This window comes from Lissotriton vulgaris, unplaced genomic scaffold, assembly GCF_964263255.1.
Source record: "Lissotriton vulgaris unplaced genomic scaffold, aLisVul1.2 SCAFFOLD_791, whole genome shotgun sequence".
Taxonomy (NCBI): Eukaryota; Metazoa; Chordata; class Amphibia; order Caudata; family Salamandridae; genus Lissotriton; species Lissotriton vulgaris.
The window spans coordinates 524,137-668,315 of NW_028252882.1; the positions used below are offsets into that span (position 1 = coordinate 524,137).

The 144,179-nt window shown below is 45.8% G+C and overlaps 1 protein-coding gene across 2 annotated transcripts; it reads left to right on the top strand.

Moving 5' to 3' along the window:
• Positions 1–12,798: 12,798 nt before the first annotated feature.
• On the top strand, positions 12,799–75,246 carry LOC147661228 (dual specificity protein kinase CLK2). Of its 2 annotated transcripts, XM_086951224.1 has the most exons (13): positions 12,833–13,027; positions 36,371–36,537; positions 37,318–37,552; positions 39,639–39,732; positions 40,163–40,229; positions 41,450–41,566; positions 51,284–51,450; positions 54,267–54,361; positions 59,863–59,992; positions 60,085–60,167; positions 61,569–61,648; positions 72,628–72,718; positions 74,554–75,246. In XM_086951224.1, exons 2-13 carry the CDS (start codon positions 36,371–36,373, stop codon positions 74,734–74,736), a joined length of 1,509 nt encoding a protein of 502 aa, XP_086807350.1. In that variant the 5' UTR covers positions 12,833–13,027; the 3' UTR covers positions 74,737–75,246. The 2 variants fall into 2 exon arrangements, with proteins under 2 accessions (XP_086807351.1, XP_086807350.1); XM_086951225.1 differs by lacking the exon at positions 39,639–39,732 and having other exon boundaries at positions 12,799–13,027.
• Positions 75,247–144,179: the final 68,933 nt, after the last annotated feature.

A 144,179-nucleotide genomic window follows, 5' to 3' on the forward strand; every position in this document is an offset into this window, starting at 1 on the left:
ATTAGGACTCGCACCCACGCTGACCGACCACGCCCGCAACCTCAGCATCATTAGAGACAGAACGCTCATCATGAAAAAAGAGATCAATGCAGTCTCATCCACCTGCTTCCTCACCCTCCGGATGCTTTGCAAGATTTTCGGATGGCTCCGCATCGACACCATGCGCACCGTCACACAAGCCCTGATCGCCAGCCAGCTGGACTATGCCAATGAACTCTGGGGGAATCACCTCGCACCTACTCAAGAGATGATACAGAACACATCAGCCAGGCTCGTCCTAGACCTCCCCAAGCAGACCCACATCACTCCCCACCTAAAGAAACTCCACTGGCTCCCCATTCAGAAGAGATACCAGTTTAAGATGCTGACCCATGCCTTCAGTGCCCTCCACTACCAGGGACCAACATACAATAACCACTGACTGAAATTCCACCATCCCTCCACACACATGCTTTCCACCTCCCTCGGTCTCGCCCACACCCCCTGCAACCACCGCAGCAACAATGGAAGATGCTGCTTCTACCTTTTGGCGAAGTCCTAAAACAACCTCCCTCTTTACCTACGGACCACACCCTCCCTACTGAAGTTCAGAAAAGGACTCAAGACCTTGATGTTCGCCTGAGCCTCAGCACTAGAATACCCTCACAGGTGCTTTACAAATCCAAATTGATTGAATAAAAAACAATTGGGATGGTTTGTTAGGATCAGACGTTAACTTCAACCTCATAAATATGTTATAAAATAAATGTGATTTATGTACTGCAGTGAAACTTTGTAAAGTGTTTACAATCCATGAGTTACATAAATTACCTATGGGACTGTTGAGAGCTATGGAACTGTACAGACCTGCACACCATACTAATAGGTGTACAAGCTGGACCAAATATGCCATTTTCGCATTTGATTTCCAGGATAGCGAGGGTGAGCAGTCACATGCCTCTCAGGAAGGTTGTGTTGGGAACTAAAGCTCAGAACTCAACAGCCAACCAACAGGCACAATAATGTCCTGCTCAGTTCTTATCTTTAGGTGAAAAAAAGTTTTTTAGTCTCACAGCAAAAATAAATACCATACAATTCAATTGAGGCAATCTATGATTCTCCAGTAAGGCTCTATAGGTGTCCCTGCTTCCTTCTTCCCTTTCTAGGCGTTCTAATATTTATGATCCTTAGTATGTTGTAGTGGCATTAATCAAGTGCCAGTGCAGTTCACTTGGGATTGCCCTACTACCTAATGCGTAGATCAGTTCAATGGCTCATACAAGCAAAACGTCTGTTGTTCACACAGCAGATTTCTCTGGGCACCCAGTCCCATAGTCTCTTCACAGTTCTGATCTACTTTACCTGCTTGGTGGAGCTTTGGCTTAGCAAACCTGCATCTGCAGTAGGAGGTTCAGTAATGCAGAGCCTTGGTGGTATCCTAACTCGATGAACAGCCACTGGGCAGGGGTCTGCAGAGGATCTTTTGTCTTCTGCAGGTGCAGCCTCCCAAGCTGGTTTCAGACAGGGGCTTCATCATAGTAGTTGCAGCCGGATGTATGACGTTACAACGCATACCATTACAACTACCTACCATTACAACGCGACCATTACAACGCATACCATTACAACGCATAGCGCTTAGAGGTGCTGGATAGTGGTAAGTATAATTTACTATTCCAACTCCAGTCCCCGTGGACACTAGGGAAGGTGTTGGATAGTAAATTAAACGTATTCCCTATCCTAGAGCGCCCCCCAGCGCAATGCGTTGTAATGGTATGCGTTGTAAAAGTTGCGTTGTAATAGTAGGTAGTTGTAAAAGTTGCGTTGTAACAGGTGTATACCGTTGCAGCCTCCTGGCAGGGTCTTCAGCAAGTGGTTGTCTTTAGCGGTTGTGGTCCTTGGGACTGATCAGGGCATCTGGATCATCAATATTGGCAGTTCTTCTGGACACAGTGCGATTCAGCAACACCAGTCTTTCAGGCACATGGCAGGGCGCTGGCCAACACAATGGTTCTTCTTACTTGAATTGTTTAGCGCAGTTCACAAAGGAAACTGCTGGGGGGCTTGAGATCCAAAACAACATGGGTTGCTTGAAGTTCACCTCCATCAGCAGTCAGCTTCTTGTAAATGCTGGGTTTCTCCACTTAGACAGTCTCCATCCCGGGAGGGGCAAGCACACTTCTTCCCTCCCATAGGAGGTAGGCGGCTTCTAGGTGCTAGATGTACCCTCATCTCCCCCACCTGGAGGTGCCGACTTCAGGTGATATCCCCTCAACTGAGAGACGCCGGCAGTCTTGGAGACATCAGTCCTGGTCACACTGCAGCCCTTCAGGTTCACTGTGGAGCACACCCTCCATGGTCAAAATGAACTTGGAAATGGACCAAGTGTGGTGCTTTGGGTACCACTTTTATATTCATTTTCAAGATAGGGGCTGTAGAACCTCTCTTTAAGCCTTCAAAACCAGTTTGAGTTGATTATCTTCAACATGTCATTTTGTCTGTATCTTGTGCAGCCTTTGTGGATGGTAATGCCTCTCCCTGCAGGTAGCAATTATGCTGTCTCCAAACAGGAATATCCACACCAAGGGCACAATTAATTGAGGTGTCACCACCTAGCGATCATCAGAAGCAGTAATCAAGGATAGATAAAAGGGCAGGCCCTACACTGACACCACCTTGCCAAAATCCCACAAAATCTGTTGTCTCGCCCCAACCATTTTCCAAACGGCAGTGCTCAGGAAGACATAATCAGCGGACTTTTGTTAACAAGGACCTCATTAAATGTCTACAGCTTGCCTGGTCTCCAGCCTCCCAATCTTCAATGTCTTGGTCTCCCCCCTCCTGACACAAGAATGCTGTCAATACACTTCCACTGTCTGGGTGAAGCAGTAACCGTCCTCCATATTGTAACATGCTAAACCAGGGGCTGTCCTAAGTGAAACCCATAGGCCAGAGTAGGGTACTCACAAAACAGAGTCTCTCTACCACATAAGTAGTACACATCTACTGCACAAACACAGACTCAACATATACGTGGAATGTCAGTGTAAGTGTCTGTGGTCCCACAAAAGCTGAACTTCGCACAAGTGGGATTAGTAGGCTACACTCAACTTTGGCATACAAAAAAAGATCTGGTCATAACTAATGATTCACAGAACTCCGCAAGCTACCACCAGCACTTGATTTGATCAGCCCAGGACATGTACAGTAGTCGTATGCAGTGCTCAATTTGAACCGGCGGTTTTCCGGTGCTTGGCACTAGCACTTAATGGGCAACACTGGTGCTTGTGACAGTCTGCCACAAGGTGGTGCTATCTGGCTAATTTAGAGATGACCACAACAACAGTTAATTATTCATGCTTAATGCATTAAAATGATTATTACCTGCCACCCAAACCATTCATACAGCTTTGGGGGCCTGAAATAGTCTGAATTGTAGACTTGTAGGAGGGTGATGGTTAGTAGTTGTGTTGTTACTATCATTTAAACACACAAGATGATGGACGGAATGTAGCACATTGGCAAAACATTCACCCCAGTCACAGCTCTGGGTTTAATCCATCGTTATTTTGCTCACCATGCCACTCCAGTCCAGACATGGCCATATGCAAATCAGTCTTGACCCTGTCCCTCATGGGAACAGTCCAGCCCGAACTGCCAAGCCATGTCTTCCCTGGACCGGAATCAGGCATCCTAGGACCGGTTTCTGGCTATCAGCCATTATCAGCCAGGATAGCTTGACTCCAGTGGCATAGTGAGCACGGGACCCACGTCTGGGCATACCCTTCCCACATAGCGCGAACAGCAAAACACACAAAATGATTGACGGAATGTGGCACATTGGCAAAACATTCACCCCCAGTCACAGATCTGGGTTTAATTCATTGTTATTTTGCTCACCACGCCACCCCAGTTCAGACATGGTCATATGCAAATCAGTCTTGACCCTGTGCCTCATGGGAACAGTACAGCCCGAACTGCCACACCATGTCTTCCCTGGACCGAAATCAAGCATCCTAGGACTGGTTTCTGGCTATCAGCCGTCATCAGCCAGGATAGCTTGACTCCAGTGGGTAATGAGCACGGGACCCACGTCTGGGCATACCCTTCCCACATAGGGCGAACAACAAAACACACAAGATGATGGACGGAATGTAGCACATTGGCAAAACTTTCACCCCCAGTCACAGATCTGCGTTTAATTCATCGTTATTTTGCTCACCACACCACTCCAGTTCAGACATGGCCATATGTAAATCATTCTTGACCCTGTGCCTCATGGGAACAGTCCAGCCCGAACTGCCAAGCCATGTCTTCCCTAGACCGGAATCAGGCCTCCTAGGACCGATTAAATAAACTCAAAGACACTGTTCTTTAACAACTTGGGGGATGGTGAAAACAGGTCTTATAATTTCCAGACCTATCTTTCTTAACATATAATGCCTCCAGTCTGGATGGTATGTGACTCCAATACTTTGTAACAAGCCATGCTAAGTGTCACTCGTTGGGTATTAAACGAATGCATATTCTTTAATGTCCCCACATCTCCATACTTATCTGAATTGTCTTGCAAAGTAAGCTTCACTCTCAGAGCTCAGCCTCATCGACATCAATCATGCTGCAGGTCAGTATGCACCCCTGATGGCTTAAATTAACTGTGTGCAGACTATTTGCCAGTGTTTAGCTGCTGCTTGGGGGTCCAGGTGGGGGCTGTCCTGGGCTCACTGGGCCACTGGAAAAAAAAATCTACACTGGAGTGGCATGCTGAGCAAAAGAATGATGGATTTAACCCAGATCTCTTGACTGGGGTTGAATGTTTTGATTTGTTCTGCATTCATTCCATCAATTGTGTGTATTTTGCTTTCTCGCCCTAAGTGCGCTAGGTATGCCCAGATGTGGGTCCTGGGCTCACTGTGCCACTGGAATCAAGCTATCCTGGCTGAAGAGGGGTGAAACCCCGAAACGGTCCTAGGATGCTTGTTTCCGGTCCAGGGAGGACCTGGCTAGGCAGTTCGGGCTGGACTGTTCCCATGGGGCACAGGGTCAAGACTGATTTGCATATGGCCAGGTCTAAACTGGAGTGGCATGGTGAGCAAAAGAATGATGGATTTAACCCAGATCTCTTGACTGGGGGTGAATGTTTTGATTTGTTCTGCATTCCGTCCATCAATTGTGTGTCTTTTGCAGGGTAACACAAAATCAAAAGCTCTGAAAGTTTAACTGGAGGGAGGGGAAAATGGAGGGTTTGGCGGGCAACAAGTAGAGATCTATTGAACTCAGAGAGAGCTGTTAGTGCAAGCAATGTGTTAGTGATTCTGCAGTCACTGCTGTATATTTGTTTCTGCTTCAAAGGCACTGCCCAGAAGTTAGCTGGATGAGGTAGGGACTGTGAGCCCCTTAGTACATATTAACATGACTGATAAGCATAGTTGTGCCAGAAAGCTACAGAGTCACTACATGGTGCTGGGAACTGACAGTGAGAGTGAACTTTGGGGGAGGGGAAAAGAGAAGATTAGAAAGTGATTTGTGCTAGATGGTTTTTTGGACAGCCCCATCATGATTAGGTTGGAGATAAGACAGAGACCCATCATGATTGGCTCATAGGATCATTGAAGCTGCTACTTCATCCTCACTCACTATCCTAGAGCACATGAAAATCAATCCTGTATAACCAAAACATGCACTAGTAATAAATGTTTTTTCAAAGAGATAAAGGCGGCAGTATGTTTTTACTTCTTCCATTCAGCCTTCTAAAGTTTGGTCACTTGAGTACCATTAAATTAAATTAAATAATAGTAATACCAGTAACAGCAGAATTGCGGTAGGAAGCACTGTACAAAAAACCCAAGTTATTATTTAGTAACTCTGGGCTTCATGTACTGTTTATTACCAGTCACAAACCCTCGGATTTAGTAAATCTGAGGATTTGCAACTCCTAAAACACTTTTTGGAATGTTCTAAACTAAATTAACAATTTGGGAAAAGGTCTTCCAAATTGTTAAATGAGTAAAGCAAACAATAAGGAGTTGGTATTTTGAAAGAGCGTGTTTAAAGTGCCTCTTCGAAATACTGATTCTTAACCTCCTAAGCGCTGCGCCTATACCAGCGGCCGACGGCACCACTACCTCTGGAGTGCTGCCGTTGGACGTTCCAACTGCACCTGCGCAATGGAACGTTCAGCACTGGAGCTGGACGTTCCAAAGCAGCTAAGGTGCTATGGTATGCATTAATATTTTACGACTGAAATCCAGTTGCAAAACGTCTATATGCTACCACCAACTCATAGGAGGTGGTAAGCCATTCACTAACAGGAAGGGATCACAGCGGGATCACTTTGTGAAGATTGACAAAAATGTTTTTAGGAGTGCACAAGAACACTGCCTTCTCCTAAAAACAGGTTTGTGTAACTTTTAATTTTTTTTAACAACATTTTGTTTTCCTTTAAGCAACATGGGATGCATTAAAAAAAATTCCTTCATCTAAAAGGATTCACAACTTGTGGTTTGCTGACCCCAGTAGACCACCATCTTACTGATTGAGGCCAAATGTAGTGGACTGCAATTTGCGACCTACCTCATGCATAATAAGGAGGTAGGTCGAATTGCGACCCAGTACAATTCAGTATTTTGAGAACTGACCTATTAGTTCATAGGTTTTTTTGCAAAATACTAATGCATTCAATAGAAGTCGATGCGCTATTGTAACCACTTTTATGGAATCCATTTAGTGCATTCCACATAAGAAATCACAAATTGTGAATAATTATTAGTCACAATTTATGGCTTTTTACTTGTAATCTTTGTACGTGAGACCCTGTGGCTTCAGCCACTTCTGCACAGCTCATCATTTCAAGAATGTGTAAGGGTGCAAGAAAGTCATCTGGAACCAGTTGTTGACTACGTTCCAGTTGGCTCCTGACATTTCTCACAGATAAAAATAAGCATTAGCTAACCCAATAGTAATTGGCTTTGCCAATGTCTTGCATGTTGTGTAGCAGCTTGGAATGGAGTAGAGTAGACTAGAGTGAAGTGGCATGGCGTACAGTGGCATAGGGTGGACAACGCAGAGTGAAATACAGTAACTTGGAGTGGCATACAGTGGCATAGGGTAGAGTGAAGGGGCATATAGTGGACTGGAGTGGTGTAGAGTGGAGCATCATAGAGTGGAGTGGCCTAGAGTAGAGTGGACTGGCCTAGAGTAAAGTGGCATAGAGTACAGTAGAGTGCAGTGGTTTAGAGTGGATTTGTGTTGAGTGTAGTGGTATAGAGTGGATTGGGGTAGAGTGTCATAGAATGGAGTGACATGGAGTGGTGTGTGGTGGTATAGAGTGGAGTAGAGAAGTGGAGTAGAGGAGAGTGGCATAAAATGGAGTGGCATTGTGTGGAGTGGAGTGGAATAGAAGTGGGATAGACTGGCACTGTGTGGAGCGGAGTGGTGTGGCATAGAGTAGAGTGGAGTGGCTTAGAGTGAAGTGGCATAGAGAGAAGTGACCTAGAATAGAGTGGGCTGGCATACAGTGCAGTGGCGCAGAGTCGAGTCGTGCAGAGTAGAGTGCAGTGGCGTAAAGTATAGTGGAGCAGAGTAGAGTAGAGTAGTGTAAAGAACAGTGGTGTTGAGTGATGTGTAGTGTACTGGGGTAGAGTGCAATGGAGTAGAGTGCAGTGGCATAGAGTGGAATGGCGTAGAGTGCTTTGGCGCAAAGTGTAGTGGTGTAGAGAAGAGCGGTACAGAGTATATTGTAGAATGCAGTGGTGTAGGGTAGAATCGTGCAAAGTAGAAAGGCGTAGAGAACATTGCTGTAGTGTAGAGTGCAGTGGTGTAAAGTGCAGTAGATTGATGCAGAGTAAAGTACAGGAGTGTAGAGTGCAGTGGTGTAGAGTAGTGTGTTGCTGAGTAGAGGGCAGTGGCGTAGAGTGGTGCAGAGTAGAATGCAATGGCGTAGCGTAGTGCAGAGTCGATAGTTGTGGTGTAGAGTGCAGTGGTGCAGAGTAGGGTGATGTAGAGTAGAGTAGCATAGAGTAAAGTGGTTTAGAGTAGAGTGGTGTTGAGTAGATTAGAGTTATGTAGAGTAGCTTAAAGTGCAGTGGTATAGAGTGCAGTGATGGCAAGTAGAGTGGTGTAGACTGCAGTGGAATAGAGTACACTGGTGTAGAATACAGTGGGGCAGAGTAGAGTGCAGTGGCATAGTGTGCAATTGTGTAAAGTTCAGTGGTGCAGAGTGCAGTGGCATAGAGCAGCATGGTTTAGAGTACAGTAGCATAAAGTGCAATGGCGTAGAGTGGCACATAGTGCAGTGGTGTAAAGTAGAGTGGTGAGGAAAAGATCAGAGTGGCATAGAGTACAGTGATGTAGATTGGCAAAATGTTTGTAGGAGTTTTGGGTAGAGTAGAGTGGTGTAAAGTTGAGTAGCATAGAGTGCAGTGACAGAGTGAATTGGCGTAAAGTGCAGTGGGGATAGAGCACAGTTGTGCAGAGCAGAGTGCAGTGGCATAGGGTACAATGCAGTGGAGTACAGTAAAGTGGTGTAGAAGAGAGTGGCGTAGAGTGGTGCAGAGTGGCGTAGAGTGCAGTTGCGTCAAGTACAGTGACCTAGAGTAGGGTGGTGCTGCATAAAGTGCAGTGGCGCAGAGTGCAGTGGTGTAGAGTGCAGTGGCTTAGAGCAGTGTGGCGTACAGTGCAGTGGTGTACAGTAGAATGCTGTAGAGCAAAGTAGCATAGAGTGTTGCAGAGTAGAGTGAAGTGGCATAGAGTACAAGGCAGGGAGGTGGGAAGGAAAACAAGCAGCATGGAATGGGGAGAGGTGGGAGAGAATAAAAGCTACATGGGCAGGGAAATGGGAGACGGACTGAAAACACACGCACTCATAGAGTGCTTGAACACAAATTAAAAAGTAGCTCCAAAAACGGGAGCAGTGGATGGACACAAGTACTTTGTCCATGCACCCAGGAAGGGCCAAACACAAGAAGAGGAAATTATGACTGCATGGCAAGACAAACGGGGACGAAGGAAAGGAGAGCGACAATGAAGGTAACAAATGATAATCTATTGCCGCACACTGTAAGTAAACATGTCTTGCAGAGACTGCGCACATACATGGCAAAAGACCTGAGTCAGGCGAGGGAGACTTTTTTAAGCCAAAATGGCTTTGTCTGTCTCCCACCTGAAATTGCATCTTATACAATATAAGTAATTGGGAGAAATACATTCTCCTGATTATCTTTTTTTAAATCTCCCACTTTGCTCTTCTAAAATGTTGGCATGTATGAGTGCATGCGCTGTCTAGGCAAAACCTAAAAAGTGGCTTGGGCCGCTTTATATTGTTTAATATATTGCTCTAAATGTTCCAGGCCCTCTTTGTCAGAAAGCAAAGTAGGTTAGAAAACTTGCATAAGAACAACAAACAACATTGACTAAATCCCTTCGAGGCTATCCTCACTCACGTGCTACACGCCAGAATACCTTCACGTTAGTTTGTATAAAAATACACATAATATAACATTTTCCTGTAATAAGAACAGAATCTCCCATCTGTGTTGAGGGAGTGCACACATGTTAAATAGTGCATCTCTTTTACTAAAGCATTCTATAAAATCATGTCCTACCTAATCAAGCCATGCCAAGCTGATTGCGGCCTAATCAGTTTTCCTAACCAGCTCACTTCTTTCTAACAACACAAGCATGTTCTTCCTGGTGTAATGTGAATATGTGGCATCAGGCAACCACCCGGGTCATCTTTAGTTTTTAGGGAAGAACTATTGAACAAAGTAATGCTTTATGCCAGCAAAGCAGCAAATATTAACATCTTATGCGACCTTAATTTACACCTGGAAGTGTACGGCAAGGCCAACATTTAGAGTTTTCTGGCAGATTTAGAGGTCTGTCAGCTCGTCCGATGTGTTTCGAACAGCACACACGTAGCCTGCCATCTGTCGGATCCCATATTTTCCAACCTAGGTGAGATTAAGGTGTTATCCCGACTCCCATGGCCTGGACAGATCATTTTCTTATTTCGGTTTCCCTGCATTGTCAGTGAAAGCTAGTACAGAACTGCCCGTCGCCAGTTTTAAAACGGCCTTGGCATAAATGAGATACAAATCATTTTTTTGATCTATTGCTAAGGCACAAGCCTCAGTTACCACCCACTATAGATGCCCCAATACGCTCTTCCGGGATTGGCTGACTCAACTCTTGGATAGTTGCATCCTTCTAAACTGAGTGCAAAAAATGTGGGCAGTCCAATCCTTGGTTACATGAATCCTTGATTGAAGCAAAAAAACATTGTAAACAACTCGAGCGAGCCTGGAGGCGTACCTACGATGGTGAAGCTAAAACATATACTGTGCATCTGTCAAGTCATACCACAAAAAGCTGAGTATATTGCTGATAAAATCTCGGAGAGTAACAATCCCTCCAAAACTATTTTTACCCTTCTTAAGGCCATGAAGAGTTCCAGTCGGAAGGCCGATTCTTCTGTCACTTCTAACAATCAGTGTGACAAATATTTATAACAGTCTCCCTCTGGTGATTGCCAACACTGTCCATGTAGAAAAGCATTGGGATAGTGGACTCACTGCGGAATAAATACTGTCCTCTTTTCCTCCACTGTCTCCTGTTGAGTTCGAGTCTCTCTGTCAGAAATTTAAATCAGGCTCTCCAGCACATCCGCTGAAACCTGATCAATTTTGCCAGTTTCATACCCTCATTTCACCAGTGGGTAGGAAATTGATCAATTTATATCTGACCTCAGCATCCTTACCTTCCGCTTGGAAGCATGCCAAAGTAATACCTCTTCTGAAGAAGCCGTCTCTGGAGCCTTCTGAGCCGGGTAATTACCTTCCCATATCACAACTTCCATTCCTGGCCAAGGCGGTGGAGTGGCATGTAAATACTATCCTCGCAGAGTTTATCGAATATACTGAAATTCTGGACCCTTCTCAAAACGGCTTTAGATCTCGCCACAGCATCAAATCTGCCTTATTGGCAGTTATGGAGGAAATTCGTAACAGTCTTGATGAGGGAAACTCTACGGCCTTAATCCTTCTTGATTGAAGTGACGCTTTCAACACTGTTTCCCTTGAGATACTATATTTTTTTGTTTAAATATCTTTATTGGTCTTTTCTTATTTTTCCTTTTCATGTATTGCATAAAAATACAGGAGTATCTGAGACGTAATCCAGATATTTACAAAACAACACAATAAGAACACTGTGCAAATCAACAATGTGTTACAGAGGTAGATTTACAATATACAGTGAGGTATATATGTTTTTCCAGAAGGCATTTACGGGTAAATCGTTGTGTGCTACTCCCTGTTCACGCTACTACACTGCATTTCCCAATCTACATACCATATCGCCTTTTCCATATGCTAACACATTCACTTTTAACCGAACCATTGGTACCTGGCGCTCATGGCAGTAGCGCACACAGTAGATATTCATGCATGTTTGTTTCAACATGTCAGTGAGGGGATTTTGCAAACAAAAAAAGAAGAGGATAAAGGAATGCGCCAATAAGTATTGGGTGCCCCCTCTTAGCCCGCTTAGTGCATGTTGATTGTATTACTCGCCTTTGACCCCTTTGTCTTGTAATCATGTGATTATTCTATCACTTACCCCTTGCCTTTGTAAAGCGCTCTGTTATCTGCAAAGATCTTGTTCGCGCTATATAAAACTTTCAAAATATTCTTGTTTGTTATTCCTACTTGATATCAATATTGCATTTATTACTTTCCTTCCATCCTTTTGTAAAGCGCTCTGATATCCTTCGGGATCTTGTTTGCGCTATATAAAACGTTATAAATAAATAACAATTAAAACATCACTGATATTTTGGGGCAATTTCAGGGTAATTACATTGCACAAAATTAGATCATTTTTAAGATATAGCTTGTCACTTCTGATCTAAATACTTTGTCCCAGTTCCGATAATGTGTCACTCACAGTATCACGCACAAGATAATGAAAGGTCAAACATAGGCACACTAAGAACAATTCTCACATCTTCGTACATGGTGAAATTGGCAGAGCTGGGAAACCTTCATTGACTTATGTAACTTTGTAGTGATGAAGGTCCACCGAGGAAGGTCGTAATCCAGGATGTTTTATTCATGAGGATAACATGTAGTAAAGTTCAGAACATCAAGTAGGTATGTAGTACTTCAGAGCCCCACCAGGAAGCTGCCTGTCAGCTGCTCAGCCCATGACCAACTGTCACTTCACCTCTCTCAGTCCCAGCATTCTGAGGCATCATCAGACTCCAACATTCTAATGAGTCAGAGCACAGGCAATGGCTGAGCAGGGGTGGTACAATACCTTACAATATAAATGCAGGATACTACAAACTTCCTATGTATTGACTTAAAACAAGTCATAGTGCATGTAGAATATCAGTCAGGAATAAAGCTCTCTAAATCACACACGCCCACTCAGCCTGGAGACTCCTGATTTTTAAAGCCAAAAATGGCTGCTTATTATTGCATCTGCTTCGAAAGAAGTCGTTGGGGGAAATACATTCTCCGGATTTGTATTTTGAAATCTCCCACTTTACAGTTCTTAATTGATGGCATGTATGCTAACGTACTAAATTGAAAAGCGCAGAACTGTAACAGAAAATGTTGAATAAACCAGTATTATAACGCCCGACTCCAAGATGGCCGCCCCGAGACATTCGACGTATGAATTATGTTTTGAAGACGTCAATTTGGGAACGCGCACGGCCAGGCTCAGTTTCATGCATCGATGAACCCCTGCTGGTGGGGCTTGACGTGCACGACGTCGGGAACGCATAGGGCCGTTGTTGATTGTTTCACGTAATGACGCAGGGTTAGTACTGTGGTGCCTGGGAGACGGGAGCGCGCACGTTATACTCAGAGACTGTCGACGGTATCAGCAGGCAGGTTGGGAGTTTGCGCGTCCCAGCGGTATCAGGAGGCGAGTTACAGGCAGATTCAGCGGACGGACCGCTCCACGGGGTCTCGGCTCCGCTGACGCATCCGCCAAGACGGACTTCCTTTGGGATAAGCGGACCGGGCTCGCTGCGAAGACGGTAAGTCCAGGAGAGGCCGCGCGCAGACAAAATGGCGGACGGGAGAAGGCAGAGAGACGTTGAAGGATGAACGAATGTAGAGTGTCTTAGTGCAGAGGAGGAAACCGGAGGGATGGAAAACTGCTTGGGGAATGCTAGACCATGATATAGGAGAGATGGTAATCTGTTAATGCTATGTGGCGATACAGAGCGGAAAGGCGGGATCTTCTAATAATGGCTTAAGATTGTTGACATTAGTGCAGTGGAATGGCGGGAAGATAACAAATCAAGTGCAGTACTGTTAAATGGGGGAATGATTTTGCAGCTATGTGAGAGGACAGTATTGGCTTAAGTAGGTACATCATAGGTCAAAGCAACCGCTATCACTTCTAAAATTAATAGTCGGAGAACGCGACCTATAATGGTAGAATGGGGAGAAAATATATTAGGGAGAGGTCGATTGATTAATGATATATAAGCCTACACTGAGAACGAAAAATAAGTTCAATCTTTTCTTGATGTTTCGTACGTCAAACATGGTATCTATGCATGGTAAAACGAATCTGTAACCAGCAGAGTGGTCCTCTGTCAAATTACATCACGCCTTTCATGTTTATTGACATACATTTGTCAACTGTACACAAATGATTTAGAAGCTTCATTTATTTTTACTATTATATCCAATCTGGTTCGTGCTAACTCGCATCACCATTACTTTTGAATTATCCAGAAGTCTTCTAAAATAGGACTTCACCGGAGATGACCATTCAGTCAACCATTTATATTAACGTACTCACAAACCTCTAATGAATTGCAACTTTGAAATGTGACCATAAAAAATGAAATGGTCAATACTTAGCTTGTCATATCGGAGGTGTTCTCCTTTAAAACGCAAAAGCTGACCATCGCAACTTAAATTTGACGTTGAGCAATGGTATTTACAAGTCTCTACAGGCTTTGAACCATAAATACGTAAATTGATTATTTTCAATAATGGCATCCGGCCCTCTCCCCTCGGAAAGTTCTGATGTTAGTCTTTTTTATATATTCCCCACAGTGTCTGAGCATCAAGCTCATGAACGTTACAAGATTTAACTTTTTCTTCAGTTTACTAGAACCGAAGGTGATACAAAATATTGACGAAACGTTGACTATTTAATATAGGCACACAATCAGACACTCCGATCTTGTTAGAGAATCGATAGTTTTAAAATGTCTACATTACCGCGAGACAGATTAAACTACGTTTTAGTTTTTCACATTCTTAATTTATATAACAAGTGTGTGTGCTAAGAACAAGTTAGTCAGGGGCATTAACATTTGCTTAAAATTTCTCTACTCCGAAATCAAATCTTTTGCATTTCCTAGGCTTACTTTGAAGTTAGCTATCAATTTGAAGAATATTAACGCTGTGCAAGTGACTTAGAGTTTTATGAATCGACTGATTTGCTTTCCTGGAGCTTCTGTCCAGTAAACAAAAATTCCTCTTTAAAAATGTTCTACATTCGTTTTCCACGTTTCTTGCTTTTGTACATAAACTAGAAAATGTGTCGCATTCATCATGAAAATACGTTAGTAAAGGCAAATCGCATTGTAAAGTTAACATGTTTTATTATGTTTGAAGCCGTTTAATCTCACGAAGGTGCAGTTGGAAAGATGTGTTAAATTCGGTACTGCATTTGGAAAAACACCAGATAACCTGGCTTAACTGAAATCACTACTTGTAGAAAAAATTAGTTATTTGTGTGACATGACCTTACTACCGTTGCTGTTCATCATCTCTGCTGCTGAACGGCTTCTGTCGTTTTTAGGTTTCGCCTGCCCAGTGCTTGTGCTGTGCTTGAGAAATCTATTGTTTTTAATATAGACTTAAAAGGGACTTGCGTCCCGCCTCCTCGCTTTACTGGCTTCTCATTTGTTCCTGTGCGTATCACTTACCTTTCCTCGATTTCTATTGGCTGTAGAATATTTTACTGCACTTACAGTGCTTGTCTTAGTCTGTTTCTCTTATCAGTTTCCCGCCGCCGAAGTACTGTTAACATCTGCTTTGGTTTAGCTATATTTTCCATAAAGTTTTGCCTTTTACTTGGGCATATTTATATAACAATTTATCACGCAGCGAGAGTAAGTGGTTTGCATAGAATCGCAGGATGTTTCGTGGCACTGTCGAGACTCCAACTGGGATCCCCAGCTCTAGCGTCAGCAGCTCTGGCCGCTGCACCACACTCTCCACTCCAGTGACTGTTATGTCAGTGAGCTCTTTCCTTCTCCTGGACGATGATTGATGAAAATAACTTTATTCATTACGTAGGCGAAACCGATGCATTACCAATGCTTGTTCAGATTTGAGTCAGGAAATCAATCTGGAAATCCTCTAAGGATGCCTATAAATAAGGATGAAGATTGAAATACCCAAGGAGAGGACTCTTTTCTCGGCTATTGTTTTCAACGTCACCTTCTTTGGCTAGCACCATTAAGACGCTTGCTGAACTCAGCAGCTAGACTAATCACAGGATCTAGAAAATTTGATCATATCAGTCCAGGCCTAAAACTATTAAACTGACTCCTGCTTGAAGCAAGGATCCAGCTGAAAATAGTTTTTTTTTTAAAAACTTTATTTTCCAAGAGAAGAAATCAGAACAAAAATACTATGTAATGATATGACTTAACATTCGTGGAAGGTCTGAGAAACATAAGAAATTAAACAGAAATACATAACATACTGATCAAAGGCAATGCGATACATAATTACTGACAGAAATAATGTGATACACAAAATAAATATAGAAATCTTGTGACGTAGCCTAGGACAATATACACAACCAGGGACAAATACAAAAGACAGTGCCTATATGTTATAAACCATTCCTCCACATCTCATGTCTGGCGTCTGTAGAAATCTATCCCACGCCGGTAGGGGTAAGGCCGGCTTGTACCTGAGAATCGCACGCTAACTGGCGCCGGGAGATGTAATCCCTATATGGGCCCCAAATGTCGATTGGTCTGGAAGAGTTGGGGAGTAAAGTACCAAATTCCTCGCAGTTCACATTACAGAACGCTAGGCTATTTAACCAGGAGCGAAGCGTAGGGGCGCATTTACTGCCCCACAGCGATGCAATCTCCCGTTTGGCCTAAAGGAAGCCAAGTGCAGCCAACCTGCGAACCTTCTTAGGAAAGTTCACCACATAACCCAGTAATGCAATCTCTGGTGTAAGAAGGAGTAGCATGGAGAATATATCTCCCAAGGTGGAGTGGACTTCCAGCCAATACTGGTGTATTTTAGGGCAGGTCCAGGTTAAGTGCGCAAAATCAGCAAAGGGGGCCAAACATTTCCGACAGTGGTGTGGCCTGGAATTGTCAATTCTGTGTGCGTGGTCCAGAGTGAAATACATCTGGCGAAGGAATTTAAACTGAAGTAACTTATGTCGACTGTTCAAAGAGACGTCATTCGTGGCCCTACAGCAATGTTCCCACTGATCATCTAAGATCGGTCCTCCCAAGTCCCAAGCAGTACAAAGTTTTGAGTCATCTATTGGTCTAAAGTGTCCCACACTGTTTATACAATTTGGAAATCAGGTGTGCACCATCTGGGTTCTGAATCAACAAAGTGAGGGGAGGGGTCTCAACCGGGACCACAGGAAAGGAAGGAAACCCGGCTCTCAAAGCAGAGCGTATACGGGTGAGGCTGACTGTGTCCATAAAGGAGCGTTCACCAAATCGAGCCTCCTCTGTCAGTGAGAATACGTGTCTGTCTGGGAACAAGTCACAGAGGGGTGCGTATGTTGAATTTCACCAAAGTGTGCTCGACCAAGGTTTTCCCTGTGATCGGAAGAAGGGAGGAGTCAGGCAAGGGTAAGGCTGGGGAATACAAAAGATCTAGCCCCAAAAGTCTGCGCAATCTGATCAAGTCCAGCACGTGGTAGAGACCGTATAGATGTCTCGGGGGTCCATAGGGAAGCCGGTGGGAAGGAGTGTAAGAAGCTGCCGCGGGAGAACCAGATCCGCCTCCGGCTTCAAATACGAGCCTAAAATAGTTTGCATGACCCATAAGGCCCTTAACCACATTTACCTGGCCAATAATCTGGAAAGGTCAGGGTGCAGTCATTTCTAAGCGCCAATTCCTCATTGCTGAAACTGCAGAAGCGCAACAAAAAGACAATACCACTAATCATTCTCTGGCTTAGCCCCTATAATATGGAACCCACTGTCACCCACAATCTGAACTAAACCCTCAACTGCCTTCAAAATAGAAATGAAAAGGTTTCTGATGAACAAATCTCCATTAACAACCCCAATCAATGCTTCTGGATGACTCTCATGTTGACAATATTGGATCAAGAATCCCCCTGCCTGATGGCTTGTCTGCATTTTTTTCTTTTCTTATAACTGATTGCCTCTTACTTTATATGTATAACTTGTCTATTTGTTCGGTGCTCTGATACCCAGATTGGTCATGCCCGTGCATTATAAAACTCGTCAAATAAAAAATAGATATGGCCCCTATAAGGATACAAAACAGTTCAAGACTTGCGTGAGTGCACGACTTGCAATTTCAAACCTAATGAGAGATCAGACCATATGTCTGATCTCCATAGGTTTGAAAATGCGCTTCTAGACATCTGACCATTGCTAATCTTAAATACATGTTTAATTGGGACAGAAACTTCTCTAAAATGTATGAAAAAATCTATTTAGCTGGAACCTGCACATGACATCTATCCATGTCCAATCCAGCACTCCAACCGAATTGTGGGGCCTGGAAGGCAGTTTGAAGGATGCTAGAACTGGGTACAGAGCATGCACAGAAAAAAATGATGCTACACCGTGCAGCTGGAAATGAACGCAGGACAGAATTTTGTCTTACAAATTAATCTTACTGTTTCTGACAACAAAATAGTCTCTGGGAAAATCGCACATGGTTAGAAACCATTCCCTGTTCTACTCCAGACATGTTTGACGGATTAACCACCTCTTCTACAGTGGAAACCTATGGTGCTATGCCTGGATTTTGCTTAACCTTTGACCCCATGCCTGCTCTTCCCCAAAAAGAGGCAATTGCCACCTTTTTGAGGAATCAGAAACTACTGTTACACTGGACACCTTTGATAAGCCTAGTTTTGCTGGTATCTCCTCAGTGGTGGATCGCAGAAAGCAGTCTGTGAAGTTTTAGTTGAGTGACCTAATTTCTGCAGTAATATATCGTGGCCTTTCTTTTTGCTCCAGCGATCACGGCCACCGACCTGGAGGAATCCAGCTTCACTTACCCTGTCAGCACAGAGACTATGAAGATGCTCTTGCCATTCACTTCTAGGGTTGAATGTCACGCTTGACACTTTGTATAAGGTGTATGGCCTTAGGGTTAAGTGGTCTGAGGTTAAAGCCTCAGACTAGACGCCTTTTAAATGTTGATTTATGCTACTTAAAAGTGCCTTCCAATGAACCCGGTTGTTTCAACTAAGTGGGCCAGTGACTTAACTGTTAGATTAAATTCTACACCCTGTGACTACACTCACCAGTAATTGCCTTGTGTCTCTAGCATGTTGAATGTTAAAGTCACAGTATTCTGTCTGTAATCTTGTTTTGTTAGTTGACTAGTTTTACCTTTTGGCATTTCGATACATGCAAAATACCGCACTTGTCTGAACTTCATAGATGGCTGTAGGGAAAAAATGTTCTATTGCATTGTGACTGCATGACCCACACCTATAAGTACTGTTGTCTAGATTCTTGTCTTGGCTTTTTGTTAGAGCAATAAACCTTACTTATTTTCTTTCTGGTCCGAATTTGACCGCATTGATTTCATTGTGGTAATTGTCAAATGCCATGAACTACTGATTCAATTTCATTCTTGGAACCCCCCAGCTTTGGGAGATTTATATTCTGTATGCTGATAATACCAACCGCATGCCTTTTCTTCAATCTTCTAATCCTGTTTGCAGATTATGAAGTGTATCAATTAATTTCCCTTCTAATCCGGTCTGCAAAATATGAAGTGTATACATTTCCCATAAAGTATGGGCTTTGTGCCATGTGCTTCGGCTTTTGTGCGTCAGTGTGACAACTAGTTGTTTGGGGCACGAATGTAGAGCTCACGGAACCAGTCCCAATAGAGGAGTGAGACAGGGATGCGTACTTCCTCCCACCCTGTTCTCGCTCTACGTCTGATACTTACAGTAATCTGAAAATGACCCCCCTAAGTTGAGTGGGAACTTGGTTCCAGTGTTATTTGCAGACAAAACCATCCTAATTTCACAGACTCCCCAGGGGCTTGCAAAACTTAATGGATGATTTCAATACATTTTGCGATTAAAAAGGCCTGGGAATAAATGTTGGCAAAACTAACTACATGGCCATAAATCCCCACAAGGGTTTTAGAAATAACTTGAAGGTGAACAATCAAAAATTAGAACTTGTCCCAAACTTCACCTACTTGGGTATACTACTTGATTCGAAGCTAACATGGAAACCGCAGGTAAACTAGTGCTTGCTCAGGGGCTACCCTCAAAAAGTATAGTTTGTTCTCAAGCAAACACTTGACACCAGCCCTAGAGTTATATAAATGTAAGGCGCAGGCAGCAGCTTTGTATGGACCAGAATTTTGGGGTATTGGTGAAACGAAACGACTAACAAATGGGGAAAACAAGTTTGCGAGGAAGCTGATGGGGCTACCTCTATCAACTCCCCGCAAACTGCGACTGCTGTTATACTGGATACGACTATGGAGAACTCCGGAATTAGCGGTATACAGAGAAGGTGTAAAAGAATTCCTAGCCATTGACCGATGTTTCACTTTTCCTTGGCTTAGATTTGTCGAGAAATGGTTTATAGAACTAGGTCTTCGCTCATATTGGATTGAGCCACATAACTTAACACCAAGTTGCAAAGATGTATTGAAAGGAACAGGATGCATATCTTCAATGCATTCCATTGTGACCCGAATTTGGGAGGGTTACAACTAAATTCCTCAATGTAAAACCTAAACCAAATTTCGAAGAATTTCTTGACCATGCGCATCCTCACTTGGCAAGAATCTTTTACTTAAAACTAGGGTATGCTGCAGATTTAGAGTTATGCTGCAAATTAAGGAACGCAGGGAGATCGTACTTGCTCTTTATGTACTTTTAAGGTCCATTGAAAACACATTGCACATCCTTTTCTCTGTCCAGCATATGTTAAGGCAAGGAGGAAATGGATTCTTCAGTTGTGCAATACATTGGGATTCAGGAAGCATCAAGATGCTTTAAGGGTGCTGACAGTTAGTACTGCACCGTATGTCATTTTTGCCATATCTAGATGTTTTTAGTAGGGTTTTTAAGAGGTAAAATGGGGCTAAAGCTGTGACTTTGCAACTCTACCTGAAATATGCACCTTGAACTATATTCATTTTAGCTGTAATTTTTATTTGTATTATACATAGTTTTAACTGATTTTAATACATTAGAGAGATGTATTGGAGTACTTAGTGACCAGCTTACGTCTGTTTCCACCTTAAGCAATGTATTGAGACCAATGATTATTTTGTTGAAGATCATGTACACTGATTAATGAATTTTTAGACTATATTAACTGGTTGTTCAACACGTTTCCAGCATAGAAGAGTATAGACAATTGAATATTTTGTTTTGTTGTGAAACTTTTTATGGCCTTTGGCCGAAATAAAGTATTTATGAATGAAGAATGGTCTGACGTAAAAGCTCAGACTGGACACTTTTTAACCGTTGATTTGGGCGCCTTCCAATGAACCCGGTTGTTCAAACTAAGTGTGCCAGTCACTCAACTGTTAGATTCAATTCTACGCCCTGTGACTACACCCACCAGTAATGACCTGTCTGTAATCTTGTTTTGTTAGCTGACCAGTTTTCCCTTTTGGCATTTTAATACATGCAAAATGCCGCCCTTGTCTGAACTTCATGGATGGCTGTAGGGAAAAAATGTTATACTGCATTGTGACTGCATGACCCACACCTATAAGTACTGTTGCCTAGATTCTAGTCTTGGCTTTTTAGGTCTCGCATTAGCGAAAGCGCTCTCTTGCTGCGAGGACTATAGCTGTCGGCTCAGCTGACAATGAGTGGAGACAAGAGCTGGCCACGCGCCCAGCATCGTCAATGGGAGAGGGAGAGACGCGCATGGGATTGGGTCGGGCGCGTGAGTCCGTGTCGAAGCTGCCGATGTGCACGCTCACAGCGACGTCTCTGCCGCACGCCACAGCCCCATGATGATGGTGACGCCAGTGGACGCTCGCCGTCTCCGGCGGCTGCTGCGCTCGTGCCTGGCCGTAGGCCGCTGCTCCTGGACTGCTGGCCCTCGCTGGACTTCCTGTGCTCCAGCGCCTTGTTCCTGTATGGGTTTGCGACGAGCTTTATATGTCTATTTCTATGCATTTGGTGGCTCTTATCTGCTCTTATTTACACAGCGACTCATAAGATGTCGTTTACATCCCTGTTATACACATCCCTCTGCGTTGTTCAGGGTGCATTGAAGAGCACGGCTATTGACAATTATTCGATTAGCACGTTCCACGGAAAAATACACGGTTTGAGATAGCTGCTGCTTCTGTGTAGTGCTGTGTAGAACGAGAGAACACATGCGCGTGTCCCATTTAAGGCTGCTCCATTGAGCTGCATTCGTGTTTAACATTCAGTATCGACCACCGTAGAAGCACTTTGCGCGTTTGTCTGCTTGAAGTGCAAAGAATGCTGTTGCCATGCTCGCACTTTATTTTCTTCTCAGTTGGCTTTACTGTTCTGCCTATTAATGAGACAGTAGTGCATAACCGGAAAACCTAGGCAAGATATTGTCGACTAGCTAGTTTCAGTATTAACTTCTACGTTCACTTTTTAACATCGGTTATTAACTTACTAAGATTTCAACGGATAGTGATGGGCACTGTACTTCAGTTAAACCGCTGCTTATTTTCATAATCTGAACCTTATTTAAAGGGATATTAGCTTTGTTCCTTTCTTCCTGTTTGTAGCAACCCATTGTAGACGAGGAGTGTGGTTATAAATCCTGCAAACAGTGTCTGGAATTCTTTAAAAACTGTGCAGAATTGGTTTGGAGGCAGACCACCCTCGAAGAAAGTCTCGCCATGTGGAAAGCTTTTCCATGATAGTATTTAGTTTCAAAATCCCATTTGTTGGAGGTCGTTAACATCATTCATTGTTTAGAAAAAGTCCTGGGCCACCTACCGAGTCCCGTTTTGTGCTTTAATGTATTCATCTGTGCAGTGAATATGTAACCGAAGGAGGCACCCTATCCGTTTAAGAAGCACAACTAACACCAAACAGTACTTTCAGTTCTAGCCTGTTAAAGTAGAATGAGAATGCTGTGTTTATAACTAGAAAATTGTTAACAATGTAGTTGTTTGTGTTCGGGGCAGTATAGGTGCAAGGGGGGGTGGGGGGCATGCGAGGAATGCAGGGTCTTGTAGCTGGTATGGCGGCGCTGGCTGAGGGCTGGAGGTCTCTTGGCTCACTCGGGCAAAAGGACATTGCGTAGCTGACAATGGAACAGATCCACTTCCGTCTTTGTCCTGATGCGGGAGGGGAGGGGGGCTCGCAATTAAGGATAACAAAGGTTTCGGTAAAATAAGTACGGGATGAGGCGGCGTATGGCGGGACAGTGGCGCGCGTCAGAATGGGGGCCGAGGTGCCACAGTGCTCAACTCAACATCAATAGCAGCAGAGGGGAGGTGGGGGCGATGAAAAGGAGATCAGGTGCGAAGGTTGGCCTGTATTAGTTTTCACTTGGGACACTTCCAAAAGCCGTGAGGTGAACGGCCAGCTAGCTCAGCACACAGCTCGCCTTACCAGCGCTCCAGCACCTGAAGGACGCCGTGAGGGAAACGGCCAGCGATAGCAGCGCTGACATCCATAGCGCTCCACCGACCATCCAGACCACAACACCCAGGTGCCCCGGCGGCGGAAGTGACGCCGCACGAGCGCCCGGAGGCGCTTGAAAGAACGGAGCGCCCGGAGCTCCTGTGGGACACTTCCAAAAGCCGTGAGGTGAACGGCCAGCTAGCTCAGCACACAGCTCGCCTTACCAGCGCTCCAGCACCTGAAGGACGCCGTGAGGGAAACGGCCAGCGATAGCAGCGCTGACATCCATAGCGCTCCACCGACCATCCAGACCACAACACCCAGGTGCCCCGGCGGCGGAAGTGACGCCGCACGAGCGCCCGGAGGCGCTTGAAAGAACGGAGCGCCCGGAGCTCCTGTGGGACACTTCCAAAAGCCGTGAGGTGAACGGCCAGCTAGCTCAGCACACAGCTCGCCTTACCAGCGCTCCAGCACCTGAAGGACGCCGTGAGGGAAACGGCCAGCGATAGCAGCGCTGACATCCATAGCGCTCCACCGACCATCCAGACCACAACACCCAGGTGCCCCGGCGGCGGAAGTGACGCCGCACGAGCGCCCGGAGGCGCTTGAAAGAACGGAACGCCCCTCGCCCCCGCGAGTCGCGCGCGGGAGCGCCCGGGGCTAAGCCCGGGCAAAGGGCGGGCCCTCTACGGCCCTCATCGGCAGGAGGAGGCAGGGGCAGGGCCAGAAACTCTGCAAGTGTGAAGACATCGTTTGTCCCTCAAGTAAGTCACGTACATATATTATACAGTCTGAGCAATGTCTAAAAAACCTGTAGCAGTGCAACAAAATAAGATAAACAACTACATGGTCCAGACTGTTCAGAAAATAAACATGCAAAGGAGGGAGTCATTGGGGCTGAGCCTATCACCTGACTTGCTATGCCCATCACCACCTACATCCGCTTCAATCCTGCTCGATGGTACATTAACTCAGGACATTCATACTGTAGACTCTACAGCTGATTTTACACCCCAAGTTATACCGGGATCACCGGAGAATGCAATTCCGGCTCTTGAAGGCTTGCCTACCGATGTTATTATAGACACTGACATTGATCAAGACCCAGAGCAGGATACACAATCACAGGTCTCCGTCCTAGATCAATCCCTTATAGGACACGCTGGTAGACCTAAACGTCAATGCACAAAGAATCCTTCCAAGCGGGGGGGTTTACGCTCAGGGACTAAGCGGAAGAGGGCTACCACTCCAAAGCATAAACAAATGACTCTTGTTGAGGAACACCCTTTTTGTTCCTCCGAGGAAGCCCTACTTGACAAAATCGCTGATCTCATTGAGATGAAAATCAATATCATTGTCAAACCCCTTATATCCAAGATCGATAAACTGCAAGCAGAGGTCAAGAAGTTGGGCGCACTTCAAAATACAGTTGCAAGTGGTATTGAGAAATGTACTACGCTAATTACTAATCTGGATAATAATCCTAGAGGAGCTGAAGCTGGAAGTAATACGGATGTTGGAGATGAAATGGAACTGCTTGGGCCAAATCCAACGCAACAAACACCATCAGTAGCATTTGAGGGCTCTATACCAGCATGCTCCACATCAGACCCAACTCCTTCGCTTAATATTCCTCCCGCGCAAATACAAGTGCAACCTCAAACTCATCCCACGGACCCCTTGCAATTTATTGTTGAGGCCACACCCGTGGTTTTGGTCCTCGCAAACGTACCCCCTTTAGAAGGGGGCATAGCTGAAACTTTAACTTAACTCTGCAGCAAAGCCCTACACTGGTTAACTACCAATATGCGACTAGCACCAGGTGGGAAACATCATCTTGCAAGTGTGATTAAATCTGCAATCAGGGTTCCTTGGCTGGGAAACCGGCCAAAAAAATTTAAAGGGGATTGTGTGGCAGTGAGCTTCTCTAACCCAGACGTTCTTCCCAATATTCTTACAAATATTTTTCCTCCCCAACGAAGAAGAGGCACTGTGGTTCCACTTACTTTGAAATTTTTTTATGGAGAGCAGCAGAATGTCTCTTTTCCAAGGACTCCCGCCCCAGGGTGGGATACCAACTGGGAGTCTCACTTTAGATGGGGGCAAGACCTAAGGAACAACGCCTCAGTTCACCGTCATCAACCTCCAACGTTTAACCCTGTCATTCAGCCACTTGAACTTTTTAATCGTTTTGCGCCTCTTTCATTCATGGACCAAAATGATTGACTTTTGCCAGCCGGAGAAGAAAATAACTCAGAAGGTTTACAGCCAGCTCCTGGCCCTTTGGCTCATTCTTCAGTAAGCGCTGAGGTTCGAAGAATTATGAGCTGGAACATCGCTGGGCTTAGAGCTAAATTTAAAGATAAGAACTGGCTGGACCTAATTAGAAACTATGATATCCTTGCATTCCAGGAAACTTGGGAAACATCAGTGTGTCTGCCTATAGATGGTTATTCACTTTTTTATGTACCTGCAGACCCCAGTAAAGCAGGAAGAGCAAGGGGTGGGTTGGCTTTATATATTTCACTTGATGTAAAAGGAAAAGCGAGGCATATTAAGTCTAACACTAAAAATTGTTTAATGGTGGAATTGAGCTCATCAAACTCCCATCCTATTTTACTCATCAATTTTTATAATTCCCCAGCCAGTCAATTTCCTACCGAGCATTTAGCATCCCTAGAGGACCTCCTATCGACTTACGATACAAATAGTTCTTATGGGTACGAGGTGATCCTCATGGGAGATTTTAATATTCATCCTTGCCAGGCGGGTTGCCAAAGAGAAACAGAGGAATCTTTTCTATATTCTTCCACGCCGCATTTTGAACACACATCTAGTGGCGAGGCTCTGGAACTGTTTTTGGCTACCTTCAACCTCTATGAATTTTATACTTGCTCAAATGACTCACGGTTACCGACTTATGAGGGCAAGGACCGAGGCACAATCATTGATTATATTTTTGTATCTCTTAGACTTTTATCTGATGTATTTGTTTGCAAAGTTTTAATCTCTGTTTTTAGCGATCACAATCCTGTGATTTTGGAGGTTTTAGCACAGGAAGCTTTGGGTAATAGAACGTCTGATAATTTTTGTGCAACAGACCTTGCGCTGAGAGACCAAAATCGAAGGCTTAAATGGGACAAAGTTACCCCTATAACCTTCTTACAAGATACACTGGCCAAGGTAGAAGGTGAAGTTGCCATATGTCTAGACAACAAAAATTCTAGCACTACTCTGGTTGATGCCTTAAGCACTATTTGTCAACAAGTCAATCTAGATCTGACTGTGAAGGTTAAATGCAATAAGACAATGGGCCCCAAATGGTTCGATACAAACTGTTCTAAGGCTCATTCAATTCTACTTAAAGCCTTAAAAAACAAACCTAGAAACAAAGTATTGGTAGCATCTCTAAGGAAAAAATATAATTTGGCTATTAGAAAGAGGAAATCCGAGATAAAAGATGAAGCTTGGAATAACCTGTTACTGCCTGAGACACAGAAAGATAGTGCTAAATTTTGGGCAGTAATAAATCACCCGTACTTTGTAGGGTTAGATCATCAAAGAGCGGATTGTACCATCCCAGACGAGCAATGGGTGACACATTTTAGTAATATTTATCGTCACAATGACACGAGCATAGAACGGGTACTTCCTCTTTCCCTAACGCCAAATCCCATCTCTCCTTTTACTCAGGAAGAGGTGAAAAAAGCTATCAACGATACACTCTGTAAAAAGGCACCAGGTCCAGATGGGGTTCCGGCAGACTTTTTCAAGAGTGCCCCTGATTTTAGCTCGAAAATTTTAACTAATGTTTTTAATGCAACACGGGAATTTATTTTCCCCTCTAGCTGGGCAAACTCAACTATAGTGCCAATTTTTAAGAAGGGTCAGAGGACAGACCCGGCTTGCTATAGGCCAATTTCTCTTATTGACTCGAGTGTAAAAATTATGGGCAGAGTCCTATTATCAAGACTGACCCTTATTTTAGAAAGTAGGGGTATCTTATCTAATGCACAATATGGTTTTAGATCCAAGAGAGGAACGTTAGATCAGTGCCTAAATCTAGAATTAATTTTAAATAAGTATGTAGTCGGCAGGGAGGGATCTCTATACATGGCCTTTATGGATCTGTCATCGGCTTTTGACCTGGTCAACAGGGCAAGGCTGTGGCGGATCCTTTTGGCCATGGGTCTCGACCCCCCCCTGGTCGAATACCTGGCCGAGCTACACAAGGACCTTATGACCTCAGTCAGAGTTACTCGGGAAGGTAGATGCACTTGTCACTTTAAGTCGGAGAGGGGGGTTAGGCAAGGGTGCATACTTGCTCCCCTCCTCTTCACTTTATATATCAATGACCTAGAGGCAGTAATGATAACAGCCCACAGCGATATTCCGCGTGCAGGGGAGACTAAGATTCCTGTACTCCTGTACGCGGATGACGCTGTCCTTCTGGCACGCTCCGGAGTTGCGCTAAATAAACTTCTTGCATCCTTCGGGACTTTTATGTCATCTTTGGACATGAAAATTAACACAGACAAATCACATGTAATGATCGCTGGACCCGCAGGAAGGAAAAGAAAGTTACTAACTTTTTCCTGCGCAGGAAAGGAGGTTAAGAGAGTTTCCTCCTTCCCATACCTAGGAGTCACTTTCGACGATAGGGGTACTTGGGGCCCTCAGCTTTTGGTCAAAAGCAGCGCTGTCGCTAGAGCGGCCGCAGGGCTGCTGGGTTTTGCCAAAAAGCTGGGTGCCCGCCCCATGGAAAGCATCATTAAAGTTTATAACTCCAAGTGCTTGTCAGTTGCCCAGTATGGCTCGGTAATCTGGGGATATACCAGCCCAGCTAAAATACAGATTGTAGAGAATAAATTTTTGAGATCCTTGCTCTCTGTCCCCCAATCAACTTCGACCTTTGCAATACATACAGAGCTAGGTGTGGGCTATATCTCAGACTTATTAAAACTAGCCCCAGTGATTGGCTGGATAAAAACATGGCTCAATCAGGAGCTTACTTTAAATCATACCATCTTAAAAGATTGTTTAGCCCTGGATAGAGCCCTCTACATTCCCTGGTTGAGATACGTTAAAATGCAGCTTACCCTGGCAGGTCGTCCGGAGCTCTTCTCTTCTCCAGAGGGGATAACTTATGGCGATATAAAATCAGTCAAAAACACCCTGACAAATTTATACGCCATGGAAAGGGAAGAAGTAGAGCTAAAAAAGATTATGGTGAGGAAACATTGCACGCTCTCCTTAGCTCCAGGAATGGAACCTTATCTCCTTTTTACTACAAATTCCTATCATCGCTTTCTCTTAACGAGATTCCGCTTTGATCTAATTCATTTTGTACTGGGTAACTTCAAATCTTGGTCGCGACCCGAGGATGCCGATCCATGCGACTGTGATCACTTCTCGACACAGGACACGATGCACTTTATTATGTTCTGCGGACATTACACTGAGTTTAGGAAAAGTTATCTGCTCCCTATTTTACGCCATCAGGGCTTCATCCAGGTTAAACCAGCCCTGTTGTTCTTGCAGCTCCTCCCCAATGTACATGTAGCTTTCTCAGTGGCTAGTTTTCTGGTTGCAGGTGCACGTCAAAATAAGCACCGCACAAGGCACAGGCACTTTATCCTTGACAAATGAATTTCCTCTCTTCCTCATTTCCTAAATGAATTGTGCTCAATAAACCCTTCTTTTTTAGCTTTTTTAGATATTTATGTATGTTGCATTGCAGCCTATCTGTTTTTATAATATTGATTGAATGTTTTAGATTTGTTAAATTGTTTTGTGCTTCAATGAAATGTATTGTAACCATGTTATGTAAAATGCTTGCTCTTTTATGATTTTAAATAATCGAATAAAGAAAATTGACTGACTGACTGACTAGTTTTCACTTTTATGTGGCGCAAACTTTACCCGCAGGTATCAGTGTGCTTTCAATCAGCATGCTTTTAACAAGCAAGACTAGCACTCTATATGACTGCCAACGTTGCTTAGCAACCGCATTACTCATACTCTTGGACCGGTCAGTCATGTTTGACAGTCTCCCATCACACCCTGATAACAGCCTCCACCTCATTGAGATCCAGGGAAGACGCCCTCAAATGGATCGCTTCATACCTCACTGGTAGAACTCAGAGGATCAGTCTCCCTCAGGGTTCAAGAATATCATCTTGGCGTGGCCCATCGAGCTCCCTCAGCCCTATTGCACGGATTCAACATCTACACTGGCACCCAGCTCCTCCGCTCTCAGTCCGTAGACCAATCCACCAGCAGTGCCAGCGTCTGCAGATGCATGATGAACGTCGCTGAATGGATAAAGGACAACTGCCTCAAACTCAACATGGACAAGACAGAAGTCTTTTTATTTTTTGGGAACACCTCAACTTGGAACAATGCGTGGTGGCCTGCAGAACTCTGCCCTCCCCAATAGACCATGCCCCAAACCTCTGCATCACCCTTTGCATGCTCTGTAAGCTCTTCTGGTGGCTCTAGTCGACACCAGAAAGACCATCATGCAGGCCCTCTTCACCAGAAGACTGGATTACGGAAATCCTCTACATAGGAATCACGGTACACCTCCTGAAGAGACTCCAGACAATACAAAACTCAGCAGCAAGACTCCTCCCCGACCTCCTCAGAAGTACTCTCCTCACACCACACCTCAAGAAACGACACTGGCTCCCTGTTCAAGATGCTAACCCACGCTTGCATGGCCCTGTGCAACGATTGACCATTTTACATGAGCAAATGCCTCACCTTCAACCAACTGACCAGGCACTTTCGATCTGTTTCCCTTTCAGTCACCCGACGGATCCACCAAACCAACAGTGGAGGATGCTCCTTCTTGCACCTTCCAGCCTAGGCATGGAACAACCTTTCCCATACACCTCGAACAGCAAAGTCGCTCCAACAATTCAGGAGAGAACTGTTCAAATTAACAACCCACCAATAAGCAGTCAACCTCTCCAGCTCCTCGACACCCTCATGAGTGATATGCCGGCTCTACAAATGTTTATTTTCAATGAATCAATCTACCCCACTCGGATCCACAACGATTTAATGGCATATTTATTGCTCATTCGCTTTCTGAAGGAACAAAACATCTGTTCCTTTCCAGCTAAAGTTCACTTGCCAGAAGGGACTTGTATTTGCTAAAAGTAGCTCGCAATTGGGAGTCGCTTTTTACTGTCGTTGGATACAGTGTTCGAGGGAGCGTTCATCAGCTTGCTCCTATCCAGAATATCGGGCAAATTTTAGGGACTGCCTGATACCTGGCAGGCATGGGATTCTCACTGCCAAGTCTACAACAGAAGTTATAGCCTGTGAGGGCCATCATTCTGATTAACAGTCCAGCTCTGAACGTGACATTCCAAGTGCCTTCTATAGGTGCCATTAACTGCGGATAGTTCAGCCGAAGGCACCATTCGTTACTCTCTATTATGTATGGCCATTGCATGTTGCTCCCTCTTCTCGACACCCCCAAGTCGTATGCAAAATTAAACTCCACAAGGCATTTAGTTGCATTATGTTGCAAAACAATACCGATACCAGTTAAACGAAAGTCGAATCTTAATAATAAAAAAAAAAAATGCTGTACCTCATATATCGAAATATGCACAGATTCCACATTTCCTCAAGTGCTCTAACATGAAACATGTTGCCATAAATATGATTTGGGCTGATCGCTTTGTTTTCTTTAAACAGATTAGTAAACTGAAAACCCACTTCTTATTTTTGTACTTTAAAGTGTAGCTATATTTATGTTGTATGACATGCCTTTCACCTTGTTTTCTGGCCTAGCAGCCGGTACAGTTGAGCATCTGCGGCATTTCGTTATAGGTGCCTAGAGATGTCACAACTAGACTGTAATAGGTAAATTTATAGGCAGGCCTGTGTATATGTGTGCATGTGTATGTTGAAGGGACATCAAGTGTGGAGAAAAATCCAGTGCTACACATCACAATCGCCAACAGTAGGTATTCTATAGTGTTTCTCTGTGTGTCTCCTTGAGTGCGAAGCCTACTGTGAGATCATGAACCAAATGACACCTTTAATGTTTGATCAGATGTGGAACTTAGTATAACATGCCAGATATAGGATTCGTTTGGACATAAGTAGTCTATAGTAGGAATAGAATAAACCATATGTGATTAGAGGTATAAATGCTGTTTGACGGGAAAGCATTTTTTGAGCTTACAATGTTGGCTTGTAAATGATCACAGCTCATCCAAGGTCGCCACTATAGCCTCCCAAAAGCACGCGACCTCCGGACAGGCCAAAACCGTATGCGGAAAGTCAGCTTCCAAAGAGTTGCACCTGGGGCATGGCCTGGCATCCAAGAACATACAACTAGTTCAGGCCGGTTTAGGTATACTTTGTGCATGTAGTTAAAGTGTGTGTACTTAAGTCTTGTTTTTGGACACCGTCTTAACCTACTCTCTGCTTGTCTGTTAGGTCCCCACCCCCTAATATGTTCCACTTATTCCTCGTGGCAGAGTACCCATTAACTCGGCCGCCCAGCAGCACATTGTACAGTAGTGTGACCACTTTTCTGCCTGGTGCTGTCCACCTCTTTAGTCGGGTTCCCCAGAATTAGACTTAGTCAGTGTGGTGTATTTAAAAGTATCAAATATCCATTCTGGTCACTGTGTACAGGAGTCTACTCCACTGTGTAATCCCTGGGCCAAATCCCATTCTCTCTAGTACCCCCATCAGGTATGGCCAACCAACATAGTCTAAGGCTTTCTCTATGTCTAGGGACATAGCCTCCAGTGGTGTGCCATCCCGTGGAGCAGCTTCCGTTATAGAGGAGAGCCGACTGATGTTGAAGGGTGTATTCCTTCCCTGTACCAATCCTTTTGGTCTGGGTGACTCGGGTGCTGATTATCTGGGTAAATCATTAGCTAGCACATTCTTGAGTATTTTGCAATCAGTGTTTAATAACGAGCGTGAAAAATAGAAGCTCACATTTAGGAGATCCCGAACAGATTTAGGAAGTTCAGTTATCAGCGTTTCTCTTAGAGCCTGGGGTTAGATTCCCGTCTCTCTGACCTCTTCATATATTTGAGGTAGCTTGGGAGGCAGTTGTGCTCAATGTCTTATAGAACTCTGTTGGGAGCTCATCAGCGCCTGGGGTTTTACTGTGCATCATCTGATGCATTGCTGCTCGCACATCCCCTATCATAAGGGGCTTGTCCAGGGTGAACCTCAGCAGGGGTCTAATCTCGGAATGTGAGTCTTGTCTACATTGGAGCGCAAGGTAGCATCAATTGTGTCTGTGGGGCATATAGTGTGGCGTACTATCACAAATACCTCATTAATGGCGGCTTGGGTGGTTATTATCTCGCCTGATGGTGATTTTATTGCCCCAAAGGGGGTTCTTGATGTCTCTGTGCGAAGGGCCATACTGTTCTATACCCTTCTGTGTGTTGATGTGTGACATACTCCCTACAGTCTGTCCCAGTGGATCTTAACCTTTTGACTTCTGTGGACCCCCACCTAATCATTGCTGGAACTTGGGACCTCCACTAAATCGCTATTGGAATACGGGACCCCCACTGAGTCAATACTGAAAGCGATTTGAACTACAAAACAATACACAAACAATACACAAAAAATATAGAAACAAGTTCTCATCAAAAAATACACATGATGAAATACTGTAGTTAATTCACAAAAATATATATTTTTAATTATTTTGATAGAGGTTGTAGTTTTTCTAACTTCAATTGAGACCAGGATTAAATGAGGATACTCACTGAATTTTTAAGCATTAAAATTTCTTCACATTTTAGTTAACCCATTAAAATATCTCCTTGGTCAGCATGTGCTTGATACCATATGAGGTCTTCATGCACAGCCCACGTACCACCACTTTAAATTCGTCCAACTTCACAACCCTGTTTGACGCCGTGCCTGTGTTTTCATTAAAATATTTCTGTGCGGTGTGGTCCCCAATAGTCTCCTTGTATGGTGTCCAGTAGGGCCTGTGTATTGTCTTCACGTAGGTATCTGCGCACAGAGAGCCTTCACAACCACACACTGTTTCAGCAGACAATGGTCTGGGAGCGTCCACTCCAGGTACTCGTGAGTCTGACACCACTGGGCATGGCTTTCTTGCACCAGAGGAGATCTATACAAGTGTGGAGCCTATGTACTGAGGAGTAGTATGAGAATTCTGCCCTTCTTTGACCCCTTCTGGTGTTGAGAGGCAAAAAAAAAATAGCGCTCAGCAAACGATGTGTAACAACCATATACTGGCCTCATCGTAGTAAGCCAGAAGAGACCAAGCAAATGACCCACAGTGTCACCATCAGGTTGTTCCCTTCTGTATTAGGTTAGGGGACAAAACAATAAGGGGGTAAAAGCATTCAAACATCTGACAACGGGGTGAGCATCTGGAGCAGTGATTGGGTGAGAAGTGAAGGCACCAACCACCACTGCAATCCACACTAGTGTTTAAATAGAGTGGGGTGTATTTCTTACCCGTAATCAATAATGTAAACCCCGCTCTCACGCCTAAAAACCGCAGCTTCTATTGGTCAGGGTGCCCAGCAAGCAGCCGGGTGAGCAGTGTAAAAGGCGGGCAGGGACCCTGCCTCACTGTGCTCGCAAGTGCTCTCCCTCTTACTGGGGCCCAGGGATAGTAGGTGCTCCTCAGGCCGCAGAGTTCTCAGTTGATCGTAGCCTGCGGCCCAGCATTCGGAGCACTGACAAAGCACTGTAGCGATGCCGGGAGAGGTGTCTACGTTTCCGGGCAGGAAGATGGTTGCGCTGCCATCTGCAGGATAATTGTACATGGGTTCAGATCAGGAGCCCTTAAGTGTCCGTCCCCCCCCCCCCCCCTCCTCCTCCATTTGACCTTTTTACTTGCTCAGGTGGTAAGCAAAGAATTTGCCAGGGTTGGTGGCTCTTTACCATTCTTGAAATTCTGCAGGCATGGAAGTTAGGAGCCAGCCCTTGAATACCTGGTTCTTGCAGTTGAATTTTCATTTGCAAAGAAATAAAGCAATCCCTATAGGGAACAAGCTGAATTAGATTATTTGTGTGCAATTATAATAGTTAGTGCATTTAACTTTTTCAGTACTTGTACACTTTTTGTTTGCTGAAAACTAAATTAATATTTTATTCATATTTTATTGCATGTGACTTTCTTACTGGCTTGTGAAAAGTTGCTAGGGCTGTGAGCAATCTGGCCTATTAGCAAACAAACATTCTTGAGACGTGGCAGCAAACGCCTATAAAATAAAACTATAGACCTTGAAGGGTTGCTGGCTTGAAAAGCATGACCTGTGACTTTTTAAAACCAGCATTTGCAATGCAATAGGTCTGGCATTTATGCAAGTTTGAGCTATTGACATTGCAAATGACAATGCCTTTTATTTTTTTCATTTTTAAAACCTAAATAAAAAGAATTTTCATTTGAAATGTCAATAGCTCAAACTCTCATAAATTTGAGACCTATTGCATCAAGTGTTTGTTCTCTCTATTGCTGAGGGTCAAACTCCGAGGATGAGAAAAATGCGCACCGTGCCGCTGGTGCCAGAGAGGGGTCGGGGCAGAAAGCAGGAAGGAAAATAAGCAGAAACCTAGGGCAGCATGAAGGTGAATGTGACGGAAAGTGCGGGAGGCAGAGAGCACGTGAAGGGACAGTGCACAGGGAACACAGAGGGTATAAATGGTAGAGACAGCGAACCGCAGGGCAGAGAGGAGGGTTGGAAGAGACCCAAAGGGTAGAAGAGGTACGGAGTACAGTGGGGGGGCGAACACGGACGGTGAGCAGAGAGCACGTAAGTGACAGTGCACAATGAACCCCGAGGGTATAAAGGGTAGAGGCAGAGTCTACCCTGTGGTATGCACAGTGCCTCGCAGCTCACTAGCTCCTGTCCCGGGGCATCTACAGCACCTCTGCTCACCAGCTCCTGGGCTTTGCGGTGTTTGATGGCTGAAGGGGAAACCCATGGCAGGCAGAGCCGGGGAGGGAGGAGAGACACGCCTTCTCTTTCAGTTTCATTTTCCGGAGCCAGGAGTAGTCCGGGGAGGAGGGGGGTGGGAGCAGAAGAGACAGAGTGGTAGGAGATGGCGAGAGTAAAAGGGGCATGGACAGGGTTGGATTGGGATTACAAATCTGCTTTAAGTAAGTGCAGGATGTTGAAAGTAATTAGAAGCATGTAGTGCATAAAGGTGGCGCTAGTAGCTGTGTCTCTGCAGATCTCCATCTGCTCAGAGAGACCGAGGGAAGGAGAAACAAAGTGCTTACCCAGTAATTAAAGGAGACCGTCTAACGCTGCCAGTACACGATCAAGTCTGAATGGGCGGTGGCTAACTAAAGGAAATAGGGCAGTTACCAAAAAGCCTCACTTTCAATCGGAGACCAGCGTTTACCAAAAAGGATGACACCGCCCAATAGGAAGGATGGGCGGAGCTTCCACTGCCAAAATCTCCTCGATTACAAGAGGTCTCTGAGTGATGAGCGCATGCACTGCAACGCTAGGCGAGACCTAAAATCGAAATATTAGCAGATTCAAACATTAAAAACTTACTGTAAATGTGTGGGAATCTAAAATTGGAGGCTAAAATTGGATTGTGCCCTTACCTTGATTTGGCAGAGGGTTGCAAGCAATGCAAACAATATAGTGCGTAGCATTAGTAACCTGAATTAAAGCACTGGTATAGACAGACACAAAGGATCAGACAATAGCAGCAAAACATTTTTTTTTTTAATTTGGTATGATAGTCTAGTGTAATGCTTTGTCCTATAGAAATGAAACGACATTTAAAAAAGATTTTAAATTCTAATTAAGTTCGATATTTTTTTCTCCATTTTGTTTCAATTAAAATAGATCATTAATTGTATGTTTGTGTACTTGTTTCTGTATTTTTGTGGATTGATTTGTGGCATAACAAAAAGCTTTTTACTTGCTCTTTATAAGGTTTGAATCGTTGGCTGCTCCTCCTTCCCCCACCCTCTTGTCCATGTCCCTATTAGTCTTATCTTGAACTCTGAAGCATGACCTGAACCGTTCTAGTGACTGAAAACTGCTTATAAAAGTATTGGTACTACAGTGAAAACTATTAATCAGTTAGTTTGGGGAAATATCCATGATGGCAGACTATACTCGAACATTCTCTTGGAAAAATTGCTGTTGGAATCCCAATCATTGTAAGCTGTGATTAATCACATTTAGCTTACTGTTCAGTATAGCTTCTATAAAATATGTACAACTGTCTTTATTCACCCCTATCAGTCTACCCAGTTCTGTTCTTGGATCGTTTTTTAGCTGGTACTTACCTTCTAAACGTAGTGTCATGTGACGCAGTGTATTTGTGATTGGGCAGACATACTATCACTGTGCAAATCTGCTATTAGGTTGTTCTCTTGCTCTGGGGCACTAGATAGTTTCAATGCTTGGAGAATTTGGTTGAGGCGTTCTGCTAGGAACACGTTCACATGTTTGATGTTTTCTGTGGCTATGAGCAGATATTGGCTTTTCCGTTATCTACCCTTTGACTGAGTAATCTTTGTTTACAGATGCCACATTCAAGAAGGTACCGATCTTCGGAGCGTGGAAGCAGAGGCAGCTATCGTGAGCGTTACAGGAGCCGAAAGCACAAGAGGAGGAGGAGCAGATCCCGTTCAAGCAGCAGTGAGCGGGACCGGCGGCATCGCCGCGAAGACAGCTATGTGCGTTCCAGGAGGTGAGCGTGGAAAATAATTAATGTTTATCTTTTTAATGCAAGTTAATCCAAAACATTTAGGCACCTAGTGGGAGAGAGAATATTGGAAAAATAGTTGCCCGTATTATAGCTCCCATGTTCATGGTTTTCTAGTGGGTGCCGCGAAATGGATCGTGCAACGTTCCTCAGACCTCTGTACTTCATGCTTGTTAAGTTGTTAGGCGTGATGGAGGCAGCCTACTTAAGCTGTTCATTTTAGTTATTGTTGCTATTGATTTATTCTTTCCAGGGATAAAATTAGTAGACCAATCTGTAGTAATGCAGTTCAGTGTATATTTTGTAGAGTCTTTTAACAACTTTGTTTTGTTCATGATTTCCCAGTGATGGATGAATATTCTTTAGTATTCTGGTTCGTGCGGGTGGTTTGCTTTCTTAAATTCGGTGTATTTTATTGCCCTTTTCCTTTGTACCAACATTTAATTGCAGATGAAGAAATTGATGTTTGCAAGGTGCTTTAGATGTCCTTGTGAGGGTAGAGTATCATTATTACTATGTAATCCTTAGTGCATAAATGCTCGGGTGCCCTCATTTTGACAAGGACAGTCTTGTTCCAATTCCACAGATGTGCTTTTGTTTCTTCTTCAGTTCTGGTTTTCTCTCTTTATTTTTTGGGGTGGGTCTTATCCTTGTTCTTAGTCTTCGGGCCTGGCTGCACAATGACCTGCAGAGAAGGACCAGAATGAGCCACATTTGGAATAGTATTTGAGGAATGCAAGGGTAATGACTTTGATTTTGTGTTAGCTATGATGGCCGTTCGTCGGATCGAAGACCCTGTGATCGAAGGTACTGCGACCACCACAGAAGATGTGAGTACAGCAGAGACCGCGGCAAAGCCTACTGTGAATCAAACTACCGACGCTCCTACGACTACCGCCGTTCACGTGACCGCGACGAAAGCTACAGAAGCTGCAAAAGCAGCCGGCGTAAGCAAATGCGGAGAAGGCGCCGAACCAGGTCACGTAGCCAGTCTTCGTCGGTGAGTACGCTACCATTTTTTAAATAGTGGTAAGCCCACACAATAAAGTTTGTTCTTTTTTAAAGGTTCATGAAGATTTGGTAAGTTGAAAAATTATTTTATTTATATTTAGGGTTGTGCATGTCAAGGAAGGTGTTTTTTGTAGCATAGTGTTGAGTTTGATTTAGTGCAATTAATGGTTCAGGCTGACACATAAGCATCATCCAGAGGGCCTCCAAGGACTCTTTGCCATGAACAAACTCTTGTCCCTCCCTAGGTGTAGTGTAATTTATCTGCCATTCTCTAGGAGAGGGTCTTATTATTTCTGTGGTGTGATCCCATTTGTTCTTGGCTCTTTAGCGTTTAGCAACCATATTATAAAATAAATACATACATCACATAAACTTTGGAATTGAAAATGCCAATTTAAGACCAGTTCTCGAAACACTAATTTCCTGAGTCCACCTTTAAGTTAGTAGGTGCTGCCCTGCACGTTTCAAATTCATGCTAGATTAAATCTCGGTATTTTTATTGCCGATCTCATAAAATACATAAGGTGCCTGCTTGGTGGTGCTGTGTTTCCGGCAGGTGTTTCAGTTGGGTGCCTTTTATACTCTATAAGAGGAGCCCCAGTTAAAGACCGCAGCATCAAAGACCTTCTCTGTTTCCTATGGTGTTTACCTGATAAAAGCAGAAAAAGTAATTGGCTCCTCAGAGGCATAGTGCCCTTCAACCACGGTTTTCATGTAGGCCTTACAGATCGTCCTCACTGTAACCTAAAGAGGTGGCTTCCCAAAATGGTATAGTATGCTTAAATAGTATAGGGAACGACTTAATTGTGCTGAACCAGTGTCAAAGATGTTTGTGAGGTCTGACTGGCAGGTTGCTGTGTAAAACAGTTTGCAAATAAATCCCTTTCTCCCAGTAGCCCTGAAGAGCCTGCCCATGTTAACCCTTTATGATTTCTGGTCTAGTAACACTAAATAGGACAACTGATGACTACGTCGTGGTGGTTCTGCTTAGAAGTAGACTGAGGCATTACTGGCTTATTCTGAGTATAAACATGAAGCACACATTACATATAATTTGTCCTCCCGTGCATTTTCTAGTTGCTCTTAAGGCTTTTCCGAAGGTTGATCTTGACAAAGAGGTCCTACTTGGCTTTAATTTGTGCTAGGTCAGTGTTGGTGGGGAACGCTTAAAGGTTGTGTGGAATGTTCACCATTTGTTCGCAACTTTTGTAATGTTTTATTTTTTGTTTGGGGCCTGGATTCCTTGTATTATCCTTCTGTTTCTCACTGCTTCTAAGCAGCTTTTAAGCCTCATCAGTTACTCAGAGTAACTAATAATGAAGCCTGTGGTTCTTCACAGTACTGTCCACCAACCTTTTCGGTCCCTTAACCCTTTCATTTAGGCTGCTGGAATCTAACCCATTGTACAGCAAGTATGGTGCTGTCAGAAAGGCTGTATTTCTTTCAGTTCTTCTATCCACATTGGCCAATTTGATGGGTGAATTTTATACATGGACCTAATACTTTTTTTATTTTATTTTTATTTTTTTTAGAGCGAAATTGATCAGTTTATCTCATAGCAATAGTTTCTTCAGTCACAATAGTTATTCTCAACCTTGGTTTTCATTGAAAACTATCTATGGTTTCTGGTCATTTCCTATCACAATGGAAGAAATGTAGCCTTTCTGTCAGCTCTGAACTGTACAATGAAAGCCTGGTACTGTTGTCATTTTAGCATTTGTCCCAGGGTATGGGGAGTGTTTTCCCATGGGCCAGCTGTTCTTGCGTTCTGCTGCAGTGGGTCGGGGTGGGTCTTTAGGTTTTATTTTTTCTTTGCAACAACGCAGAATGTTTTTTTCTTTTTTTGATTTCTGAGTTAGTGTATTGTATCTTGACATGTTCCCTTGCAATATCCCTATCGTTATATATTCCTATGTGCCGTATGAATTGGCCTGGAATCTACTGCACCCCTCCTCCTACTCCTCAAACAACATTGTGAATGTCCAAACCAACCAATGTGACGCTGGCTACTGCGCTGGTTTGAAAAATCTGATTGGCTGGTGAATGACGAATTTGCCTGGATTGACATGTAACAGCGGAGCCGACAAAGCACAAGAAGGGGCAAGAGTGTGGAAGACGACGTTGAAGGCCACCTGATCTATCACATCGGCGACTGGCTACAAGAAAGATGTACAGCCAAATCGTAACATAATTTAGCTCTCTAGTTAAGATACCCCAAAAAGTTGCAGACCTGTCTTCCTATCTTTTATATTTTTCTTTTTACTTTTTTTTTCATTTACACCTTTCCTTCCTTACTCCCAATCCCTTCTTTATTTTAAATACTCCCTTCTATACTGTTTGATTTATTACATGCAGTACAGGAAACATTTTTTTAAAGCAAGCTACTTGTGCAGTTGGTTTATGCCTTCTGCTTCAGACATTACCGCCCCATTGCTGATGTGACATCTTTATAATAATTAGTTTTGCGCCGGCGAGTGCTTTTTTTTTATTTAAGCGTTCGCCATGGTTAGTCCTCTCTGCCAGGTCTTGTTTTATTAAAAGCTGCACTCTATTCCAGGGATCTGAATCTCATTTGTTGTTCTTGTCTTTTCATTTTCAGATGAAATTGTCAGTACCCTAGGTGAAGGAACCTTTGGTAGAGTTGTGGAATGCGTCGACCACCGTAGGTGAGTTTGCCAATCTGTATGCATGAACTACAGAATTTTAATTATGGCAGTGCAGTGCTCCATGTGGGCCAGCATAACTTTGCAGACCAAGTTTTGGTCCATGCATTTTTTGGGGGTCTATTTTGGTCTGCCACACGTACTTTGGCTCCATTACAAAAAGAATTCTAGAAATTGCATACAAAATCCACAACCTTGAAATTGACTCCACCCATGAAAACTAAGACAAAGCAATTCATATATTAGGTACAAATAGACAAAAAACAGAACAGGAAGAGGCAGTCACATTGACAGGATAAGCAAAAGTTATCCTCCATATTCAAGAATATAACGGTTTAGTTTTTTAAAAACAAAGAACAATTTGGGGTACATTAAAAAAAATATATATTTTTTTTACTAATCATGTCCCTCTCCTCGTTTTGATGATGGGCCTGTATCAATTTTGATATGGGACTGAAATGCAACCGTAATAATGCAGAAATTGTTAAGCATTATTGGGGAGTTTCACCCATTATTTTTCCCTTTAAACATTATGAAGAGAATAATACTGCTTTGTTTGCGGACTTTAAGATATTTTTTGTCATTTATATATGTACTTGTTTTGTATACAGCTTTTCTAATTATTTTTGTAATCTACTCTTTGGACAATAAATACTGTGATTACCCAAATATGCCCTCCCCGGTTTAATACTTATGATCTATTGGACTCGTATTATGAAATATAATGTATATCTGTCCAGGTGACATTCTGTTTTGCAATTATATTGTTTCCCTAGCCCCTTGTTCGTATCAAAGGGTGCTTCTTAAGTAATCATTGTGATATTTGAAAGCTAGCCTTTGCTGTGTTTCTCAGAAATTCTGTAGCTTCACCGCTTGTAATGAAAAATAAATCCTGAAGAGGATTGTGGTGCTGAAATGGTTCCCTCTACATCATGGTCTATTATATACTTGTATGTAGTAATCCTGCTGCACTGCACTATTTGACCAGTTCAAACACTTTAAACCTTGAATTGAATAACTGAACAAACTTCAGATGTTGCACAAAACCTACTTGGAAGTTATTGATTTAAATTTGTTTCACTAAAACAAATGTAATATAAACGTGATATAGAACAATTGGCAAATAAACTTGTGGCGAACAATGAAAACATAACCGCTTTTACTTTCTATTAAATTGTCCATGAGAATATGCTCTTCATATTACATTGTGTTTAAATTTTCAGAGGTGGAGCACGTATAGCTTTAAAAGTGATCAAGAACGTGGAGAAGTATAAGGAGGCAGCACGACTGGAAATAAATGTGTTGGACAAAATAAATGAGCGAGACCCGGAAAACAAACAGTAAGGCACTTCCAGATGTTTTCTCCAGCATTTGTAGATCTTGAAATGCATCTTTCGTTTGAGCTGTTAACTATTTGTCTAGAAAAATAGCTCCATGTAGTATGGATTTAATTTTGCGGCGGGCCCTGTTATTTGCGTTCCGGGGACTTAAGGCCTGGTTTGTCCTCTTGTGCCTTGTATTAATACTTTTCCTTTGCAGTGATAGTGCTACATATAAATGGCTTGAATTCTGAAATTTTTTCACCTGATGCTTAAAGTCAGCAGACTCCTTCTTTGTCAGTAGTTAATGAAATAATCAATTTTTTTAATTATTCTCATATGCCTCACAATATTTTGGTGATCCTTGTGCTCCTACTGTGTTTCAATCTGCTTTTCCCCACAACCCGCAAACGGAATTGGTTTTGTAAGAATCCTTTATCAATTGAGTAACATTGGTATTAGAAATCCACTCTTTATAAATCCCATCCAATATCGATATTATTACAGCTCATATCAACTTGGGTGCTAGAGAATAATTGGAACCCATTATCCTAGCCTTCCTACATATGTTAGAACAATCATAGTCACATAAAACATTAAAAGGCTTGCAGTCCTCCCAGTAGTACAAAAATAGTTTTTTTGAACCAGTGTTACAAAATCCTCTTTAATCATTGGCTTGACAATGAGTTTAATTTACTTTATGTACAGGACTCTTCTTCCACAGTACACTCTTGAGTAGTCCTTAATTTGTCATTCTCTATAAGTGACTTGCCGCTCCAGGGATGCGGAGGTGTGACTAGTTACACTTTTGGTAATGGTAGCACAACACGTGCATTTATTTGAAGGTATAGACATGGAGTGATAATTTAGTGACGACCTAACAACCATTGCACTGTACCATGGAAGACCAGTATTCTGTATATATATTTGATACTCAGGAGACTGAACACTGCACATTGAATTGAGGTTTGCCCCAGTATTGGAACTTTCATAGATTCCCATGCTTTTGTGTCATTCCCCGTCGTCGGAATGGGAGTCTCGGTAACAAAAATAACATAGCAGTAGGCACAAAAAAGAAAGAAAAAGGCCTAGGCCGCATTCCCTTTTGTAGCCCATCACTCTCTTTGTGTAAAAGAGACCAAACTTAGACATCAGCCAATCAGAAGAGCCTCACCCCTGGAACCCTCCTGAAGGAACCTCAGAGCCTCAGATTTTCTACTGCACGTTGTGCTTGGGGAGTCTCCTTTGAGCTCTGCTCAACTTCAACTCTTCAGAGAGTTTCTTCAAGGTTTTTTCTTCACTTCAGATTGTTAGCTGATTCTCCAGGATGTCTGATAAGGAGAAGAAGGCCCTTTTCAAGTCACGTTCCACCTGTGGCAAGCAAAGGCTTTTCATGGAGGATAAGCATTAAGACTGCATCTATTGTCTCTATCCTGACCACAAGGCTGCGGACTGTAAGATCTGTCGCACCTTTTCAACCAAGACCCACCGGGACCGTGAGGCTAGGCTTCTGACATGGCTCCAGAAGTTGAAATCCAGGAAGGATACGGTCTCCCGTGACAGTGAGGATTCTGCATCGGCATCTTCCTCAAGAATGTCAGTAAAAAGGGGTAGGGGTTCCCTTTCTCCTTCTGTAGAGCGTCATTCAAAGGCCTCAAAAAAGACCCCCAGTGAGTCTGAGAGCCAGGGTCCAGGCAAATCTCACGAGGTGAAAAGGAGAGGGTAGGACCATCTACGCCTTCTGAAGGGTTGAAGACTGATCCAGCATTCAAGAAGCCCTCTTCACATTCTTCTGACAGAAGTTCCAAGTCGTCGACTGAGGCTCCGTCGACTAAGAAATTGAAGCAGAAGCTGAAACTGGTTCCGTCGGTGGGCTCGTCGGCGGGACAGTTGACGGGATCGTCTACGACTGATACGGAAGCATCGACGAGGGACTCGCCGACGACTGCATCGTCGACTAAGGCGGCGTCGACTATGGTGACGACGACAGTGTTGTCGACGAGAGCTTCGACGACAGCAACATTGACGACGGCGGCGGATGGGATGTCGACAGTCTTGTCAGCGGCATCGACAGCGCCCATCTCGTTGTCGAGTGTTTTTGTGTCGACAGCACATACTCCGTCGAGGCCGACGACGACTGCATTCTCGATTCCATCGTCGGCGGAATCGTCAACTATTTTGTCATCGGAAAAGAGGATCACGATTTCCATGACCAGGATTACCCCGGACATGGCATCTCCCAGAAGGGTAACCCCTCTTCCTCCAGCTCTACTGTTCGAGGATGAGTCCGGAGAAGAGGATCAGGACTCATATGGCTATGCCAACAGCCCCTCTCAATTGCTGGTTAAATGCCAGGAAACTGACTCGGATGGAGGATATGATCAAGAGGGGAGCTATAAATGTCATGCTGCCCAACCACAGCAATACTCTGGTCAAGAGATGGTTACTGTACCATCATCTTTGCTACAGGACCTACATAATATGCTGCAAGATTATAAGTCTAAGGCTACACGTTCTGCTCCAGCTCCTGTAGCGCATGGCAGACCTGTCATGTCACCGGCCTCAACGGCTGTTCTGTATCACCACCTCAGGGGTCTCTTCAACCACTGACATCGACTCCACAGGAGCCTTCCAGACCTGCTGTCACCCATGATGATTCCTCGGATGAGGATCATGATTCGGAGGGTAGAGATCAGGACTCTGAGTGGTATGATTACGTCATTCCGGACCCTCCATCTCCAAGTCCGGATCATGTGGATTCTCCACCAGCTGATATCTGAGGTTTTCATCAGCTGATGGAAAGAGCGACTGGAAGATTCAAACTGACAATGCCTAAGGTGTCCTCTGAATGTTTCTAGTACGATTTCAAGGAACCTTACAGGAAAACCACAAGATCCATTCCAATAGTGCAACATCTCTGGGATGAGGGCCTTAAGGCTATGAAAAATCCAGCGACGGTGGTCCCTGTGATACCGCGTCTCGATAAGAAGTACAAGGCGCCTGATGATGGTCCAGCTGCCTTGACAGGTCACCCGAAACCGGACTCTGTGCTTTTCCCAGGCGACACAGAGGAAGTCACGCAACGCTGCTCCTTAACAACTCTTCCTGACAAGGAGGGAAGGAGGTTGGATAATGCCGGAAAGCGATTCTCGTCCATGGCGAGTCTTCTTGTGCGAGCAGCTAATGCCCTGGCAATATTGGGCAGATATGACTGTCAGCTTTGGTGTGATGTCGCACCGTTCCTGGACCAACTAACTCCAGAAGCGGAAGCAAGGAAGGTCTTGCAAGAGGGGGAAGCGACATCGATGGAGGTCATCGACTGTGCCATGGACATTGCCACGACGGCATTTCGTTCTTTGGTGGAAGCTGCGGTCCTTCGTCGCCAGGGGTGACTGAAGGCAACCTGGTTTCGACCCGAGATCCAAAATAAAGTCCTGGATCTTCCATTTGATGGAGAGGCACTCTTCGGGAAACTGATTGATGACACTCTCCAAGAGATCAAAAAAGACACTAAGACTTCAAGATCCTTGGGTACGCTCCAGTACTGTAAAACACCTTTTAAAGGATCCAGGGGTAAGAGTACGAACTACAGAGGATCTTACCAACAGCAAAGATACTCTTCCTATGGTTCAACCTTACAGCAGTACCGCCAGCCTTACCAACAAAGGCAGTGCCAATCCTCCAATTACTCAAGGCCTAACAGAGGAAAGCAGGCTCGCCAGGGACACGATGCGTCCAAGCGCCAATAGCGGCCTCCTGGCTCTTCCTACTGGGCCCTCCTCCAGGAAGTCATCAGTTGGAGGCAGGGTAGCAAAATACCTTCTGAATTGGTCCAAGATAACATCGGACCGTTGGGTGCCCAACATCATTCGAAAGGGCCATACCTTGGAATTCACCCAAATCCCACCAACAAAGCCCCCGGCAGCCGTTCCATCGAAACACCTACGTCTTCTGAGGCTCTAAGTTCATCAAATGTTCCTCAAGGGGGCTATAGAGCCGGTTCCCTACGACCAGAGAGGATAGGGATTCTATTCCAGGTTCTTCCTGGTCAGGAAGACGTTAGAGAAATGGCGCCCCATTCTAGATCTCAGGGAGCTCAACACCTATCTCATCTCCCCATCTTTCCGGATGGTTTCCCTTCAAGACATCCTGAGGTTGGTCAATCCGGGGGATTTCATGGCTTTCTCGATCTCGAGGATGCATACTTTCATGTACCGATTCACCCAGCACACCGAAGGTTTCTACGGTTTACAGTAGCCAAGTGCCACTTTCAATTCAGGGTTTTACCCTTTTAGTCTTCGCTCAGCCCGAGGATTTTCACAAAGGTGCTGGCGCCGGTAGCGGCATTCCTACAAAGACATCATTTTCAAGTCTTTCCATACCTGGACGACTGGTTGCTGAAGGCTCCGTCCAGAGAAGAAGCGCAGATGCGGTTCAGGCTTGTACAAACCTATTTCGCAATCTGGGACTCACGTTAAAGACAAATCATCTCTGGTTCCATCCAGGAATGCACGGTTCCTGGGAGCCATCCTGGACTCAAAACTCTCAAAGGCTTTTCCAACCCTAGAAAGGTGGAGGAAGCTTCAAACCATGGCTCTGGACCTACGAAAAAGAAGCCTCTTTCAGTTCGCTGCTACAAGTCTCTGCTAGGGGTAATTTCATCATGCATACCCCTGATTCCTCACTGCAGGCTGCGAATGCGGCCTCTTCAGGAACAATTGGACATCCAATGGAAACAGGTGCACAGATCATTCGACGACAAGGTGTCTGTCACACCGACAATGTGGAGAGCGGCCCTGTGGTGGACAGACCAAGGCAACTTGTCCCAAGGTCTATCCATAGTAAACGATCCATCTCCTCAAGTAGTGACGACTGATGCGTTGTTGGATGGTTGGGAAGCAGTGATGCAGGACCTGCACGTCAGTGGTCATTAATCTCCTCGCGATCGATGGCTCCACATCAATCTACTGGAGCTCAGAGCGATAAAGCTGGCTCTTTAAGCTTTTCTCCCACGTCTAGGAGGTTCACAGGTTCTCATCAGGACGGACAACACCACGGCCATGCATTATGTGAACAAGGAGGGAGGAACCAGATCTCTCCCGTTGTCACAGGAAGCCCAGGAAATCTGGGAATGGGCTGTCCTTCACAGAATGTCACTTCAGGCAGAACACTTGCATGGGGTTTTGAACGAGAATGCCGACAGACTGAGCAGGTTATCAGTCAGTCACGAGTGGGAGCTAACCCAACAAGTTCTAGAAGAGGTATTCTGCCAGTGGGGCACACCAGCGATGGATATCTTTGCCACACCGACCAGCAAGAAATGACGGTCTTACGCAAGCAGGCTTCACCACCACGGTTCATTGGGGAATGCGCTTTCGATAGCCTGGTCGAGAACATTTGTCTACGTTTCTTCAAAAGAAACACGGTTATCTTGAGAACCAACCCAAGGTTCATACCCAAAGTACCATCGGACTTCCACTTGAAAGAGCCGGTTATTCTTAAAGATTTCTTCCCTCACCCGTCTACACCAACGGAGAGATCGCTTCATTCTCTAGATGTGCAGTGATGTTTGAAATTCTATTTGGATCGCACCAAGGGATTTCGGAAATCCTCACAATTGTTTGTAGCTTTTAGTGGTCCAAGAAAGGGTCTCTCTCTGTCAAAACAGGGAATTGCACGATGGATTACCAGTACCATTCTACATTGCCATTCTGCAGCAGGTAAACCACTGACTGGCAGGGTTCGGGAACATTCCACAAGATCGGTGGCGTCTTCAACGGCCCTCTTTGCGGGGATACAGATTAAAGACATTTGCAGAGCTGCTACCTAGAGCAGCGTCCACACCTTTCCAAGCATTACTGCTTGGAGTCCTTACAGCGAGATGATGCGGCAGTGGGACAGACTGTCCTGAGGAGCCTCTTCCAATAATTGGTGAGCTTTCCTTTCTATCCCACCTTCCGTTTGCACATTTTGTATCTTTGTCATGTTGGCTATTGCAATGTATTTATTACACAAAATGTGTTTTTTATTGCTAACTGCTTGCTACTCTGATACAAAAGCATGGGAATCTATGAAAGTTCCAATACTGGAGAAAGAAAACAAGTTACTTACCTGTAACTTTGGTTCCCCAGTATTGGTAACTTATATAGATTCCCATGCGCCCGCCCACCTCCCCGAGGAAAGCTCAGCCTTCAGCAGAAATGGTGGCTACACACAACGGCTACGAAAATCTGAGGCTCCTTCAGGAGGGTTCTAAGGGGTGAGGCTCTTCTGATTGGCTGATGCCTAAGTTTGGTCTCTTTTACACAAAGAGAGTGATGGGCTACAAAAGGGAATGAGGTCTAGGCCTTTTTAGGTTTTGCCTCGCGAAAAAGATGCGCTCTGCGCATCTTTTTTGCGCAGGCAAAAACCTAATGAGTACTGTGTGTGGGTTTGGGTCGGCCCTCGTCATTCATTGGCTGGCTCCATAAATGGAGCCTAGCCATTGGACGAGGGGCCTGTCCGTCAATGCCGGACCAGACACGGGGGCGTTCCCGAGATTCTTTGGCTTTTGCCGACGTCACGCGACGCCGGGAACGCCCCCGAATCTGTCCCGGCATTGAAGGCACCCGGAAGAAGTCCAGGTGAGTGCTTGCTTTGTGAAATGCTTGTTTGCCGGTTCCCACCCCCTCTCCCGCTCTCCGTGTCTCCCCGCCCCCACCCGCACCTGGCCGTGGGGGTCAGGGTGGATACGTGCGGGTCACTCTGCTGCCAGGAATCCGGGGAGGGAGGGGTGACATCAAAGTGTTTCAGTGCACAGGTTCAATCACGGCGGGGCCCTGCCCCCTCCAGGCCCCCCCCCCCCCCCCCCCCTCCCTGCAGACCGCTCGCTGCATGTCCGGCCGGCCGGCCTGGGTGTCCGGCCGGCTCAGCCTCTCTCGTTTGTGCATGTCGCACAAGAGCAGAAATAAGTGGTTCATTATTGCACTCACGTTAGGTGGACACTGCACACGTCCCTTGTGCTGCACTGTTCACTGCGCTCCCCGCCTCGAGGCGCTGGAAGAAGCAGCCACACGCACACGGGCTGCTCTGCAAGGAACAAAAGCACAATTAAGCTTTTTAAAGGGCTGCCCACTCCAGACATGGTATTCAGTATAGACAAAATGGTTTGAAAGATATTTACCACACACGGACATTGTGTGCGGTGTCACTGTGGCTGACAGAAATGTATGGGGAGTAGTATCTAATGCTACACAACCGGCGCTATATAATAATAATACACAACAAGCGCAATATACACAACCAGCGCCATCGAATACACAACCAGCGCTAAGCAATACTACACAACTATAGCTATCTAATACTACACAAGCAACGCTAATACTACACAGCCACTCTATATAATACTACACAACCGCCCTATCTAATACTGCACAACTAGCGCCTTCTAATACCACACAACCAGCGCTAACTAATATGGCAATGAGGCCAGTAGTGTCGAGGGAGAAAAAGGCATCAGAGGACCCTGCACAATAATTGTGCACTTTCTCTCTTAGCAGCAAAGTGTGATCCTGGCCAGATCACATAATCCGCCCATTCCCGGTTTGAAAAAATTAAAAGCGCCTAAACAAAACATAAGAACTGGACGCTACATCACTTCTGCATCTTCATGTGATTTTACAGACGAGAGCGCGGGACATAGGTCTGTGGCATAAGCACACAGCACACAGTATGTGTCTTGCTTTGTCCTCATTATGAACTGTTAAACAGCGCCCAAGTGAACTCAATATAGCCTCAAGGTACTGTGGATAGCGAAGGTGTTCGTGAAAGGCACTTAAGCACTGTCTGGAGAGGGCAGGGGGCGGTCAAGGTACTGTTTCATTATGCCACACCCGGCCTCCAATCCATGCAGACTCTGTCTAACATTGGACATCACACATGGTCCCTGCCTAGGTGTGAGCAGCGACACAAGCGCTGCGCTGACACTTCTTTACATCTCTTCAAGGACCACAAGTCCCATAATGCAAAGCAAAACAGCATCTCTTGAATCTCTACTCACAACCGATCTGGAGGATATTTAGATATCGGAAACAAGTTCACCAGGCAGTTTAAGTTCCTATGTCAGGGCTGAGTATCTGACCCAGCTCTGCGTTAAAACATTGCATTCTGGGGGTTGTAGTTCGGAATATTGTTAGGCGCCGAAAAGAGTACAAATAATAGAAACACTGGAGTGGACAAGGTGCCATCTTTAATCCTGTGCCTGTTATTACTGTAGGATAAATTCCCGCTAACCCCTTCCCCCTTGCACTTTGGCCCGTGGTCACATCCTGGTCAGGTGCGGGCCACTAACTGCAGTTAATGGCCTCCCCCTGCACACGCTGCCAGGCTCGTTTGGGGAGAGTTAATTGCCCTTTTTAAACACGTCTCACTCTCAGCTTTCGCCGCCTGACTCTCGGCCCAATTTGTCCTTCGGAAGATTAAAAACGCGAGGTTGGGGCGGAAAGTGGCACTTCTGAAGCCCGGACACATCCCCGGCCCCTTAAATTGGAAATTGCCGGAGTGAGCTGTCCTTTCGGGGTGATTTACGCCTCTGTAATCCTCGGGCGCGGTTCTCCTTAATAAATTTCACTTTGGAAGGCAGGCAATGTGCCTCGGTAATTAGTGCATTTGAAGCAGGTTCGCCCTTTGAAGTGCCCGTCCTGCCAAGATGACCCGCAAAGACCGGGCCGTGTGCGCGAGATCGAAAGGTGACCTTCAAGGCAGCTTTTTTTGTTGATTCACTTTTTGAAATGTTGTTCTTTTGTTCATTTTTTTTTTTTTGTTGCAAGTATGAGACGGCAGTTCCTGCTCCGCTATCTTTGAAGGATTACTTTATAAACGACTTTAAATCTTATCCCCCTCCCCCACAGCAGAGTCTGCTTCTGAGGTATTGTGTGTGTGTTTTATTGTTTTACCGAGCTGTGTATGTGAGCTTCAGAGTGGAGCTTCAGAGTGGAGCTTCAGAGTGGAGCTTCAGAGTGGAGCTTCAGAGTGGAGCTTCAGAGTGGAGCTTCAGAGTGGAGCTTCAGAGTGGAGCTTCAGAGTGGAGCTTCAGAGTGGAGCTTCAGAGTGGAGCTTCAGAGTGGAGCTTCAGAGTGTCAAGAGCAATGCCAATAGCTCTAACTTTAACAAAGGCAAAACCATTGCATTGTAAATGCTTGTTATTTCTCTTTTGTGCCTACTGCTATGTTATTTTTGTTACAAAAACTCCCATTCCGACGACGGGGAATGACACAAAAGCATGGGAATCTATGAAAGTTACCAATACTGGGGAACCAAAGTTACAGGTAAGTAACTTGTTTTCATATTAAGCTACCTTTTCTTTACGCAATTGGAGATGCTGGTGTGATGTACATGTCCTCAATAAGTCCCGAGGGAATATCTCATGTCGACACAAGTGACATTTTGGATTAGTTTTGTGTATAATGTAAATGACTATAAAACTCCAGTTTTTGGATATTACGAAATCCACTTTTAAAGACAAGTTTGTAATACTAGAGCAAGTGAAATATTACTGTTACATTGTGGGGAGTGCACGATTATAAAAGTTTTCTGAATTGGTTTTGTGGTGATCTAGGCAAGCAGCCATTGTTAATCCGTCAGTGAATCAGTATTGTTTCTCTTTGTAGGTGACAAATTGAATCCGCATCCGACTATAATGAAATATGACTGGAACATTGTGTGCTGTCTTTTCACTGCCATATTGCTTTCTCTCATCAGTTTGTGTGTGCAGATGCTTGACTGGTTTGATTACCATGGCCATATGTGTATCTCTTTTGAACTTTTGGGCCTCAGCACATTTGACTTCCTGAAGGACAACAACTATCTTCCATATCCCATTCATCAGGTCCGGCACATGGCCTATCAGCTCTGCCTAGCTGTAAAATGTAAGTCAATTATTGTCTTTGGTTTGTTTTTGAATTTCTGACTCCAGTCTCTTGCTATACTAATCGTTGTCTTTCCACTGTTTATTTCTGTATTGTTTGTACATTTTTTTTTCTCGCTAAGCCTTCATACTGTTCACTTCCATATCCTGAAGAGATAGGGGAATTCCATTTCTACTTGCTCATAATTAGGGCTCCCGGTTTTATGGTATTTATTTTTTTGCCATTTCCGTCTGTATTTATCCATATTTATTTTTTGGGCATTTTTTCTGTATTTACCCACATTTATTTTTGCCGCAAGCAAAAGATGTTACTACAGCTAGTATTTTTCCGCATTTATTTAAATTGACAATGCACACCAGCGCCCGGTTGTTATTGGTCAACACAATACATTCATCTGAAAACTTTCCCATTGTAGTACAAGCACATGTGCATTTCAAGAGACTTTGCGGACATTGAGGCTCTTTCTGGTTTGTTAATGAAATGAAGACCACCCCATAATAAGTTAATCAGAAACACGTCTAACTACTGGGTCAGACAGTGAGTGTGGGATACCACAGGACGGTGTATTTTCTGCGTTTAGGCAGCACACTTGAAAGCGTGTATGGCATTCCGGTGCATACATGTTGTTTTTCAATTGAAACAGTCTGCATGAAGGATTTCATATTCAGGACTGGTTCTGTAATAAAGGCACTTTCTTCTGTCACCTCACTTTAAACCGAACCGCATCAAACGCACACCCACAGCAACACAGCTTGAACTACAAATGGAGTCCCTTTCACCCACTCATCTGTGCAGAGCGCAGTAGCTTATACTCCTCTAACGTAAAAGTTTGGTTGCGCTAGATTTATTGTTAACGCCTCGATTCTGGGAGGACAGTTGTGTGCCGCTGCATTGCTAATTTGCATGTGTATGTGTTGCAACAGGGACCCTCAATGCTGCTGGTGAGCATGACTCGGCAAAATGTGGGCAGTGGCGAGCTTACCCACTGGCAAAGGCAAAACACGCATCTGTCTGGGAACATGCACAAGATCAAACATTCTGGAAAACACCGCCCTAGGTTAACTCTACGTGCTGGGGCGACTCTTCCTTTTACTGCCAGTTGGCTTGTTACACTACTATAGATAATTAACATGTTTTTTACAACCAGCAGAGTTTGTAAACCGAAGAAAAACTGAGGTGCAAGCTGGAATTCCTTAAACCATTGTAATGTGTGCGGTGTACATAGAAACATGCACTTTTCATGATCGTCAAGTGGGTCAACATGCCTTTTTGAACAAAGTACATATAAATGTGCGGAGGGCGGTTTGGCGGATGTGCAAAACGCATGTCGGCACACGGATTTAACCCCCTGTAGCAGCAGTGAATGTGCTATTGATTGTGTCCACAGGAGGGGGCCTGTGCACTGCCTGGCGGCTTCTCCTAATGACCGCTTCATAATTGGGATGGGCAGGAGCGGCTTCAAGGCATTTTGAAACGAGGCCACATACAAGTACACGTACATTGATAGTTTTTAATGGCGGCGGGCTGGCGCAGACCAAATCCGAGCGGCGGAGTCCAGGAGATGCCGAACAGGAAGGCGTCTAAAATAAAGGGCTAAAGTTCCCAGGGCGGGGCTGAAGGTGTTAGCACGCCCATAGTGACGCTTTGCTAGGACCAGGATTAGCTCAGGGTCACCGGCGTCACTAGAAGACCCTGAGCCAATAGGTCCACACCACGTCACGTCACTGGAAGGAATTTCCAGTATCAGAACAGCGGTGTGGCACGGAAACAAAGAAACACTGCAGTGCGCCAAGCGCGACAAATGTACTCTTATTTTTCTCTCTCTCTCTCTCTATATATATATATATATATATATATATGTGTATATATATGTGTATATATATATATATATGTGTGTGTATATATATATGTGTGTATATATATGTGTGTATATATATGTGTGTATATATGTATGTGTATATATGTATATATATATATATATATATATATATATATATATATATATATATATATATATATATATATATGTATGTGTATGTATATGTATGTATGTGTATGTATATATATACAATCAAATAACACCGTCCTTCAAAGAATTCAGGCAGGGGTCCAGAGGGGATTCCAAACAGGTAAGCTTTATTCCTGAAACACAGCAGAGTAGTGGCGGCGTATGCATTTCAGGCGAGTGTAATATACATATATACTAGCAGCCCGCCCCAGCGTTGCCTGGGGCAGAAGGGGGCTGGGGGCAGCATTTCAGGCTTGCGTTCACTCCCGCCCGCCACGACATTGTCTGTGTCCCAGACAATGTTGTGGCGGGTGGGGCGGGAGTGCACGCAAGCCTGAAATGCTGCCCCCAGACCCTGAGCCTTACCGCAGTTGTTCCGGCCCAACCTCCCGCACAGGCTCCCTCCCGTCCCATGTCCCAGAGCCTTACCTGAGCCGCCGCCCCTCCCAAGCTTTTCACTTCCCGCCGCTCCTCCTCGCAAGCCTGAAATGCTGCCCCCAGACCCTGAGCCTTACCGCAGTTGTTCCGGGCCAACCTCCCACACCGGCTTCGTCCCGTCCCGTGTCTCAGAGCCTTACCTGAGCCGCCGCTCCTCCCCGAGCTCCTCACTTCACCGCCGCTCCTCCTCGTCATCACGTACGTTGCGGCCAGGAATATTTTTCCTTAGAAAGTTTTACAGCTGCTGTCTGTACTCTCTGGACACCTTATGTAATGGGCTGTTGCCAACTGTTAATGTGTGCCGCAGTTGAATAGATCTTATTGTGAGTGTTTGGTCTTCATGTGAATTCACTTGCTTCTTTATCTTTAGTTCTTCATGACAACAAGCTGACGCACACAGACTTGAAACCAGAGAACATCTTGTTTGTTTCTTCGGATTATGAGCTCACTTACAACGTTGAAAAGGTAACCCAGCAATCACTTTAATTGTATTATGTAATTTTCATTGACTGTTGTTGCTTCTATTTCAATCCTTGAGCAGTAATGAAATTCACTTGTATTCAGTAGCTGACATCTACAGAAAGCCAGTGCTTTGTAGATGACACTTTGATTCCTATGTATTAATGAGGTTCAAATTGTGCAAGGTGGTCTTCAAAAAGTGCCTATTGCAGGTCTAGTTTTTCCTCAAGATTTTTGATATAGCTGTTTGCCAAATTTAATATATTTTATCTGAAATCGCTGCATTTTAGACCTGAAGACTTAATGGATCTTAACAAGTTCCTCCATTGGTGAAAAACATAATAGGCATGGACAAATCTTAAACGAAATATTTTTATATATTTTAACATATTGTGATGTTTTAAATTTTTTACATGAATTGATCTTTTATTCAGGCCAATTTAGTATGATGTACAACTTGTGTATATATATTTTTTAAGAACTAATGAAATCTGTTGGTCTGATGTATGATATATTATGTAGATATTTTCACTGCTGTATTTTATTGTCTATTTCATGATCTGTATCCTGTGTCTTTTTATGATTCTTAAAAATCGAATAAAAGTGATTGACTGATAATAGGCATGCAAAAAAAAAGACCTAGTTAAAGTTTCAGAATGAAGCTGCACATCCTTATGGAATTGAAGTGTTACATCTCAGTACCTGCAATTGTAATATTGAAATTAATTTTACACACATCACTAGCCTGTGTCATTCAGAAGGTGCTAATATTTTGTGAAGCGCTTGCTACTGTTTGCAGGAAGGTAAAGAGACCAATCTGATAGACATCTAGCTGCATATTCTGTACCTTTTGAATTTCCCACGCGTCGGACTGGACCCAGAAGATATTTTTTAGAGCAATACCCCTGGGCCCAGTAGGTGGCGTCAGTTGGCACTGTGTGACGTCCGCCTCGCCTATATAGGTGCCACCTCTGCGTGCTGGTGCCAGTTCTTTTCTTCTACATCCCTGGGCACGTTCCCTTCCGTTCCCCCTGAAATGGAATCCAAGAGGCTGGATAGTTGGGCAGGAAATTATTTTCTTCCACCAGCCTTGTTGTGGTCTGTGAACACTGCATGCTTATTGGGTCGTTACTCGTGTGGGAAATAGTTGTACATGTGCTGCCAAAGCTCCGGGAAGGCCCGGGCCGCCCTTTCCCAAGCAGTGTCATTTGATGTAGTCTCGACACGATTGACTCGCTGAGCAGAGCAATTTTATCAGCAGTGGCTGTCTGGCTTCTTGGTGGATGTCGAGGCCTCGCTCATGAACATGCCCTTTGATGGCACCTGTTTCTTCGGAGACCGGGCAGACAAGTTGCTCAAGAGCTTTAAGGACTCACTGGCTACGGCCCAGCCACTGTGCTGCACAAGCTCAACAACCCCTGTGTGGCCGTGGCTTGTTTCGACCACATGGGTCGGGCAGCCATGCGTCAGGTCAGACCAGCATCAGCCTCCAAGCCCTCCTAGTCTCACCCTTCCAGACCATGGGTAGCCAGTTGGTGACAGGATCAACTATCGCCGCCACCACTGGCCTACCATCACATCAAACAGGTGGGTCCTCCAGCTAGTCCGAACGGGTACTCTCTCCTCTTTGGGGAGGGAGGGTATCGTGCTTTCATTCTGTGACTGGCGGTCTGAAGATCCTTTCATTTTACTCCCGAACGAAGGCCTGACTCTTGGCCGAGGGAGCAATAGAAAGTGTTCTGGTACCAGAAGTCTGCTGTGGTTGGTACCTTGCTAATTTATGGTCCCGAAAAAGGACCAGGGGCTTCTTCGTCCTATTCTAGACGTACGAGCCCTTAACTACTTCCTAAAAAAAGAGAAATTCAAGATGCTCCTGCTAGCTCGGGCCTGTCAGCCCTGGATCCAGGAGACTGGGTGGTAGCGTTTGACTTGCAGGACACCTATTTCCACATTCCCATCCTACCTGACCGCCCATTGGTGCTACTTGCGCTGTATAGTAGGTCATGTGCATTTTCATTTCACTGTGCTCCCCTTTGGCCTCACCAGCGCCCTTCGGTGTTAACCAAAATGATGGTGGTGGCTTCTGTTCATGGGTGCAGATAAGGAGTGTCAGTCTTATCTCAATGACTGGCTGTTGAATGTGGGCTTGCCCCAGGGTGTCTTCTTCCCCCTTGCAGACTGCGGCAAACCTCCTTTATTTGCAGGTTCACCATCAGCGTGCCGAAGTCACACCGGACATCCTCTCAAACACTCCATCTCATCTGAGCAGTTCTGGACACAGTAAACGTAAAGGTGTAAGCAAGTGTTCCTCTGAGTGGAACAACCGACACGTGTTTCGCCCTATGTGGCAAATGTAGCCAGGGCTTTCTCAAGGCTAAACATCATGTATGATCAAATGCATATTTTAACAGAGGTTGCTTATTTTCCAGATTGATTCAAAGTTTTGTGCAGCCAAAATGGTGTCCGATCGCTATCAGTCCCCGGGTAAATCCGTGCAAGTGTCTATCCTTCTGTTTAATAAAAAAACACTTGGGAAGAGAGGAACACTTGCTTACACCTTTACTTTTACTGGCTTAATAGGAGGTTGGAAGGATCCAGAGCCTCCAGCAAAAGTTCCTCATGCAATTTTTAGTAATTAATATCCAGTACCAGGACCTCTGGACCTTTGCGCTCTCTTCAGAAACAAGTTCTGGACACAGTGCAGTTTCAGGCCTATCCTCACGAGCTTCGAGGGTATTCATGCTATGATACTGATGTTTCAGCCTCTATTCTAGATTCAGTGAGAATGACTGAGGCTGCTGGGCCTCATGCATCCTGTTAGTGACACATGCCAGATGGCATATGCGGGCTCTGCAGTGGGACCTGTAGTTCCAATAGGTGCAGCTTCAGGTAAATCTCTCTGTAATGGTCCAGATCTCCGAGGGAACTGCACAAGACCTGCAGTGGTGGCTGAAGAACCACAACGGGATCAGAGGCAGACCACTCTCCCTTCCTCAACCAGTTCTCACAGTAGTGACCGATGCATCACACCTGAGATGGGGCAGCCATCTTGTAGAGGTGGAGATCAGAGAATATCAACCTGCTTGATCTCCATGGTTTCTGACTAGCATTGAATGCCTTTCCACCCTCCATCAGAGGAAGGCTAGTGCAGGTGTTCACGGACACCACTGCTATATGGTTCTGTAAACGCCAGAGCAGACTAACTCAGTAGTCTATGCCTAGCGGATATCCAATGGACTCTCCATCTGGAGGTGGAGCATTGTCTTTTAGCAGTGGGGAGAGCCTTGGTTGGATCTGTTCACCTCTGCTGCAGAAGCACAATGTCAGCAGTTTTGCGAGCTCGAGTTTCCAAGTCGACTCTCACTTGGAGACACTCTAGCTCCTGCAAATGAGCATAGATCCTCTGATCAGGCTGACCCTTTGGGAGGATCTTCTGTTGCAGCAGCAGGGGAGGGTTCTCCACATGAACCTCCAAACTCTACACCGATTTGCTTGGCGATTGAGTGGCAGCAATTGAGAGAGTTTGACCTTCCTCCTGAAGTGTGCAATGTTATTCTGGCAAGCAGGGGTCCCTCCACTAAAACTGCATATGCCTGCCGGTGGAAGAAAGTTGTATTATATTGTGCAGAGAAGTCTATCAATCCTCTTTTCAACTTCCCTGTCTGATGTTTTGCTTTTTATTTTGACACTCACTCCGCAGGGCTCTGCTCTGGGCACTCTAAAAGGTTATTTGTCCGCATTCCTAAGGCTGCCAGGCCAACCCTCCTGATGACCTATTGTAAATACCTTCTTAAAAGGTCTTGTACAAACATTTCCACTTAATTTGGTTCTCCCCTTCCTTGTATGCTCCTTTTGAGCCCCTGCACAATTTCCTCCTCACCATTAAAACTGCCTTTTCAGTGGCCATTACATCTGCCATGAGGCTGACTAAACTGCAGGCTCCATAGTCCAACCCCCCCTTCTTGGTGATATTCCCTGACAAATTGGTGCTTCACACTTGAGCCTATTTCATTCCGAAAGTGGTGACACCTTTTCATGTGGGATATTCTGTCACTTTGCCCACTTTATACGCTCCTCCACATCCCTCTAAGGAAGAGGAGCGACTCGACCATCTGGATCCAAAAAGAGCGTTGTTGTTATACCTTGACTGCACCAATAGTTTTAGGGTGGGCCACCAACTCTTCGTGGAGTGTTAGTGCGAAGAAAAGTCGGGCAGTGCAGAAACTGACCATCTCTCTATGGGTCGTTCTCTGCATTAAGATCTGTGCTTTGGCGAAAAAGCAGTCTCTTGAATTTTTAAGAGCTCTTTCCACCAGAGCTAAAGCTGTGACTACTGCACTAGCACGTGGAGTCCCAGTTATGGATATCCGTCAGGCAGCGACATGGGCATCATAGTTCACCTTCACCAAACACTACTGCCTGGACAGTCTGATCAGCAGGGGCAGGCACCTCGCCCATTCTGTCCTGCAGGACTTCCTAGTTTAGACTTTGTCCGCTGCCTTCCACCAGGGATGCAATTGCTTGGCTATCTATTCAAAGGTAAGGTTTCTGCCACTACATGTCTCTATCTCTCGGTAAGACCCTATCTGGTAGAGACATGATCTAGATGCAGATTCCTGACCGACCCATCCTTCCTGCATTGTGGACAGGTTTCTAGGGTCAAGGTTGTTCCCTTTCATGACCCTAGTATTTTCAAACACACCAATGTCAGTGGTACTTCATTTCACCGCGTTTCTGACGTGCTGAGATGGCGCCTGTTTAGCTGATACAGGCGTCACTTCTGGCACAGACTACATTTTGTGCAGCCCACCAATACCACCTGCCAGTGCCCAGGGGTATTGCTCAAAGAAAAATCTTCTGGATCTAGTCTGACACCTGATAAATTCAAAGGTAAGGAATCTGTGGCTAGATAAGGCGTTGCTTGAAGTCGTCCTTTGCAAGTTACTCAGAACAATGTACAACTGTTTCAGATTCGCATTCAGTATTTCTCTTGGGTACATATATTCATCAATGACCTATATACAACTGGTGGTGCTAAGGAAGATAAACTATCATGAATAATGAGTTACATCCCATAGTATTGGAATGTTTTATAGGTTCCCATTTAGACATGGAGTGTTCACCAACTTGCAACACCCTGATGAGCGCGCCTAACTGCATGCATTTTAAAGCAGTGTGCTGGACTTTGAAGAGGAACCTTTTTCAGAGGTCATTGCATGGTGGTGGACTTCAACGAACATCTTGCATTGCCACCATAGTAACTCATCACTCAGCTTGTAAGGATAGCTCTTCAGTGCCAGTCTTACAGTCTTGAAAAATAGGTGCTGTCTTTGAGGACTGCTTTACAACGAAATGTCTTGGATATGGGATTGAAAACTTCACCTAGTTGCTAGTGTGGAAATATATTGGTGTACTGGTTTTGCCACAAATGTATGGTAATTTTTTTTTACCTTATTTAAGCATTTTTAAGATCCTTTAAACCAACTACCATCTACTTTATTTCCCAGAAGCGAGATGAGCGAAATTTGAAAAGCACAGCAGTCAAAGTGGTGGATTTCGGTAGTGCCACCTTTGACCATGAGCATCATAGCACAATAGTCTCCACAAGACATTACAGAGCCCCCGAGGTGATATTAGGTAATGTTTATAATGCTAGTTGGCTAAATACCAGAGTTTGCATCTTCTCAAGTTCCATTTATATGTCTAATTTTCATCACTTCTTGTGACAGAGCTGGGCTGGGCACATCCCTGTGATGTCTGGAGCATTGGCAGCATTGTATTTGAATATTATGCAGGATTTACGCTGTTTCAGGTACTGAATGCATTTTCAGGAGTTAAAAAATGTTGCACTGCTGTGAATTTTGACAATCTGTTTGTTCAATTTGAAGTGCTTTGTTTTATCTGCTTTTCATTCCTAGCTCCTTACGGCTCCTGTAAAATCGTATGTACCCATATAGAAGCTCTTAGCTGCTTCTTACAATGTGAGGGAGATCCACTCTCATTTAAGAAATTATCTTTTCCATTAGTGGATCCTTCCCCTCCTTGGAGTTGAAAGTGCCCGGCATATTGTTGGTAGCAGTGAACTATTTTATTATGTCTGAAAAGCTAAAAAAGAATTTTTATTTAGCAGTAGAAGACTGGCTTCAACAACCATCCAAACTTCAGCAAATTAGGTTAATGTGTCCTTTATGCACTCCCTCCATTTTTCCATTGCTACCCCCTCCATTTCACCCTTGCTCACACTTCTCTAGGGACTCAATTTATAATCATAAACACAAAATAGTCTTGCCCATGTCTGGGATTCCGGTATCACTTTTTCAAAGAAAATCTATATTTGCAGATTTGCATTCGCAACAAAAATGCAATGGAATATGCTAGTCTAGCATATCACTTCATCCTTTAAAACTAAAGCCCTGTTTTGAAAACCTCCAACTTTTCCAATAAAAGGTCTACTTTTGAATGTTTTTGTTTGAGAATTAAATAAAATATTTCAAAATGTATGCACTTTGTTTATATACTCTATTATATGTATTTATTTGAGGTCCGTTGTTGAAATGTTTTAGCCTGCGGTCCTTGGCTTCCATTAAAGATTCTGTGGTGGGTCCAAAGAAGCCAAAGTTTAAAAAGCGCTCTTCTAAGACTTTGATGTTCCTTAGTTTCGACAAATTTCTTTTATTTGAGATTTTGACACTTGATATTGGCTTTGTCATGGGTTTTTGCTATCTCCAGTAATTAACATATATATTTTTTTAATGTTCTTTAGGTGAGTATGCTTTCTTAACTGAATTCATTACAGAAACTAGAAGTTTTTATTTACACCGTTTCGTGGTCTCAAACGGAGTCATGGAATTCGGATATAAATTAGCAAGAGATGCACATGAAAAATAATTGGGATTGTGTACAAGGTTTCATTCTATCCTTTCCTTCTAGGAGACTCCAGTGAGCATAATCTAGTTTATTAGTGACCTGGTTTGAAAAGGTTATCCGGCTATGCTGTCCCTTAGTGTCTGTTGCGACCAATTTTGTCTTACTGTACTTGCTGAAATATTCTCAGTAAAGTCATAGAAAACTGACCTTGCAGAGAGGTTTGCTTCCTGTGTCAGTATACCCTGCTCTGTGTTGAATTTCCTTAGGAATATTTGCATATAGCAGTTAAAGATGCATGTAGCATTGGAGTCTTGTGTTAAGGTATAACCTTTGTCTTTTGTTTCAGACGCATGACAACCGTGAGCACCTGGCCATGATGGAAAGAATTTTGGGTCCTCTGCCGTCACGGATGACTCGCAAAACCAGGTGAAGAGCAGGAAATTGAGTCATTTCTTGTTGGTTTATGCCAGTGAATCTGGAAACTTTAATAGTTCATTTGAGAGAAGATTAACTTTGGAATCATTTTTGTGCACATTTAAGAGCGATACACGTGCTAGAAGCAGAGGACCACTCCTAAAACTATAGGCAGTATATGTAGAAATTAGTACCTGCTAACGATTTAGTGGTTATTTCTGGTCCAGAAAAATTACTTTTAGATTTGATAGTTTTATTTATTAGTAAATTTCACTTTCATGTGTTCCTGATCACAGGTAGCTACTTGTTTGTAACTTGTTGCTGTACATGTACATGGTCTGCATAATAAAAAAAATGTCTAGCATGAAGTTCGTGCCCATGCACAATGCCAGCATAAGGAGTAGTCGCTGTGTACCTTTTAGACGAAAAACATTTCTTTGAAGAAACACAAGTTGCAGATGTCTGAGCCCAATGCTAGATGGCCTGAGTTTACATAGTATGTTAATCTACAGTGATACATGCTACAGACAAATATTTACAGGGCAAGTATTTTCCTTATGTGACAGCATACTGTTAATTTTAATTGCAAGAAAAGAAACCAACTCTCATTAATTCCACTCTCAATATTTCTGTCCTTTAAGAAGTCAATTGCAAAACAAGTGTAGGTCATTACTTGATCTTCAGCATGCTTTACAACCTGTACATAAAATCAAACATTTGTCAGTTTGATCAGGAGCATGCAGGTTTTTTAACACAATAAGAGTCTATAAGCAAATTGCCAAACAATCGTTTTACACTGGAAAAGATTTATAACTGCATAAGATCAAAAAGGCTGCCTGTCTGCAGATTTCTGTGCCTACTCCTCCACCCTCCAAAAGTATGGGTTACTCCTGGTAGACCTCCATAGCCCCCAGAGGTGTCTACATAGCTTTCCCTTGTATGGACCAAAGGTAAAATACCAGTAGTCGTTGTCAAGGAATTAAAGGATATAGTTGAGAAGCCCCCTTCCCCACGCATTGCGAATGCAACCTTGGTATTTTATCAACTGCTTATTATATATTAAGTGATAAAAGGTTTATTATTATTATTATTACTACAGAAACTGATGCATATTATTGATTTATATAATATGGTTCATCATATCTTTAGTCAAACGCAGTTTTTGTTTTGCAGCATTTTATTATGCTGCCTTGTTGAGCCGCCCTTCAGACTGATGGTCTTCTGCGTTTTGTACTGAGTGCCAGCATATTCCCCAGCATCTATCTCCCGTCTCTAGCCCGACGTAATTGTGGAAGGGCTAGTGTAACTCCTTTCTAACGTATTTGTATGAACATGGAGGAGGCACCTTTCATTCTGAATCTTATCTTGGTTGATCAACATAATTTCTCCTTGCTAGCCTTAACATCAAACGGTTCTAGTGCAGAATTTTGCAGTGTGATGGCAGAATGCAGTGGCCATTTTACACAATGAGAAAAATAACATCATACAGTGCAAGATCTCGCTCTAAGGCATAGTGCAATTTTATGCCTGGTGAACACACTCCAGTATAATAATCATTATTAATTTAAAACCTTTGACGTCAGAAAACAAGTGAAGCACTTTCTGCATACTGGGGTGATATTCATGACATTCCCCCGAACTTCAGACCTTGTATTGCTCATTGATGCTGCAAAGATTCCAAAGCTACTTCCAGAGACCTACAAGCCTCTGTCTTTATGGTAATCAAAACAGTTATCGATTCTTCTATTAGGAATATACTGAAAACTTATTGGTTTTGTGCGAATTGCTTTGAGAAATGGAGCACTCCTGCATGAAAAACTAACATTATCACTTCATACAAGTCATCAAGCATAGTGGAAAGGTAGTAATTTGGGCCTGCTTTCCAGCCACATAACTAGTGCATCTCTCAGTGATGGAATCCTCCTGACGTTCTTTTACACCCACGCATACTGGAAAACATGAGATTAGCTCTCCAGTAGTTTGTGTGAGTTGGTCATCTAACTTAGTAAATTTGACTGAAATCCTTAAAAGAATGAAGATATTTAAATGGCAAAGAATGTTAGCTATACAAAACAAGGAAACCACTGCAAGAGGTCTAAGAGGCGAATGTGTTTGCAGTGTCTCCATAATGACTAAGATTGAAGTCTGCACTACCCGAAGAGGCAAGTTTGATGTGAAAGTTTTGTGACAGGACATCCAGAAAAGTTGGGTTGTCATCTAAAGGCAACAACTAGGACAGTGAACATTTTAGTGGCATAGCTGAATTCTAAGGATCTCATTCTCCTGCTCTATTCGGATTCATTATATTCAAGTTTGCAATGCTTAGAATTCAGCCATACCACTAACTTCCGCAAGTTGTGTTGTGGTCACTTAGTTTCTTTAGGTGGCCAACTCTAGTAGGAACGATTCAGAAAAGGGGGGTGGTGATGAACAGAGTGTCTGAATTAAGCAGACCACTCTTACCCAGTCCAAAGATCAGGGCTTGATCCATCACCGTTATTTATCTCACTGCCCCATCCCAGCTCAGAACCTGGCTATATGCAAATCAGTCTGTCCCTGGCCCAGTGCATCATGGGAACAGGGCAGACTAAACTACCAAGCCAATTCTTCACCAGAAAGGAGACAAGCTACCGGGGACCGGTTTCTGGCATTTCAGCCGTCTTCGGCCCGGCTTGCTTGAATCCTGATGGAGCATTGAGAAAGGGACTCATGTCTGAGTATACCCTGCCACACCTATAGTGGCCAAAAACGATTCAGAAAAGGGGGTGGTGATGAACAGAGTGTCTGAATTAAGCAGACCACTCTTACCCAGTCCAAAGATCAGGGCTTGATCCATCACGGTTATTTATCTCACTGCCCCATCCCAGCTCACCACCCCTTGTTGTAAATATTTTTGTCCACCCTAAGCGTGGAAGGGTATTCTCAGATGTGAGACCCTTGCTCATTGCACCATCAGGATTCAAGCAAACCGGGCCGAAGACGGCTGTAATGCCAGAAACCGGTCCCCGGGAGCTTGTTTCCTTCCCAGTGTAAGAATTGGCTTTTGTAGTTTGGTTTGCCCTGTTCCCATCATGCACTGGGACAGGAACAGACTAATTTGCATACAGCCAGGTTCTGAAACTGGGATGGTGCAGTGAGCTAAAAAACGGTGTTGGATCTAGCCCTGATCTCTTGACTGGGTGAGAGCTTTCTGCTTAATTCAGAGACTCTGTCCCTCACCACCCCTTGTTGTAAATATTTTTGTCCACCCTAAGCGTGGAAGGGTATTCTCAGATGTGAGACCCTTGCTCATTGCACCATCAGGATTCAAGCAAACCGGGCCGAAGACGGCTGTAATGCCAGAAACCGGTCCCCGGGAGCTTGTTTCCTTCCCAGTGTAAGAATTGGCTTTTGTAGTTTGGTTTGCCCTGTTCCCATCATGCACTGGGACAGGAACAGACTAATTTGCATACAGCCAGGTTCTGAAACTGGGATGGTGCAGTGAGCTAAAAAACGGTGTTGGATCTAGCCCTGATCTCTTGACTGGGTGAGAGCTTTCTGCTTAATTCAGAGACTCTGTCCCTCACCACCCCTTGTTGTAAATATTTTTGTCCACCCTAAGCGTGGAAGGGTATTCTCAGATGTGAGACCCTTGCTCATTGCACCATCAGGATTCAAGCAAACCGGGCCGAAGACGGCTGTAATGCCAGAAACCGGTCCCCGGGAGCTTGTTTCCTTCCCAGTGTAAGAATTGGCTTTTGTAGTTTGGTTTGCCCTGTTCCCATCATGCACTGGGACAGGAACAGACTAATTTGCATACAGCCAGGTTCTGAAACTGGGATGGTGCAGTGAGCTAAAAAACGGTGTTGGATCTAGCCCTGATCTCTTGACTGGGTGAGAGCTTTCTGCTTAATTCAGAGACTCTGTCCCTCACCACCCCTTGTTGTAAACTCTAGTAGGAAGCCAGTCATCGGGGACAGTAAGCTTCTCAGAATCTGTTACCTTTTCAGGGAAAGCAGTTTCCAGGAAGTTCCTGGCACTTTCTTATTTGCAATGGATTCCTCTGGAAGTGGTCCTGATGCAAGGGATCCAGGATTCTGAAGATGCTCAAGGATGCTGTAGATTTGATCCGATAAACTGGTCTTCCTAAGGCTACTCATGTGTCAGTCTTGGTCACAGAGTTGACATTCCTCAAAGTCCTCAGTGCTGGAAGAAATCTAGTTCTGTAGTAGGGGATCTCTGTTATAGTCATAATCTAGTGAATAGTCCCGCCCATGTGCGTGGACCCCGGAGCAATTAAAAATAATCTCTTAAAGTGTCGAAAAAAATGCAGAACTGCACAGACACTTAAGAGAGAATTTAAAGACAGATAATGCAGCCTATAAACAGGCTACACTGTCTAGTACTTCAACTAGAAATTCCACCAAAAATCCACAAACAGCAAATCCTGTCCAGATTTCCCTTGCCTTAGCAGCAAAAACCCTCTGAAATGATAGAGAGGAAGACATGGACAGACAAGCCCCATAGGCTGCCATTATGTGGCTCAAAACAGGATACTGTGCCTTTAAGAGAACTTTCCAGAACTTCACAGTATCCCAGAATGCACCGCAGGTCCCTTTTACTTTCGGTCCTATTTCCGGCTCCTGCAAGCAGGTTGCCGTCGAGGCGGAGAAGGTCGCGGTCGAGGCGGAAAAGGTCGCCGTCGGGGTTGCCGTCGAGGCGGAGGCGTTCGACGTCGAGGAGAAGACGCTCGACGTCAGGGGGCAGTCAGGTCGCCGTTCTTCGTCGTCGAAGAAAGGTGGAGGAAGGCCTGACACCAGGGGAGGCTCCCCATCATCCCAGGCTGGTGGAGATGGTAGTTCACCGGGCTCGGTGTACTCCGAAGTCTATACCCCGTCGCAGAAGCAGGTTACGCCACCTCCTCCATTACCGAGGGGTCTCCCGCCGAGGAACCCTACTCCTCCTCCGTTACCACCACCTCAGCCAGTACCTCAGTTGTCAGACAAGCCTCCTCCGAGGTCTACGTCACTGCCTAGGTTTCCGACTCCGCCCAAGGGGACTCCTAAACCTAAGGCTCCGGCCAAACCTAAGTCGTCCGCTCCTGTGGAACCGATGGATCGACCAAGGCCGAGAAAGTCCCGATCACGCTCCGGAGGGAGAGGAAGATTGAAGAGTCGTCATAGATCCTCCACCAGATCGAGGCGTCGCCATAGGAGGCGTTCCTACTCGCCGACCTTATCGGTCTCCCCTGGGACCAGGGTTTCCCCAGTGGATGACATTGCCACTTTCCAGGAGGTTCTCCTGAGGGGGGCTGCAAAGTTGGGTATCCCTGTGACTGCTCCTACACCTTCGACTTCAGTGATATTCGAGACGCTTCACAAGAAGCATTTGTCTCGCCCTCTTCTACCACTAGTACCTGGATTGAAGGAACCTGCAGAGGAGCTGATCCTCACACCAGCGGTGGTGAAGGCCGCTCCCTCCCGACTTCTAAAGAAGTACAGGGCCCCGGATTCGGACCCTGCCTTTCTGAGGGTAGATCCGGTACCAGATTCTGTGATAGTGACGGCGGCCAGGAAATTACTCTACCTCCCCGTCATCCACCGTGCCGCCAGATAAAGAAAGTCGATGGATTGGCTCGGCTGGAAGGAAGGCGTGTGGGACCGCTTCCACAGCCATGAAGGCGTCCAGCGATACAGCTCTGCTGGGACGTTATGACCGGGCTCTGTGGGACTCCCTGCAACAGTTCGTGGAACTGCTACCGAGAGACAAGAGGGAGGACTTCCAAGAGATCCTCAAGGAAGGGATGCTGGTGTCCAATCGGGTCATCAGCGCGGCTGCGGATGCCTCCTTGTTGGCTGCCCATGGTTACTGCCATGGAATCAATCAACGGCGACATGCCTGGCTCCGGCTCACGTCACTCAAGCCGGAGGCCCAGCAGCGAGTGGCCAACCTGCCCTTTTCTGGGAATACCTTATTCGGAAAGCACGCAGATGATGAAATGGCCCGCATGAAGGTGCAGGCGGAGACCCTTACGGCTGTGGGCTTGGAGAAGCCCAAAGAGCAGTCTTACCGGCCGTTCCAAAGACGCTACGGCGCGCAAGGAAGAGGACGGGGGCAGTCTTCGGGACAGCAGCAGCAACAACAGCAGCAGTTCTGGAGACCCTTCCAGAAACGACAGAAGAGTAGAGGGGTACAGCAGTCCTCTACCCCGAACAAGGGCCTGGCCGGGTCTCGACCCTGAGCGGTTACTTCCCCTTCATCCGTTACCAGCTCCGGTGGGGGGAAGCGTTCAATTTTTTCTGGCAGAGTGGAGAAAAATTACTCTGGACAAGTGGGTGCTGAATATTGTTTGCAATTGATAGTCTTCGGTTCATCAGCCCTCCTCCAGCGATCCCTCCGGTCAGCTCGCAGTATCAACTGCGCGAGCTCCAGGCGGAGGCCGATATCCTGTTATGGAAAAGGGCGATAGAAGACGTAGCTCTGTCTCAAAGAGGAAGAGGTCTGTACTCCTGGTTCTACCTGGATCGCAAGAAGGACAAGAACGAGTTCAGGCTCATTCTGGACTTGCAGCAGGCAAACAAGTGGATTCGCAGAGAAGTTTCGCATGCTGTCGTTGCATCAGATTTATCCTCAGTAGCAACAGGGAGACTGGCTTTGTGCAATAGACCTACAGGATGCGTACCTCCATGTGCCCATCGCGTGCAAACACAGGAAGTTTCCGCGATTTCAAGTTGGCACCAATCATTATCAGTACACAGTGCTGCCATTCGGGCTGAAGTCTGCGCCCAGAACATTCTCGAAGTGCATGGCAGTGGTAGCAGCACACCTCAGGAAGAACAAGGTGTTTGTCTACCCGTACCTGGACGATTGGTTGATCAAGGCCTCCTCCTTCTCTGAAGCTCAAGCGCACTTCCAGAAGACATGCGTTCTCTTGAACAAGTTGGGGTTGCACATCAACATGTCCAAGTCTGTCCCTGTCCCGGTCCAGTGCATTCAGTACTTGGGAGCCACCATCAATACGCTGTCAGCAAGCGTGTCTCCTTCGGAGGAGCGACGGCGATCGATCCTTCGGAAGGCTCAGGCTCTTATGACCGCTCCATCTACAACAGTGAGGACGGTGTCTTCTCTACTGGGGTCGATGGCCTCTTGTATCTTCCTCACTCCTCATGCACGACTACACATGAGACCTCTGCAGGAGTGCTTGGAGGACCAATGGGACCAGAGGAAAGGATCTTGGGACGACCGGATACGACTGTCTCTGCATGCTCTTCAGTCTCTAAAGTGGTGGTGTTCCCTTCCACAAGGACATTCCTACTCAGACTATCGGGAGGATGCCTCTCTCCAAGGCTGGGGAGCGCATTCGGGAGACTTACAGATTCAAGGGAAGTGGTCTCCAATGGAGTCCACGTATCACATCAATTTCCTGGAACTCAGAGCTGTTCACTTGGCACTGAAGGCCTTTCATCCGTCCTTCCAGACCAAATCTCTGCTTGTACAGACGGACAATACGACCACGATGTATTACCTCAACAAGCAGGGGGGCTCGAGATCGCGCACCCTGTCTCGGGAGGCGCAGACGATCTGGCACTGGCTTCTGGCCAGAGGATTGACGATAATGGCTACCCATCTACCAGGTGTGCAGAATGTTCAGGCAGACGCACTGAGCAGGCTGATTCAGGAAAACCACGAATGGGTCATAAACGACGAAGTACTAAGAGAAGTCTTCGAAAGGTGGGGGACTCCAGACGTAGATCTGTTCGCCGCCGCCGAATACAGCAAATGCTGAAACTTCGCCTCCAGGTACTACCAGCAAGGGACGCTGGGGAATGCGCTATGGATCAACTGGTCGAACAGCTTTGTGTACGCTTTTCCACCCATTCCCCTGATTCCATCGGTGCTCATCAAGCTGTCCCAGTCCAGGGCACGGATGATCCTAATTGCCCCGGAATGGCCCAGGCAGTGGTGGTTCACGGACCTGCTTCACTGGTCTCTCCTTCCGCACATACGGCTGCTGTGCAGGCCAGACCTTCTCATGAAGTTCGGGGGGCAGATGTTGCACCCCAACCTCTCGTCTTTGAGTTTGGCGGCATGGCTCCTGAGAGTGCAATCTGGCCACTTGAATCTGCCCGAAGATTGCATGGACATACTTGAGGAGTCTAAGCGACCTTCCACTCGGACATCCTATGCTTACAAGTGGAAGAGGTTTTGTATCTGGTGTGCGTCCAAGAACTTTGATCCGACGGCGTGCAAGGAAGATGTCATCCTTCCTTATCTTCTACATTTGGCGCGGTCTGGCCCTAACGTTCATTCCATTAAGGTTCATCTTGCTGCTTTGAGTGCCTACAGGAAATGCCCTTCACAGACTTCCTTCTTCCAGATCCCTGTGATCAAAGACTTTTTGGAAGGCTTGAAGAAAGTGTTCCCTCCTGTCAGGCTTCCTTCGCCTTCATGGGAATTGAATGTGGTGCTGTCCAGATTGATGAGAGCCTTTTGAACCTATTCATAAGGCTACGTTGCAGCACCTGTCCTGGAAGGCGGCGTTCCTCGTGGCCAATACATCGGCCGGCAGGGTGAGTGAAATTCAGGCGTTGTGTTGCCAAGAACCTTATACTGTATTTCATGCTGCTAAGGCTGTTATGCGTACTCACCCTAAATTTCTTCCCACTGTTATTTCTGATTTTCATGTCAACCAGACTAAAACTTTGCCTACGTTTTTTCTGGATGTTAGGAGGGTATTGAAATTTTATCTGGATAAGACCAAAGATATTCGTAGGTCAGACCAATTGTTCATCAATTATGGATCAGTCAGGACGGGTCTTGCGACCTCTAAGCAGTCCATCTCTAGGTGGATTGTATCCTACATACAATTGTGTTACCAGAAAGCTAATAAGACCTTAGGAGGTAAACCTAAGGCTCATTCCACCAGGGGCAAAGCTGCCACGACGGCTTTGCTCCGTAATGTTCCTATTGCAGAAATGTGCAAGGCCGCCACTTGGAAGTCGGTTCATACCTTTGCTAAGCATTACTGTCTGGACACTGATGGCAGGGCAGATGCTCAGGTTGGACAGGCTTCGCTGAGGAATTTGTTCGCACAATAGTGGTGTTGATTTCTTTTCTCCACCGCCGCTTTGGTGTGGGGATGAGCTTGCCATTCTATTCACTAGATTATGACTATACACAGAGATCCCCTACTACAGAAGGAGTAGTTTCTGTCCTGTAACTCCAGTTCTGTAGTAGGGGTATCTCTGTTATAGTCATAAGCGCCCGCCCTCCTCCCGGGTGGAGAGATAGTCATGTAAGGAATGCTACAGGTCTGGCGTGTTACGCCCTCAAAAAGAACTGAAAGTAAAAGGGACCTGCAGTGCATTCTAGGATACTGTGACGTTCTGGAAAGTTCTCTTAAAGGCACAGTATCCTGTTTTGAGCCACATAATGGCAGCCTATGGGGCTTGTCTGTCCATGTCTTCCTCTCTATCATTCTAGAGGGTTTTTGCTGCTAAGGCAAAGGAAATCTGGACAGACTTTGCTGTTTGTGGATTTGTGGTGGAATTTCTAGTTGAAGTACTGGACAGTGTAGCCTGTTTATAGGCTGCATTATCTGTCTTTAAATTCTCTCTTAAGTGTCTGTGCAGTTCTGCATTTTTTTCGACACTTTAAGCGATTATTTTTGATTACTCTAGGATCCACGCACATGGGCGGGACTATTCACTAGATTATGACTATAACAGAGATACCCCTACTACAGAACTGGAGTTACAGGACAAACTACTCCTTGTTTGCACAGACCATCAACTGCCATGTTCTACCTACAGAAACAGGGTGGCACCCACACAGCAGTTGTCCGCAGTAGCCCAGGACATTTGGCATTGGACGATATCAGTTAATTTCTGATACCGTACATACTGGGATCTGTATGGCCATCCTTAAGGAGGCACGCAAGCCTGCTATGTAGACAAATGGGAACTGTTTGTGCACTGCTGTCTTCCTAAACAGATTGCCCCTCTCAAAGCAGCAGTTCTCAAAACATTATCTGCTTCACTTGCATAAGTCCAGCCTTGCTTAGATTTCTGTCAGACTTTAATTAGCTATTGTTGCTGCTTACCTTCGAAAGGGAGAACACATTCCACATTTCAGGGTTCCTGTTATCAGGGCCTTCAAGAAGGGGCTCAAAAGGTTTAGATCACCACGAGTAACACCACCTGCCCCACCCAACCGTGTGGAACCGTGGCAGTGTTCTAAAAAGGCTTATGGGCCTACTTTCGTACAGCTCCACTCCTATCATTTATAGTTTCTTTCCTGAAAAATAACTTCCCTCTGGTGTTTTAAATGAGCTTCAGGCTCTTATCCCAGATATACTTTTTTTTCTTTTCTTTTTACCAAGTTCACAATGATGGGGCTAAGATGGTCTCTAGTTTTCTCCTTAATCAAACCATAGAGCTCCCAGTTTTCTTTGCACGTCCACAATCGGCGGAACAAGCTCTTCACACATTGGATGTTAAATGCGCTCATGTATTACATTGACACAGCAGCTCGTAATCTTATTCCAAACCACACAAGGGGTGTTCCCCATGTAAATCTGGTCTGGTATAGCATGCTGGTTGGTCAAACGCATTCAGACCAGTTTTTCTCAAATCTAAAAGACCTTTGCCTATCCCTCCCATGTTCCAATCGACACTCAAAAAGGGGGCTTCAATGGCTTTCTTAGGTAACATTTTAATAGCGGACATCTGCAAAGAGGCTATGTGGTCTACTCCACTCGCTCTTATCAAACATTCCTGTGTGAATAACTTCGCTCGCCAACAAGCTAATATTGGCCACCGCTCTAGAGGACTGCTTTGCAATCTATGCACAGCATGTGTATCTGCAGCTACACTTCCCATGAATGGAAAATGTAACCTTTTTGTGAGTCTTAGGTGGGTGATTTTCGCCTTGTACTGAAATTTACTGCAGTAATTTGCTAGATTATCCAGTTGATTTAAGTTCTCTAATGTGTTTGTCTTTTTTTATGACAGAAAACAGAAATATTTCTATCATGGCCGTTTGGACTGGGAAGAGAATTCCTCTGCCGGCCGATATGTGAGGGAGAACTGTAAACCACTGCGGGTAAGGAACAATAGTGAACCGTCTGCCCTCTTGATGTACATTTGTGAACTGAACAGTGCATGCCTCAGAGCTCGGCCCATCCTGATGTGTGGGGCTCGAGTCCTTTGCCTGTGAGCACACTCCTGTCTTTAGAATGTATAATTTCAGAATGTTGTTACTGTATGGCTTCCAAATTTGAGCATTGACACTTTTTACCCACTGTCAGGCCGTTATTCGAAGAGATCTGCTCATATTCTCCACCACAAGTAGGTTACTGGGGTAAGATTAAGCTCTAAGCATTACTTGTTGTGTTGGGGTTGAATCGAGTTTCATTTGGCCAGGGAATGCATAAATAGCTTGCAAATGAGTTTAACTGCCCTTTAAGAGCGCCATGAATTTGTTTTTGTCTGTACCTATGTGAATAAAAAGTAGTTGCATTGTTAATCACCTAGTTTGGTTCGTGAGAAGGTGTGTGTTGAATTAGTCATTGGTACTGCCCTGCAATTTAAACATTCCTTTTGGTTCATTCATTTAGGAAGGCATTTAGCTAATCCTGTTTGTACACTTGTAAAATGCACCAGTAGCCCTTAACCCCTTCGCTGCGGCGGCAATTCCGCCGCAGCGCTGGGGGGGGGGGGGGGGGGGGGGGCAGAGCGGCGCTCGCATGCTCGTGATGGAGCCGCTCCGTCACAAGCCGCTGTTGCGCTGTGCTCATGACGGAGCTGTTCCTTTATGGCCCCGCCCGCTCAATAGAACGCGCAGGCGCGAAATCAGCGCCGCGCAGGCGCGGCGGCAGGGCCATGACGGAACCGCTTCGCCATGAGCACAGCGCAACCGCAGCTCATGACGGAGCGGCTCTGTCATGAGCATGCAAGGGGTTAATTTCCAGCTACCCTAGTCTAAACGATGTCAAATTAACATTACCTTTTAAAATTCTGTCTTTATTCTTCGGTTGCAAAAGTGGGGCTTTATTTCCTTCTAGGGTAATTTTTATTTGTGCAATACACAAAATAGCGCTTTCATAGCGGTTTAATTGTGCACGGAATTACTTCAGCTAGAGGAGTGGGATAAGCCTCTGCTGTTTAATGAAATTGAATGTTTTGCAACCTAGCAAAGCCAATGAATGTTTCTAGACTGCTGTGCTTGTATTAACTAACCTCAGTGAAGTTAAATCTCCCATAGCTGCTAAACTAAAAGTGGAATGGTGAAAGTTCCTTTAAACTTAAGGACATATTTGGTGTACACCTGTTTTATCAACAATGTTATGAACAAAGTAACTTATTTTGAGGTGTGAGCTGGGACTTTGAAAAGTTAAGTCTTAGTCCTTGGAATAATTTTTTTTTTTTTAACTTAAGATTTGGTAACCGCACAGCTGGCAGAGAGTTAGAGGTACAAATAAGAGGTCTTGTGCAATACTTGAAATGTTTCATCACATGTGCAGTGCTGCCAGGGCGGTTCTAGGCAATTATTTACCATTCCCTTCACCACTGCCTCACACCCCTTTTCCCTGGAAGTCCCAGGGTGGGACGTCTGACAGCGGAGAAAGGAGAGGACACAACATCTATGTTTTTCCCACTGCCACTAAGTGTTTGGAATGCCGGAGTGACTGGCAAAACAGAGGTTTTCCAAATCCAATGACCTATGCAGGTTGGGCTGGACACAAAGCAGAAGGGAGAAATAAAAACTGGACATGCAGGAATAATTGATTTACAACTTTTAATTAGTTATCTTGTGGAAAATAATTGAAACTGTCCACTTACTGCGGCCAGTCGTCATTTGTCACAGTTCACCAGTGAATCAGCCAGCGAGCATGACTTTCTGCTTTGTCTTTTCTAATACTGTTTATCTCCTAACAGCGGTATCTGATGTCTGAGGCTGAAGAACATCACCAACTCTTTGACCTGATTGAGAGCATGCTCGAGTATGAGCCAGGCAAGCGCACAACGCTTGGAGAATGCCTGAAACACCCTTTCTTTGACCCCTTAAAGACTGAACCAACCACAAAACTCTGGGATTCCAACCGGGATATCAGCCGATGACACTACCAGTGACCGGAATCAAGTGGGGGCATGTGGACCATCATCAATCAGTTACCATGAAAGGAGCCATTCGAGTCATGGTGTAACCCTTCCAACTGCTACTGCTAGAGTTTTTTTTTAGCCCAGTTGGTGTGAAGGTCAAATCCTCCATGGACATGGTGCTCAGTGTTTGCTATTTTTCAGCAAATCTGAATTTTCTACCTTGTAAAAGTGTTAATATGTGAGATAATAAATATATAATATATGTAAAGGTTAGAACTGCTTGCACTACAAATGGGCGGGAGCAGTGCACAGTGTAAATAAGCCTATATAACTGTCACTTGTATATGTGAACTGACCTTTTGCTTCAGGTATAGCTCAGGAGCTTGAGAGGAGTAAAATGGAGTTTGAATGCTCTTTGCTGTTGGGTAAGGTGAAAGGGGATGGACACCGCGTTATCAGTGCTATGTATCTTATGACCGGTTTTATAAAGTATTTTGTACAGTCTTCAAATAAATGACATGGATTTCTTGTGGTGTTTTAACTTGTATCTTTGTGGGTTTTAGTGGGATAAAAAGCATGGAAGATTTACGCGAGTACCCTGCAAGACGAGGCATGCATAATGTTGTCAATTAAATTGACCTGCATGCTTTCATTTAAGTTGTCGTACTTCTCCTTCCTATTGCATATTTTGTGGTCAAGACAGCTGCATCACCTCTGCAACATGTCTTTGTACTGAAACAGTACCCTCCTTTCTTCAGCTTGTGCTGATAGAGCACTATAAATTGAGGCACTTTTTAGTATGCTCTGCAGTAAAACATGGGTATTCTTTCAGTTCACAAACGTATGTGTGGCTAGCATTCCCAAATGAACTTCAGCTGTGTATTTTGTGAAAAGCTATGATTTCAGTTACGATAAAGGAAAGATCATTGGGAACTTTTAGTACTGAAAACCAGGATTCCCTGTTTTTATTGTCACTAACTTCTCTCCACGACACACCCATTTAACCTAAACCTTACTTGTTTACCATTCAGATGCTTGTTAGGTCGAAGGCTACAAGACCGTGCAGCTGTCTGGTTTGCTGAAGACCTCTTATGGGCAATGAGAAAGTTGACCTAGGAATTCAGTCTGCCCGTTGCTTACGGTTGACTTTGGTTTGTAACTCTCCTGTTAGGAGCATGTGTTACTGTAGTTCTGTAGTAGGGGATCTCTGTTATAGTCATAATCTAGTGAATAGTCCCGCCCATGTGCGTGGACCCCGGAGCAATCAAAAATAATCTCTTAAATTGTCAAAAAATGTAGAACTGCAAAGACACTTAAGAGAGAATTTAAAGACAGATAATGCAGCCTATATCCACAGGCTACACTGTCCAGTACTTCAACTAGAAATTCCACCAAAACAACCACACAAACAGCACAGCTTGCCCAGTTTCCTCACAGAGAAAACTTGCCTCTTGCCAGCAAACTTGCCTCTACCAGCAAAAGCCTCTGGAATGATAGAAAGGAAGGTATGGACAGACAAGCCCCATAGGCTGCCATTATGTTGCTCAAATAGGATACTGTGCCTTTAAGAAAACTTTCCAGAACTCTCAGTATCCCAGAATGCACAGCAGGTCCCTTTTACTTTCAGTTCTTTTTTCCGGCTCCTCAAGCAGGACCCTGGAGCATTGAGCTCTCCCTTTCAAGGGTTGATTTGGTGATTTTTTTTTTCCCCCACTTTTTCTTGTGTGTAGTGCTTGTTTTTAAGTGCTAAGCCCTTTTTCTTCATTGTATTGTCAAAATGCCTGGCTTATTTGACAATAGCCCAGAGTGTGACAGAAAAAAGGCCAAATCCGACCCACATGGAGTGTGCATCGCCTGACTCCCCTCCTTCTCATGCCCCAGAGAAGTGTGAAATCTGCAAAACCTTCTCTGCCAGGACCCTGAGAGAGAGAGGATGAAGATCAGGCTCCAAGGCCTCGAGGACCGACGTCAGAAGGCACAAGTTGGGTCAGGTCATGCTTCATCTGCCCATGCTGAGGCCTCGGGGGGGGGGGGTAGGGGGGGCTCCCCAGGGGCAGGAAGTCCAGCAAGCGTCCCCATACTCCGCCAGGGTCGACTGCGGCGTCAAGGGGGATGACAACGGTCTGTTCCCCATCTCCCCGGGGCTCTGGGGGGAAGCGGCGTCGAGGGAGCTGAACAGACTACCGTCGACAGCATTGTCGTCGACGTCATCGTCGAGTCATCGACGTCAAGAAAAGGCCCGGCGTCGGTGCTCGCCGTCGAGGCGACACCGCCGTTCGCTATCGGCCAGAAGATCGGCGTCGAGGGGATCCTCGATGTCGAGGAGGCGCTACCGGTCGACGTCGGAGACGTTCTGTGACGCCAAGGAAGCGCAGGAGGAGTCCTGACGCTAGGAGGTCGCCGATTGGTTCGCCATCGTCGCCAAGGAAGAAGACAGTCACCGGGCTCAGCTCCCACCACCGCTTCCCTCTGTTCCTCCGCCTGTGCCTCCACCAAGGACGGCCTTGCTGCCACGCTATCCAACGCCTCCTAAGGGGACTCCTCAGCCGAGGGTCCCAGCCAGGCTGACATCGCCTGCTCCTACGAGGCCGAGAAGATCGCGCTCCCGCTCCGGCCGGAGAGGGAGATCGCGGAGCAGTGGTAGGTCGTCATCTCTATCTAGACGACACCACAGGAGGCGCAGATCCAGATCCCGCACAGGCTCTTCCACCAGGGATTATTCACAGACTCTGTCGGAGTCTCCAGGGACGAGGGTGTCCCCCGTTGACGATGTAGTCTCCTTCTAGGAAGTGCTGTTAAGGGGTGCGGTTAAGCTGGTTAAGCTAGGGATCATGGTGACTGTGCCAACACCTACGACGTCCGTGATCTTCGAGACGCTTCACAAGAAGCATTTGTCTCGACCGCTGCTGTCGTTGGTACCCGGATTGGAGGAGCCCGCCAAGGAAGGCAGCTCCCTCCAGGCTCCTCAAGAAATACCGGGCTCCGGAATCTGACCCGGCTTTCCTTCGGATGGATCCAACACCAGACTCCGTTATTGTGACAGCGGCTAAGAAGCAGCATGCCACCACTCCTTCGACAGTACCGCCTGATAAGGACAGCCGTTGGCTGGATTCAGCGGGCAGAAAGGTCTGTGGGACGGCATCTACCACCATGAAGGCTGCAAGTGTCGGGGCTCTGCTGGGGTGATATGATCGTGCCCTATGGGAGTCCCTCCAGCAGTACGCTGAGCTCCTCCCTCGTGACAAGTAAGAGGATTATCAGAATATCTTAAATGAGGGGATGATGGTGTCTAACCAGATAATCAGCGCGGCTGCTGATGTATCGCTTCTGGCGGCGCACGGATACTGCCACGGCATCAATCAACGGCGTCACGCTTGGCTTCGCCTCACCTCACTCTAACCGGATGTGCAACAGTGGGTGGCCAACCTGCCTTTCTGGGGGGAAACCCTTTTTGGCAAGCATGCGGACGATGAAATGGCCCGTATGAAAGCAAAAGCCGAAACCCTGTCTGGTTAGAGAAGCCTGAGAAGAACTACTGCCCGTTCCAGAGACGGTTCGGAACTTCAGGCAGAGGGCAAGGACAGACATCCGGGCAGCAGCAACAACAGCAGCAGTTCCGGAAGCCCTTCCAGAAACGCCAGAGGGCAGAGGAGGCCAACAGTCCGCAACAGTGACCAGAGGCCCGGCCGGGTCGAGGCCCTGAGCGTTTACTTCCCCTACATCCGTTACCCACTCCGGTGGGGGAAGCGTTCAATTTTTTCTGGCAGAGTGGAGAAAAATTACTCTGGACAAGTGGGTGCTGAATATTGTTTGCAATGGATACAGTCTTCGGTTCACCAGCCCGCCTCCAGCTATTCCGCCGGTGAGCTCGCAGTTTCAGCTACGCGAGCTCCAGGCAGAGGCTGACATCCTATTAAGGAAAAGGGCGATAGAAGACGTACCTCTGCCTCAAAGGGGAAGAGGTCTGTACTCCCGGTTCTTTCTGGTCCGCAAGAAGGACAAGAACGAGTTCAGGCCCATTCTGGACTTGCGGCAAGCAAACAAGTGGGTTCGCAGAGAGATTTTGCATGCTGTCTTTGCAGCAGATTTACCTTCAGCTGCAGCAGGGAGACTGGCTTTGTGCTATAGACCTACAGGATGCGTACTTCCATGTGCCCATTGCACAGAAACACAGGAAGTTCCTTGGATTCCAAGTCGGCGCCAATCATTATCAATACACAGTACTGCCATTCGGGCTGAAGTCTGCACCCAGCACGTTCTCGAAGTGCATGGCAGTGGTAGCTGCACACCTGCGGAAGGACAAGGTGTTTGGTCTACCTGTACCTGGACGACTGGTTGATCAAGGCCTCCTTCTCGGAAGCTCAAGCACACTTCCAGAAGACGTGCGTTCTATTGAACAAGCTGGGGTTGCACATCATCATGTCCAAGTCTGTCCCGACTCCGGTCCAATGCATACAGTACTTGGGAGCCTCCAATACGCTGTCAGCAAGTGTCTCCTTTGGAGGAGCGATGGTTATCACTCCTTCGGAAGGCTCAGGCTCTTATGACCGCTCCATCTACAACAGTGAGGACGGTGTCTTCTCTACTGGGGTCGATGGCCTCTTGTATCTTCCTCATGCCTCACGCACGGCTGCACATGATACCACTGCAGGAGTGCTTGGAGGATCAGTGGGATCAGAGGACTGGTTCTTGGGACGACACGATACGACTGTCTCTGCATGCTCTTTAGTCTCTGAAGTGGTGGTGTTCAGCAGAGAATCTCCTCAGAGGGGTTACCTTCCACAAGGACATTCCCGCACAGACGATCGTGACGGATGTGTCTCTCCACGGCTGGGGAGCGCACTCCGGAGACTTACAGATTCAAGGGACGTGGTCTCTGTCTGAGTCCACGTACCACATCAATTTCCTGGAACTCGAAGCTGTTCACTTGGCACTGAAGGCCTTTCATCCGTCCTTTCAGACCATCTCTCTGCTTGTACAGACGGACAATACGACCACGATGTATTATCTCAACAAGCAGGGGGGCTCGATCACGCACTCTGTCACAGGAGGCGCAGGCGATCTGGCACTGGCTTCTGGCCAGAGGACTGACGATAACGGCTACCCATCTACCAGGTGTGCAGAATGTTCAGGCGGACGCACTGAGCAGATTGATTCAGGAAAACCACGAATGGGTCTTAACCGACGAAGTGCTAGGAGAAGTCTTCGCAAGGTGGGGGACTCCAGACGTAGATCTGTTCGCCTCCGCCGAAAACATCAAATGCCGAGACTTGGCCTCCAGGTACTACCAACAGGGGACGTCAGGGAATGCCCTATGGATCAACTGGTCGAACAGCTTTCTGTACGCTTTTCCACCCATTCCCCTGATTCCGGCGTTGCTCATAAAGCTGTCCCGGTCCAGGGCGCGGATGATATTGATCGCCCCGGAATAGCCCAGACAGTGGTGGTTCACGGACCTGCTTCACCGGTCTCTCCTTCCTCCCATACGGTTGCCGTGCAGGCCGGACCTTCTCACAAAGTTCGGGGGGCAGATGGTGCACCCGAACCTCTCGTCTTTGAGTTTGGCGGCATGGCTCCTGAAATAGTGCAATATGGCCATTTGAATCTACCCGAAGATTGTATGGACATACTGAAGGAGGCTAAGCGACCTTCCACTAGGACTTCTTATGCTTACAAGTGGAAGAGATTCTGCATATGGTGCAAGTCCAAGAACTATGGCCCTACGATGTATGAGGAGGATGTCATCCTTCCTTATCTTCTACATTTGGCGCAGTCTGGCCTTAATTTTCATTCCATTAAGGTTCATCTCGCTGCATTGACTGCCTACAGGAAATGCTCTTCACAGACTTCCTTCTTCCAGATCCCTGTGATCAAAGATTTTTTGGAAGGCTTGAAGAAAGTATTCCCTCCTGTCCGACTTCCTTCGCCTTCATGGGAATTGAATGTGGTGCTGTCCAGATTGATGAGAGCCTTTTGAACCTATTCATAAGGCTTCGTTGCAGCACCTGTCCTGGAAGGCGGCATTTCTCATGGCCATTACATCGGCACGCAAGGTGAGTGAAATTCAGGCATTGTGTTGCCAAGAACCTTATACTGTATTTCATGCTGCTACGGTTGTTATGCGTACTCACCCTAAATTTCTTCCCAAGGTTATTTCTGATTTTCATGTCAACCAGACTATAACTTTGCCTTCATTTTTTCAGAATCCTTCTTCTCCAGCGGAAAGGTCTTTACATTCCCTGGATGTTTGGAGGGTGTTGAAATTTTATCTGGTTCAAACCAAAGATATTCGTAGGTCAGACCAATTGTTTATCAATTATGGATCAGTCAGGACCGGTCTTTCTACCTCCAAACAGAACATCTCTAGGTGGATTGTGTCCTGTATACAATTGTGTTACCAAAAAGCTAATAAGACCTTGGGAGGTAAACCTAAGGCTCATTCCACCAGGGGCAAAGCTGCCACGACTGCTTTGCTAAGTAATGTTCCAATTGCAGAAATCTGCAAGGCGGCCACTTGGAAGTCGGTCCATACCTTTGCTAAGCATTACTGCCTGGCCACTGATACCAGGACAGATGCTCAGGTTGGGCAGGCTTCGCTACGAAATCTGTTCGCACAGTAGTGGTATGTTTTTTTTCTCCACCGCCGCTTTGTTGTGTGGATGGGCTTGCCATTCTATTCACTAGATTATGACTATACACAGAGATCCCCCTACTACAGAAGGAGTAGTTTCTGTCCTGTAACTCCAGTTCTGTAGTAGGGGTATCAGTTCAGTTTCAATCTTTATTTCGATCAATTTTAGATCATAAAAGATATACAAACAGATATTCAATTAAAACAAGCTGATATACACCAAACATCATTAAAAGTCATTAAAAAAAGATAGTATTAAAATCATTAACTGTACATTGCCATTTACAAATCTAAACAGTTCATTCATCCCATAACTTGCTCTTGTTTCAAAGAGCGAGTGCGAATATACCACATCGCAGTCAAAAATTTTGCTACTGCATACACAATGGGAGGTGAGAGGTCAGTTTTTAGAATCCTGTAAGCAGGGAAATATCGGATAAAGCCCAAATTTTTAAGAAATGGGACGAGCCAGTATTTCCTTGGTCTTCGGTACGCCTTGCAGAAAGATAGAATATGCAGTTCATCTTCCCGATGATGTGGACAGGACGGACACTGCTCTCTAAATGAGGACTGGGCCCAGTGATTGGTAAAGGACCTTATGGGGAGTGTGCTATAGCGCCATTGCATATAAAGTTTTCTAGTGAAGACAGGTGAAATGTCGTCTAGCACACGTTCGAGTAGATACGAGTCTTTTAATTTATTGAACAATTCTGTCAAGGACCCCCCTCGTTTTTTCCCCAATGTTAGTGTTAAATTCAACTCATGGAAATCCTTCACTAAGAGTTTGCGTGGGATCCTGGTACATGTATTAGCTGGATCTAACCATAGATCTGGTCTGCCCAGTATCTCACATGTTTGTTTAATATACCGTAACCATGGAATTTGTCTTGATTTGGGCAGACAGAGAATCTCTTGGTACTCGTTCCTGTAATCTAGGAGTTCAGGCGTGCTCCAAATGCGTCACCAGAAGGTGATTGGTCTTAGACCCAGCTCCTCCGAAATTGGTCTTGGACCCAGGTCAAATCTCAACGGAAGAAGCGGAGTGCTACAGGTAACGCCGCCAACTGCCTAATAAAATTATTTTCTGTAACCTGAAGGTTTTGAGCAGGAGTATGCCCCCATAATTCCCCTCCATATAAAACTGCACCTCTAGCTTGCATTCTATAAATTTCAAGGGCGGCACCAAAGGGTTTGTAAGACGACCTGTTTGCCATCCTAGAAATACCGCCCGCTAATTGGACCAATTTCATGTTAGCCTTGGTCCGGTGTGTATCCCACATCATATCCTGGTTAATGGTTAAGCCCAAATATTCAAAGGTGAAGACCCTCTCTAGTCTTGATGGACCTATAGTGGGGCTAGGGCATGTTGAGGGAGGGGGTTCAGAATCATGAATTTAGTTTTTAACGCATTAATCTCAAGTCCCCGCTCTGCACAGAAAGCTGAGAACCCGTTCAGGACTCTTTGAATTCCCATTGGGGATTTAGACAGCAGCAGGGTGTCGTCCGCAAACAAAATAGCAGGCACCCTGCTGCCGTTTAACTTAGGGGCATCAATGTCACCGATCCCATTCAGGTGCGCGATTACCCTGTTGAGAGGCAGAACAGGGTCGGTGCAAGCACACATCCCTGTCTCACCCCTCTGTCAATGGGGAACCTGTCAGAGAGGGCCCCATTTCTGCCACACCTGACACGTGCAACATTTCCATGGTGTAATCTTGTCAGGATTTCGGCCGGTATGCCCAGCTCCTTCAGTACACTCCATAATCTATTTCTAGGTACAAGGTTGAAGGTGGCTCGCAAGTCCACGAATACCGTGTACAAGCTACCACCCTCGATGACCTCTGTCTTCCAATAGAGGAGATTCAGGCGGAATATCTGGTCCATAGTAGAGACCCCTCTTCTAAATCCCGCCTGGTATGGGCTGAGAATAGTAAATTCCTCTATCCAGTTATGGAGACAATCCAGTATGAGCCTACCAAATAACTTCTGGGATACATCTATGCGGCTAATAGGCCTGTAGTTGGCTGGGAGCAGAGGCGAACCCTTCTTAAATATGGGAACAATCTCTGCGCCCAGTCAAGTACTGGGAACCTCCATACCCCCAAGAACCGCATTAAATATCAGGACCAGGTAGGGAGCCCAAACATCAGGGTCCTGTTTGAATAGGTTGACTTTCAATCAAATTTAATGAATTTAATTTAATCAAAATTACAGTAAAGGTCGCCACCCACCAAAAACGGTATCCCCTGGGGGATATCACTAAGAAAAACCGAGAGTTGATCGATGGTGTCTGACTCTTGTGTGATATTTACTGGTCTAGAGTAGACATTTACCACGATCAATCTGCTAGAGTTTGGCCACTCCAGCAAGACCCCCAGAATGTCATCAGAAGCTGATGGGAGGGGTGAAGCCTTGCATCCCAGATCTGAAAGGAACACGTTAGTATTAGATTCCTTACCTTAGAATATCCCCAGGCGTCAGTCTGGATCCAGAAACTTTTGCGTAGCAGTACCCCTGCGCGTCGGTAGGCGTCTGCAGGCGTCCCCTGCGGCTCCGCGTCCGTCGTTGGCGTCGTGCGCCGTGATGACGTCGCTGGAGTATATAGACGCCGCCTCTGCGCGCCGACGTCAGTTCTTCTTTTTTCCGCGCCAGTTAGCGCAGATCCGAAGAGCAGTACTCCGGTCTTTGACCAAGTTTTTTGATCTTTTTTGATCTCTGAATCTTCTACCGTGCCGGTAGGATGCCCGGTTTTAAGAACTGTGACGACTGTGACCGGACGATGTCGGTCACGGATCATCACCGACTCTGCCTCCGGTGCCTGGGCCCCGACCACGACGTGGACGCCTGTGTCGACTGCCGGCCCTTTACTAATAAAGCTAGGCGGGAGCGGTCCCGCAAGCTGCTTGAGCTCAGAGTGTCGGCCCCGCGTCGAGCGGTCCCGGTCCGGCCGGAGGTCAAGGGAGCGATCGAGGGAGTGGTCGCGGAGCCGTCACGGGCGCTCCGGGAGTCGTCACCATTCTTGTGGTTCCTCAGGTAGGAAGCACAAAAAGTCGGGGCGTCGTCATCGTACCCCCGACTCCCCCCCCCCCCGACGCTCGCACGAGGCGGCCGGGGGTTCGGGTGGCCCCACCCCCGCGGCTCCGCGTGAGTCGCCGACGCGGCCTGCTCAATACCTTGCGGTCCCTGGGCAAGGCGCGCCCCCCGAGGAGATAGAGGCTTTCCTCGTGGCCATGAAAGCTCTTTCTCCTCCGGCGGGTTCCGCGGCGCCTTCGGGCCCTGTGAACCCGTCCGGGGGCCCTAGCGGCTCGGGTGACCCTGCCTCGACGCCGTCGGGTGCTCCGGCGACTCCGATCCCGGCGCTGCAGGGGCCCTCGGGGTCGACGCCGGCTGGTCAACCGGCCTCTCCGGTGCCGATTCAATCGGGGCAACCCCTGGCGCCGCCCCAACCGGCGCCGTCCCCATTCCCTCTCCGAATCCGGACGCGGAGTCGGACCGGAGTCTATCGACGCCGATGGGGCCTGTGAACCCAGAGGAGCCGGTCTACATTGTTGACTCAGAGTATGGTGAGGATGTAGAATACGGAGAGGGGTGGGAGGGGTCTGAGGACCCTCTGACACGCGAGTGTCACTACGACATGGACTGGACAGGTGACTTGAGTGACGCCAGTGGTCTGGATGACTCCCCCCAACCCTGGCTTTGTCTCGCCTCCTACCGTGGCTACGGAGGAGGGGGCTGCCTATTCAGTGGTGTTGATGAGGGCTGACAAGGCCTTACACCTTGAGCTCCCCGTCGCAGCCGTGAGGTCTAACATCCTCACCGAGGTCCTCAAACCGCAGTAATGCCCACAGGAGCCACTGCTGCCGTTTAACGAGGCCTTAACGGACGTTCTTTTGGGCACGTGGTCCAGGCCCGCTTCAGGTTCGCCTGTTGATAGGAACGTGGCCAGACGCCACCGTCCGTGTGCGGACGACCCCAAGTTTCTGTCCACCAACCCCACCCCTGAGAGTCTGGTAATCCAGGCCTCCACCTCCCAGAACGCATTCCCGTCGGCCCCGCCCGACAGGGAATCAAAGAGGTACGACCAGTACGGCAAAAAGGTCTTCTCGTTCCTGAGTCTAGGACTGCGGTCTTGCAACACCGCGTGCCTCTTGGGCCTTTACACCCACTCTGTGGGACACGGTCGCGGACCTGCTGCCTGAATGCCCCCCGGAGGTACGGGCTAAGCTCGGCAAGGCTATGATTGAAGGCCGAGACGCAGCAAGATATTCCATCAGGTGTGGTCTTGATACGACCGACTCGCTGGGCAGAGCGATGTCCACGGCGGTGGCGATTCGTCGCCACGCCTGGCTGAGATCCGCCAACTTCTCGGCTGATGTCCAGAATGCATTGATGGACATGCCGTTTGATGGCTGTCGCCTGTTTGGCGACAAAGCGGACCACGCGCTGGAGCGCTTCAAGGACTCCAGGGTCACGGCCAAGTCCTTAGGTCTCTCGACCCAGCGCCAGCAAATGGGTTCGTTTCGCTCCTTTCGTGGCCAAGGAAGGGGCGGTCCCACACGTGCTGCCAGCCACGTGCCGCAACAGACTTATCAACGCGGTGGCGGCCGTGGAAACCGCCGTGGTGGCGGTCGGGGACAGCGGCGAGGTCAGGCCACACCTCCCCCCGCAGCATCTGCCACTAAATCCTCCTAGTCCGAGCTTTCAGGCCCATGTGACACCGGTGGGAGGCAGGGTTCGCCATCACCTCTCCCACTGGCGCAAAATAACATCGGGACAGGTGGGTGCTGCAGCTCGTCCGAAGGGGCTACTTCCTCCCCTTCGAGACAACTCCTCCAGCCATGCCACCGCAGAACCACCGTGTCGGGGGACCACTTGGCACTTCTGAGGGAGGAAGTTACGGCCCTCTTGGCCAAGGGGGCCATCGAGCGCGTTCCTGGGCCAGAAGTAGGACGTGGTTGCTATTCCCACTACTTTCTGGTACCCAAGAAGGACAAATGGGGCCTACGTCCTATCTTGGATCTAAGGAACGTCAACGGCTTCCTCCAGAAGGAGAAGTTCAAGATGTTGACTTTAGCTCAGGTCTTGGCTGCTCTAGACCCGCAAGACTGGATGGTAGCGTTGGACTTGCAGGATGTGTATTTTCACATCCCTGTCCTGCCGGTCCACCGGCGTTACCTGCGGTTCACGGTAGGCCTCGAGCATTTTCAGTTTATCGTGCTCCCCTTCGGCCTTACCAGCGCCCCACAGGTGTTCACCAAGGTGATGGCGGTGGTCGCAGCTCATCTGCGCAGATTGGGGGTTTCAGTCTTCCCCTATCTAGACGGCTGGTTGTTGAAGGCGGGCTCGCCCCAGACAGTCGTCCACCACCTTCAGATGACGGCAGACCTCCTGCACGAGCTGGGGTTCTCCATCAATGTGCCGAAATCACACCTGTGTCCCTCTCAAAAGCTCCTTTTCATCGGAGCGGTTCTCGACTCGGCGCAGTTTCGGGTCTATCCTCCGGAACGGCGAGTCCAGGATATACAGGCTTTGATTCCCATCTTTCAGCCGTTATCCCGGGTTTCGGTCAGGTTGACGCTGCTGGGGCTGATGGCTTCCTGCATCCTTCTGGTGCATCACGCCCGGTGGCGGATGCGGGCTCTGCAGTGGGACCTGAAGTTTCAGTGGGCCCAGCATAAGGGCAACCTGTCCGACCATGTCTTGATCTCAGAGGGCACTGCAAGACAACTGCAGTGGTGGCTTACGGACCGCGATTGGGTCAGAGGCAGATCCCTCTCCCTTCCCCAACCGGAGCACGTTGTTGTGACGGAGGCGTCCCTCCAGGGCTTGGGAGGCCACTTGGGAGAGGCAGAGATCAGAGGCATCTGGTCTCCGACGGAGTCCCGGCTCCATATAAACCTTCTGGAGCTACGGGCGATTCGTTTGGCACTGAAAGCGTTCCTCCCCTTTGTCAACGGGAGTGTAGTGCAGGTGTTCACGGACAACACCACCGCCATGTGGTACTGCAACAAACAGGGCGGGGTGGGGTCGTGGACCCTTTGCCAGGAGGCTCTGCGCCTCTGGCAATGGCTGGAACGTCAGGGCGTGACTGACGGTTCAACACCTGGCAGGTTCTCTGAACGCCAGGGCGGACGAACTCAGCCGTCGGTGCTCGATGGATCACGAATGGCGTCTGAACTCGGACGTGGCGCAAGGCCTCTTTCGGCAATGGGTTGAGCCTTGGTTAGATCTATTCGCCACAGAAGAGAACGCGCAATGTCATCAGTTCTACGCGTTGGAGTTTCCAAGACGGCACTCGCACGGCGACGCCTTTCGGCGCGAGTGGAGTTGCGGTCTGTTTTATGCCTTTCCGCCTATACCACTTCTGCCCAGAGTGCTGAAGATCAGGCGTGACCGGGCCCAAGTCATCCTTGTGGCTCTGGACTGGGCTCGAAGGTACTGGTATCCCGAGCTACTCAGCATGTCAGTCGGTCCCCCGATCCGCCTGCCCCTTCAGGAGGACCTTCTGTCGCAGCAACAGGGGATGGTCCTCCACCCGAACCTGTCCAGCCTCCACCACCATGTGTGGAGATTGAGCGGCGGCAGTTGAGGCCATTTGACTTGCCTCCTGAAGTTTGTGATGTGATTCTGGCAGCCAGGCGTTCCTCCACGAAATCGGTATACGCCGGTCGGTGGAACAAGTTTGTGGCATGGTGCACAGCAAACGTCAGCGCGCGGAGGCGGCGTCTATATACTCCAGCGACGTCATCACGACGCCAACGACGGACGCGGAGCCGCAGGGCACGCCTTCAGACGACGCCTACCGACGCGCAGGGGTACTGCTACGCAAAAGTTTCCGGATCCAGACTGACGCCTGGGGATATTCTAAGGTAAGGAATCTAATACTAACTAATGTTTCTTACAGATATATAGTTACCGAAGGTAAGTAACTTGTTCGTCAGCAGCCACCCAGGTTGCAAGGCCTCCCGAGGGACGCCCCTTCCCTCCCCACTTCGCAGAGATTGAAAAAGCCGCGAAGCATGGTCAGAGGGTGGCTTCTCTGGCCCAGGTTTCCTGGAACAGGCATATGTCTTTGCCCTCGATGAACGCACTCCAGTCAGGGCAGTTCAATTTGTTCCCCAGGTCAGCCACGTTCCAGGACACTAGCTTGAGTGAGGATGGCCTGAGATTCAGGACTGGAGCAGTAGATGTCACTATATCTGCACAGGTAAGCTGTAGTAAAACGCTAGAAGGTCGTTCCCTTGCCTCATTTCCCGGTCCCTCTGGATTGGCTGGGGGGCCCGCTTTATTTGAGTGAGACCCAATGCGGTCATTATGAGCCTCACTGCAGTGTTTGTTCTTCAGGGGACTATCAGAGCTTGTGATGTGGGGGGCTAGTGCTTTCTATATTGTGTGTTCCCAGATGGTCACCCGTCTCCCTCCTCCCAGGCCAGTTGTGTCAGTCCACCATGTCCAGGCAGCTATATCTATTAAATGTTGGAAAAAAGTCTGGCTGGTGTAGTCTGGGGTGGTGGTAAACGCCCCTAGCTCTGTCGTCCCAGCCTCTCCCCCTCCTAGGGATGGTATGCCAGCCCTCTTCCTTATATAAATTAGATTGTGGTGGATAGAAGAAAGATAGAGGTAGTGACTGGATAGATGTCCCCTGTTCGAAGTGTGGCCAGCCACAAATGTGGGAAACGGTCCTAGGGTCTCTGAAATTAATTATAACGCAGTTACCATTATTGATTTCTCTGAGCCCAACCATGGTACTCTCCTAACCATGAGGACCCCACTAGTGATTCCATGGGGTAGGGGTCTATTCATAGAAAGCCAATTGGTGACCTTATTTTTAAGAGCGAAGACAGATTCCTTGGAATCAGGCTTCAACTCTGGTACACCAGCCAAAATGACTGTGTACGGACTTGCCTCTGGTGGTAAATTCACAGGCCTAGATGTTTTAATAGTGGTGTGTACATCTTGTGTAGCAGCGACAACTTTTTGTGGGCGGCTCGGTCTTGGGTTACCTGCAGTCACCTGGGAAGTGGCAGTAAATACTGGTAGAGGTTGTGTTTGTGGAGTGTCATCAATAACCAAAGTGTTAACTGTATGTACTATGGGAGTTTGTGTTTGTGGTAACTTAGGAGCTGTACCAGCATCCTTTGATGGTAGCTTTGGTGCGGCCTTCTTGCTCCTAGCCTCATTCCCTCCTTTCGCTGTATTGATATTTAACTTAAGTGTATCAGCTAGATGTACCGTTGTTTTTTCGATTGTTATTAACCTGGCTTCTATCTTTGATAGTCGTGTATCTAGGGGGCTTAGAAGTGTCCTCAGTAGTTCTTCGATCTTAGATAAGGTCAGATCGTAGGCATCTGGAGTTATAAGCGGGGGTGAAATAACCAAGTTTGGTGTCTGCGATAGCAGTGAGACAGTGGGTAGGGGTATAGTTTTAACTGGTGGAGTAGGACCTTTTTTAGGTGGTCCTTGTATACTACCCTCCACTATTCAACCTTTCTTGGGAATTTTCGCTTTACGCCCTCTATTGTTGTGCGTCCCTCTTTTCCTTTTTGGTATTGCACCTTCCCTTCCCCCTGCGTGGTGCAGCTTGTGTTATCAGTAATAAGATCAGTATTGACCATGATATCAATGGTGGGGGGGAGGGACTGAGGCGCTTGGGTGTAGGGTAGGGGTAACAGACTAAGTTCTTCAGGCATACTCGTGTCACTTTCACCGGACGGGCCCAGGGGCCAGGGACGCTGCCACTACCATCTCTTACACCCCCTCTGCCCTTATGAGCTTACAACCTCTCCCTAGTCCTCTACCGTTCGATTTCTGGACTCGGATCTTGTCACTTGGAATTGCAGGGAACAACCCCCCCTGTCTGGGGCCAGATCTACCATCTCACCCGCCCCTGCCGAGTCACAGATCCGCCTACTATATTTGAACACTCGCTCTCTTGTCAGACATCAAACTGACATCTTCCTTTTACTCATGGCTGAGAGGCCAGATGTTCTCTTACTATCTGAGACCTGGCTCACCGACGACTCCCTCCCTGACATCCTGGCAGCGTTACCCCCAGATTACTATCTGCTGAAAATCAACCGCCCGGGGGGGCGCTCCGGGGGGGGGGGGGGGGGGGGGGGTGTCAGCGGTAATACGTAAGAACTTAAAGATCATTGCCACTGCTTCCATGACTCTCCCCGAAGTGGATAACTTGGTTCTCAGTCTCGGGACTGAGGCGGGCGCAGTCACTTTTATGATTCTTTACCGCCCCCCTCACCCCATGCCCTCTTTCCCTTCGTCTTTTATTGAACAGCTTGTTAATCTCACTACCTCCTCCCCCCGCATAGCCATTTTTGGTGACTTCAACTACTGGTTCCAGCATAAGGATGCTGGACCTCATGCCACTGAACTGTTCGAAGCTCTTTCGAGCTTGAACTTTACTCAACTAGTTAAATCTCCTACTCACAGTGGCGGTCACATTCTTGACCACATCTGGGTCCACGGAGTCAAGTCCTCTTGCCCGCTCACCACACCTTGTGTGTGGTCTGACCACTTTCTGATTGACACCACAATCTCCGTTGTCTGCCAGATTAGGATCCCCCCGCGGGAGGGCGGCACCGCCCGTAAGTGGAGGGCCGCTGACTCCCCTAAATTGTGGTCCCACCTGTCACAAACCCGCCCCCTCTTTCCCAACGATATCTGCACCAATGAGCTAGATTATTACATCTCTGCCTGGCTCACGTCAGCTAGCGATATCTTTGCCCCCTTAACTAAGTTTCCCCGATCCCGACACAGTAACTCCCACAAATGGGTCAACCCCCAACTTAAAGCCTCACATCTGGAACTTCGCCAATTAGAGCGTAAGTGGAGGAGAGACTACTGCTCGTCAAGCAGAGATATCTATGTGGCCGTCCGCAACAAGTATAAAAAAGCCATCTCTGCAGCCAAAAAAGCCTATGCCTCTGAAAGAATCTTATTAGCCCCATGTAAGTCGAAGGAGATCTTCAAAGTCCTCGACGAATTCACCTCTGACCCCAGGACGCTCCCGACTCAGGCCCCCACACAGGAATCCTGTAATGCGCTTAGCACATTTTTTATACAGAAAATTGTTTTGATTAAGGATACTATCCCGGTCACCCTCCCTGGCGCTGACTCTGTCTCTCCCCCTCACAATGTTCTCTCCTTCCCACAGTTCCCCCTTCTAGATCCCGCATCCCTGGCCACACTGGCCGTCCGCATCAAGTCTGGATCTCCAGACGACTGCTGTCCACCTTCCATACTCCGGGACATCTGCCTCACCTTACCCGACTGCATCCTTCCCTTGCTGAACTCCTCTCTCTTCCGGCACGGTGCCCAGCTCTTTCAAGGAGGCCGTTTTGGTGCCTCTATTAAAGAAGCCTGGAGCTGACCCCGCTGTCCCGGCGAACTATCGTCCTATCTCCCTTCTGCCCTTCTTCTCTAAAATCTTGGAAGCTCACGTCACCGCCTGTCTCTCACAGTTCATCGAGAGCTCCAACTTTCTTGAGGCCAACCAGGCCGGCTTTAGACCCGGCCACTCCACGGAGGTAGTGATCTTGGCCGTGTTGGATGCTCTGAGAGACGGCGCTGACAAGGGCACCCCCCAGGCCTTGGTACTATTAGATCTGTCGGCCGCATTCGACACGGTGGACCACAACATCCTCCTCCACCGTGTCGAGCAGGCCGGCATCCAGGGCCAGGCGCTGGCATTGGTTAAATCCTTCCTGACAGGGAGATCTCAGACCCTCAGCTTGGGCACTTTCAGGGCTCCTAGGGAGCGCTCGCTCTGCGGGGTCCCCCAGGGCTCCTCCTTATCCCCCCTTCTCTTTAACCTCTGTCTTCGACCCCCTTCTTTTTTTCTCTGAGGCAGTGGGACGTCACCGTCTTCAACTACGCGGACGACCTGCAACTCATCTTTCCTCTTAACTCCCCTTCTGCTATCCCTAATTTTCAGGCAGCCATGACCCATATCCTCCAGTGGATGTGTCAGAACCAACTTAAGTTGAACCCCGGAAAGACGGAGCTCCTTCTCCCTGGCAGGAGCTCTGCCCACTGGAGTCTTCACTTTTGGCTGGCAGAACTTGCCCCCCCCCCACCCCGGTGGCCTCGGTGAAGAGTCTCGGGGTCACTATTGACTCCGGGCTATCCCTTAGGCCCCAGGTGGGGACGGTGGTCTCTTCCTGCATGCACCAGCTGCGTAGGATCAGGAAGGTGGCCTATCTTCTCACTCCCGAAGCCCTGCTGCAAGTCATCATGGCCCTTGTCCTCTCCCGCTTGGATTTTTCGATCTCCATCTATCACGGTCTGCCTAAATCATCTCTCCTCAGACTGCAAATTGTTCAAAACCAAGCGGCGAGACTGGCTTTTGGGATCCCGAAATGGCAATCTGCCAAACCCCTCCTCATCAAACTGCACTGGCTCCCTGTCATCTCGAGGGCAGCCTTTAAGATCGGCTGCCTCACTTTCAAATCTCTTTCTGGTCCTTGCCCCGCTTTCCTGAAATCCCTCATCAGGCCCTACTGTCCCTCACGCAATCTTAGATCATCTCACCTCCACCTTCTGGCTGTCCCCTCCATCAAACTCTGCAGATCTGGAGGTTGGAGATTTGCATACCTGGCCCCTAAATTCTGGAACTCCCTCCCTCAGTCAAAACCTCCAACTCTCTTATTCAATTCCGTAAATCCCTAAAAACCTGGCTCTTCCCACAACCCAGCTAAATTCCTCTGTCCCCTCTACATCTGATCAGCGCCAGGAAACCCACGGTGACAGTGCGCTCTACAAGCACTCCTTAACATAACTTTCAATATTGTACAAGGTAGAATTAGTCGAGTTAATCGAAGATAGGATCCCAACAGCCACATTTTCCCCATTCTCTGGAATAATAAAGTTCAGTCTGTTTTCTGGGGTCTTTGCTAATGCTAAGGGCCGTTTAGAAGATCTTCGGACCCATTCTATTTCTTGAGATGTACGCCTTTCCAGAATCGTAATCTCATCAATTAGGAGAGCCCCAGCTTTGACAAAATAGTTTTCCAAAGTACCTTTTGCTGCTCCAACGGTCAGTGCACTCTTACTCCTTGTTTCTGTGGGTGCCATTGTTCGTTCTTAGTAAAACGGGAGTATAGCTCGGGCGGAATATCAGAAACAAGGGGGGTGGCCTGGTCCCGGTCTCGCCCGTTCTCGAATGGCCTCAAACGGCCCGCCCTTTGCCCGGGCTTAGCCGCGGGCTGAGTCCCGCGCGCGTCCCGCGATGGGAGTCCGATTAAGTACGGAAAAGGGGGCGGGGCACTCCCGGGAAGAGGCACCAGCTGTGGGTAGTTGATGGAATGCTGGTCCTCGCAGTCCCGGGCTCCCGCTCTTGCTCCTCAAAATCTGGCACGTCCGGGGAATTTACAGCCTCCCAGTAGCCCTCAGTATCCAGACAGCAAGGGATTCAAATGAGCGGCAAGCAGGGAAGAACAAGCATTTACAATGCAATGGTTTCGCCTTTGGAAAAGTTAGAGCTATTGGCATTGTAAATGACAAAATTTGTATTTATGTGTTGGTTTTGAAAACAGATAAATAAATGGAATTGTCATTTACATTGCCATTAGCTTAATCTCAGCAGTCACTCTGCACTCCCTAGCAGTCACTCTGCACTCCCTAGCAGTCACTCTGCACTCCCTAGCAGTCACTCTGCACTCCCTAGCAGTCACTCTGCACTCCCTAGCAGTCACTCTGCACTCCCTAGCAGTCACTCTGCACTCCCTAGCAGTCACTCTGCACTCCCTAGCAGTCACTCTGCACTCCCTAGCAGTCACTCTGCACTCCCTAGCAGTCACTCTGCACTCCCTAGCAGTCACTCTGCACTCCCTAGCAGTCACTCTGCACTCCCTAGCAGTCACTCTGCACTCCCTAGCAGTCACTCTGCACTCCCTAGCAGTCACTCTGCACTCCCTAGCAGTCACTCTGCACTCCCTAGCAGTCACTCTGCACTCCCTAGCAGTCACTCTGCACTCCCTAGCAGTCACTCTGCACTCCCTAGCAGTCACTCTGCACTCCCTAGCAGTCACTCTGCACTCCCTAGCAGTCACTCTGCACTCCCTAGCAGTCACTCTGCACTCCCTAGCAGTCACTCTGCACTCCCTAGCAGTCACTCTGCACTCCCTAGCAGTCACTCTGCACTCCCTAGCAGTCACTCTGCACTCCCTAGCAGTCACTCTGCACTCCCTAGCAGTCACTCTGCACTCCCTAGCAGTCACTCTGCACTCCCTAGCAGTCACTCTGCACTCCCTAGCAGTCACTCTGCACTCCCTAGCAGTCACTCTGCACTCCCTAGCAGTCACTCTGCACTCCCTAGCAGTCACTCTGCACTCCCTAGCAGTCACTCTGCACTCCCTAGCAGTCACTCTGCACTCCCTAGCAGTCACTCTGCACTCCCTAGCAGTCACTCTGCACTCCCTAGCAGTCACTCTGCACTCCCTAGCAGTCACTCTGCACTCCCTAGCAGTCACTCTGCACTCCCTAGCAGTCACTCTGCACTCCCTAGCAGTCACTCTGCACTCCCTAGCAGTCACTCTGCACTCCCTAGCAGTCACTCTGCACTCCCTAGCAGTCACTCTGCACTCCCTAGCAGTCACTCTGCACTCCCTAGCAGTCACTCTGCACTCCCTAGCAGTCACTCTGCACTCCCTAGCAGTCACTCTGCACTCCCTAGCAGTCACTCTGCACTCCCTAGCAGTCACTCTGCACTCCCTAGCAGTCACTCTGCACTCCCTAGCAGTCACTCTGCACTCCCTAGCAGTCACTCTGCACTCCCTAGCAGTCACTCTGCACTCCCTAGCAGTCACTCTGCACTCCCTAGCAGTCACTCTGCACTCCCTAGCAGTCACTCTGCACTCCCTAGCAGTCACTAGTCACTCTCTAGTCACTAGTCACTCTCTCTGCACTCTCTAGTCACTCTGCAGTCACTCTGCACTCTCTAGTCACTCTGCAGTCACTCTGCACTCCCTAGTCACTCTGCAGTCACTCTGCACTCCCTAGTCACTCTGCAGTCACTCTGCACTCCCTAGTCACTCTGCACTCCCTAGTCACTCTGCACTCCCTAGTCACTCTGCACTCCCTAGTCACTCTGCACTCCCTAGTCACTCTGCACTCCCTAGTCACTCTGCACTCCCTACTCTGCACCCACACACCTAGAGCCACACACACACACACCTAGGAGAGCAATCACAGCGAGGGGGCAGGGAAGCAAGCACAGTGAGGGGGTAGGGAAGCAAGCACAGTGAGGGGGTAGGGAAGCAAGCACAGTGAGGGGGCAGGGAAGCAAGCACAGCGAGGGGGCAGGTAACACCCATCAATCCTGAAACCCAACTTCAGAACAGTGCAAGCCTTGGGCCTTACCTTGTTAGGTAGAGGCAATGCTCTGCTTAACAGCATCCTGAACATCACATTCGCACTCCAGAAATGCATCCTACACGCTGCTGCATCAACGTCCTGAAAAGCCTGGCCACATAATCCCAATATTGAAGGTACTATGCTGGCTCCCCTGCAGGTGTCCATAAACTTCAAAACCTGCTGCTAGTTTATAAGTCCATCAGAAATTACTTCTTTGCATACCTAACTGTGAAATTAGCCATCTTAGGTGGAAAGTGTTACACCAAGTGCCATGACATCACCAGATTGGAAGAGAAGCACTACCTATGGAGAAGACGGAGAAGGTCTTGTCCATCTACCCACCTAGAACATGAAACATTCCCATCGACAACCTGTAGTTCAGAAAAATGCAGACAAAGCTTTCAATGAACACTTCACAATACAACTTACATTCTACCTGCCTCACTTTAAACACAAGTACCACACACTACTGGATTGTAAATAAGGGCTCATGCCTACTGTTCAGCGCTCCAATGCTCCACAGCTAGGCTCTCATAAGTACTACTACATGCATACACGCATGATGCAATAGCAGGTCTGTAATCCGTCACGCTTGCAGAAATTGTCAACTTTTGCCACACTGAACATGGAAGACCTGTCTTTCACATGCAAAGGTGAGTCTGTTATAAATGGCCATGAATTAAACCATGCATTCGTCTATGGTAGGAAGGTGGGTATTTTTGTGTGCTGGAGGGTAGGATATGCGGATGCTGAGGGAGGCAGGCAGGATAGCATGAGAGGGTGCCAGCTACCTTGATGCAATTTACCAGGGGGGTATCAGAGTGAGATGGGGAGAGGGAAAGACCAGGAATTTAAAATAGTTTCAAGAAGAATAGTGGTGATAGGAGGCAGGTATGTTTTTTATTGAGGGAAATGGGCATCAGCGTGGTCGGTGTGCCGCTGATCATCGTATCTTAACACCTTTCGAAGTACAGTGCTTTGCTTAGCCAAGCTATATTTCTACATTGCTTTCCTAAGTCATTAAACAAAATCATCATTGATTTTTCTGTCCACATTTCCTTAAAGCATACAATTCTATACAGCTGATGTTTTCTGCAAATCCCGACAACCATATAAATGTTACAAAAAGAAAGCCATCTGCTTTTTTTTTGTTCGCAACAATTGATATTTAAAATGTTGCCAAAGCGTACCTGTATCCGGTGCAGTCATCTTTCTGCTCTCTTGAGCCATGCCCTCGAGGAAGTGTAGGTCGTGTAAAGTCCCGCTTCCATGCTTGGCTCTTGAATCTAGGATTTTCTAATTTATATTTTTGAACCCGCTTGAAGGTCGTCTGCCTACGTATTAATGATTGCAAGATTCTGCCCGGTGGAACTCGTGTTTCAGACTCATCACTTGGTCTCCACTGGAGCCCTGTATACGAAAACCTATGCGTTTAGGCCTTGACTCTCCTTGAGCATCAGTGGCACATTTCTGGCACTGGCTGATCTCTGTTGCCTGTTTCTGTGATTCACAGCTCGATTTTTTTCTTTTGTCAATAAATATTTTCAGCCTTTGAATTAGCATGCGGACATATCATCTTTAACAAGAGCATTATAAAGCAGCTCACAAAGGAAACTGCAATTATACCTGGATTGCAAACACTTCTGTTTCCATAGTGGAAACTGCAGAATACAAATACCTGCAAGTGTGTTACGTAAGAGCCCCACAATGTGAGATGTGAGATGTGCTTTGTCACAAAGCCTAGGAGCCCGTGACAAACTCTCTCCGTTCATTCCTACACCTGTCTTTGTCTGCCACTACAAAGGAGAGGCAATTCAAGCACCAGCACAGTCAGAAGGTGTGCTGAAGCAGGCTACGATTGGAAGACACGTGAGCACTGCAGAATCCACACCTGCAGCCCGCGCTTTGTTACTTTATGTCGCCCAAGGCAGGCCACTCGTCACTAGACATCAGTAATATGTTTCATGAAATGAGTGCAAGTGAGAGCGTTGTTGTCTAAATAAAGCAGGTGCCACTTTGAGTTTTGGTTGCCCTGTTGCTTGTCGCGGGTCACCATTAAAGCAGTGAGCCTGTGGCCTGCCCACAGTGAGACCGGCGTGTCCTTGCAGTCAGCGACCTTCGGTGCTGCTGACTGTGCTGTCCGAGCAGCCGGGCAGGGAGAGAATGAAAGCAGAGCTGTGAACATAAAGATGGGGTAAAAATGCCTTCTGTAGCAATGAAGGCGCTGCCTCCTCACACACGGAGGGAGTGGGCTTAGCCTCACCCCCCTGGGCACAGAGGGTTCTGAGGCTATGCGAATCACCCACCAGCTGGGTGAAAGGCCATTGTCCCAGTTCACAGCTCCTCAACACATCACACATAACAATGTGACCTGAGGCCTGCCCTGGAGGAGGCGCTGCCCAGCACAGTGGGTGGAAACAGCTGACACAATGGAAATCAAGAGCACGTCCATTTCTACCCGGGGATGGCAACGGGGGGTGGGGGGGCACCAATGTGGATATGAAGGGGGGGTAATGGTGGTTGCCCAGTGCGGGGCGTGGGGGAGGCTTGGGGGTAGGGGTGGAGCTCGAGTGGGAGGCGGGGACCTCTCGGGATGCGGGACAAAAAACATTCATGGCAAAATATAAAATGAAAGATGCAGGCAAAAATACCGATGTAAAAAGTACCGATGCCGCTTGACCAACCTGGCAAGCGTGCTCGACATGTGGTCAAGGGGTGGCCGGCTATTTTTCACAGAGTAAACACAGCATATTTCCTTATTTCCCAACTCCATGCAGTGAAGTATTGCAGCCACTGCTCACACATGTGAGTAAGGAGAGCGGGCTGTGCAACCCTGAAGTCACCACCGCAGCCTGCTCCCCTGTGCGCTGGGAGAATGGGGGCCTGGAATCAGTGGGGGAGTCTGGGGGCGGTGCCATCAGCTCGGATTATCTGGCATTTCTCAGACCCTTTGAGGTGCCAGGGTGTGAGAAGAGGCGGCTTGCGCGTCCTGCGGGGGAGGGGGCTATTAACATAAATTCCACAGCATGCCCCGCCGGAGAAAGACATGGAGGGGATTGGGGGTAATCAGATAAGACTCTTCCGGGGTCGTAAATGTTCTATAGATTCAATTACAAACACCAATATATACAGGGATCACGCAGCCAGCTCGAATTGTCATGGGCGCCACCTGCAGTCAGTCTAACTTTTTAGACAAGAACATCAATGCCTGGCTTTTAGTGTCCTTCGCATCTGGTGTTTCAGTTGCTGCCTCGGGCTGCAATGTACCGTGGACTGAAAAACCAGTGTTTGTGACAGTGCTTTTTCATGGAGTTACAGCTGCAACGACTGCTGTTAGAGCCACCCTACTCCCCGTTCAACTGCCTGTGGCTCCATGGTGGCCACACCAGCCGAGATACTTACATTGGCGCAATTGGGGCTGCACCTACATTGGCGCAATCGGGGCTGTACCTGTCAACGTGACCCTGGGTGGGGCCAACACCATACTTTGTCTGAGGAAGCAGCAGCAGCTGGGGCCACACCTGCACTAGGGCCACTGCACCACAAGCCGAAGACTGGTAGGCGGACTGATCGACATGTGGCCTTGGAAAGTCTTCGCTCTGTACAGTGCCTACTTACAGAAGAGCAGAGGGATCGCCTGACCTGCGTGAGTCTCATCTCAAAGTGAGATAAGACTAACGCCTTCCAGTAGAACAAACAGGAGTAAGAACTAAGTGAAAATGTGGCCAGAGTGCATTTGTGGGGAAAACTAAAGACTGCACCCAATTGGGATTCGAACAAACACACGCTCTGCAGATCGGTAGAGTGGCCCACGGATGCTGGAAACGGCCTGCGACAGCGGGCTACGGGAGGGTGCCTAACTCTGATCCAGGATCTTACCCGAGCCCTACACCGGGACGAAGAGGAGTCGCAGGGTAGGCCCCGCCATAGACCCAGTTGGGGCTCACAGACAGAGAGAGGCGGAGGAGCGGAGACGCCTGGCGGAGCCTGCCTGACAGTCCCATCCGAGTGGGAGGTGAGGAATTTCGGGGCTCCGGGAGCTGCGGCAGCGGGAGGGGGGGGGGGCGGGAACCGCACACGGACAACGGGAGGGGGGGGGCGGGAACCACACACGGACAGCGGGAAGAGGGGGGGGCGGGAACGGCACACAGACAGCGGGAAGCAGGAACGGGCACTCACCTGGACTTCTTCCGCTTGCACACATTTTCCGAAACATCGGGATCAGCTGCGGCTCGGGAGGTGGGGATCTGCTGTGGGAGGGGAGAGGGAGGCGGGGATCTGCTGCAGTGGCGGACGGCGGGAGGGGGCGGGAGAGGACACAGGGGGCGTGAGGGGGGCGGGAGAGAACACGAACGGCGGGAGAACGGGGCCGCGGGCGGGGTTCCTCTCCTCCTGGGCTCTCCTAGATGCAGCAGGGCTCCCTCGCATCACGGGAGCCCTGCAAACCGGCTGCCAGGCTTCTTCTTTCTTCCCCCCGGGCTGCGGGGGCGGGCACTTCCGGCCAACCACTTCCGGGTCGCTGCGGGCAGCGCAGCGGCCCTTCTCCTTAGGCAGGCAGGCGGGGGCTGATTTTATCGGGCAAATGCCTGGGTGGGCACCGAAGCGGGTCGCTGCGGGCAGCGCAGCGGCCCTTCTCCTTAGGCAGGCAGGCGGGGGCTGATTTTATCGGGCAAATGTCGGGTGGGCACCGAAGCTGGCGCCATGATGACAAAATAACATTAAAGCAGTGGCGGACGGCGGGAGGGGGCGGGAGAGGACACAGGGGGCGTGAGGGGGGCGGGAGAGAACACGAACGGCGGGAGAACGTGCCGGGGAAAAACACTCACGATGCCCAGGACAGCAGCAAGCACGGCCCGGCCGGAGGAGACTCGGGGGCGTTCCCGGCGTCGCGTGACGTCGGCAAAAGCCAAAGAATCTCGGGAACGCCCCCGTGTCTGGTCCGGCATTGATGGACAGGCCCCTCGTCCAATGGCTAGGCTCCATTTATGGAGCTAGCCAATGGGACGGGGGGGCGTGTTCCAGAGTGCTTACTGTACTCAATAGATTTCTCTGGAGGAGGAGCCTAACGGCTCCGTCCCCCAGCGAAACCTAAAAACGCCAGTATGCACAGTCCTGCTGCGAGCGGGGGTATCTCTGTGATAGTCATAAGCGCCCGCCCTCCTCCCCGGTGGAGTAAGATATTCATGTAAGGAATGCTACAGGTCTGGTTAGTTACGCCTTCAAAAAGAACTGAAAGTAAAAGGGACCTGCTGTGCATTCTGGGATACTGAGAGAATTCTGGAAAGTTTTCTTAAAGGCACAGTATCCTATTTGAGCCACATAATGGCAGCCCATGGGGCTTGTCTGTCCATACCTTCCTCTCTATCTTTCCGAAGGCTTTTGCTGGTAGAGGCAAGTTTTTTCTGTGAGGAAACTGGGCAAGCTGTGCTGTTTGTGGTTGTTTTGGTAGAATTTCTAGTTGAAGTACTGGACAGTGTAGCCTGTGGATAAAGGCTGCATTATCTGTCTTTACATTCTCTCTTAAGTATCTTTGCAGTCCTGCATTTTTTGACAACTTAAGAGATTATTTTTGATTGGTTTGGGGTCCACGCACATGGGCGGGACTATTCACTAGATTATGACTATAACAGAGATACCCCTACTACAGAACTGGAGTTACAGGACAGAAATTACTCCATACACATGCTTTGCATACTCCTGCCATATAGTGTTGGGTCCAGATTGTGCAAGTTGTTTTTCTTTGAATAAGTCTTTTGAGTCACGAGGTAAGGGCACTCCTCTTGAGTGTGCATGGTTGACTCCATTGTTACTTTCCTTCCGCCGTCAGGTTCGGACATGTATTACAGCGCTCCAGTTTGAGACCGTTTTTGGGAGCCTTTTGGTGCGTAATCCTCATCGGTATTGTATTCAAACGTTTTTCCCTCTCATTTTGAAGTTTGAAAGACTCACTCACCAGGTCGTAACACCCCAATTGCAGCCTCAGGCTTTACCCATCCAGGCTTCCTTACCCATTCAAATCCATCTATGATATTTGCTTATGGTATGGACTATATTTTGATTCTGCCCCCAGTGCCATTCCAAGTACCCGTGGGCCGACCTTCACCTGGTCTGCAATCTGTTTTCATCCCCTGAGCACAAAGTAGATTGTGAGGCCTGTCTGTCATTTCGCTCCAAAAAGACCCTATGGGGCGGTCGGGCATGACACTGACATGCAGGGACGTGACATTGAACACATGCGTGATATCTTTGGTCAACAAGATCTCAAACCTGAACAGGAATATATCAAAGTTTAACTTCCGAAGAGTAAGGGTGCCTTTTCGGTTTAAGATTCAGACTCTGACTTGAAGTCACATGATCTTCCGCTGGGTCATGGTGCCATGAGCACTCAAATCCCTGACCTGCCCACACAACCGTTGGTTCCTACAAAATACAAGGCTTCCGGGCTGCCACCCTTCAAGTGTCACCATGTCATGTCTGCAACTTTTATCGAAACCAGGCTTTTAAGCCACTGGAAAAGTGCATTCTGGGGCTTGTACTTTCTCTTTTAACATCGCAAGTATTGTCTCAAGCAGCAGGACTGACCGAGCGGTTAGTCATGACAGGGGCCACTTGGTAGACATGACAGGGGCCACTTGGTAGACATGACAGGGGCCACTTGGTAGTCATGAGTCACAGCTCCTCTGGGCTAACATTAGAAACCCCCCTCTCTCGCTTGATATTGGCAAACATGGAAAGGAAATAAAAAATGGTTTTTAAAAATGACTGCGGTGCAGTTTATTTAAGAAAATTTAGTGCTCCAGCCCGAAGCCCCGACTACTCGAGTGATGATCGGTAGAAGGGCTGGGGTGTAGAAGACAAGAAAAAGACAACTGACCTGGAGGCTTGGGTCTGCAGGACGACAAGTGAGTGATGGTGCGGTCCCTCCAGAGGGGACTGATGAAGAGTGAGGGCTCAGCCTGGAACCCTCCCGGGTGACTGCTGGTGAGTGAGTGCTCTGCCCCTCCCGAGGAGACTGATGGCGTGGGAACACTCACCCTCAGACACTCCCGGGGTGAAGACTGCTGGTGCGTGAGGGCTCAGCCTGGGACCCTCCAGGGGTGACTGCTAGTGAGTGAGGGCTCAGCCTGGGACCTCCTGGGGTGACTGCTGTTGAGTGAGGGCTGAGCCTGGAGTGAGTGAGTGAGGGATAAACTGCTGCAGAGTGAGCACTTTGCGCCCTGCAGCTTTTGGACTCTGCACTCAGTCCCTCCTTGTCTCCACCCCACGGACTTCAGAGTGAAACTGAAAGTGTCTACGACAAGCTCTTTACGGGCACCAGAGAAGGTGAGAGACCGTCAGGCACTTTAAAGGAGCTGTGTGACTGCAGCAGACCGCCAGGCACTTTAAAGGGGCCTTGTGACTGCAGCACACCGCCAGGCACTTTAAAGGCGCTGTGTGACTGCAGCAGAACGCCAGGCCCTTTTAAGGTGGTGTGTGACTGCAGCAGACCGTCTGGCACTTTAAAGGCACTGTGTGACTGCCGGCAGATTGCCAGGCATTTGGAAGGCGCTGTGTGACTTCCGGCAGAGCGGAGACTGCCAGCGTGGGTATGAGACAGCACTAAGCTGCCAGAAACCTCCTGATAGTACCTGGATACTGTCAGCGGAGGCTGTGCACAGCAGAGACTGCCAGGAAACACCTGAGACTGTCAGTGGGAATCGAGGCGAGGGTGCCCTGAGACTGTCAGTGGGTATCGAGGCGATGGTGCGAGGGGAGGGAGGCTGAGCCTGACACATGGGACCACCTTCGAGGCCAGCAATAGTCTTGCGATCCTTTCTATCACTCTATTTCTTTCATTTTGGTATAATCGCGGCACCCGCGCATTACTTTTAAAATGTTATAAGTAAAGCGCGGGTGCCGCGATTATACTAACATGAAAGAAATAGCAGGAAGTCAAGGAAACCCAGTCTGAAAAGGACGGGGCTTAATGAGAAAGAACGTCACTAGGACCTCTTCTCCAATGGCTGGCCACCGTTTAGCATGAATGGTGTCACCAGCCAATGGAAAAGAGGGGCGGGGCTTAACTTCGCTAGTGAAACTTACTGAATCTCATGAAATCTTGCCAGCTCGACTGTGCATGTGCGCAGTCTTACGCTAGAAGAGACCTAAAAACAGGGGGTGACACTCTACAACTGTTGCGCCTCGGACCATTTGGCATTGGCCAATACATCACAAAATTCATCTGTGAACGGAACATCTTCCGGGCACGGACAACAACATTACCGGCCTCCTCATCAGAATGCGACAAGTCCATGAGTGGAAACTTCACCCCCAAGTTGTCCTCCCATTCTTACACAAGTGGGATTTCCACAATTAGGCCTCTGTGACAGCATACAACGCAAAATGCCTAAACTTCGCCTCCAGGTTCCTACACCCTCTATCTAAGGGCATCGCCCTATGGATGAACTGATCAGGAATATTTGCCTACGCTTTTCAGCCTTTACCCTTTCTGGTTTGAAAGCTCAGGCAAATGCCTCATCCTCATTCTGGTAGCTCCCATGTGGGCTCATCAACTGTGGTCCACCACACTACTCAAAGTTTTAGTAGTTCCACACCAGAAGCTTCCCCTCAATCCAAACCTCACTCGGAACCACAACGAAATCATTCATCCAAACCCAAAGGAACTAAACCTTGTGATTTGGCTTCTAAAATCATAGAATTTGGGTATCTAAATCGAACACCCGAATGCACGGACATTGTTAAGGAAGCACGTAAACTTACCACTAGAGCTTGTTATGGAGCTAAACTGAAAATATTTGTTATTTACTGGAACAACCAAAATATTAACCCACTCTGCATCTGTACAAACCATTTGTTACCTCTTGCATTTACAATGCTCAGGCCTTGCTTACACTTGCATACGTTTACATCTTACGGCAGTAGCTGCTATCTTTAAAACATGCAACACTTATCCTTATTCAAAGTGCCAGCCATTAAGGCTTTCATGGAATCATGGAAGGCCTTAAAAGAGTAATAATGTAAATAACAAGGACCCCCTGTTCAGAAAACTAATTCAGAATACAGGGAAATAAACAGTGTAAACAAATTGGCAAATTATCGACATATAACAAGGGAGAAATCGTAAGGAAGACACCAAACTAGGTAAGTAAAAAAAGTAAGTTTCATTTAATATATATTTTGAATAATACAAATTGTTTGCCACTAATAGATGCTATGTTATATGTATTTTTAATGGAATATATTGTGCTTTGAGTCATTTTGTTGTTTATATAACAGGTTCACCTTGTGTATTTTTATTAATTGTTTTTAACCATGAATATTTGTTAATATATTAAATGAAACTTACTTTTTTTACTTACCTAGTTTGGTGTCTTCCTTACGATTTCTCCCTTGTTATATGTCGATAATTTGCCAATTTGTTTACACTGCTTAAAAGAGTAATACCAGCCAGGGTCCCACCTGCGTGGAATCTCAATATTTTTGTAACAAGACTTATGGGTTCACCCTTTGAACCATTACACCATTGCCCCCTCTACTTTCTTGGAAGGTTGCTTTCTTAATTGCCATCACCTCACTAAGGCGTGTTAGTGAGCTCCATGCACTTAACTTTGGATGAACCATTCTTCCAACTTCAAAGGGATAGGGTGGTTCTGCGTACTAGTCCAAAATTCCTTCCGAAGGTGGTGTCCCCTTTCCACATTAATCAGTAGGTTGAACTTCCTGTTTTCTTCCCTGTTAGATTTGGGGGTCTCTAGTTGGCACAGGTAGGTACTTGTGACAAATAAGGACCCTTGCCTCTAGTCTGGATAAGGGGATTACACTCTTAAATAACCCCTGCTCACCCCCTTGGTAGCTTGGCACAAGCAGACAGGCTTATCTCAGAGGCAGTGTATAAAGCATTTGTGACCACATACAGTAAACCAGTGACAACACTACAGATGGACACCACACAATCTTTTTATATCAAAAAGAAATATACTTTATATAGTTACCACAAGATCATAAACAACAAATACACAATACTGTTACTTTAAGATGGTAGATTTAGCTTAGTTCAGTTCTTAAGATGCAACACTTTGAGTCAATGTACCTTACGATGCGTTGTGCTTCCATGACAAGCAATGTTGCAGTGAGGGAAATGCGGCAAAGTTCAGGTGCAAAGAAATAAGACGTGATGATCTTCCAGATGCGGCACGCTTCTCTGGGGATGCGTGAAGTTCTCGGTTCGATGCATGGACTGCAGTGGCGACACCCTTGTTGAGAAGTGTGACTGCAACCGCTTCAGCGGCGACACTCCTCCCACGATGCGTGAAGCTTCCGCACGATGCGACTACAGTGGTTACATCCTTGTTCAGAAATACGGCGGCGTGCTTCTCGGGGTGCGAGGTGCTTTCCTCGATGCAATGCGACCGTTCCATCAGCGACTACCTTGTTAAGAAGTGCAATGGCAGGTACAGCGACGGCGACACGCTCCGACCTCGTTGCAAGACTCTTCTTTCGATGCAGTGCCGTGCGACAACTCCAGCGGCGACACCCATGTTTAGAAGTGCAACAGCAGCAACGACGGCGACACGCTTCCTCTTCATTGCGGCACGCTTCTCTCGATGCGGTGCAGTGCGACAACCCCAGCGGCGACACCCTTGTTTAGAAGTGCGAAGGCAGCAGCAGCGACACGCTTCGATCTTGTTGCGTCGCGTTTCCAGCTCCTTGCGACAAGCAGTTCCTCAGAAGGCCCAAAACTACAGCAGGCACTTCCACAAGAACTCTGGGGAGCTGTGGGGTGAAGACTGTTTTCCCTGAGACTTCAGCAGGAGGCAATCTCTTTTCCAAGCCCTTGAAGATCCTTCACAAGTTGAAAGCAAAGTACACCAAGTTCCTTTCTCCTTCATTTGGCAGTAAGGCAACAACTTCAGGCCAATCCCCCCAAGCATCACTACAGCTTGGGCATCGTCGTCGCAGTTTCTTCAGGTTACTCTTCCCAGTAAAGATTTCTTCTTGTAGTCCAAAGTGATCTAATTTCTTGGGATCGGGGTCCCAATATTTATACCCCAACATCCTTTGTCCTCGGAGGGCAGAGGGGCCTTTTACTAGTCCAAACCAGTTCTGGAGCACTCTGTTTACATGACTCCTTCTTTCCTTTCACAGTGCAGGGCAGAAACATCAGACGCCCCACAGGAGTTGGAGCCAGCATTGTGGAGGGAAAGCACAGCCCTGGAGCACTTTGTTGACATGATTCCTTCTCTCCTTTCATATTGCAGGGCAGAGACATCAGACGCACCACAGTTGGTGGAGCCATCACTGTGGGGGGGCAGGCACAGTCCTAATCAGGTTCCAGGTGCAACTCCTCCCATCTAGATGCAGATCTCTATTTACCACTGGGCTGACTCATCCTGTCTGCTGGAATCCCCCAGCCTTGTCAATCAAACACCAGACAGGGAATACACAACCTAGCAGAGACGGGCTTGGAAGGTTAGACTAGAAAATACCTACTTTCTGAAAAAGTGGTATTTTCAAACACAGAATGTTAAAACCAACTTCATTAAAAAATGTATTTTATCATTCTGAGTTCAGGCATACTAAACTCTAATTTCTACCATGTTCCCTGAATCAGGATTATAAGAATGTAATAATCTAACTGCCCATTCTGGCCTATGGAGAACAGGTGGCCTTGCAATAGTGAAAAACGAAAATGGCTGTAATTCACTATTAGTCCATGCCACACACACCAGGGCCTATCCTACCTTATACTTACAATGCACCTTGCCCTTCGGCCTACCATAGGGTTGTCTGATATGAAGAAAAGGGAAGGTTTAGGGGCTGGCAAGTGGGAGCACTTGCCCAGTCAGCATGATAGTACCAGACTGTATGCAGGCTCTGCAATGGCAGGCCTTAGACACATTTTACAAGGCTGCTTCTGTGGGTGGCACAACCAGTGCTGCAAGCTCCCCAGCAGCATTTGGATTTACAATTCAATTAAAAAAGTGCTTTATTCGAGTGTTACTCATAAAAGCAGACATACAAACATATAATAAAAAGCGATTAAATTTACATAGTCAATCAGACAAAGCACATTACACAATTTAAACAATTTAAAAACTATAATACATTACACAATTTAGAGAATTTAAAAACAATGACACATCATATATACAGGTGCAAAGATCATCACTATCAAAGATACCAGAGGGTTGATAATCACAATAGCAATATAAAAATCCTCAAAAATTCATTCCATTAAAAGTTCAAGGTTCAAGCTGGTGACACATTAAATGAGCATTAACAGAGAATAGACAAAAGTCTAGCAGTCTCTGATCAGCTAAAAGATTTACAGAGAATAAACATTAGTTTAGCAGTCTCTGGCTATTACTAAACAGTTACAGAGAATAGACAATTGTCTAGCAGTCTCTGATCAACTTGATGGCGAGTAATTAACATACCAACAGTCTCTGCCTTAAAACCCACGCCCACCCCAGGTACTTTGCAGTGGCAATATTGATCCATTCTTCCGTAGTGGATTTTACAATACGCAGTGCCACCATGCTACTTTTTGTGCCTAAATTCCTGCACATAGGAGCCAACCAGGCTCGCCTTGGGGCAAAATATACTGGGCAACAAAACAAGAAGATGCCAACCAGAAGGATGGCATCCCTTATAGTCAATTTGTCAGAATAAGAAGGAATTGTACTGATAAAAATTTGTTTGAAAAACATGCTGAAAATTTGAAAATTAAATTACTACAACGAGGCTACCCTAAAAGATTAATCAGAGAGAGCTACAAAAGAGCAAAATACCAAAGTAGAGAATCCTTTTTTGAAACTGGTAATAAAAAGAAAGAACTCGAAAACAATCTTGTCATGGTCTCGAACTTTAATGGATTAAGTAATAAGGTAAAGAACCTCATTTCTAAAAATTGGTCCATTCTAAACAGAGAAGGTAAAATCCCTCTACCTAAACCTATTTTCTCCTACAGGAGGAATAGAACTATTCGAAACTGTTTAGTTCAGACCTACAGAGAGCCCAAAAAGAGCAAACAACTTAGCATTGATCAGGGTAAACCCATTAAAGGCAACCAACCGTGCGGATCATGCACTCACTGCAAGTCGATCATTAAATCTGACAAGATTGAATTGAGTGGTACATCACATTGGATAAATGAACATGTTAATTGTAGAACCCAGAATGTGATCTACCTAATTGTATGTCCTTGTCAGAAGGGGTATATTGGCGAAACGGGACGTGAAATCAGATTACGTCTGTCTGAACACCGATCTGCTCTAAAGAACCATAAGATAAATGCCCCATTGGTAGATCATTGGACCACTGAACAACACAAAGAAGATGAAATAAAATGGTGCATAGTTGAGAAAATAAAAACTACCATGAGAGGAGGAAATCTGGACGTTAAACGTAAACAAAGAGAACAATTCTTTATGTCCAAGTTTCAAACCTATACTCAGGGCTTGAACAGTAGGGAAGAATGGGAAAGATTGGTACGATAAGTAGCCCATTGTCCCCTCCAATGTCCTTAGATGTAATAATGTCCATGGTTAAGATGTATGATAAATATCACTAAATCACCTAATAAATTAAGACCAAACTGTGGATCTGTTGTTTATAAATACATATGTTGACAGTACGATGAATGGGGATCAATCCATATGTCAAATGTCAATATCTCTATCAGAATGGGACATGTACTCTAAATCTATTATCATTTTTTTGACTGGAAATATGTGGTGCTTATTAATATCATGAAGTTCCACCATGAGACGATAACAGCAGGTCTCCCACGGGTCTAAAATATAACTATAATAATGATCCGCATAACCACATAATGGATTAGACTGTATGTGTATTTGTTCAGCTATTTAAGAATGGAAGGGGTGACCATATGATGATAATCGGGAGCACGGTTCCACTTAAAAGCTTCCTTCTGTATATAGAACTATCTTGTAATATTAATATTAATTTCTTGTACCAAATATCTAAACTTGTAATATTAACTTCAAATCCTTGCACTAAATATCCACTCTATATGCTCCGATTTTCATGCATATGCAAGCCTCAGGTACCAATATATGTACGTAATATGTATTATACACTTGGTATTGTAAAGGAATTGTAAAAAGAGGCTTATTAATTACTAGACTAACATGCATTATTGTGAACAAACTATCAGAATAGCGTGTTAACTCGACGGTCATGTAGTGGTTATATGCTCTGCTTTTGCCCTGTATGTCCGCCGGGCAACAAACTCTATCAATATTCTATAAACGGATTCGTTTATTTGAGAACATGCACTTAATCATGAAACGAATTAGAACCCAAAGCTGTGCATAAATGCATTACACCAGCCACTAGTCCGCTGTCAATTGGAGGCAGCAATACATCACAGAGAGCGTCTGCCCTGGCTTGAATACCAAATAAACTACCAAAATGGCGACATAATCCCGGGACTCGAAACTAACAGCAAGTCTGAAAAAATATTTTTAGGAGTCCAGAATTTACTACTGGCAGGTTTTCCGTGGTGAATATAAATGAAATATAAACTTTTCGCCAACAAGCGCCGTATCAAAACAAATTGGAAGCCTACTCCTTTTAAACACGCGTTCGTGTCATATAAGTCCCTCCTTGCTTATAGGCACCACCAAGCTAGGATTCCGGACTTTAAAACTACTAAAATGGCGACTACACGGCGCCAATTAGAACTGACACAGGTGCCAGCGTTTATTCAATCCAACTAGACAGCTACGGAGTATAAAGGGAACCGGTTCTCCAAGCACAGTATCTGACGCTGGAGACCGGGTTACCAGGCAGGCGGAGAGGAGCTGATCCGACGGAGGTAAGAGAACGGGGATGTCGGGTCCTTTCTATTCCTGTGCATGAATTCACATTATGGAATTTATGCTAAACCATGATTATTGTCATGGTCTTTTCTACCCTTGCAAAATTAGAGACAAACCTTAAGAGGGTGCGTTCTGCTTGTTTGTTTGGACAAACATCAGGATAATTGCACAAAAAGGAAAATGTCTGCAACAACACTGTGTAATATTAGAGAGAAACCTAAAAATGGTATTAAACTCTTGCGCAAAAATATACATCGCATTGATTGCACAAAATTGATAATGTCGACATGTATGTCATATCACAGTAAATAAGATTAATCAAAAGAGGTCTTTATTGTTTATAAAGCAATATGACTTAAACCTTAATATCTCTATGCCCCACGGTAGCCTTTAGCAAGCGTAAGCAGCTTTTAAAGTGCGCCTTTTAAACCATATACACTCTTGGTCCAAAAATCAGTAAATAGAGCATAACTGAAACTGGACGTAATTACCGCTAGGAATGTGATATGCCAAAGTTTAAAATGTGCACTCCATTTCTCTATGTAGATAAAAGGAATCGTCTTCAAATTTTAAAAAAAGAAGCACTCCATCTCCTTTAAACTTAAGCAAGAAGTGGAAAAGACGCTCAACGGAGGTTCACCCTGAGTTTATCACGCAAAGAAGGATATTTAATGCTCCTATCTTTAACTACAATGTAAGCATACCTTTAACCAGCTTTACACAATATTTCAAGCTCAGTGTCTTAATATACAATACACTGATGGCGTACCGGATATTATGTATCCACAGGTTATTTTAAGGAACCATCCTGACTGTTAACAGTGGACATAAGAAATATCCACATGGTTGAAAGCAAAAACCTTAAGGCTCCTACCTTAAAAATCAAAGTAAGCATGGGTTTACTTTAACTTGTGTAATGACAAAGATTCAGTTGTGTAGATTAAATTGAACACACTAATGATTCAGAAAATAATATTGTGTGCATACAGGTCTTTTAAAGGAAGAAAACAGAACCATAAGAGTGGATAAGATTTATCTATCCCCAGGATTTAGACTGACACCGCAAATTGAACACTGCGAATTGAGTAAGAAATTGTCTTGTGCACACTCTAGACACCGTTATAAGTGTAAAAAAACTTTCTGTAAATGAGATTTCACAATGAATGTATACTAATTGACTGTTCCGTACATTTTTAGATTGAAGAAGTTTGATTGTAGTCCTGAGGAAGGTGTACCATCAATCTCAAACACCGAAACGCGTCGACAACTTGGTTATTTTTAATTTTTGTAAAATGTGTATATGTGCTTGATGTTAATGTACTGTAATTGTTTTTAAATGCAAAATTGTGAACTATATACCATGCTGGTTTCTGACTAAGTTTTTAATAAATCTGATTTTAATGAAAATTATGTTTTTTTGAAATAATTGAGGAACATGTCAGGATACATATCATTGTGATTAGAAATGTTTTTGGTGTCTTATGTGTAAAAGCGTTCTGCGCTTCAATTTAGTAACCACAGAAAGGAACCACCCCTTTGTGTAGCTATATTTCCCAGTCCTTTCTGGGTTGATAGGGAAAACTATCTCCTTTTTAGGTTTCGCCTGTCGATGCGCATGCGCATCGAGCAAGCGAGACTATGGGGGCTCATCAACTCTTTATCTAACTTGCAAGGAATCGTGGCGATTCCTTGCAGTGCCCGTGACTTTTAAGCTCAATGCGCATTGAGCTTAAAAGCGCGTGCACGTCCGTCTTTGTTTACCCGCTCCGCCCCCTTCCCGCCGTCTCGCATTTCCCCCTGCCGCATCAAAGGCTTTCACGGCCGGCCGGCCATGCTTTCAGTTTCACGACCGGCCGGCCGTGTCAATTACATTTCTCTCCCCGCTCCGCCCCCTGCTGCGGCCGTGTCGCACTTCTCCTCCCCCCCTCCCCACAGCAATGCCCTCCGTCTTGTTTGTTGCAGTCTGTCTTCCTTTTGTCTCTCCCTATCCCTCTTACTTCACCTCATTCTCTCCCCTTCCCTCTGCCTCGCCATCTCTTCTTTCCCTCTCGATTCCCCGTGTTTCCTCCTTTCCCCCGCCTCACTCTCTTCACTATATGTCTCACTCCTTTCTTTCTCCCCTTTATCGATTTTTTCCGTTCTCTACTTCTCTCTGTCCCTTACCTCCGAGTTATCCACTCTCCCCTTTCTCTCACCGCACACCCCTTCCCTCCCTCCACTCGTCTGTTCTCTCCCTGCCCCCTCGGTTTCTCCACCTGTGCTTCTGGTGGTCTCTTTTTAAGGTCTCTCCTCCGGAGGGGCACAGCCCTTGCCCTACTATTGCCATTCCGCACACCTGCACCCCAGGGGCCACAAAGGCCTGCCTGCCCACCTCCCGCATTAACACTCCGGACACTGGTAACTCTTGTTATATTGCGCAGACATCACTAAAGGTGCTAGGGAGCCTACTCCTGCACAGAAAGCGGAAACAGATTTAAAATTGATGGGGAAATGGGTTAATATAAGCGCCAGAGTTTCTCGCACATTAGGTGGTAATTGAGGAAAGAACGTATACTTTAATAACGTAAGTACTCTGGATATATTTGCAATGTACTACAAGAATGCTTTATTTGCGTGACATCCTATATGAATTGACAACATGTTTACACTACTTATGTGTCCATTATTTCGATATGCACTAAAGAAGATACTAGTTGTGTATCATGTCTATAGGTCGTGGGGCTTTTTTGTGGTCCTGTAAGCCAGTGTGTATACGTGCACGTGAGCTAGATAGTGACGTAAAATAGAGAAGAGGTAGCTGGGAGATGAAGTATTGATGTGGAGGGAGGCCCCTAGTACATTATACTGAAAGACTCGGACACGGACTACGAACGGCAACAGGTCCATCTACGCATCAGCGCATATAAAGACGAAGTATCTCACTCCACCAGCCACATAATGCTTGGTAGTCACGATTTCTCACCTGACAGCAATCTTTGATCGAGGTGGGTCGATACGAAATGTCGCCATACATTAACATGCAGCGACGCTTTTTTCACATGTTTTCTTTGGGTGCTGTAAAACTGTTCTTGTGGGTTTTTTTTTGGGTGGGGACGCATAATTTTAATTTCCATCAGCTGCAGAAAACATGCATCTCTGATTCCTACTCTTCGGATAGGACAGGAGATCGGGCCCCCATTACAGAGAATGCACACGATTGCTTCGCCGAGTTTCCACAACTGTTAGTTGTTTTATCAGACATTTATGGTCACTAAGCCTGTTTTAGGTAGTTGTTTGTGCATGTGTATGTCACACCGATGTACGGTTTAATGTTGGGTTGTGGTTTTTGTTCAGCAACAGTCCAGTATCTCCCCCCCCCCCCCCCGCTCCCCCATCTTTTTGGGTCTTGCATCATATAGCAAACTTTATATCAGCACATTTGGTACATTATGATCTGCAATGGAACTTGTTGCAACATTTTACTTGCGGTGCTCATGCCGGTTTACTTATCAGTGGTTTCGCAACTGGTTTACATTCCTCAGTAACAGTCATAATTATCCTTTAAGAATGCAGGGTTTGTATCTAACGTATTTTGGGATTTAGTCAAGCGCAAGAAATCCTTGATTTCATATTCCTCAAGCATCGGGCTTATAAAATAATTGAATTTTGAATGACGTTTTGAAGAAGAGAGTATGAATGTGCAAAATTATAATGTTTCACATCTGGCAAGGGTAAACCCCCTCCCGTTGTTGGTCTATACAGTATGTTAAGTGCCAACCATGGTGCTTTATTGGCCCAGATAAATGCAGGAAAATGTACCCCAATATTTTGTTTAAAAAAATAGTGTGCAAAAACATGGAAGTGCAGAATATGTATCTATAAAAAAATTGAATAGTGGTAAAATCGACATTCTAATCACATCTGATTTACTTCAACTGTGCATAATCTCCGCTAGTCCAAGAACTTGTCACTCAAAATCTAATATCTGTTCTGTTCTCACTCCTTTTCTGATACTAGTAAAGCAGTTGGTGGGGAGGATTAGGTGGATCAGCCTCTCCACCCGTTTTATTTCTGATGAGTAAAATGAGAATTGTATCCCACCTTCACTGCAAATTAGTTTTTTTTTTTTAAATCTGTTTTGGTATCCATATGCAGTGTGGTGCTTTCAATTGGGCTCATGTGTAGATACTTTATTGATAAATTGTTTTTTAATGCTCATATCATAACAAACAGCTGAAACTAGAATCACAAAATTTTCGCTAGGCGAGCTAGTTGAAATAAAGGGTCCCAGAGGTCAAAACTCTTGATCTGGCTATGTTTGCCACCTGGCCTTTTTTTAATTGGCATTGCCGTTTTTTTTTAATATGCAGTCTGGTACGAAAATGAAGAAAATCACACAAAGCTGGTATTTTCGCCTCAGATTCATAAATACTTAAAACTGTAAATGTAAGGTGAAAGCAGTATAAAATGTGGTCTAAATCTGCTTTAATGATCCGTGACTGAATAGTTAAAACTAAACAAAGCACCCTCACACCCTCTCACCCCCACACACCCTCTCACCCCCACACACCCTCTCACCCCCACACACACCCTGACACCCTCACACCCCCTCTCACCCTCACACCCCCTCTCACCCTCACCCCCCTCTCACCCTCACACCCCCCCTCACCCTCTCACCCCCTCTCACCCTCACACCCCCTCTCACCCTCACCACCCCCTTTCACCCTCACCCTCGCACACCCACACCCCCCTCAAACCCCCACACACCCTCACACCCCCACACACCCTCACACCCCCTCACCCTCACACACTCACACACCTACTCACCCTCACACACCCTCACCCCCTCACCCCCTCACCCTCACACCCCTCACCCTCACACCCCTCACCCTCACCGTTACAACACATATTGTGTTACAATAGGTGTCACATTTGCGAAAAATAAAACTATTGGCATTGTAAATAACAAAGCTATTAATTTCGCTATTTTCAAAACAAGCACATAAATAAAAAATGTGTCCTTTACAATACCAATTGCTCAAACTTTCCTAATGCGAGACCTATTGCATTGCTGTGCTTCTCTCCCCTGCTGCACTCTCCTGCTCTCTAGAGATGTGGCCTAACGACCAGAGCTGCCATCTAAGTCACGTAAATACAAAACATGTTGCATTCCTAATGCTATACGTGTCACATTCACGAAAGTTATAACTATTGGCATTGTAAATGACAAAGTTATCAATTTAGCTATTTTAAAAACCAACAAATAAATAAAATATTTGTCATTTACAAGACCAATATCTCAAACTTTTCTAATGCGAGACCTATTGCATTTCCAATGCTTGTTTGAACTTACCTCGGCTCCTGTAGCCAGAGAGCTTACATAGAAGTAATGGACACACTTCGAACCTTTGGGTTCTCAGAGGACCAATGTAAAAAACTTCTGGGCGGGTCCTCCAAAAGCATTAATACCGTCACTTTATCTAAAAGTGATGAAGATAAGTGGAATAAATTGTGGAACCTTAAGAAAAAAATAATACGCACCGAACTCCATGCAGAATTTATAATCCAGTACTGCAAGAAAGGTGTTATCCCCAAGGGTCTACAAATTGTAAATGAACCCGGGCTATTTGTAACTGATGAAAAATTTAAAGATAGTTGGACTCTGATCGCGAACCGGTGCAGTCGCGACTGGATGTTGCTAATTATAGACACAGCACAGGGGCTCCTAATTATTGAAAAAGAAGAGATAGATAAATTAGAAAAAGAACTGAATGAATCCACTGCACTTGATGAGGCCACAAAAAAATTAGCGGAAATAAAGGAAGACATTACGGGATACCAAGAATATATGATGAATAAAAAAACAAATAAATTAAGGAAAGACATAGATAATTTTAAATTGGAACTGGTGTACCCGTATCTTCAAAAGGATTATTTTGACCAACCAATCCCAAATGAATACAATAATCGTCCCTTCAAATATAACAGAAATAAATTTTACAAAAAGAATGTAACTTTTTTTGACACATCCTATAACACTAGTGACTCAGAAGCAGAAAGAGTGCAAGACAGTGGTAAACGGAACGAATCCAGGGATGATAGTGCTGATGAGTTCCATAACTATCAAGTTTTTTTAGGCCAGGAGAAAAAGAGACAGACCCGTGGTTTCAGGACCCGGGGGAGGGGCCGTCAGGGCTTTCGTCAAAAGGAGACAATGACAAGAAGACCCTATATGAGAACCCGCAGCCAGAAGGAATGGGAATAGAGAATCACACCTTAAAAGCCCCAATAATCAATCTCTCAGATAGGGAACTAAATACAGGAGAAATAAGCATCCTTGAGAAAGGGTTAGGATTTGCCCCTACTACAGGGATCTGTAGGTATACAATAGAGAAGGACATCAGGGACTTTTTCCGAAAAATTAGGATAAGGAGATTCTTTGAAAATAAAGATCCGAGGCCAAGTAACAATAGATCAGGCTTAAAACCCCCCTCAACGTGGACCCCTGATATCTCTATGGTCAGCCAGGAAGTGGACACGTTCGAAAAAGTGATCTCAATAGGACTCGAAAAATTACTGGCAGAAAAGACTTGGACACCCAACAATTTATCCAAAACAGAAAGGGAGGCACTCAAAAACCTGCAAAGCTATGATGATATCACTATTAAGCCTGGTGATAAGGGCGGCAGTATCGTAGTCCTCAACACCAAAGACTACAATCAAAAAATGTACTCCTTACTTAACAACAATGCCCATTACAAAAAGTCCAACATTGGGGAATGGAACAGACTTAAAAATAAAGTTCTAAATATAGTCACTTTAGCTAAAGAAGACTGCATAATATGTGATGACGAGTACAAATTCTTACTGAACAGTCACCCAAAAATACCGGCTCTGTATGGGCTCCCTAAAGTCCATAAGGACATTAGGGACCTACCCATGCGTCCCATAGTCTCAGGAATCGAGTCAATAACAGAACCACTCAGCAAATATGCTGATTGTTTCATTCGTCCCTTAGTGGAAGAATTACCATCCTATATAAAGGACACTAAGGATATGATTACCAAGATAGAGGGAATCAACTTTAACAGTGAAACCCAGTGGTTGGTGTGCTTGGACATTGAGTCCTTGTACACCAACATACCCCAGCAGGATACCATTACAATGATGAAGGACATTTTGAGTGATTCAGAGGGTTATCTCTCTCTCCACACAATACTTTTATTGTGGAATGTATAGAGACAGTTCTCCTAAACAATATCTTTCTATTTAATAGTAACTTCTTCTGCCAAATAAAAGGCACAAGCATGGGGGCCAGCTGTGCGCCGAGCCTGGCCTGTTTATATGTGGGCAATTTTGAGAAACTCCACATTTATAACGAGCTATGTCCCTTCTACGAGAACATCAAGCATTGGTCTAGATTCATAGACGATGTCTTTTTTATATGGGAAGGGTCCGAGGAAGATCTTGCTGAATTCCTGAAATGGCTTAATTGTGGGGATGTGAACCTCAAGTTTACAGCCAATAAGAGTCAAGTGGCAGTTGACTTTTTAGACATCAAGATAAAAGCTGACAATGGCAAGTTAAGTGTGGAGCTATATGTCAAACCTTCAGACCGGAATACTCTGCTCCACCATGAAAGCTACCACCCTAAAAACCAGAAGGATGGCATCCCTTATAGTCAATTTGTCAGAATAAGAAGGAATTGTACTGATAAAAACTCGTTTGAAAAACATGCTGAAAATTTGAAAATTAAATTACTACAACGAGGCTACCCTAAAAGATTAATCAGAGAGAGCTACAAAAGAGCAAAATACCAAAGTAGAGAATCCTTTTTTGAAACTGGTAATAAAAAGAAAGAACTCGAAAACAATCTTGTCATGGTCTCGAACTTTAATGGATTAAGTAATAAGGTAAAGAACCTCATTTCTAAAAATTGGTCCATTCTAAACAGAGAAGGTAAAATCCCTCTACCTAAACCTATTTTCTCCTACAGGAGGAATAGAACTATTCGAAACTGTTTAGTTCAGACCTACAGAGAGCCCAAAAAGAGCAAACAACTTAGCATTGATCAGGGTAAACCCATTAAAGGCAACCAACCGTGCGGATCATGCACTCACTGCAAGTCGATCATTAAATCTGACAAGATTGAATTGAGTGGTACATCACATTGGATAAATGAACATGTTAATTGTAGAACCCAGAATGTGATCTACCTAATTGTATGTCCTTGTCAGAAGGGGTATATTGGCGAAACGGGACGTGAAATCAGATTACTTCTGTCTGAACACCGATCTGCTCTAAAGAACCATAAGAAAAATGCCCCATTGGTAGATCATTGGACCACTGAACAACACAAAGAAGATGAAATAAAATGGTGCATAGTTGAGAAAATAAAAACTACCATGAGAGGAGGAAATCTGGACGTTAAACGTAAACAAAGAGAACAATTCTTTATGTCCAAGTTTCGAACCTATACTCAGGGCTTGAACAGTAGGGAAGAATGGGAAAGATTGGTACGATAAGTAGCCCATTGTCCCCTCCAATGTCCTTAGATGTAATAATGTCCATGGTTAAGATGTATGATAAATATCACTAAATCACCTAATAAATTAAGACCAAACTGTGGATCTGTTGTTTATAAATACATATGTTGACAGAACGATGAATGGGGATCAATCCATATGTCACACCATTCCACCAAGCACTCAAATTATTATTCAAATGTCCAAAAGTAACTACAAGTTCATGTGTTCCAATCTTCTTCTTTATTGCTTCATAAAGTTTTTCATACACACAGCCAACACGTGTTTCGTCTTGTCAGTATATGACAATTGACTTCTTCAGGGCTGTAAATATACAGAATAACCACTATTAGGCCCAAATTAATCACTCACAAATTAATGTAACTTCCAGATAAACATCAACTCAATAATCACCGAACCACTAGTGAAGATACACAGTAGTAACACGGTAGAAATAGGTACCCAACACCAAGAATAAAGCCAAAATCTCCCAAGGGTGACAGAACAGGTGCAAAGTAGGCAACCAAAGTATATATCCCATAGTCATCGAAAGTTATCACACTCATGGCAAATCACTGCCTTATTAGGTATACTTTACAAAGCTGTACAATTCTCAAATTAAATAAACATAAGTCCTGTACATCCCGAATAAATCCCTTCCTTTAGGTCTAATTTTTGTCACTAATTAAAGTCTCTCCAAAACTCATCAAAAAAGACTCCCAGCATATCAGTAAATTCACTTCTTTTAGAATCAGCGTTTTGCTTTGTTCAATCCGCTAAAAGTAACTGCAGCATCTAACTTCACAGCTTTGAGCGCAGCTCTTCAGTATTACTAAAATATACAACAAACGTAATGCCAATATTAATTGACCTCACAAGTTAAACAGTGAAAATATGCATGTTATCATGGACCGCTATATTACCTGTCCGTAGTTGTTAGCAAAGTCTTGCAACAATGACAGTCATAAGCGCAGTCCCATCCTGCAAGTAATTAAAGCATAATATCAGAAACGCGGTGCCAGGCATTTAAACAGGGCACACCGTTACTATCTATCTTAGTATCCCAAATATCCTTAAACGCGAACGCACAGCTACCCTACAACTCAACTTGAACACATACTTCAACTACTATCGAATTCAGCGCTACAAGTCAGCGCTTACCGCGTATCTGCGGGGACCCGTCCTATTCGATTCCGGCGTGTTGCGTGTTGCGCCGGCGCCATCTTGGAATGGCTTTAAATAGCAAGCCATAGTAAGCGCCATCTTTGACTAGTCAAACCTTTCTCTCTCACATTTCGAAGTACTGACGCTATTATACCACGACTACTTTATTCACTAACAACAAAGATACAATAAACCGCGTTGTTTTTTCGGATTACGTAAACAAACGCGAAGCAAACTTCTTCTGTGCAAAAGTACTATGGGCGGTCTGCGTGATTACGCGCGCCATGTTTAAACGCTCAGTGCCAGCGTAGGAACCACTATTAACGTATTAACTGAGCTGCAAATCAAACCAATAGTACGCAAATCATACTAATAACATCATCAAATATCCTAATCATCTATACTCTCGTCTGTGCAATCCCAAAATTTCGATCAGCAAAAGACCTACTTACAGGATTTAGCGGGAGGAAAAGTTTAAAAGATAAAATTAAAAAGAAAAGAATAAAAAGAATATAGGTACCACAAACCAAGAGGGGAGAGTACACAAAAGGAGGGGTGCAACATTAAGGAGGCAATTTGTATTTAACCAACAAATACATATTATTGGTACAGAAACATATACTAAATATTTTAACACCTCACAGATTACAGTAACATTAGAGCTCCCTTCAGATCCCCATAATGGATATCATACATGTGTCAGTTTCAGCAGTTATCTCCTAGAAAGTATTCAAATTCATTGTCAATATTGAGGCCTCTCTCCACAGCTTTCAGTTTCATCAACCACATCACCTCTCTGCGTCTAAGTTGAAGCTGCCTATTCCCACCTCTGGGATCACGCTTAACATGATCAATGCCATGGTAGACAAAGGAATGTTTCTCCTTTTCATGAAAGTTTCTTACCATATGAGAGGCAATCGGGTAACGTGTGTCACCCGTTTTAAGTGCTCTAAAGTGCTCAACCATACGCTCTCTGAGTTTCCTAATCGTGCTCCCAACGTAAATCTTCTTGCATGAACATACAATAACATAAATTACGAAAGTGGTATCACAATTAATAAACATCTCAATATGGTAGTCTCCAGTATTGTTATAATTAAATGTCTTGACCCTTGCTTTAGCCCATCTGCATGAGCTACACCTGCCACATTTATAGAAACCTTTAGTCTCATTCAACCAAGTTGGCTCAACATTTTTTATAGGGTAACTGGGGCTGATGTAGCTAGACAGCGTACGACCCTTTCTAAACGTCAGGCCAGGTCTATCCCAATGAAGGGGAGCAGGTCCTTATCCATCCTCAACAAGTGCCAATGTTTTCTCATAACATTGTACAGTTGGGCACTCTCACCACTATAATTAGTAATGAAACGAATCCTAGTATCTCTATCTGTCTCATCCATTATTTTCTTATCCAATGTCTTTGATCTCTTTAGTCTGTTTACTCTGCATATAGCATCATCAATCACCTTCTTTTGATACCCACGCTTCAAGAATCTCCTAGTCATTTCTGTGAGGTTACATTGAAAATCATTTTCTTCTGAACAGTTACGTCTGGCCCTTACCATCTCACCATACGGTATAGCATTCACCTGTATCACAGGATGGCAACTTTGGGCATGCAATACAGCATTGCAACTGGTAGGCTTGCGATACATACGACTGCATAAGTTACCTTCTTTCACATATAACTCAATATCTAAGAACGTGATGCTGTTCTTGTCATAGTTCGTAGTAAACTTAAGATTAAGCCTGTTGTCGTTTAGGTAGTCAAAAAAGCCCTTAAGTTCATCAGTTGATCCAGTCCAGATCAACAGGCAATCATCTATATAGCGCCCCCAGTAATAAATGAACTGCATCCATTTCTTGCCTGACGGGCCCCAGATCTGCTCCGCCTCGAACCACCCCATGAAGAGGTTCGCAAAAGACGGAGCGAATCTCGAACCCATCGCAGTCCTGAGGCGCTGCCTAAACCACTTGCCATCAAACAAAAAAACATTATTCTGTAAGACCAATTTTGTCATCGAGAGAATCATCTGATTATGATCATAAAATTCAGCTGATCTGTTACTTAGAAAGTAGTCCAATGCTTCTACTCCCAGGTCATGATCAATATTGGAGTATAGTGAAACTACATCCAGCGTCACTAATGTCATGCTTTCATCCCACACAAGGTCACACATCAAGTTAAGGACATGTTTAGTGTCCTGTATAAACGAAGGCAAATTCTTAACATAAATCTGCAAAAAGGTATCCACGTATTGGGAGAGACGCTCTGTAGGTCCTCCAATCCCTGAAATTATGGGTCTTCCAGGAGGGTTAACCTTAGACTTATGTATCTTGGGCAGTGTATACATACATGGTGCCTTGGGTGCAATGACCTGTAAGTACAAATATTCGTCATGATCAAGGAGTGTCAAGTCATACCAGATTTTAAGTTGGTCATTGATAACCTTAGTTAGTATTGGCATTGGATTACTCTGTAACCTTTCATAATACATCTCGTCATGGAGCTGTGAGTAAACTTCAGCATTGTAGTCAGTGGTATTGAGAATGACCACATTCCCACCTTTATCTGCTTTACGTATTGTAATTTCTGGATTATTAGTAAGCTCTTTAAGTGCCAGTCTCTCACCAGAAGTCAGATTATCTTTGTACTTTATTCTATTATCCTGGCTTCCAGTATCAATAATTTTGTCAATATCAGAATTAACAGCCTTATAGAAAGCCTCTAAAGTACTCCCAGATGAGATCTTTGGTGTCCATTTCGATTTGTCTTTTAAACCACTTCCCTCACTACAAAATCTATCAACTTCCAAGTCATCCAACAGTTTTGTAATTGTAACTGGATCATCTTCTCTTTCTGTTAGTGAGAGCAATAACTGAGTCTCCTTCAAATCTTGAATGCTCAAATTACTTTGTGGTTTAATACTCTCATTCCTAGTCCTTTCTGGTACATTAACAAAAAATTTCTTCAGTTTAAGGCGTCTTACAAATTTAAACAAATCAATCTTGGTTGCATACCAGTCTGTAACAGTAACAGGACAAAACCCCATCCCTTTGTGCAACAAACTGATCATATCATCAGACAATTCAATTGAAGACAAATTCTCAATCATAATATCATCACTTACATCAGCATCACCAACCATCAGGGTTTCCAGGATCTCAGTCTCATCCCTACCCTTCCTCCTTGTCCTCCTCCTGCCTCTTCTCCCTCTCCTGGTTTTTTTACATTTGACTCCCGATTCCTTTCTAAATCCCTGTTCCCACGGCGCAGTCTGCGGACCTCCACAAAAAAATTATTCTCGGGTGTGGGGGGATTTATGGAGTCAACATTATCTTCTAGGTCACTGTTAGAAACGACACTGGACCCAGGTTCACTGCTACTGGCGGATGCGGTACCACTCTTTTGTTTACTCGGAACAGTTTTAACTAAATAGTCAAATTTTCTAGCAAAGGTGTAGACACGACCCGAGAGGTAATCACGTTCGTCGCGTTTAAGTTTTCTAGCCTTCCTTTGCTTTATCTCAGTTTGTAATTCATTAAGTTTTTGATCCAAAGTAGTATAGTTTAGCACAGTTGACTCAGGGAGATTTAGCTCTTTTATCTCATCCTCTACCTTTTGGATATCAATCACCAATTTGGCTATTTTTCTCTCCGCATTCTCAATAAGAATTTTGATAAGATTCCTAGAACTGTCATTCAGCTCCTTTTCCCAAGTTACATATAAATCAGGCTCAAGGTCCTCATACGTAGGTATGATTTGTGATCTTAGCCCACGGGGAATCCTATTAAGTTTTAGGTACTGTCTCAAGGTAGCCGCATCCCACCATTTATTAAGTTCCGTACGTTTGAGAGATTCTAACTTCACAAACTTGGCCCTCAGGCCCTCTTTCTTAGTCTCCTTTGGGGGCCCCATGGCAGCTCCAATAGATCCACCTGCCACTAGGTTGTCAAATAATTGTTCAGCTTCCTTATCTCTATTCATTTTAAGCTTTTGCGGCAACTCCTAAACCAACATGCAAAGAGAAAAACGGTAACGGTTATGCAGGAGCGCACAGCGTGTAAAAGCAGTTTAGTTTTCAAAGAGTCCAGGTGGTGCTCAAGGTGGGCAAGGATCCGTTACCAAGACCCTTAAATATAGCCAAAGGCTACAGAACGCTACACCATTCCACCAAGCACTCAAATTATTATTCAAATGTCCAAAAGTAACTACAAGTTCATGTGTTCCAATCTTCTTCTTTATTGCTTCATAAAGTTTTTCATACACACAGCCAACACGTGTTTCGTCTTGTCAGTATATGACAATTGACTTCTTCAGGGCTGTAAATATACAGAATAACCACTATTAGGCCCAAATTAATCACTCACAAATTAATGTAACTTCCAGATAAACATCAACTCAATAATCACCGAACCACTAGTGAAGATACACAGTAGTAACACGGTAGAAATAGGTACCCAACACCAAGAATAAAGCCAAAATCTCCCAAGGGTGACAGAACAGGTGCAAAGTAGGCAACCAAAGTATATATCCCATAGTCATCGAAAGTTATCACACTCATGGCAAATCACTGCCTTATTAGGTATACTTTACAAAGCTGTACAATTCTCAAATTAAATAAACATAAGTCCTGTACATCCCGAATAAATCCCTTCCTTTAGGTCTAATTTTTGTCACTAATTAAAGTCTCTCCAAAACTCACCAAAAAAGACTCCCAGCATATCAGTAAATTCACTTCTTTTAGAATCAGCGTTTTGCTTAGTTCAATCAGCTAAAAGTAACTGCAGCATCTAACTTCACAGCTTTGAGCGCAGCTCTTCAGTATTACTAAAATATACAACAAACGTAATGCCAATATTAATTGACCTCACAAGTTAAACAGTGAAAATATGCATGTTATCATGGACCGCTATATTACCTGTCCGTAGTTGTTAGCAAAGTCTTGCAACAATGACAGTCATAAGCGCAGTCCCATCCTGCAAGTAATTAAAGCATAATATCAGAAACGCGGTGCCAGGCATTTAAACAGGGCACACCGTTACTATCTATCTTAGTATCCCAAATATCCTTAAACGCGAACGCACAGCTACCCTACAACTCAACTTGAACACATACTTCAACTACTATCGAATTCAGCGCTACAAGTCAGCGCGTATTACGGACAGGTAATATAGCGGTCCATGATAACATGCATATTTTCACTGTTTAACTTGTGAGGTCAATTAATATTGGCATTACGTTTGTTGTATATTTTAGTAATACTGAAGAGCTGCGCTCAAAGCTGTGAAGTTAGATGCTGCAGTTACTTTTAGCTGATTGAACTAAGCAAAACGCTGATTCTAAAAGAAGTGAATTTACTGATATGCTGGGAGTCTTTTTTGGTGAGTTTTGGAGAGACTTTAATTAGTGACAAAAATTAGACCTAAAGGAAGGGATTTATTCGGGATGTACAGGACTTATGTTTATTTAATTTGAGAATTGTACAGCTTTGTAAAGTATACCTAATAAGGCAGTGATTTGCCATGAGTGTGATAACTTTCGATGACTATGGGATATATACTTTGGTTGCCTACTTTGCACCTGTTCTGTCACCCTTGGGAGATTTTGGCTTTATTCTTGGTGTTGGGTACCTATTTCTACCGTGTTACTACTGTGTATCTTCACTAGTGGTTCGGTGATTATTGAGTTGATGTTTATCTGGAAGTTACATTAATTTGTGAGTGATTAATTTGGGCCTAATAGTGGTTATTCTGTATATTTACAGCCCTGAAGAAGTCAATTGTCATATACTGACAAGACGAAACACGTGTTGGCTGTGTGTATGAAAAACTTTATGAAGCAATAAAGAAGAAGATTGGAACACATGAACTTGTAGTTACTTTTGGACATTTGAATAATAATTTGAGTGCTTGGTGGAATGGTGTAGCGTTCTGTAGCCTTTGGCTATATTTAAGGGTCTTGGTAACGGATCCTTGCCCACCTTGAGCACCACCTGGACTCTTTGAAAACTAAACTGCTTTTACACGCTGTGCGCTCCTGCATAACCGTTACCGTTTTTCTCTTTGCATGTTGGTTTAGGAGTTGCCGCAAAAGCTTAAAATGAATAGAGATAAGGAAGCTGAACAATTATTTGACAACCTAGTGGCAGGTGGATCTATTGGAGCTGCCATGGGGCCCCCAAAGGAGACTAAGAAAGAGGGCCTGAGGGCCAAGTTTGTGAAGTTAGAATCTCTCAAACGTACGGAACTTAATAAATGGTGGGATGCGGCTACCTTGAGACAGTACCTAAAACTTAATAGGATTCCCCGTGGGCTAAGATCTCAAATCATACCTACGTATGAGGACCTTGAGCCTGATTTATATGTAACTTGGGAAAAGGAGCTGAATGACAGTTCTAGGAATCTTATCAAAATTCTTATTGAGAATGCGGAGAGAAAAATAGCCAAATTGGTGATTGATATCCAAAAGGTAGAGGATGAGATAAAAGAGCTAAATCTCCCTGAGTCAACTGTGCTAAACTATACTACTTTGGATCAAAAACTTAATGAATTACAAACTGAGATAAAGCAAAGGAAGGCTAGAAAACTTAAACGCGACGAACGTGATTACCTCTCGGGTCGTGTCTACACCTTTGCTAGAAAATTTGACTATTTAGTTAAAACTGTTCCGAGTAAACAAAAGAGTGGTACCGCATCCGCCAGTAGCAGTGAACCTGGGTCCAGTGTCGTTTCTAACAGTGACCTAGAAGATAATGTTGACTCCATAAATCCCCCCACACCCGAGAATAATTTTTTTGTGGAGGTCCGCAGACTGCGCCGTGGGAACAGGGATTTAGAAAGGAATCGGGAGTCAAATGTAAAAAAACCAGGAGAGGGAGAAGAGGCAGGAGGAGGACAAGGAGGAAGGGTAGGGATGAGACTGAGATCCTGGAAACCCTGATGGTTGGTGATGCTGATGTAAGTGATGATATTATGATTGAGAATTTGTCTTCAATTGAATTGTCTGATGATATGATCAGTTTGTTGCACAAAGGGATGGGGTTTTGTCCTGTTACTGTTACAGACTGGTATGCAACCAAGATTGATTTGTTTAAATTTGTAAGACGCCTTAAACTGAAGAAATGTTTTGTTAATGTACCAGAAAGGACTAGGAATGAGAGTATTAAACCACTAAGTAATTTGAGCATTCAAGATTTGAAGGAGACTCAGTTATTGCTCTCACTAACAGAAAGAGAAGATGATCCAGTTACAATTACAAAACTGTTGGATGACTTGGAAGTTGATAGATTTTGTAGTGAGGGAAGTGGTTTAAAAGACAAATCGAAATGGACACCAAAGATCTCATCTGGGAGTACTTTAGAGGCTTTCTATAAGGCTGTTAATTCTGATATTGACAAAATTATTGATACTGGAAGCCAGGATAATAGAATAAAGTACAAAGATAATCTGACTTCTGGTGAGAGACTGGCACTTAAAGAGCTTACTAATAATCCAGAAATTACAATACGTAAAGCAGATAAAGGTGGGAATGTGGTCATTCTCAATACCACTGACTACAATGCTGAAGTTTACTCACAGCTCCATGACGAGATGTATTATGAAAGGTTACAGAGTAATCCAATGCCAATACTAACTAAGGTTATCAATGACCAACTTAAAATCTGGTATGACTTGACACTCCTTGATCATGACGAATATTTGTACTTACAGGTCATTGCACCCAAGGCACCATGTATGTATACACTGCCCAAGATACATAAGTCTAAGGTTAACCCTCCTGGAAGACCCATAATTTCAGGGATTGGAGGACCTACAGAGCGTCTCTCCCAATACGTGGATACCTTTTTGCAGATTTATGTTAAGAATTTGCCTTCGTTTATACAGGACACTAAACATGTCCTTAACTTGATGTGTGACCTTGTGTGGGATGAAAGCATGACATTAGTGACGCTGGATGTAGTTTCACTATACTTCAATATTGATCATGACCTGGGAGTAGAAGCATTGGACTACTTTCTAAGTAACAGATCAGCTGAATTTTATGATCATAATCAGATGATTCTCTCGATGACAAAATTGGTCTTACAGAATAATGTTTTTTTGTTTGATGGCAAGTGGTTTAGGCAGCGCCTCGGGACTGCGATGGGTTCGAGATTCGCTCCGTCTTTTGCGAACCTCTTCATGGGGTGGTTCGAGGCGGAGCAGATCTGGGGCCCGTCAGGCAAGAAATGGATGCAGTTCATTTATTACTGGGGGCGCTATATAGATGATTGCCTGTTGATCTGGACTGGATCAACTGATGAACTTAAGGGCTTTTTTGACTACCTAAACGACAACAGGCTTAATCTTAAGTTTACTACGAACTATGACAAGAACAGCATCACGTTCTTAGATATTGAGTTATATGTGAAAGAAGTTAACTTATGCAGTCGTATGTATCGCAAGCCTACCAGTTGCAATGCTGTATTGCATGCCCAAAGTTGCCATCCTGTGATACAGGTGAATGCTATACCGTATGGTGAGATGGTAAGGGCCAGACGTAACTGTTCAGAAGAAAATGATTTTCAATGTAACCTCACAGAAATGACTAGGAGATTCTTGAAGCGTGGGTATCAAAAGAAGGTGATTGATTATGCTATATGCAGAGTAAACAGACTAAAGAGATCAAAGACATTGGATAAGAAAATAATGGATGAGACAGATAGAGATACTAGGATTCGTTTCATTACTAATTATAGTGGTGAGAGTGCCCAACTGTACAATGTTATGAGAAAACATTGGCACTTGTTGAGGATGGATAAGGACCTGCTCCCCTTCATTGGGGATAGACCTGGCCTGACGTTTAGAAAGGGTCGTACGCTGTCTAGCTACATCAGCCCCAGTTACCCTATAAAAAATGTTGAGCCAACTTGGTTGAATGAGACTAAAGGTTTCTATAAATGTGGCAGGTGTAGCTCATGCAGATGGGCTAAAGCAAGGGTCAAGACATTTAATTATAACAATACTGGAGACTACCATATTGAGATGTTTATTAATTGTGATACCACTATCGTAATTTATGTTATTGTATGTTCATGCAAGAAGATTTACGTTGGGAGCACGATTAGGAAACTCAGAGAGCGTATGGTTGAGCACTTTAGAGCACTTAAAACGGGTGACACACGTTACCCGATTGCCTCTCATATGGTAAGAAACTTTCATGAAAAGGAGAAACATTCCTTTGTCTACCATGGCATTGATCATGTTAAGCGTGATCCCAGAGGTGGGAATAGGCAGCTTCAACTTAGACGCAGAGAGGTGATGTGGTTGATGAAACTGAAAGCTGTGGAGAGAGGCCTCAATATTGACAATGAATTTGAATACTTTCTAGGAGATAACTGCTGAAACTGACACATGTATGATATCCATTATGGGGATCTGAAGGGAGCTCTAATGTTACTGTAATCTGTGAGGTGTTAAAATATTTAGTATATGTTTCTGTACCAATAATATGTATTTGTTGGTTAAATACAAATTGCCTCCTTAATGTTGCACCCCTCCTTTTGTGTACTCTCCCCTCTTGGTTTGTGGTACCTATATTCTTTTTATTCTTTTCTTTTTAATTTTATCTTTTAAACTTTTCCTCCCGCTAAATCCTGTAAGTAGGTCTTTTGCTGATCGAAATTTTGGGATTGCACAGACGAGAGTATAGATGATTAGGATATTTGATGATGTTATTAGTATGATTTGCGTACTATTGGTTTGATTTGCAGCTCAGTTAATACGTTAATAGTGGTTCCTACGCTGGCACTGAGCGTTTAAACATGGCGCGCGTAATCACGCAGACCGCCCATAGTACTTTTGCACAGAAGAAGTTTGCTTCGCGTTTGTTTACGTAATCCGAAAAAACAACGCGGTTTATTGTATCTTTGTTGTTAGTGAATAAAGTAGTCGTGGTATAATAGCGTCAGTACTTCGAAATGTGAGAGAGAAAGGTTTGACTAGTCAAAGATGGCGCTTACTATGGCTTGCTATTTAAAGCCATTCCAAGATGGCGCCGGCGCAACACGCCGGAATCGAATAGGACGGGTCCCCGCAGATACGCGGTAAGCGCTGACTTGTAGCGCTGAATTCGATAGTAGTTGAAGTATGTGTTCAAGTTGAGTTGTAGGGTAGCTGTGCGTTCGCGTTTAAGGATATTTGGGATACTAAGATAGATAGTAACGGTGTGCCCTGTTTAAATGCCTGGCACCGCGTTTCTGATATTATGCTTTAATTACTTGCAGGATGGGACTGCGCTTATGACTGTCATTGTTGCAAGACTTTGCTAACAACTACGGACAGGTAATATAGCGGTCCATGATAACATGCATATTTTCACTGTTTAACTTGTGAGGTCAATTAATATTGGCATTACGTTTGTTGTATATTTTAGTAATACTGAAGAGCTGCGCTCAAAGCTGTGAAGTTAGATGCTGCAGTTACTTTTAGCTGATTGAACTAAGCAAAACGCTGATTCTAAAAGAAGTGAATTTACTGATATGCTGGGAGTCTTTTTTGGTGAGTTTTGGAGAGACTTTAATTAGTGACAAAAATTAGACCTAAAGGAAGGGATTTAGTCGGGATGTACAGAACTTATGTTTATTTAATTTGAGAACTGTACAGCTTTGTAAAGTACACCTAATAAGGCAGTGATTTGCCATGAGTGTGATAACTTTCGATGACTATGGGATATATACTTTGGTTGCCTACTTTGCACCTGTTCTGTCACCCTTTGGAGATTTTGGCTTTATTCTTGGTGTTGGGTACCTATTTCTACCGTGTTACTACTGTGTATCTTCACTAGTGGTTCGGTGATTATTGAGTTGATGTTTATCTGGAAGTTACATTAATTTGTGAGTGATTAATTTGGGCCTAATAGTGGTTATTCTGTATATTTACAGCCCTGAAGAAGTCAATTGTCATATACTGACAAGACGAAACACGTGTTGGCTGTGTGTATGAAAAACTTTATGAAGCAATAAAGAAGAAGATTGGAACACATGAACTTGTAGTTACTTTTGGACATTTGAATAATAATTTGAGTGCTTGGTGGAATGGTGTAGCGTTCTGTAGCCTTTGGCTATATTTAAGGGTCTTGGTAACGGATCCTTGCCCACCTTGAGCACCACCTGGACTCTTTGAAAACTAAACTGCTTTTACACGCTGTGCGCTCCTGCATAACCGTTACCGTTTTTCTCTTATCAATCCATATGTCAAATGTCAATATCTCTATCAGAATGGGACATGTACTCTAAATCTATTATCATTTTTTTGACTGGAAATATGTGGTGCTTATTAATATCATGAAGTTCCACCATGAGACGATAACAGCAGGTCTCCCACGGGTCTAAAATATAACTATAATAATGATCCGCATAACCACATAATGGATTAGACTGTATGTGTATTTGTTCAGCTATTTAAGAATGGAAGGGGTGACCATATGATGATAATCGGGAGCACGGTTCCACTTAAAAGCTTCCTTCTGTATATAGAACTATCTTGTAATATTAATATTAATTTCTTGTACCAAATATCTAAACTTGTAATATTAACTTCAAATCCTTGCACTAAATATCCACTCTATATGCTCCGATTTTCATGCATATGCAAGCCTCAGGTACCAATATATGTACGTAATATGTATTATACACTTGGTATTGTAAAGGAATTGTAAAAAGAGGCTTATTAATTACTAGACTAACATGCATTATTGTGAACAAACTATCAGAATAGCGTGTTAACTCGACGGTCATGTAGTGGTTATATGCTCTGCTTTTGCCCTGTATGTCCGCCGGGCAACAAACTCTATCAATATTCTATAAACGGATTCGTTTATTTGAGAACATGCACTTAATCATGAAACGAATTAGAACCCAAAGCTGTGCATAAATGCATTACACCAGCCACTAGTCCGCTGTCAATTGGAGGCAGCAATACATCACAGAGAGCGTCTGCCCTGGCTTGAATACCAAATAATCTACCAAAATGGCGACATAATCCCGGGACTCGAAACTAACAGCAAGTCTGAAAAAATATTTTTAGGAGTCCAGAATTTACTACTGGCAGGTTTTCCGTGGTGAATATAAATGAAATATAAACTTTTCGCCAACAAGCGCCGTATCAAAACAAATTGGAAGCCTACTCCTTTTAAACACGCGTTCGTGTCATATAAGTCCCTCCTTGCTTATAGGCACCACCAAGCTAGGATTCCGGACTTTAAAACTACTAAAATGGCGACTACACGGCGCCAATTAGAACTGACACAGGTGCCAGCGTTTATTCAATCCAACTAGACAGCTACGGAGTATAAAGGGAACCGGTTCTCTAAGCACAGTATCTGACGCTGGAGACCGGGTTACCAGGCAGGCGGAGAGGAGCTGATCCGACGGAGGTAAGAGAACGGGGATGTCGGGTCCTTTCTATTCCTGTGCATGAATTCACATTATGGAATTTATGCTAAACCATGATTATTGTCATGGTCTTTTCTACCCTTGCAAAATTAGAGACAAACCTTAAGAGGGTGCGTTCTGCTTGTTTGTTTGGACAAACATCAGGATAATTGCACAAAAAGGAAAATGTCTGCAATAACACTGTGTAATATTAGAGAGAAACCTAAAAATGGTATTAAACTCTTGCGCAAAAATATACATCGCATTGATTGCACAAAATTGATAATGTCGACATGTATGTCATATCACAGTAAATAAGATTAATCAAAAGAGGTCTTTATTGTTTATAAAGCAATATGACTTAAACCTTAATATCTCTATGCCCCACGGTAGCCTTTAGCAAGCGTAAGCAGCTTTTAAAGTGCGCCTTTTAAACCATATACGCTCTTGGTCCAAAAATCAGTAAATAGAGCATAACTGAAACTGGACGTAATTACCGCTAGGAATGTGATATGCCAAAGTTTAATATGTGCACTCCATTTCTCTATGTAGATAAAAGGAATCGTCTTCAAATTTTAAAAAAAGAAGCACTCCATCTCCTTTAAACTTAAGCAAGAAGTGGAAAAGACGCTCAACAGAGGTTCACCCTGAGTTTATCACGCAAAGAAGGATATTTAATGCTCCTATCTTTAACTACAATGTAAGCATACCTTTAACCAGCTTTACACAATATTTCAAGCTCAGTGTCTTAATATACAATACACTGATGGCGTACCGGATATTATGTATCCACAGGTTATTTTAAGGAACCATCCTGACTGTTAACAGTGGACATAAGAAATATCCACATGGTTGAAAGCAAAAACCTTAAGGCTCCTACCTTAAAAATCAAAGTAAGCATGGGTTTACTTTAACTTGTGTAATGACAAAGATTCAGTTGTGTAGATTAAATTGAACACACTAATGATTCAGAAAATAATATTGTGTGCATACAGGTCTTTTAAAGGAAGAAAACAGAACCATAAGAGTGGATAAGATTTATCTATCCCCAGGATTTAGACTGACACCGCAAATTGAACACTGCGAATTGAGTAAGAAATTGTCCTGTGCACACTCTAGACACCGTTAGAAGTGTAAAAAAACTTTCTGTAAATGAGATTTCACAATGAATGTATACTAATTGACTGTTCCGTACATTTTTAGATTGAAGAAGTTTGATTGTAGTCCTGAGGAAGGTGTACCATCAATCTCAAACACCGAAACGCGTCGACAACTTGGTTATTTTTAATTTTTGTAAAATGTGTATATGTGCTTGATGTTAATGTACTGTAATTGTTTTTAAATGCAAAATTGTGAACTATATACCATGCTGGTTTCTGACTAAGTTTTTAATAAATCTGATTTTAATGAAAATTATGTTTTTTTGAAATAATTGAGGAACATGTCAGGGTACATATCATTGTGATTAGAAATGTTTTTGGTGTCTTATGTGTAAAAGCGTTCTGCGCTTCAATTTAGTAACCACAGAAAGGAACCACCCTTTGTGTAGTTTCTTTTCCTACCCCACAGGCTGGACAAATTGCTACACCCCCAGATTTCCATTTAGTTGTTAAATTACGAAGGGGGAGCGAGCCTACCCTCAATTGAAATAGCAATTTCCTGTCCATGGGGTTCGTTATATAATCCCAATAATTTTCATAAATGGGGTACATTTTGACTTCTAGGTAACTAGTGGTCATGGTCCCACTATTAGTATTGAGCATACTCCTATTGGCAACATATTCCCAAAAAATGTTTTTTAAAACAGACTTAGTGGGAAATAAAGCCCCAGCAGGATCGGTCCATAAAGCATGTAGTCCTAAATTGAACAATGCAATCTTTAGTGTTTTAAACCATCTGATTTTGTTATAATGGTCAGCTTTAATAACATCAATGAACCCTTCCGCGTAGTGGGAGAGCTCTGGCGTAGTCCAAAGTCTACGCCAGAATAGTATCGGACGTAATTTAGCCTTTTCCAATATTTCTCTCCTACCTAACTCATAACGCAGGGGCAATAGCGGACTGCTCTGTGGGGTACCTGTCAACGACCTTAAAAATGTATTTTCTGATAATTGGAGTTCATGGAGATTTTCATGCCCCCATAACTCCGCACCATACAAAGCAGACCCAATTGCTTTTGCCTCATAAATTATCAAGGGTGGTTTGATAGGTTTTGTCAGTGATTTCCTATGTTCCTTGATTATAGTGCCGGCTAGCTGCTTGTGCCTTAATGTAGCAATATTAAGATGTTGCTGCCACTTATTGTCATTGGAGATCAAGATCCCCAAATAAGTGAAGGATTTTACAACTTCCAGGATGCGACCACTCATGGTAATTTTAGATTTAAAATTTCTATGTGGGTTAAAAGCCATCAGTTTTGTCTTGGACGCATTCACCTCAAGTCCGTGGTCAACACAGAACTCATCAAATATTGCCAATGCTTTTTGTAAACCACTCGGGGTTTTTGATAAAATTAAAGTGTCATCGGCGAACATTAAAATAGGGACTTTCTCACCAGCAAGAGAAGGGGCATCTACAGCCCGAGTTTGCATGCGGGAAACAATACCATTAATAAAAAGGGTAAACAAGGTAGGGGCCATTGAACATCCCTGCCGAACCCCGCGCTCAACAGGAAATTCGGCAGTATCATTCCCATATCCTCCCCATCGTATTTTGGCATAGTTGCCCTCATGCAATCGCATAATTAAAATCAACAGATCCCCAGGGACCCCTAGTGTCTCAAGCACTTCCCACAGTTTTGCCCTAGGTACCAGGTCGAAGGCAGCCCGCAGATCAACAAATGCTGCATACAGGCTGCCTCCGCCTAGCACCACGGTCTTCCACTGTATCAGTTGGAAACGGAAGACTTGATCCACAGTACTGGTTGCCCTGCGAAATCCAGCCTGGAAGGGGGATAAAATGTTGTATTCATCAGCCCAATCGAGCAACCTATTAACAATTACTCGCCCCACTATTTTCTGAATGGTATCTATTAAACTAATGGGGCGATAATTACCGGGCTGGGCTCGATCTCCTTTCTTGTATATAGGGATGATTACAGCACCCCGCCAGGTTACTGGGATATCTGCCCCTCTGGTAATCAAATTTATTAACAAATGAATGTATTTGCACCATCTTTCAGTGTCATTCAGAAAAACATCTGCCGGAACCCCATCAATACCAGGGGCCCGCCCACTTCGAACAGTATTAATGGCAGTGACTATTTCGTTCTGGGTGAAGATGTCATCCTCTGTTGGTAAAGAATGCAGGCATCTTCTGTCCACTGTCAGATCTCTGGAGGCGTACTGTTCACTAAAGAACTTAACCCATGCATCCTGAGGGACATTATTGGTGCTAGCCTCTTCTAACCTGTCATGTCCCCATTTGACTATATGCCAAAATAACCTGGAGTCCTTTCGATCACTTGCATTTTTTAGGTTATTCCAGTGTGCCTCATCCCAATCTTTTTTCGCTTTTGCTATGCACTGTTTATATTGCTTCCTGGCAGATCTAATAGCCTCTAGATTTTTGTTTTTGATAGCATCACCCAAGGAGGTTCTTGCCAACCTACATTCGTGATTGTACCATCGTGCAGGTCTATAGGCACAGGTCTTCTTTTTATTTACCGGTTTCTGAAAGTGGCATTTAATTTCATTAAAAAGGACTTCATGGACCTTGGTAACAGTGTTTTTGCTAGGGGTAGCCCAGCTTCACCCTCAAGGGCCATGATAGCCTTGTCAGTTGCCATACTTATTTTTTCCAGAACCAGCTGATCTGTTTTAACACTAGTCCACCTCAGCCTGCGTAAGTCATTTGTTGGCACAATCAGTGGGGGTAAGGAATCAACAGAAGCACTAGGAGCAGTAACATCAGACAGCCACCATTTATGGAGAACACAAAGAGGGTTGTGGTCACTCTCGAGCCTTTCCTTAACCTCCATATCAATAATAGATGACCACAGGGACATACTGCATATAACATAGTCAATACGGCTCTTAGATCTTCCATTATTAAAAGTCATGGCTGATACTCTGTCTGATTTAGTGCGACCATTCAAAGCCCTTAACCCATGTTCAAGGCACATAGCATTCAAACCTAAAATATCCTCGGTCCAGCGAGTTATTGGGGTTAGCTCAAGTGCAGGGATTTCCCAGATCTTATCTTCCTCCGCACCTAAAAAAGCCTCACCAGTATCAAGGGGTTCAAAAGTGCGGTTTAGGTCTCCTGCCAATATAATGTTGTTCCAGAAGAGTGGATATCTAGGAAATTATACAGAGACGATAGGACCACTGATTTACCAGCACTTCCTCCTCTAGCATATATGTTATAAATGTCAATGGAGGTGGATGAGTCCCTCATGAGTCTAATGAGCTGAATATCTTTATGATTAAGCTCCAGATTTTTTACTACGGTCTTCAGGGACTGACGGACCCATATAGTGAGTCCCCCCATCGGTCTCCCTTTGGGACCTTTAGTGGCCGGTACATAATAATTCAGATACCCCAAAGCAAAAACAGGATCACAGGCCCATGTTTCTTGAAAAATGCAAACATCATGCTCGCTGACGAATCCAAACCATTCTCCACAGTTCATTTTAGAACAAAGCCCCGCTACATTCCAAGATAGCAAATTCCCGGAGGCATACTCCGCACTTATTTCAGAACTGTGATCAAACCCATTCAAATTTGCATCAACATTAACATTGTCATTTACACTTAGAAAAGTTGGTCCTACTGTAACATCAGGATTACATAACTCATTTGGTGTACCTATAGCTCGACTATACCCCCCTATTATACAAGCAGCTGAAGAAATTTGCAGCAGAGGCGTACAATTAATTGTTTGTCAATCACAAGCATCTAGATTGGAAAGAGCAGAAAACCTGTTTTCCAATCCTAGACCCCACTCAACGGAACCAAAATTCTTACTGCCCCTTTTGGTTACAACGTTCCATTTTGTTCTTAACGTGCTTGGATTGGGGTCTCTGCCCTTCCGGGGGTAAAAGAAGTCTAGAGTCAATGGAACAATAGAAGTAGATCGTCTCTGTGGAGGAAAAATGTTAGGCAAGATGTTTGGTAAGACCTCAGGGTCAGAAAGATTGAGCACAACGCAATCTCCCTTGAACTTTTTTTCCCTGTTCCCAATCCACTCCACTCTTCTTGCGTTTACCAGTTCTTCAGCAAGTTGCTGTTTGCCCCACGGAGATATGGCCATGTTATTAGTTAGCCAAGATAAGGATTTATTTAGAAGTGATGATGTTGTTTCAACTTCACCAGGAGCCAGAGGGGGCACATTTGCTAGTACAAGAACTAGTGGCGAAGCTTCCACCACAAGCTCAAATGACCCTTTCGAGGTATTAGGTTCACCATTAAGATGGGCGGAGGGTACAGCACCAAAGGTATTATCCGGTGGGTTTATCAGTGGAGCCACTGGGGGGTTCGGGGCAACAGTAGGAATCAGTCCATTGGATTTAATCGATTGAATATCATTAACCAAAGGTTGAACACTGGACGTAATGACTTCTGGGAGTTTCCCCACTTCTCCCAGCGTTTTTCCAAGAAGACCTTCCAGTTTGGTTACCTCTGCGGCTAATTTATCAATTTTGCTTATCAAAGGTTTAACTATCCCTTTGATTTTTGTGTCCATCAAACTGCAAAATTTCTGAAATTGAACATTAGAGAAGGTCACATATGTTTCCCCAGACAAGTCGTCCTCCTCCTCATCAGGAATTTTCCTTGGTGGTGTTGCAATTTTATTTTTAGCTGACCTTAAACCCACCTGTTTGGTATAGCTTTTCTCTTGGCCCCTGTAACCCTCGGTGCCGGAATAGGGACAGTAGTAGGGATAATGGACTCACTGATCGTAGGGGTCACAGACACTACTTCATTATCACTGTTGTCTTCGGTACTGGCTACTATACCACTGGGCTGAATGGTAACAGTATCCTGAGCGGAAGCATGTGCCACTCCAGAGAGGCTACTATTTAACAGATCAAAGGAGTCCTCTGTCTCTTTGTCTCCTAGTGGAGATTGTGTAGATGAATCTAAGCCCAAAGAGGACCTTCTATCACTATTTATTTTCGCCACTACTTGGACTAGGTAGTTCTCCATGGTGTTAGTGGCGGGAGTTAACCTTCTACCAGGCATATATGCAGATGGCTTTGGCGCAAAAACGAGGCTTAGAACTAAGTGAGGGGTAAATGTATTACCTGGAGGGCGATGGATCGGGAATACTGTGATTGTCTGTAGGCCTGTAGAAAGTTGGGCAGAGTTCCTGGCCCAACCCAACCTTGGCCGACCTCGGACGGCCTCAGACGGCCCGCCCTTTGCCCGGGCTTCGCCCCGGGCGTCCCGCTCGCGTCCCGCGACGCCGGTCTCCTTCCCCTTTATGCGCCTCTCTGCGCTCTGCTGGCGCGTCTTGCATCACTTCCGCGCGCCGCCGCGAGGCCTGCCGGGAGTTGTAGTCCCCCCGGAGCGGCGGCGCGGTTTCAAATGGCCAGATATGACTCTCGGCGGTGGCGGCTTGGGCGTCAGCTCTGGCGCGTTAAATTAGCCTGGAATGACTCTCGGCGGTGGCGGCTAACAGGTAAGTGCAGTCAAGTCCCTGGATATGACTCTCGGCGGTGGCGGCAGGTAAGTGTTCTCCTGGCGGCAGGTAAGTGTGGATTTACAAGCCATGGACACTCCTCATGCACTGTACTAGGGTCTGACAGGTAAACCAAATCAGCCAATCATGGAATCACGAATTCATACATTACATTTACAATAGGGAGAGCATATGCACGTTAGCACTGATCAGCAGTGGTAAAGTGCCCAGAGTCTTGGAACCAACAAAAACAGGTCAGACAAAATACAGGAGAAAGGCAAAAAGTTCAGGGATGACCCTGCAAAAAGGGCCAAGTCCAACATTCCTCAACCAGAGTCTGTGGCAGAAAGGGCTCTACATTCATTAGATGTCAAAAAAGCATGAAAGTATATTGACAGGACAAAAGATTTTTGCAAAACAATTCTATTGTTTGCTCCCCCTAATAAAATATGCCATCTCCAGATGGATTAACTGTATCCAAACATGCTTTCTTAAAGCCAAAATAACGTTGTCTATATCCCCTAGAGCGCACACTACTCGTAAAATAGGGGCTTCTATGGCTTTCTTGGGCAGCTTTCCCTTTAGCTACAATTTGTAAAGCAGCATGGTCTACACCACACATTTACCAAGCACTGTTGTGTGGAAAACAAACTAATGTAGGATAGTTGGGCGTACGTACACTTTTTCAAACCACTGCAACCTACACTGGTTAGCCGCCACTTTTGGAGGGCACTGCTATACAATCTATTCAAAGCATATGCATCTATAGCCACACAAGCCTCAAACAGATGGTTACTTACCCTGTAGGCATCTGTTCTTGGCATGTAGTGCTGCAGATTCTCATGCACCCGCCCTCCTTCCCGGACACACATGGTTGTTGCAGTTCTTATCTATAATTTCATATGCATGGACATCTTTTTACATCCACTTGTAATCCATTCTCATCCTCTTGTGGGAAAACAATCTAACAATGGAGTTGATGCCCATTTGTATTATTGCCAAGAGTAGGAGTCCCCTTACCTAGTGACTCGAAATACTTCTTTTAAGAACAACAATTTACACACCCCTGGACCCAACACTAGATCAGGAGTCTGCTAAGCATGTGAATCTACAGCACTACGTGCCAAGGACATGTGCTTACAGGGCGAGTAACCTAATCCTTTTCGGCTTTTAACTTGCTAGCTTGATTTGCTTTCGGCTGTCCAACTTGAGTTTGTCCCTCCTGTTGCCCACTGTATTCTTCCACGAAATCTTCTGTAGTCAGGCCTTTAAATCTTATCTTGCTGTGCATCCAAAGACAGAGGTCAGGCTGTCTTCCAGGGAACTTGGGTTTGTTTTCTTTTCTCTGACTTCAAAGTGAGAGTATTTATGTGGGCTCCGCTTGAGGAAGGCTGTACAATGTCATTTTAATGTAATCTGAAAGAAACAGGCTAGTATTAGATTCCTTACCTTAGAATATCCCCAGGCGTCAGACTGGATCCGGAAATTTTTGCGTAGCAGTACCCTTGCGCGTCGGTAGGCGTCTGCGGCTCCGCGTCCGTCGTCGGCACCGTGATGATGTCGAAGGGAGTACTTAGACGTCGCCTCCGCGCGCTGGCGTCAGTTCTTCTTTTTTCCGCGCCAGCAGCGCAGATCTGGAAAAAGTGGTACCGTAGTCACTTTTTGACTAAACTTTTTACGATCCCTTTTGATCATTTTCGAGTCTTCGACTCCGAACCGTGCCGGTAGGGATGCCAGGTTTTAAACCCTGTGAGGACTGCGACCGACTGATGTCGGTGACCGACCCTCACCGCCGGTGCCTTCACTGTCTCGGCGTCGACCATGACGACAAGACCTGCCCCGACTGCCGAGCCCTGACATCGAAAGCTAGGCGGGAGTGGTCCCTCAAGCGGCTCGAGCTCTGGCAGTCTGCCCCGCGCCGCAAGAGGTCCCGGTCCAGACGGAGGTCGAGGGACCGGTCGCGGGGTCGGAGCCATCATAGCTCCGGGAGTCACCAACACTCTTCAGGCTCGAAGTTGTCAGGTAAGCACAAGAAGTCGAAGAGATGTCATCGCTCTTCCGACTAACCCCCCATATCCCCCCCCCCTCGCGATGGTGACGGGGGTTCGGGTGACACCGCCCACGCGGCTCCGTTGGAGTCGCGGCCTGCCCCATACCCTTCGGTCCCTGGGCAGCAAGCGACGCCGGAGGAGATCGAGCGCTTCCTCATGGCCATGAGGTCACTCTCTCCTCCGACGGGCTCCGCGGTGCCTTCGGGCCCAGCGGACCCATCTGGGGGCCCTAGCGGGTCAGGTGCTTCGGCCCCGGCGGGTGCTTCAGCCCAGACGCCTTCGGGCCCGGCACCGCGGGGCCCGCTGGATCCGCTTCGTCGCTGGTCGACCTGACTACTTCACCAGCGCCGGTCCCTAGGGTGTCACCTCCGGCACCGCCTTCGGGGCGACGCCATCCCCGATGCCTTCCTCGATCCGGTTCCGGCGTCGGAACGGCGCCGCTTTCACGCCGCTTGGAGAGTTTTACTTCAATGAACCGGCCCCATCCTTTGACAACCCTGATTTTCAGGAAATGGGTGAGTATTGGGAGGGGTCTGAGGACCCTCTGACACGTGAGTGTAGTCCCAGCAGGACTGGACAGGTAAACTTGGGGATGCCAGTGGTCTGGACACTTCGCCAGACACTGGTTTTGTCTCACCCCCTACCGTGGCTACGGAGGAGGGGGCAACCTACAGTGTGGTGTTTACGCGGGCAGCTTGGGGCTTGGGCCTTGAGCTCCCCGTCGCGGCCGTGAGGACTAACCTCCTCACTGAGGTCCTTAAACCGCAGTCAAGCTCGGCTGAGCCTCTGCTGCCGTTTAATGAGGCCTTGCTAGACGTTCTTTTGGGCACTTGGTCCAGGCCCGCTACAGGTCCGTCTGTAGATAGGAACGTGGCCAGATGCCACCGCCCGGCCCTTGGCGGCCCTCGTTTCCTATTCACTCATCCCACCCGAGAGCCTGGTCATCCAGGCCTTCAACTCCCAGACCGCATTCCCGTCAGCTCCGCCCTATCGGGAATCCAAGAGGTATGAGCAATACGGCAAGAAGGTTTTCTCCTCCCTGAGTTTGGGACTGCGGTCTTCCAACACTGTGTGCCTCTTGGGCCGCTACACCCACTCTCTGTGGGACGCGGTCGCGAACGTGCTGCCAGAATGCCCGGCGGAGGTCAAGGCTAAACTCGCCCAAACCCTTGCTTAGGGTCGAGATGCGGCACGTTATTCCATCCGATGTGGGCTGGATACCACCGACTCACTGGGCGGGGCGATGGCAACGACAGTGGCGATTTGTCGCCACGTCTGGTTGAGGTCCGCCAACTTTTCGGCCGATGTCCAGAATACACTTACAATAGCGCTTTAAGGACTCCAGGGCTACGGCCAAGTCCTTGGGCTTCTCGGCCCGCGCCAGCAAACGGGTGCCTTTCGCTCCTTTCGTGGCCAAGGAAGGGGCGCCCCCACACGTGCTGTCAGCCACGCACCGCAGACTAATTTCCAGCGTGGTGGCGGCCACGGAAACCGCCGTGGAGGCGGTCGGGGACAACGGCGAAGCCAGTCCACACCTACCCCTGCAGCATCCACCTCAAAACCTTCCTAGTCCGTGCTTTAAGGCCCATGAGACGCCAGTGGGGGGGCAGGGTTCGCCATCACCTCATCCACTGGCGCACTGTCACATCGGACAGGTGGGTGCTGCAAATCGTCTGAAGGGGCTACTCCCTCCCCTTCGAGGCGACCCCTCCAGCCATGCCACTGCGTGTCGGGGGATCACCTGTGACTTCTGCAGGAGGAAGTTACGGCCCTCTTGGCTGAGGGGGGCATCGAGTGCGTTCCTGGGCCAGAAGTAGGGTGTGGTTGCTACTCCCACTACTTTCTGGTACCCAAGAAGGGCAAAGGGGGCCTACGCCCTATCTTGGATCTACGGAACGTCAATGGCTTCCTCCGGAAGGAGAAGTTCAAAATGCTGACACTGGCTCAGGTCTTAGCTGCCCTGGACCCGGGAGACTGAATGGTAGCGTTGGACTTGCAGGACGCTTATGTCCACATTCCCGTCCTGCCGGCCCACCGGCACTACCTGCGGTTCACGGTAGGCCACGAGCACTTTCAGTTTACTGTGCTCCCCTTCGGCCTTACCAGCGCCCCACGGGTGTTCACGAAGGTGATGGCGGTGGTCGCAGCTCATCTGCGCAGGTTAGGGGTTTGAGTCTTCTCCTACCTCGACGACTGGCTGTTGAAGGCGGGCTCGCCCCAGACAGTAGTCAGCCACCTCCAGACTACGGCCGACCTCCTGCACCAGCTGGGGTTCTCCATCAATTTGCCGAAGTCACACATGTGCCCCTCCCAGAAACTCCTCTTCATCGGAGCGGTTCTCAACTCGGCTCATTTTCGGGTTTATCCTCCTGAACAGCGGGTTCGGGATATTCAGGCTCTGATTCCGATCTTTCACCCTTTATCCAGAGTCTCGGTCAGGTTGACGCTGCGCCTGCTGGCGCTGATGGCCTCCTGCATCCTTCTGGTGCATCACGCCCGATGGCGGATGCGGGGTCTGCAGTGGGACCTGAAGTTTCAGTGGGCCCAGCATCAGGGCAACCTGTCAGACCATGTCCTGATCTCGGAGGGCACTGCGAGGAAGCTGCCGTGGTGGCTCACGAACCGCTGCAGATCTCTCTCCCTTCCCCAACCGGAGCACGTAGTTGTGACGGACGCGTCCCTCCAGGGCTGGGGAGGCCACACGGGAGAGGCGCAGATCAGAGGCCTCTGGTCAACCTTTTGGAGCTGCGGGCGATTCGTCTAGCACTGAAGGCATTCCTCCCCTCTGTCCGAGGAGTGTAGTGCAGGTGTTCACGGACAACACCACCGCCATGTGGTACTGCCACATACAGGGC

What these genes read in the sequence shown, in the direction of transcription:
- LOC147661228 (XM_086951224.1), top strand. Translation starts at nt 36,371, where the DNA reads ATGCCACATTCAAGAAGGTACCGATCTTCGGAGCGTGGAAGCAGAGGC. An exon ending in TCACTTACAACGTTGAAAAG is followed by an intron (nt 54,362 to 59,862) that starts GTAACCCAGCAA and finishes TTTATTTCCCAG; the next exon opens with AAGCGAGATGAGCGAAATTT. An exon ending in CAGGATTTACGCTGTTTCAG is followed by an intron (nt 60,168 to 61,568) that starts GTACTGAATGCA and finishes CTTTTGTTTCAG; the next exon opens with ACGCATGACAACCGTGAGCA.